Source organism: Sceloporus occidentalis, unplaced genomic scaffold (assembly GCF_023333645.1).
Source record: "Sceloporus occidentalis isolate IW3139 unplaced genomic scaffold, rSceOcc1.0.p SCAF_126, whole genome shotgun sequence".
Classification (NCBI taxonomy): domain Eukaryota; kingdom Metazoa; phylum Chordata; class Lepidosauria; order Squamata; family Phrynosomatidae; genus Sceloporus; species Sceloporus occidentalis.
Window position 1 is genome coordinate 2,664,398 of NW_028317106.1, and position 144,179 is coordinate 2,808,576.

The 144,179-nt window shown below is 40.4% G+C and overlaps 1 protein-coding gene across 1 annotated transcript; it reads right to left on the reverse strand.

Annotated features, from left to right (window-relative positions):
• Window positions 1-11,467: 11,467 nt before the first annotated feature.
• Window positions 11,468-79,869, reverse strand: LOC149281972 (ankyrin repeat and fibronectin type-III domain-containing protein 1-like). The gene is made up of 17 exons (XM_089498855.1): window positions 79,684-79,869; window positions 76,172-76,382; window positions 64,529-64,723; window positions 62,366-62,479; window positions 53,750-53,847; window positions 52,294-52,384; window positions 47,974-48,081; window positions 38,719-38,818; window positions 37,940-38,072; window positions 37,457-37,573; window positions 36,473-36,688; window positions 35,398-35,564; window positions 34,101-34,251; window positions 31,780-31,948; window positions 20,216-20,382; window positions 17,358-17,571; window positions 11,468-12,261 (listed from the first exon to the last, which is right to left on the reverse strand). The coding sequence occupies exons 1-17, from the start codon at window positions 79,861-79,863 to the stop codon at window positions 11,468-11,470; spliced, it is 3,225 nt and encodes a 1,074-aa protein (XP_089354981.1). The 5' UTR covers window positions 79,864-79,869.
• Window positions 79,870-144,179: the final 64,310 nt, after the last annotated feature.

The window sequence follows — 144,179 nt, forward strand, 5'->3', positions numbered from 1 at the left end:
GCTTGTTTTAATTATATTGTTCCAAAAGTATTTGTCAAAAAATGAATAGGAACTCCGTTAGAATGCGTTTCCTCTCACGCAGAGTCCTGATTGTTTTTTTTTGTTTTTCTGAATTAATAATTTTTTGTAAAGTTTTGCTAAATGTTGGATGAGGGCAACTTCAGAAAAAGCAATAAAAATGCACAAGAGAAACAAATATCCAGAGGGCTCTGTTTGATTTGGGGCCATTCATTCTGTCAAGCGTGTTTACCAATCCGCATGTCTCTTTACAAGTCTGGAGATAAGGAAATCTCCTCCGCTCCTCTTACTTTAAGTGATTGAAAAAGCACCCAGGGACTTTACTTTTTTTTTTTGGGGGGGGGTCTAAGGCTAACGCCTCCTAATGACACTTGAGTTTCCTGATCACATCTCCTCCAAAGCACTTCACACTCAGGGAGAGCTCTTGAAGGGGGTTGAATGAGGGACACGAAGGTTGTCAAGGAAGGCAATGAGTCCATCTTAATCTGTGAACACTTTGAGGTGTGAAACTATTCTGGGAAATAAGGACCTTTTGATTACACTTAATCAACATTTTCATTCTCCAAGATGCTCGTTTGCATGTGTTAAGCTTCACCGCAAATATGGTGCAAATTATCGGCCAGGGCAGGGGGTCTGTTAACTCGGCCCCTTCAGCTGAGGGCAGATCGGCGTCCTGCTGGGAGACAATCGGTACGGCGCGGGATCCATCCTCATGACGGCTTGCTCAGCCAATTTGCACGATTTCTCTTCATTTATTTTTTTGATGGTTGGCCAAGATGAGCTTTCCAAAGTTCAGATAAAATACTGAATATTTTTATACAAACGAATTAGAAATACAATTCCTGGCGATTAATGAAATTCCGATTTGTCTAATCGCAGAGTTGTGTTCTTTTCCACTTTGCTTTCCGCTCTTACTTTTATACTTTTTTTTTCTCAGTGTACATTTTCCAAAGATGCTAATTTTTTACATTTAACTTTTAACCATTTTTTTTTTTTTTTTGTATATGGGGATAAATCTCATCATTGGCCACCAGGTTCCCCCAACAAGGCAAATTTCTATTTTCTGCACATAAAATCGAGTTTATTTAGAGTCATCTTGGCTGCCAACGCAACGGGATGCTTTTCCAAAGCTGGTTAACCCTGTCAGTGGCGTTTCTGGGTAAGAGCAGAACGATTTCAAATATTTAGAAGGAGAATTGTTTAGTTTATAAATCCATTCCCTGCTGTTTCTATACACATTATCGGGGCTTTTAGGGCTGGAGAACCCTGTGTTACCCTCATACCCAGCAAACATTCTGACCTCCTGGAAAAGAGGGTCATCAGGGGCCAATGTTTCCTGTCTTGTGCAAATTCTGAAAAGACCACTAATCTCATCACTCACAGCCATTCCCTACCTTATTCACACACAGTAATTCTGCAATTAGCCACCTCCAAGACTCCGATCCACTTACAGCAAAAACAAGTATAATTTGCACAATGAATTCCGAGGCCAGATTTAGTGGGGTGGCATATGCTTAATTCAGTTATCTTTACTTTTATTTAGAATAATATTTCCTTTTCTATCTCCCGCCTCTGTTATTTGGGGGGGGGGGGGCAGATGCGATTTTAGGGATGGGCACTAGTTGGATTTTTGATAACGGATTGTACTTTTGTCTTTGAGAAATAGCGAGCATATTAGTCTCTGTTTGCCTTTTGATGTGGCGTTGATTGTGCATCTGATCGCGCCACTATCAGCAGCCTTTCACAGCTTAGCTAAACAGCGATAGCAGGCGTTCAAAATAGAATTTTACTTCCAAATCCGTGATGTCTCGGAGACTTCCATGCGCTTTCCCCAGGGTTATTGACTAAGCTTTGCCATGTGTGTGATTTTGGACTGTGCATTCTTTTGTCGCTGAAAAGTTTTGGTTATATATATATATATATATATGTAGTAGAATTCAGGAGGATCCGATGCGGCTGAGTTTGAGTCAAGTCTTTTCTAAAGTGCATTTACAGAAGATCTTGGCAGACACCTTGGTACCAAAGTTTAACGCTGAGGTATTTGGACAAAAGTAAAAAAATTGGGAACCCCCCAGGCGATTTGTGAGTTATGTGGTTTTCTTGGGATGACCTGTTAATCACTTGGATGAGTTGAGGTTCATAGAGGTTATGATACCAGTAAAGATGCTGCCCCATCAGGACCTAACATGTTGCCACCTTTTGTGCAGAAAAAGTCCATGTATATGAATTCATTAGGAGTCGTTCAAAGAATGAAGGGTGCCTTCTTGGGTATCCGTTTACCTTATATTTTGATAATCGGGCCTTGATTTAACAGCCCCAACATTGAATCCACTAGATTTAAGAGATCTTACAGATCCATTGCTTTGGGATATTAAACTAAATTGTTTGGTCTCCGAGGGAGTGAAATTGTGCACCTACTGTACTTACCGTCATGCCATCGGCAACGAAAATCTAGTAGCTTGGTTTATGGAGGATATATTTGGTATGAATGTAATTTGTTAATACCTTTTCTCTCTTTCCATGGGGTCTAGTGATAGGACTGGCTGAGTGGGGGCTAAAGGTGTAATTATCCCGTACCTAGCAAGCCCCAGACCTGGGTATTTTAGCACATAAACCACTTTGATTTAATATGGGCTGCCAATCATCTATTGTCTGCCGCACAATGTGAAGTGAAACTTGGGACTTGAGATAAGTTGAAGAGGACCGGGGAGATAAGAATTGTTAACTTACAGATTTCTTTTTAAATGTATTTTAAGAGCTGTGTTAGGTACTTAGATCCTGACACATGATAGCTCTGGTTCAGTTGGGTTAGTTAAGTGAAGCAATAGTAATTAATTATTGTTAGAATAATGTACTCCTGATGAAGGATTTATTTAAAAGAGCGGGAGAGAGATAATTCCAAGATGTATTGGTCGGATGTGTTGTTTATTTTACACGGGTAGAAGCTTTCTTTACTATAACTGGAAAAGTAATTGTTTTTTTTACCCTCCTTGTAGTGTCTGAAAATATATAATAAAACATGACTTGGAACTCGCCATTCACTGCGGGGGCGATTGGTAGAGGATGTTACATTTGTTGGATCCTATTAAGTTACTGGTATACGAACACTGCAAATTCAGATTGCTTTAAAGTTACTTTAGATATGACTTTATTTTTTAACATTTTTTTTTTTATATGTGGGGGTAAAAGTTAAATATAAAATTTCCCAAAGCCACTTAATTCTCATGTCTTAATGATTTTAGTAACAATAATAAAATATTTAAAAGACACCAACACAGACAATGTAAAGTCTTGCTGGTGGAGTTGAATCAGAGACAGCAGGCAGCTTACCAGGCTATGGACGATTCCGCATCCTCCCCGTACGCTTTCTGCGTAAACCTCTGCTTTATGTGATATTATTGGCGCGTATATTGTAAAAGTTTTAACGCTAATGTTTGAGGTGTCTCTATGAAATAACTAAACAAAGATTCCTTTGAAGGCAGCTCGAAATGTTGCGACCGGATGCGGTACAAAGGTTGTGTTTGCTATAGGCAGAGCGGTCTTTGGATTTGTTTAATATCATATATTTATTTTCTGCAAGAGTTACCGAAGACTCGCTGCTAACTCCTTTTAATGACCTCGTTCTAAACACTCCGAGTCATAATTCAGCAAGCAGGACATATCGGTAACAGCTTTGCCTCTGCCGTCTATTGTGTGTTGTTTGTTTAAGAATTAGGTTGAGATTATCGTGAATATTTTAAGCCGGCACATTCCACTAGCTCTACAAATCAATGTCTTTTCCCCACATTTTTTTTTTTTTTGGCTAATGCAAATTATCAGAAAAAAAAAGCCAATCGCAGACATATTTTCATTTTAGATATGAACTGAATTTCCTGGTTGGAATTCAAATTATTCACTTTAATTAATTCAAATTGACTGAAATTTTAAGATCAGAATAGTAGAATACGACAGCATTTTTATAGTTTTATATTTATATATATATATATGTATATATATATATATATATATATATATAATTAGATTTTTGCCTAATAAGAAAATTATTCAACATGATTTCCCAAACCATAGTGCATTATTAACCCTTTTCAATAATAACTTTGTGGAATAGTAAAACTTTTTTGAAAGACTAGATTTTATGATTCACGTATATATTAGTTATCGTGTTGCCATTTGTTTCCTCAGCGGGCCTCTGGATAACCGTTGCTACGTTTTTTCAGTTTATCTTTACATTATCACAAATTAATAGTTTAATTATGGGCTTAATCATCTCCCATGAACAGTTGTATATTGCTTGTACATTTGGCTTTGTGCTGGAGCGTGATGTGCGAGTTAATGGAAAAAAAGACTGACTACGACTCTGGGTGTAGGAAAACCGTTTATTGAAAGGTAGACTCTAGAAAATAAGAGAACCGTTTGCTGAAAAAGTCAACAATTTGCATTGGAAAAAACAGTACATTCAGAAAAAAGACAACAAAATGCACATCCTCGGGTCCAAAGTAACAAAATCACAAACGTGCCAAAACAGAGGTTTCCTGATTTACAGAGAACTGGTATTAAAACTGAGCACAACATTAGGGCTAAGCGATTTCAAAACTCCAAGCGAGAGAATAAAAACTTTTTGGGCTTTTTTAAGGTCTTTGTAAGAACAACGGCTTCACTCTGAAATTTTAACAAACAAACTTCACAATCATTCAAACACAAAGAGGGAAAAATTAAGAGCATCATCCAGTTGAACACACAGCAAAAATGCATTGGACATGCAAGAACAGCGCCGAAAAACATGTAGACATGCACGGAAAGTATTTGTTCAGAAATTGCATTGTTTGTTCGGTTGAAACAGTCTTTATTACAAATACAAGTTCTGATACTCTTAAGTTTATTCAGGAGGAAAGTTCACTTTTGACAATAAATCTTCTTTTGAAACATTCTTCCTGCCTGAAAACCACTCTAAGTAACAAATATCTAAGTAGATTGTATGTAATGTTTTCTTTTCTTTATGGGGCGTATAATGCATTGGTGGAGGGGCTTGTATTTTTGTACAAACCTTAGGCATTTAGGTAAAGTAGCAGTTCTACGTGTTATCTGCTGGAGTGAGCTGGGGGGTCCAACGTTGGCTACTAAGAACAAGATTTAGAGTTGAACCTTGTTAGTTGAAAGAGAGCAAATTTGGTAAATATAATGCCTTTAGTGGCTAACTGAAGTATAATGGATTGCCAGCTTTTGAGACTAGAAGAGATCTAGATAGTCTGGAAGGCTTGCAATCTATTATGCTTTAGTTAGCCAATAAAGGGATCATGTTTCTCAAGAACAAGGGAAACGATCAAAACTATGGGTCCTCGCATTATGCCCACCTAGAGACCTAGAGCTTCCCAAAACTCTGTGGCCAGACCGTGCCCAAAGTGACTGCATAAGAGCTCCACAGAATGGTTCCAGCCAAACGGGGAACATGGAGGCCGATACAAGTGCAAAAACTATGAAAGGGAATATTGACAACCTAGGCTTTGTGGAGGAGCCTTATGGTGTTTGGGCATTACTCCTGTCACTAGCTCTTCCTCTCATACCCAGATCATGCCCTGTACACAGGGTTCTACCTTACCGATATTTTTTGGTGCCCACCTAACCACCGTGGGTACGAGCAACGGTGTGTAAATGGTTATAAGATCCCCAATGTGTGATGATCTGTGGATGCCCAAGACGTGTCCTGTTCCACTCATTTGGCTTTTTAGACCATCTTTGTCCGTTCTACAGGATGGAGCCTGCTACACATGTCACTAAGAAACCCAGCAATTCTGAGATTTTATTTCATAGACCCCTTCAATGTTGGAAGTTAGACTCCCAAGTCTTGGACAGATTGCAGTTTCAACCAAGGTGCTAAGTGCCACAAATGTGAGTATAAAACACGTGTCAAATATAATTCAAAACTTAACACTAGAAGCAGGTATAATAGTCTGGGATCACTCTTATCTTTGGCAGCCCAATAACTTTAAATTGGAAGCCTTTAGAATAAAGACTTTTGTTCCCAGTCTATCCTCTAAGCTTAACTGCCACAAACATTCTTAGAAAATATCCCAAAATGTCAGTGTCTGCAGCCCCCTCCTATAAAACACGAAATTCTGTACGAGGCCATTTCCACCCAAATTTTATAAAACTAGGCAATACATTAGATTCAAAAATATTGTTCTGTTCTGGTGCTGATCATAGCAATGTACACTGTGCAATATATACATAAAGGGTGACAAAATAATTATTTTACAGAATAGAATGTGTGTGTATATACTGTATATTGCATATATATTAACAACGTACTCCAAGGACAACTAACAAAAACATCTAATCTGCTATGTACAGGAAAGGCATAAAGCGAAACAGTTTCCAGGCTTTTTCGAGTAGTGATTCATAACATTCACAGGAATGATGGATTATAAATTGATGTATTCACTAAACGGGGCGTTTATTCATGACAGGTGAACATTTTCACTGGGCAACGAAGAGCCTACCCCTGGCAGCCTCTACTGCAGGAAGGCCGAAGCTGGCCCTCTATAATGTATAACTCCGTATATTAGAAACTATACATTATACAGGGTCAGCCCTTCCTATAGGAGGAGCTCATTGGGGGGGGGGGATTGGTCATTTTATAATGGATAGTGACATTGTAGGGGTTTTGAAATGTTTGAGATCTACAAATGTATGGTTTAGTGCAGGGGCGTCCAACGTGCGGCCCTCCAGCTGCTGCAGGACTACATCTCCCATAATGCTCTTTCAGCTAAGGGGCTGGCTGAGGAATATGGGAGATGTAGTCCTGCAGCAGCTGGAGGGCCGCACGTTGGACGCCCCTGGTTTAGTGAATACCCCTGTCAGAGATCTGCCACAAGTCAGGCTTTGACAGTCCCTCTCCCATCGGAAAACAGACAGTTTGGGCAGATATCCAGGTCTCTATCATCCAGTCTACTCAAAGATAGAGACCTGGAAATCTGCCCAAAGTGCTACAGGTCCCTGAGAACATAAAACAATCATTGGGAATGAAACATTTGATATGTACACAAGTATTGTCCGTATCGAACCTTAACCATAAAAAAACAAAATCAAACAACAAAAACACACTACTGTTGCCTTTAGAAATAAAGACATGAAGTTTGCTAAACTATTGACACGGGTGGAGCAACGTTCTTTACGTTACAAAGTAGAAAGTGGTCAGAATAAGTCACCATTATGAGACACAAAAATAGCATTTCGTATTATAAGACTGCTGGTGATTAGATTAAAATATATTTTACGATTATATACCACCTAACGCACATCCACGTGTTACTCACAGCAAAAGGCAGAATACTTGTGTGTCTTTCTATTCACTAATACTTCATTTAACAATATAAGAGCTGGATGGTATAGCTGGTTTAACTCCTCGCCCAGAGTATTACGAGCACCGTGTAAGAATGAGCAGCCTCACCGGAGGTTATTGTTGTGAAATAAGTTTACCGTGGAACAAGTTTCCCCTCCTGACTGGGGTCTTACACAAGATTATGAGCCGGTGTTTCAATATATTAGCGTCATTTATTGATTTTGGTTTGTTTGATATGACTTTGTTTTTTCTGCATCTACAGACTTTTAATCACTTTGATTTAAATTTGTAATGCCTTCATTCCCTCGCCTTTCCACAATCCCTCAAATGTTGGGCTAGGCAGGCAAAGTTACATAGATAAGTTCTCCTGCACATTTCCCTGGTGTGGTCCTTTTAAACATGTCAGCATTAACCCTTCATAAATTTATATTATATATAATTTATTTATATTATAATCCACTTGTGTAAACTCTTAATATTCCCCCTCCTACAAAAATGAAATGGGGTCGGCCAGGGGGTAACTAAGTGGTGGTAAAATTCACTGGTGCAGCAGGGGGCAGTCTACAGCCTCATGTGGTATTCAATGTATTTTATATGCCCAGCTACTTGGTGCAAAATGCCACATTGCACAACACCGACTTGATCAAAACACCTTTAGTATACCCGACCCTAAGCACTCAAATACAGTATTTTATATATAGCAGCACATTCTTTATAAATATTATATATACAATAATATACACTTTGAATTAATGCTTGTACGTACGTTTTAACAGTCACACGCCATAAATATGTTTGTTTAATATGTGTGTTTGAATAATTCTTAATGCGTGTATAGATCCAAATGTGTTAGAATTCATTAACAGCAGCTGACCGGCAGCTGTTACCGTGGATATTGCACTCACTTGCTACAAACGGTTTGAATGCTACATTTCACTGAACGATTAGAACGTATAGTCACAATATAGTTACAATAAAACCCCTGCATATACATCATGGGTTAAATACCCAGGCATTGGCAGCATCACAGATTCCTGCCCTGGCAAGAGGGAACATTTTGAAGTACGGCTTTCTTCAGGGCTTTTAAGAATGTTATCTTCTAAATTATACATCGTGTGTGAAGAATACGTGTAGAGGTTTTATTTGAAACAGAAAAGTGCTTAAAAATTTACTGAATCAAGTAAATAAAATGTTTGGTTTTCCATTAGTTGCATGGACTATAATTTGTGAAGGACACTTGAAGCGGAGTCACCATGAGTTGAGAGGTGGTCTTCTCAACCGGTGCACCAGAGCACTTTTTAAGCCCCCCGAATCACTTTTTATACACAACCCCAAAGGACCTTTCCCTTCATTTTATCAGAAACAAAATAGGTAAATTACTGTCCTCTCTCTTTGTATTAGTTTTACACCTTTCTTCTGCGATGTAACATATTGGTGCATTATGGCGCTATCATTCCAGTGTTACTTGTAAAGGTTCAGCAAGATATTTTCATTCATTAACACGGTTCATTCACATTACACACAAGGTCATCAATGGGTCTGGGGTTTTTGTTTCACAATTAATGGCTAAAAATAAGTGATTTCTATTTTCCCAACTCCCACAAAAAAAAGGTATGTGTGTATATATGGAGGCCGTAAGCTCCAGAAAGTCAGGTTGCGCTATTTCTTGACACTTTAGATTATCCTACAGAATTCTGCAGTGATTTATAAAAGCAAATGTTTTGTTTGCCTTTTAGTAATGCGCACGTAAGAAAAAAAAAATCTCATTCTGGCTTGTTCTGTAAATACAGCTATTCTGCCGCTTGTAGAAAGAATGGAGCGGCCCTTGAAGGATTGTGGTAATTCACTGTTGCGTGCTTATATATACTAAGAACAGACAGAAGTGTCGGAGATTGTAAATATTGTCTTTACAATAGAGGCACATGTGATAACAGAGCTGAAGTCAGGCTTGTGTTGCTTCAATGTCTCATTTTCTGAGGAAAGTCATTCAGATTGGCTTCCAGGGTTAACAAAACAAACAGAGGCTGACTCCACTGTGGCTGGAATGAGACACTTCAAAAGGAATCGCTAGGATGAGTAGATTGGATAAATAAAAACCTGTCAAAGGATTGTAGATGACAGGGCTACAAACGGGGCCTGATGTCCTGATTGATACCAGGAAAAGGTTCTCTGCCTACCGCTCCTGCCTCACGAGTAGCCGAGACCTGTCATGAAAATCCAGCCCTGGAATCTACAAAAATTTCTGATGGAAACTGTCTGAAAATAATTAGGGTCATTTGCTACTAAAACGCTGAGGCGTCAAGAGAAAATCACTGAAAGGGACCAGAGAGCTTTAGTACGGTTATCTGGAAGATAATAGGAATAGATTTAAACTTTTGAACCTTTCTCTAAAGTGAAGCAGTCTCGATCATAGAGGAAAAACTGAACTCGGATAGCTCAGTAAATTCAGGACGATGCCAGCCGTTGCCTCCCTGTTCCCTGTCACTTTTGGTGCATTAGAGATCCGTTAAAAAGATTGGGTTTTGGGCTACTTCAAATGTTAAGAACCTGTTTAGTTGCACAATAGGTTAAGATTGAGGGCACTTGTGTGTGTGTGTGTGGGGGAAATACAGCATTGAGTGATTTATGAGTTAAAGCGAAAGCCGAAAGATGACGTGGCACGATGGTCACCAGGGCTGTGTGTGGAGGAGAAAGCTGCTATCAAGCTATTTTATTTGGGCTGTGATATTGGAGAAGGCATGGTCTCTATTGAGTAGACTGATAGAGTAGTGAAAACAGCCCAATTTTCAAAAAAATTAGGCTTCATTTAACTATCTCAGTGTTACTTATTCTAAAGTGATGCATAATGCGTTACTAGATGCTAAAGTGTAGGTGACGAGTGACACCAGCTAGTGCCTTATTTCCAGAAACACCAAACTAGTAACGTCTTACAGTCACGATAAGTAAACAGAATAGCACATTTTTTTAAATTAATAAACAAAGTACGTGTTGCATAGAATTCCATTTCATTGTTAACTTGTTTCCATCCATAAAAAAATAGTTGATTAAGCTACTGGCCTTACAAAAGTGATTACGAATAGGAAATGCTAAATTTACTAAGCAATCGTGAAATTCTATTTTAAGAGCAATATTACAACCAAAACGTTTTTGGAGCTGTAAACCAGTACCAGGTAGCCATTCACCCGTCGGCTGTTTGGCTAGCTCCGATCACCCTCAGCCATCAAACAGCTTGTCTGATTCTACTGTAAACTGTTAGGTGCTTTAATTCAAGGTCCTAGAGCTCCAAAAATGGTAAATATTCAAACTCTGGAGAATTGATAATTGTAAATATTATTTATAAACAGGTTTACCCTTTGAATGCTGAAGGTCTATGGCAGGTTATTATGTTTTATTGTGTGAAATATGGTTTATGATTTTTGTTGCAGTAACTATTGGAATAAACTTATTGTAAACCGCTTTTAGAAATTGTAAAACTATACCATGTTTCTTTTGTGAAAATGCCGTAACTCTTTATGACGCAGTCGCTTGCTTCTTACTGCCGCCCTGTATGTTTCATAATTAAGTATACTAATTTTAAAATGGGAAATTTTAAAACTTTGGAAGTGGCTGCCGTATTGTGCTAATGGAATGGATTTAGACATGTGGGAACCCAAACCTTACCGGATAAGCTACGTGCTTATTCTAACACAGGAATCTCTTCAGCTTTGTGCTTTTGTGTCCTTCTTCCATGTTTAGGAAAACTTTCTACCTAATGCATTTTTGATCGACATTCATTAAATAATACTTGGGATTAGAAACTTATCAATTCTCAACAGAAGAGAATGATAAGGAAACATTATTTTTAGGTGTATCCAATGTAACGATGCAACACATGGTTGTTGTTCATGGTCACCGACAGCATGGAATTTTAGCCACCATAACACACACTTGGCTTTCTTGCTATGAAGGGCAATATTAACAAAATTGTGTTGATACATTTGATTATGTACAAACAGAATATGATAACACCAGCAGACAAAGCTCTATACAAACACATCAGCATCACGAGAAATTATAAATTAAGGGAGGACCTTGACAGATGGAGAATAGCATGTAAGATGGTTCTTCTCGTTATAATGTGCTGCTACATACTTCCGACAGCTGTAAGTTGGTCTTATCATCAGAGTCCATGTCTTGCCCAGTTATGAGCTGTATGCTGGGTTCCTTGACGGGTGATCGCGATCCATCTATGTTTAAAGTCCATGTTTTCCTTTCCTTCTCTGCCATGATTTGCTTGCAAGGCTCAACATAAATCCTGCGCACATTCATTTTCGATTCGTCGTACTTGGTTCTGCCCTCTTCGGGCAGGCTAGAAGCATGAGGTAAAAAAGTGCTTCTTGGGGTATCTACTGGAATGGTTATTTGTTCGCCAGAGGTGGAATCTTCATTACGATCCACTGCTCTAGACATGTGCTGAGTGTAGATTCCTTCAGACAAAGACTGTGACTCGCTGTGGACCCGTAGCCAGCGATGATGCCGAGTGAAGTAGTTGCAGTGTTGATGCTTCCCTGACCTTTTCTTACCTAGGAGGCTAAAGTGCTGCTTTGAGTTAGGGGACTTGTCCATGCTCTTTGAAGGGAAACCCATTACAGAAAGGTTGTCCATGTATCTGGTACAGTACTCCGTATTCGGGTCCAAGGTGGTGCACTCTTCCTTCAAGGTGAAGCAAGGTTTCATGTCGTTCACCTGGAGGACGTCGGGGGCGCTGCCGCTCAGGCCAGACAATGCCTGCTGGGATATGTCATTAGAAGACGAATAGACTAAGTCGAGCTCTCTGGGACTCAGAGCATCGCTGGAGTCATAGTCACTGTCAGTCGGAAGAAACACCTCTGAGCAGCCTTCTTCATCTGAGCATGGCTGGGAATCTGAAAGGAGAAACTTAGTTAGTATCCACAAGCCATCATTATTCTCAAAAAGACAGACAATCCCATCTTCTATTACAAGAGAACATATCGTGTTACATTTCAACTGCACGATATGATATTAGTAATATCATCTTTCTTCATCCCCAAAAGTCTCCACTCTTCCCTTTTTCCCTTTTAGCTCCTTTCTCACGCTTTTCCGACCCCATGCCATGACACTACCCAGTTCTCCTTCACATGCCATGAACCCCTGTTCCCCACTCTGTTTCCAAGGAATGAGAATATTTGCCTGAATCACTATTTGACTTTGAGAAGGTGATTATTTGTTGTAGTTTGCCGGAAAGATCAATGAAAATGTTTGCCTCCACAGCCATTATTACCCCTGGTCGATTGGGAAACTGTCTGAACTGCCTGTGTGTTTTCCGCTCACAGCCTACCTTCATTGTCATTTAGAAGATATCATAAGTCACAATATAGCCATAGGGCATGACCTATGCCGAGAAGCATGTGGCGTGTCCTGGATACAGAGAATTGTTTGCACACTTCGTTATCTCCTCTATCGTTAGTCCTAGTATTTTGTTAGCAATAGACCCAAGATTTCCTCTTCTGCTGGACTCTGGTATGTATCCTAAACCATTTCTCCTAAACATCAGTGATGGCCAATGTCTTATCCCACAGTGTCATTATATATATATATAATGCTCAGAGATTCATTGAGAAACGTCCGACGAGGAAGGTCTTGGCACAGGAAGAAGCCTTATTTGTTGTTTTGACTTTGTGTGTTTGTTCTTGGGGTCTTCCTGCGGTATCTCTAACAGCGAGGCCAGTATTCATTTCATCAGTAGCACTCAGCACCCTTGCCTCTGGGGAACTGTTCTTTTCAAACTTGCGTTTTAATTGCCCACAGCACAAATCTGTACCGTTTAGCGATCAGGCACGGTTCCTTTGTTTTGTCCCCTGATTTTGCCTTTTGAAAGACATCTTTACCCTTTCTATGCTGGAGGAGACTGTGAATTTCAGTGTGTTCTTTTAAAAGCGTGTGAGTGTCACGGATAATCTGTCACCCCAGTGTTACTTGAAACACACTTTGTGTATAATTCTCTTTCCTGTCCTGTGCCAATTATATCTGTTAGTGCTTTGGCTTTATTATGAGGGCCGTGCTTTAGGGGAAGATCCTACTGAAAGATGTTGAGAAACAGTACTTTCTAAATTTTTATATTGCTGCAATATTTAAATGTATGTTTTTAAAATAAGGATGGGGATTAATTCAGACATCCAAATATAATTATCATTTTCAGACCAGTAATAGACAGACTGAAAAAGGGCATTTCCACCTTTTTTTTTTGTTTTGTTTTAAAGTGTCCTCAATGAGCTTTTTTTTTTTAATGATTTGTTTTATTGCATCACGATTTATTAGCGCAGTACACCGTGGGAAGACAGTCATACTGTGTCTTATAGCCTCTTAACTCACCGGAAGGCCCTTTTTATTGATGGAAATGTACTGTTATCTATCTGTACTGGAAGAGCTGGTGTAAGTTTTAGCTTATTAGGAGAGTGACAATGTCACAGAAGTGAATTTACTGTAAATATACAAAAAGCCAGAGCATAGTACATATATACTGTGAATGTTAGGGCTGCATCAGGACAATGAAACACTGATGTAAGTTAAAAAAAAAATATGGAGTGTAATTGTTACTTAAGGCCAGTATGTTTTGCAGCAAGCAATTTCTCTCCTTCAATGTCATCCTGTTAACATAAACCCGTTTTCTAGCGCAAGGCAGAAGCTTGGTTTCAAGCAGCTAAAAGATCCTGCCAGAAAGGGCTATAATGAGTTGTTCCAATGGAGTCGGGCAGGTCAGATAACTTACTCACAGGGTAAGTCTGAACCTGGTCTGGAACCTAAGAAATGATGGAGCCCCTCTAACGTGTTCAGTAACGCTGAAAGATGGGCTCCTTAACCTGGCTACCTGTAAAGGTGCTGCTGGCCTGGAAAGTGAATGTGCGTGCATTTTATTCATTCCTCCTTTGTGTGACTGAGATAGCGGGTATGAACACACAAACTATGACAGCATTATCAGCGATACCCAATACTATACCTGTTATCATACAAATAGGTTTAAACACATTACTCCCAATACGTCGGGCCCCTTAGCTCCTTATCATGCATTTCCAGTTAAGCAATTACCGACTGTAATTAATTGTACTTTTTAAGAAAAACACAGATGGCTGCGCGTGTTAGAAATCCGAACAGAATGTAAAATGTAGCTTAATTAGAAGCGTTTTCAGCTTAGGTCACTGAAACACACGGGGCTCTCGATGCATGTTTAATTCAATAAGCTCCCGGATCGCTTTGCCAAACAGTGGTTATATTTAGTGGTTATATTTAGTTCTGTATTAAAAAGGGGTATTTGTCAGATTCCAGCCAATGCTTTCTCCCTTTCAGGACTTAAATGTATTAAAATACAAGAGTCAGGTGTAACTTGTGCTGGAACACCAGCTAAATATTATTGAGTGCTCAGTTTTGGGCTGACCAATCATAACTGGATCACATTTAATTTTTTTTTAAATATCTATGAAAAGCCTGAAATATCACCCTAAAAACAATATGACTAATTTAGGAAGCACTAGCCGATTGGGAGCCGTCTATACATGTCAGACACGTGTCAGATTCGCGTTTTGTGGCTAAATCAACTTAGTTCAAGATGCTTGAATGTAAGTATTCCAGTGTCATTCACTCATGCTTTATCTTGAGATGTGCGCTCGGGGCTGAAGCTCAGCGATTTTATTTCTTGTGCTCAATAGGCCACACAAGACCGTCGGCTTAACGGTTAAACGGCTCGCACTTCTGATTAGTTGCTGTGTGTTTTTGGCTGTAAAACACATTAATTCAGACCAAAAAAATGTAGAAAATACACCTTTGCATCTATTTATAACTGGAATGATGACTCACGCCGCCAACAGAAGCCTCTTAACCGCAAATACGCAGAGATTCCTAGCAAACTTTTACAGAAAAGAAAAAAAGAAATCCTTCGTAGACTTGCTTGGTTCTGCTAGAATTCCACAATGATGGGATTGAGTAAACTCTGGTGCAGTATGCAAGGACAGCATTACCCAACCTGAAGGAGCCCACTGTTTCACCTAGACGAAGCCCCCAAGGGACGGTAGTATTTTTAAGCCAGCATGCAGCTGAATAATGTCTCTGTGCACTAATTGCACAGGACACGAGTGAGTACAGGGCCCGCAGCACAGCCACCAAGCCAAGAACCTTCGTTCTTCTGGTTCTAGAGTTCAGGACGATAGAAGCCAAAATCTGTCCTATCTTGTCTAAGTACCGCCTTTTTATTATTATTGAGGAGAGATAAGTAGAGGTTAAAATCGGCACAAAAAAACATTGCAATGTGAAATACTGTAAGAGCAACCAATTAACCGGAGAGGCCTCTGGCACTCATACTGAATCATTGGATCGCTGAAATGGCTTGTGGCGCTGTGTCGGTGTTCTGCTACCAGGTGCGCCAAGGTGAGGTCACATTGACCTCACAGATCTGTCCCAAAAGCATAAAGGCAGATTACATTGGATTCCAGTGTATGTTGCAGCCAGCGAAAGGACCCGACAGTCCAAAACCTGATGTGTAAGAACAATGTAATTTTAGGGAATCTATCTCACCAGCTGAGTTAGCATGGCTGGGTCTCAATAACCTTCCTTCTGCATATTCCTAAATGTTATCAGCCTTTTTAGAATTAAATAGAGTTGGGGAGACCTTACGTGTCCCCGGTCCCTGATATGTAAAACACAGACATTATGCTAAAACTAAGCAGAGAATGTAGGCCAAACAACTGTTATCAAACCCCGTGTTTATAAAATGAAGTGGTGCTAATGAATTCCCGTATTCTTTGAATGTTGGTAGAAGTGTTATTGTACTATAAGTTCGCTCCAACCCCTAAACAATGCCTTTTTCCTACAAGCAATATATCTTAACCCAAATAGCAACCCCCCCAAGATAATAAGGACAATGTATTTAGAAATTTGGGTCATGATAGTGTTTTATTTGTATTTTATGTAAATAATATCCGCTACTCCAGTTTATTGCCCCCAGGAAAGAAAACTTGCAAACATTATTGGGGGGGTGTAAAGGAGGCTTATCCTCTTATAAAACCCTAAAAAAACCTCTTTCCTCGGCTGTCTAGTTTGAACCTAATTTATGAGAAGCCACAACAAAGAGCTTTCCAATCTGCGCAGACTGCGAGTATCCGAAGACGGCCGGCCGCCTGCCCGCAGATCCGCATCTGTCTGTAAAGGGATTTTAGGAGTGAGTGCCGTGTGCCCCTGGTTAATGGAGATCTGTCTGCCAAACAGAAACCCTTTCAGTAGCCGGAAAAACTACTATTAGTTTATTCTTTCGCCGAGAAGCTGAAATGAGTTAAGGTGCCGCGGTGCCTTGCAGACAGCTCGAGGTATAAGGATTACCTATCAGACATATTATTGGCGTATAAAATGTCAGTGCGATTCTCTACGGCCGCTAACAGGATACTAAAGCACTAGAGAGACCCTGTTCTGTGAATAGACCTCCCTTTATCATTCCCGTGTTACCGCACATCATTCCCGATATAAAAGGCTTTACAGTTCATGCAGCTCTGTAGGACAAACTAGAGTTCTCTACGGCTACGAGGCTGATTTAAAGCAGCTTTCTTTCTTTTTTCTCGACTACCTGATTTAAAGAAATAGTAATACGTTTGCCACCCGTTTCCCTAAATCTGACATATTTTGCATGTTGCAGCGGTTTGTGAAATCGTATTTTGAATTTGATCTGGCAGGTAGGCACCTTCACCCACCGCAGTATATCACGGCCAGAGAGAGCTGTTCTCCAGATCCCTGCCTGTGTTTACTGGTGAAAGGAGCGACTTAGTGGTAAATATGGTGATGCTTTGAAGTGGGAGAACCCATAAATTCTAATGTATACACCAGAGCAGCCCACAAACACTCTCCTATTACTCACCGACCTCCAGTACTAGGCGACGGGAGAAATAAAAGGCGGATGGACCACGCTTACTAAGCAGTATTCTGTACAGCCCAGGGGCACAGAGCAAAGGCAAAACCTTACCGCTCAGAGCTTTTCTACGGTGCAGTTCTGGTGATGGTGAGGGGGACGGCAGACAATCGAGATGGGACGATGTTGAATTGTTCTTCTTTTGGTTCTGGTCTTCAGAAAGGTCCATAAATCTGGTTATCGGCAAGCCAGCCACTGGCTGTTTATAGCGGGCGTACTGCAGGGCGTCCATGATCCACCTCATTTCACGCCATATTTCATCTGTTTGCTGTCAACACCAAGAGCAAGATTATTTAAATATTTGAATGTGACATTTACGTCCTCTTATCCTCCTGTGCCACCATGCCTTATGCTTGTCCATGTTATTGTTACATTTTAATGGAATCTGCTGGCATCTTACAAGAAATAATAATAACTGATAGATTTTTCAGACGGATGCATCAAGAATGACCAGTTCACACGCTTAATATCCCTGCTATGATTACTGCAACGTAATTCTACATACACATGCGTGGGGCAGGTTATAGAATGCATGCTGGTGGTGGGGGGTATTTAGAAGTGGTCTCTCCAAACAGCCAATTGCTACTTGTAATAAGACTAGGGCTGCAACAACTAATCGATAAAATCGATAATAATCGATAATGAAAATCGTTGCCAACGAATTTCATTATCGATTAGTTGAATCGATTTTTATCGATTATTAAATGAGCAAACGCTCTGAAAAATACCCCTCATTATATAATCCGTTTATTCTGACTCACAGCAGCAGCTCCTACTTACCAGCCCCTCCCTGTAATCACTGTGACAACTGGCCCCGCCCCCTTCCTTCTCCCAGAAGGCCAGAACCACATGGCTGTGACACTCATCTAACTGTAAGTATAAAATTAATATTTGGGCTACTGAAAGTTAGGGGAGGTGGGAGTTAATTTAGGGGCAGTTATGGTTAATGGGGTGTTTAGGGTTAATTTAGGGGCAGTTATGGTTAATGGGGTGTTTAGGGTTAATTTAGGAGCAGCTGTGGTTAATGGGGTGTTTGGGGTTAATTTGAGGCAGTTTTGGTTAATGGTATGTTTAGGGTTAATTTAGGGGCTGCTGTGGTTCATGGGGTCTTTAGGGTTAATTTAGGGGATGCTGTGGTTCATGGGGTCTTTAGGGTTAATTTAGGGGCAGTTATGGTTAATGGGGTGTTTAGGGTTAATTTAATGATGAGGACTGAGGGTTAATTTTATTAATTTATTAAAGTTAACTTAAGGTGCAGTTAGAGATAAAGGGGGGCAAACTGAGGGGAATCTAAATCCTGGGGGCAGTGAAGATTAACCCAGTACTTATTTATAAAAGTATGGTCTGTGACTCTATGAGGGGACTATGAGATATCTGGGGGGTATAAGGCATATCTGGGGAGGATGGAGTGACATATCTGGGGGTATAAGGCATATAGGGTATATAAGGCATATGTGGGGAGGGCAGTGTGGCATGTCTGGGGAGGACAGAGTGGTGTATCAGGGTGTATAAGGCAGATCTGGGATATGTGGGAGGCAGAGTGGAGTGGCATATGTGGGAGGCAGAGTGGAGTGGTATATGTGGGGGGCAGCGTGGAGTGGCATATGTGGGGGGCAGCGTGGCATGTCTGGGAGGCAGCGTGGCAAGCCTGGGCTCAAACATGCATAAATTGGGGGGGGCTGGTTGCAAAATAGAGGCAAGAAATGCATTTTATCAAAGTTTTTTTTATTATGCTGTTTGTATTTAATATAATTTGTTTATTACATTATTTTAAATAAATGAAAAATTTACATTCATTTTTTTATCCGATTAATCGATTAATCGAAAAAATAATCGGCCAACTAATCGATTATGCAAATAATCGTTAGTTGCAGCCCTAAATAAGACCACTTAGGCCTTTTAAACCTGTGCCTACGGTTTCAATCAGCATTCCAGGGGCTAATGCCTTATTTTATCCGTAATTAGGTGCTTGTGCTTCCATGGCCGTCCAAACTGAAGTCAAAGAAATAGCACTGCTTAGGAAACATGGGCCAAAAAGCAGTTATGGTTCAGAACACCGTGCTCTTGCTAATCTGCCATTTCTAAACACACACTTTGTATATATTTTATGGACTAAAAAGAAGAAAATAGATACATTAAAAAAACACTATTCGTGTCAGAAAAAAGTAAAATGTGTATATGTATCAAAATGCATGCAAATGTTACTATAAATCTACGTTTTGAAGGCTTGCTTTATTTTAATAACTATACGATATTTACCTAGCCTTTCCCTGCTCTCTATAATGTGCGGTTTGTGGAGGGACTCTAGCATGGTTTAAACGTACAATCACACACGTGTTCCTGTGGTTTGTGGTCAGGGCTGAACATCACGATGATTTATTTCTTATAAGGTAAGCTACAGCTGGGCTTTATTATTGTGGAAGCTGAGCTGCACAGATACGCCGTACCTTTAACCAGACAGCACACGCCGGCCTCTTAACGCAGTTGGCAGCATGCTGTCCAATCAGGTTGCAGCGAACTAAGAGGCTTTGTCTGTGTTCAGACAAATCAATACAGAGTTTATAAGACAGATAGCGATTTATAAAAACTACAGCAAAGCTAAGGCTCTGGCAGTGTAAGGAATCTTATTATGGTAAAAGTGTTACAATGTAAGGGGGTTTGGTAATTGACACATTTGCATCTTTCAGTCTTTTTGCCCCAGAATTCATTAAGTGACCTGCTGCTAGAGATGGGGAAATATTCACTCATATGTAGTAAATGGTGTGTCGTGAGCTCAGCCGGTGCTGTAGAAGAAAGATGGGCAGACTAGTCGGGACCGAATGCTTCTTATCTCCCATAAAGGCTGGGGTCAGGGCGCTGAGGCCTAGCTGCTGCTTGCGTTCTCAACGTGAGCTCTGCTGTGACCCTCTTACCTGGATATAGTCCAGAACCTGCTGGTGTCTCTGTTTAGCGGCTCCAACTTCATCGTCCGAGATGGCTTCTCGCAAAGCCTGCTGGGAAATTAAGGAGTCCAGCTCTAGTATGGCAGAGAGGCGGCAGTAAAGGCTGATTGATTTCTCTTTGTAGCTGCAAAAGTGAACTGAAATTAGAGAAAAAAGGGGAAAAAATTATTGATTAAAATTGCTTTAATTGGTCCATTCTAGTGTCTGTCTACACTCCCGACCTTAGCCTGGAACTAGCTTAGCGCACCAACATTTTTCTTTCCCCTGTCTACCCTCTGTACCTTATCTTATTTTTGGGGGGAAATAGCGAGATTGTTGTAAAATCACAATCCCAAATCAGCAGGTTTTTATGCAGCCGACAGAAAAGGTTCCTAATAGCGCCTCCTGCGAATCATATTACTTTATTTTAGTCCTCTCTGCCTTTGGCTGTTAAACCGAAGAGCTTGAAGGTCCCCCGACACAGCAGGTTATCGGGATAAAGCTAAGCATGCTGTGCATGGATACGCGGTTATTATCTGACTTGATACACGGTTCCAGGGTTGTCGGACCCCCGTTCTATGCAATAAAAATGCTCTGGAACAGACGTAAAGCCGAGTTATAAACACAATGGGGTTTCAGATGAGACATGCCCAGCAGAAGATGGATGAGCGCACGTTAAACGTCCGCAAATATTGCTTTTATTCAGCTGAGACTTCACATAGCAAAGTTTTTTTTATTTTTTGTGTAAAAACTGGGTATTTTTCTTTGATATGAGCCAAATCACAACAAACCCTTTTAAAAAGAATGTGGGGGTTGGGGAGCTGAAACCTTGTTCATCACTTACACACATTTCAGTGACACTGATTAATGAATCTTCCATTTATCCAACAATCAACACTTACTCTATATAAAAGCTGCGTGTGAATAACGCCACAGCCTAAGGAATGGCCTGGTTTAGTAAAGAAATCTATTTTGAAGTAACTCTTGGATCTTCTATAACTCAAGTAACCTCAATGAGAGAATAAATAAACTGCAATCGATTCCAAAAGAAACTGTCTAGTCTGTTCACGTTACAAAGTCGCTTGGTGGGAAATTCTGCGGGTGCTTTAGTCACGTATTTGGGGGGGATTTCTAAAGGTGCTCTGCTGAACATATCGCTTTTATACCGAAATAAAGCACTTTTGACGCCATCTTCATTAACTTTGAATGTTCGAAGCCAACGTGGCACTGTTTGGTCGAATGTGTTTGTTGCCATTGCAGCAGAAAAACCTTAACATTTATGCGTTTGAAGTGTTGGAATAACAATTTAGGTTTCTTTGCTTAACATGCCGGAGCACTCAGTTTCTTTTCAGTAAAGTGGGTATTGAACTGGCGGGTGCTGGGGTTTATCGGGGCAGTCGGACTTGAAGTGGTCCCAGGTGGAATTTCGCGAACGCACAACCTGATAAAGCCCCGCTCCCATGGAGTAAGACTGTCTACTTGGTTCACTCAGTGTCAGTGGCTCTCAGGACTTTCCAGGGTTTTCTGAGTTATGATTACACTCCCTTGGCCTTAAATTAATTCCCTCCTTCTATCTCATGCCAGGTCGTTGCATGTGAGCCAGACTTATTTTTGTTCCCCTAATTCTCTCGGTTGCTTTTGCTAAACCATCAGGATAATGCACGGTCTAGAGCCAGCTATGACTCCATCGTTCCTGCTCCAATACGCCCACATCTTGCCCGTCACAGTATCTCCCTGGAGAAGGCATTTGTTCCTTGGCGCGGAGCGTTTCTTCTGTTTTGGGGAAACATGTACTTATTGGGTCAACAATCCGACTTTACTCCTATCTCCAGAATGATGCAGAATGTAGCTACAAGGCCATCTGATTCCTAATTCCTTAGGAACAGAATATCTTGTGTCTGATTTAATTTGCGCATGTAAGTGGAATTAATATTTCCAAACAGCACGTGTTCGGCTTTGCTGCCCACACATACCTCTAGCAGGTCAAATGTGGACAGGAACAAAATAAGCTTATCGCTCCATGAATCCGTATAACTCACTTGCTTCCAATAATAGGCGAACATCTCATAGATCTCCCCTGATTATAGAGTGAATGTGAGAGAGCGTTCGCTCAATTGCTTAGAAATCATCAGTACAAGAAATCTACGTTTAGGAAATCCTGCCATGCCAGTTGGTCAAATCAAATTGTATTAGTGCTATATCTCTGAGCTTGAAGGGCAGGTACCCTCGGGGTACCACAGGGGTTGACATTGATCTACTAGAACCCTGGTGTTCTCTGTAAATGCGCACCACAGAGTTCTTATGGTTTTCTTTATTCTACTCTGACACATTTTATTATTATTTCTAGAAATGAAAGGGACAGTCTTATATCACTGACACCCCTCCTATAGAAGAATGCATATGTGAGATCAGCCAGCAGGGGGAGCAGTGGGAGAGCCCAGCAGGGTTTATTATTATTATTTTATTAATGTTATTAAACAATAATAATAGGCAGCAAAGTACGCATTTTAAATGGGGCAGTTAACACACCTAACATATAATATACACATACACATACACAGGCGTATCAGGAGTTGAGATCCCGGCCCGTCTAGCCTTATGGTAGATTTATACATTCTTTCAGAATGCAAAATAAAAATAAAGCACCAGCCATGCTCCAAAATCTTGAAGTAGCCAATCAGTGGCAGGAAAGTGCTCCCATTAAAATCAATAGGAAGGCTTTACACATGCACACTGGGGTCTAAGAGCTGACTAGAGGTTAGCACATCATGTGCAGTGAGATGCATTCTAGTGAATGCGTCTCCTTCGGGTCATTTTTTGGGGGGGCGAGGGAAGGACCAAATGCATTTTGAATGTGGGGGGGGATTTCTGCAAATCCCCCCTTGCATTTGCATGCACAGCACAAACATTTAAGTGCACATGATGGCCGGAGTGCCCCTCAAACATTTTATAAGCTCAGTTCCCCGACACTCAATTAGCACGCCCTTCACGTTGTCTTTTAATGGCGTTATCCGATTTGTACCAGGTCATGTATTGGCCGGCCCGGTGGCAAGCGACCCATGTGATGAAAAGCCTGCTGAACTTCTTAGCTTTGTTCCGATACGTGTAACACTGTAAATATTGCTGCCTCAATGTTAATGCATTTTTCTGCCCGTTCACTTGATTTATGGGGCGTAATATGATTGATTAATTAGATGTGTATTTTTCCATGTTTGGAATGTTAGAAATTGATGAATGTTTTTATAGGCTGTTTTACTCTCGATGAAGAGATCAGACTTTTAATGAAAAAAGTTTAAGACTGCACCCTTTTTCATGCAATAATAATGATGTTTATTTTGGCACAGAGGCTTGGTACCATGTTAGACTGCTGAAAGAACAATTCATTTAGGAGACAAGGCTTTCACAAGGCCCACGGAGGAGAACTTAACTCATTGTGCCATCCTTTAAAGCCTCGAATAAAAATCTATACTCCATTTAAGAAAATATTTAGGGGTCTGAGCTGTGGGCTTGTGATTAGTCGGTAATTCTGTAACAGTTGCCGGCTGAGCATGTTGGTGATGACCTTACAGCCAGCACTAAGTGACATTAAAGGAAGGCTAGGAAGCCTTTTTAGCAGTTTGCGGAAAGTCAACTGACTTTTGGACCAAATATGAGCATCTACAGTTATCAAGCAAGGTATAAGTAGCCTTTAACCCACTGACTTCCAAACAAATGTAAATTATGGGGATCAGTCTTTTAATAATGCGACAGCATAGCAGCCGTGTTTAGCTGCCGAGAGCCTAATTTTTAGAGCGCGTAGATGCTCGAAAGAACAAAAGGTCCCAGTATGGAGCCAACGGGGGCAAATTCAGCACAACTTCCAGCAATTACATCTGAAAGGATGGCAAATCAATAAAAATAATCCCTCGTGTCTTCTGCCAGCAGACCTCACATTGGAAAGGCCAAAGATAATGAGCGGCTGCGTGCGAAGCTGTAAGAGGGAAACGTTCTGGCTGCGGAAGGGTCGTGTGAACGTTTTTTATAATAGATATCATTGGAAATGTTATCCTCGGCCTCTCTGCTTCACATTGTATAATCCTGTCTGGCATCAAACGTACAGTAGATTGGATTAAATTTATGCCCTGAAGGCGGAAAGAGTACAAATTGTCTACAAATGGTCTGCACCTTAGGAGTTTATCAAATGGAGTTGCCATGGAAACTAGCCATTTTGGCAACAGGGCAGTTTGTCTGCAACAAAAGGTCAAATGTGGCAGGGGAAAAAAACTTGACAGCCCTTGAATAGTTTGCTCAAAATTAACTATTCAGAATATTGTTAAACTCTGTGTCGATTATCATCCATTTACTTCATGCTTTATGCGCTTGGATCTCCAGCGAGAGATACAAGTTCCCTGAATTAACCCTTAACAAGGTACTGCTATGTTCTGGATTTGAGACCTCTCTGTGAACTCTCATTGAGTGCCATTCTGGCCTTATCAGCAAGAGAACCAATTTTTAGTCGTTTGTCCTGCGAGTGGCAGGGGAGATCGTCCATGTTTACAAAGTGATTATTTAAACATGTCACTGCCATTAGTACACTTTGGCCCGGAGCTGGATAACCCCATATACCTGTCCCTGCCACTAATGCACTTGGATCTTACAAGAGATTGACCTCTTGAACATGTCGCTGTTATCCATGCATTTTGGACCTAGGCAGGCCTGACCCCCTTAACCCCTTCACGGTCAGGGTGGTTTTACCCTAGTATTATGGTATTTTTTCTCCTCTGTTTATTCAGCCTTCATGTAAATAAACCTGTGACCCCGTTGTTAAGCCACTGGTCGCAACTTCAAAATGCAGCCAATCCGACTTCCTCGCTGAGGACAACTGTCTGTTTCTAAAAAATGACTATTATGTTATTCTCTTAGATTTAGACACTGAAACACAGCTACTTGTAGCATTAAGGCTACTTTATATAACTCCAACACTAAATTAATTTCCACCATGTCACAGCAATTGCTCAGAGTGCATTCAGCACGCAGCGGACTTGATCTTTTAAAGCGTCACTGAACACTAAGACTCGATAGATTGTAAGCTCACTAGGGCAGGACCCTCTTCTCTGTATCAGTACGTGTTAAACATTTTGTGTTAGTTTTCATCTCTTTGGGACAGCGCTACAGAACCTGCAGGCGCTCACTACATAAAATGCCATCTTTGAGGTTCATCCACTTCACATCTTCTTTCCTTTCAAACATGGAAACTTGTTCTACGTCAGAAATGCCTCTCCTGGCCTGAAATCTTCCTCCGACGCTAATATTTATTGTTTCTTTTCCTACTTTACGAATCAGAATCCACAACTCCTTAAACCTCCAATCCCTACTTCATCCTGTCTTGAAACAGGTCCTACTAATTGGATTACTTCAGACCTACCTGCAACACTCACGTTACCAACTTAAAATATTAGCCCCAGGGAAGACGTTAATGAAAAAAACGGTTAAGATGAGATATTCCGTCTCTGAGAGGCCTGAGAAGTGACTGCTTCATACTGACCCTATTTTCTCCAATGTTTCGCACCAGCTTTATCGTATTAAAATTGTATAGAGCGAGCAGCCGATCGAGGTGCGCAATGGGAAAGTGTTTATGCCAAGTTTGCCGTATTCTGAAACAAACAATAAAGGGATAAAAAAAATCCCAAAACATGTTTGATATATTGTTGCTCTTAATAACAGTGAGAAAGACCAAACATAAAATGTATGTCTAGTTCCAAATGGACAAAGCCAAAGGAAAAAGAAAACAAAAAACCTCCATAGAGTAGCGGTCACCAACGTGTTCCGTCCATATTGTCGGAATTGCCGTAATCTTATCTCAGCCTTCAGCTCGCTTGGACCATGAACATCTGACCGGAGACATCACCTATAGTGCGTTCTGAGCAAGGAACAAACAGTTATCTGTCACCTCGATGGCAGCTGCGTTCATACAACATCAGAGCGCTATCACGCCGACCAATAATTCCAAACAAAGGCCCAATCAGGAGGTGTACGGTGTGCTCGGCCCCGCAGAGAGACAGCGCGTCTAGACTTTTTTTAAGTGTATTTATTTTTAAATAAGGCATGAGAAATTCCTCATGCTATTACCTTCTTCAGGCTCATTCTAAAAATGATACCCGGCTGCTGGTTTAGCGCAGTCAGCGCGTGACGTGATTTACATCGTTGTGGGCAGAAAGTAAACGCTGCAGCACGGAGCGGCTGGAAAGGGGTTAAGGGCTGCAGGCATAGGAAAAATGTTATGTTTGTACAGGGCTGTGGCATATGATGGCGCTATATAAAAGATCTGCATACAGATCTATTTAAATCCATTTTATTGAATGTGTGCTAAGGGGCTGTATCTAGGTCGGTGAGATGTTGGGGGATGCGTGGCGTGTAGGTAGCGGCCAGGATCACGTTTGTACATGCACAGATCCAGTTAGCCAAGGAGCAGCTGCTTCCGTGGGACAGAAACGTATTTACACTCAGTCCGGCCCAGCGCAGGAGCACAGAGCTCCAGTGTATGTTCAGGCCTGAAAGGCTAGCTGTTCCCTCAAAGCCAGAATTACCACCAAACGTGTATCTTTTTGGTGCTTAATCTGAATTTTTTTCACCCCGTTCACCCTCACAGACAAACCTCAGGATTCAGCCTCATAACGCAAGCAAAAGCTGCATTCTCCGTGTTCTGCGTTTTCTAAGAAATGTCTATCTTTACATCACAGGGCTGTAAGCTCGGCCCCGCCATTACCTTATACATATGGGCTGTTTCAAACAGCAATTCTGCTGCTAAGTGGTCTTTTCACCATAGCAACCAATTACATACTTCTGAAGACGGGGCCATTTCCACGGTTTCTATGGTGAGAAGACCACATTTCAAACTTTGCATCAAAATTGCTTTCTATAAATAACCTGCATTGAGCAGACGGTGCCCGGTTTCTGGGCAAGTACTAAGTAACTCTTCATGGTAATATAAAAGTAAAACATATGACTGGTGGGTAATACGTCGGAACACCTAGGGTTAACCATTTGAATGCTTTGTACATGATGGATAAGAGACTAAGTTATGATGTCATTATGATTTGTGTATGTCCTTTCCAATTTGGGTAATGTTTAGAGAGGATGGTGTGGTCTGGGGTCAGCCCGGGGAAGAAGCTGCTTTCTCCATAAATTGCATCACTTTGGCTCAGAAGCCGGCTGAGACAGTCCGCTCGCGGGGCGGCACACGGCATGTTCTTCTAAATTAAAAGTTTAATTAAAACAAATTAAGTTGGAAAAATAAAAAACGTGAGATCATCTCATGAAACATTTTTGCACGCGATTTAGAGTCTGGAAGGGTTGTTTTGACTAATTTTATTTATGCTTATTGTTAATCCTTAAATTAACTCTTTCAGTGCCAAAGAAAAGCCAGGCAGCCGTGCGAGAGCAGGGCAGGTGTACAAAGTGATGTGTTAGCGGTGCACTCTGCGATGCGGGTTACTGATAGCAATTTATTGTCTTAGTCAAGTCACAAAGCGTTTTATTTGCACAGGCTAATTTAGAATCATTTGCTGATTTTTATTGTACTATTTGTCTCTGTGATACATATAGGGAGAAGAATATTAATGAAATACGTGATGGGCTGTGTGCCCCCATATGGACAGGCATATAAATCCCTGCCCTCATACAAACTTCAACATTTGTAATTGAGATTTTCGCTTTAAGTTAAACGTGATAAGAATGGTAATGCTGTAGATCGGCTGTTCTGCAGCTTCTATGTGCATACCAGTGATTGAATAGTTAAAAGGATAACGCGTAGTGCTGAACCTATATATGAACAATAAATGTATATTTATACATACATACGGCCTTGAATGCTGTGTTAAAGTAGTTTAATATGCATTTATTACTGTGTTAAAGAATAGACCTAAACATCTGTGCTGCAAATAGCTGGGGTGCCGGGAAAGACAGCAGATGCATTGAAGGGATCTGATAATTACACCCATAAATTTCACTCAAATGCATATAATGGCTGAAGCTTCACCTTCAAGGTGCACTAAGAACAAGAAGGGCTGACCCCCAAAAAAGAACCTGTGGGTTGTTAGAATCTGCAGACCAGAGAGGGCTGTCGTTCTGATCAGGATGGAAAAGGCTGCTGTGAGGTTCCTCTGGCCTGGTTACCCCTCGGTGACCCTGCTTTCCTCGGCTACCGCTCCTAAATATACCAGTATAAGGAGCCCACGTACTCCTCCCCAATTACTGGGGCAGGGGATGCCTTGCAGTATAATAAGTCACTCCACTTGGTATACGTAAGGGTTAACATCTCCTGACGCAGCGCAGGGAAATGCAGACAAGCCGCTCCCAATCAATGTCTCGGGCAGAAGTAATATTACCCCATGTTATTGCACTGCTGGGCAGGTCAGGCAGCCTGTGTGTGACATATCACACGGGGGATACAATTCCCGGTTCCATCCTGGCTGGCTCCATCCGCCTCCAGGCACGTCACCTTATCTTCCTTCAGCAGTCTCCAGCGAGCCTCCGACTAGAATGCAACATGCCAGACTATGCACACACGGCGCACATCTCTAACCTTTATACAGAAAATGTCACTAAACTCCCCCAAGGCTGCCACTGGGGCAAAAAAATGTCTTTCGACATTGATGAATTAAATGAAAAGCTCACTACATCTGCTATGTTACACACACACACATATCACTTTAGTTAACCCCTTCGTGACAAAGGCTGATTTTACTTTTTGTACCCTTCGTGACAATGGCCGTTTTAACATTTCTGCGCTGCTCGTGTTTAGCTGTAATTTTCTTCTTTCCCGTTTACTGAACCCACACACATTAGATATTGTTTTTTTCAGGACAAGAAGGGCTTTCTTTAGATGACATTGTTTTGATTGTATCATATTATTTACTATTAAAAAAAGTATAACATATGGTGAAAAATTTAGAAAAAAATGACTGTTTCTAACTTTTAGTTGAAAAATCTTTTACTCATCTATAAAAGGTAATGAAAAAAACCTGCTAAATAGATTCTACTATTTGTCCTGAGTTTAGAAATACCCAATGTTTTTATGTTTTTTACACATTATGGGGCAATAAGTATAGGTAGCGTTTTGCTATTTCAAAGACATTTTCCAAATCTGGTAATTCTTCCCCCTATGTGCCATTTCGGGTATATTTGAAGCCGGACCACGCAATTTACCCCATCAAATCATATATTTTTGAAAACTAGACACCCCAGGGTATTTCAAATGCTAGTATTTTAACTCTTTCCATGCACCATATCTACCACCAGTCTTTGTCAAACTTTGTGGTAGTCATTTTTTTTGCATTTGTTTTGTCACACACATTTTACTTCAGGTATGAATTAAAAGGTTCTCGTATATGTCACTATCACAAAACGTGTGTTCAGCAACACCTCCTGAGTACAGCGATACCTCACATGAATGATTTTGCCTGGCTGTTTGGGGGCCACATTTGGGGCATGCGCATTTTTTCAATGTTGAACTTTGGCATTTGGGGATCCACTGCCCATGCCCTATTTGGTACATCTTTGAGCCGGGCCATTTCAGTGTGCTCAACAAAACCATATATTTTTGAAAACTAGACACCCCAGGGTATTTAAATGCTGGTATTTTAACTCTTTGCATGCACACATTTTACCACCAGAATTTTTTCAAAGTTTGCAGTAGTATTTTTTTGTGTGTATTTTTCCCCCACACACCTACTTTATGTATGAATTTACAGCTCCTGGTTTATGCCGCTGTCACACGACACCCCAATATGTGTTCAGCAACATCTCCTGAGTACAGTGATACATGCATGGGCTTGTCATTTTTTGGAACTAAAAGGCCACATTTGGTATGTGTGCATTTTTTTTATTGGAAATTAGATGTGTGGCCATCCTTCCCCCCGTGTTATTTGGGACATTGTTGAACCCGGCCAATTCATTTTACCCCATCAAATCATACATTTTTTGAAAGTAGACACCCCATGGGCATTTAATATGCCAGTATTTTAACTCTTTCCATGCGAGAATTGTTTTAAACTAATATGCTAATTTTAGGACTTGCTCACAAAAAATATTTTTTATATATATATTTTATATTTTTTGCCTCTTTTTAAAAAAAAAATTAACATTTTTTTTCAACTTGAAGGTTCCCCTGATAGTGACATCAGTGGGAAATTATTTTTACATTTTATTGTTTTTTTTACTATTTTTTTCTAATTATTATTAATTTAATTTAATTTTTTAATTTATTTTTACTAATCACACTGTGATTAGCAAGCTGGGCTCCATTGACTTGCATGGTTGAATGCAGTACCTGTATTCAACCTGCAAGTGGAGCCAGAGTTCTCTAGAGGGTCTGGAGACCATCTAGCGAACTTTTTCGTCTTTATTGGTTTTTTTCCCGGGCCGCCGCCATCTTGCTGATGGTGAAGATCACCGGTCACAGTCCATCCTGGGATAAGTGTTTGGTGTCGCTGGATGCCTCCTGATCGAGATGGCCCCTAGTGCCGATCGTGGCGTTGCTGAATGCCTCGAGGTCGAGGCATTACAGCAACGCCGTTTGGGTGCAGAAAACGAAAGTAGATCGCTTTCTGCACCCGTTTAAAGACATGCCGGTCCTGGCACGTCATTTGTCGTTAACGACTTGATTTTCCGTGACGTGCCCGGACCGGCAATTGTCATCAAGAGGTTAAAGAGGCACTACAGCAGCTCCTACTTACGCCTATTCAAACATTAACCCATTGTCATGGAAATAGAGGATTGCATTCCCCATTGGGGCATGTGGTGCCTTTCATGATGCATTAGGTCTGATGCATTTCACCTGCATTCAATTACCAACCAGATCTTTTATTTTAAGAACTTTTTGGTCTGTACATTTACATAAGAGAAACATAAAATTTGGTGGCAGATCGGCCCCATACGGCACCCATCTAGCCTGCCCCTTTTTTTTACTGCTGTAAAAATAAATCATCGGTCTTGTCTTAGATTCAGGAAACACTATATCACCCAAAGTATGTGGACACCTGACTATCAGAGCTATATGAGCTTGTTGGACATGGAGTTACCACCTCCCTTTGTGGGTATAACAGCCTCAATTTTAAGGCAAGACTGGAGGCTTAAAATATTTACCTTCTTTCTTTATTAAAATTCCAATTATGCGAAATAAAGACTAGATTAATTGATAAATTCTTATTGGAAGGCTTTCCACAAGATTTTGGAGTGTATCTGTGGGAATTTGTGCCTTAATCAGTTTTTGCTGTCCTCTCAGATTCAGGAGCCATATGCCTATCCTTCACTCCATTAGCCATTACCACTTCTCAATGGAGGTCGTTCTATTTATCTACCACCATTCTGAAACAGTAAAACCTCCTTAAGTTGATTAACCATCTATTTCAAATCAAAAGAAATAACATGCTCTACAAAAAAGAATAATCTTTAGATTGCCGGTACACTTTTTGTTCTGCAGTGTGGCACGCATGGAGATGTTTGCCCCAGCACTGGGACAGATGATAGATTATGTAATGGAGAAGCTGCGTAGGTAGGTATGGAAGCAGGCGTACCTAGCTCGAACATCTGAAGGGGGAGGTGAAGGAATCCTGAGTGTGGGGTGTAAGGATTACTCTGTCCTGGGGCACTGCAGACAACATCAGAGGCAGGGAGCAGTAGAAGAAAGGAGACGTTGTGGCCGAGCTCCAGCACCTCCTGTGTGTACAGGCGGAAGTGGTTGGCCTGTAGAGGGACACACAGAGTGTTAGAATACAACATGATCATCATCACAAAACAAGCCCAACACAAGTCTCTTAACAGCTGAGGTAAAATAGTGGAGGTTTGTATCAAGAGCTGTTCTGGTGTTGTAACCGTGGGAACCAATTGAATCGCCAACATTCTGAGATTAATGTTGGCTCAGGGGGCAAATAAATATGGCTTTATTTGAAATAATTGGATTGTTTGCCCACCGCGTGGTGTGTTTGTAAGTGTTGTACAGGTACTGAACAGAGAATACTTAGCTGCATATGGAGACATTGGGGAATAGCAATGATGGAAATGGTCTTAGCAACCATTGGTATGTTCTCGTTGATACCATTCCATAATCAACTTGTAAATAACCTCCATTGCATCTTGCATGCTGTTTACTTTTACCACATTTCGGACCATGCTTTGTGCTCTGCGTGGGGTCTGACACTAACCATCAAAGGGAAATTACAACCTGTGAGTTACAGGAAGCAGCATGCGTTTGTAACAAATGTAATTCCTGCTTTGTATCCTTTAGTCTGTAGTGGGTTGTATCAATAGCCTTAAGTGGAAACTTTTATCAAGTATAAAGTCTCTTATCAAGTCTGCTTGAGTAGCCTTACACATGAAACAATGTTGTGCCAACCTGCACAATTTCTTTGGACTCCTCCTAATCACCCATTAAAGTTGAGTCTCCCTGATAGTCTTGGTTGTTTCTTGAGGAAGCACAGTGCCTTTTACTGAAGTCTATGCAGGGTACGCCGGCACAGCCTCCATAGTGTAACCAGCCCATTATTCGGCGGCTTGATTGCCCAAGGGGGCGATCTGCCCCCCAGATTTGTACCAGGGGGACTGCCGCCCGAGGCTGAGATACGTCACTACTTGTGTACTGTCTTAAGAAAGACATTATTATAAAGAAGACAAGCATGTTTGTATATCTTTCCAGTTGTGAACATAAGCATGTATTTGAGACCGGGGGATTCTTCCCCGCGCTAAACTACTATTCGTCGTAACGAAACAGGGAGGATTATAATTTGCTTGGCCAAAGACCCGCGGCGACATGAATCACTAACTCAGTACCCTGCCTCGCAAACCATAATAAAAATATTTCATTTTGATAAATACATACACTCACAGCTCCTCTATTTACTCAAATGCCGCTTTCTGTAGGTGCCACGTGTCTTTATAAGGAGACTTTCCTGACACTTTTCAAACTCGGCCAGATTAATGGCCACCTTTGTGTATGCAATATGGTCACATTCAGCTCCGGGGGTTAAGCTTGTGTCCGACTTATAGATTTCACGTTGCTTTTCATAAAATCAGTTTTATGGCCAACAAAATGAAATGTGAACTCCGTGCAGGGAACCCTGGCCGCGTTACTGCGCTCACACTTTATCATCACGTTTCCATGAAAAGCTCAGACCACCCAAATTCACTTTTTTTTATGCATTTATTTTTTTGCTTCAAGGCTGACATTTAAAACCGGCCAAAAGGATTACGCCTTGGCACTTAAAAAGTTAAAAGTCACATGACTGCAATTAGCAATGAGCTCCATACACTATAACTGTTAAGAACAAACACTGGTGCAACGTTCTTAATGTTGAACAGTCACCACGGCGATTGCGCAGCATTAACAACCTTCCTCCAGCATTATTCTTTTTATAATCCTGCCCTAGGAAATCTATGGAATGTTTGAGGCAAATGTATTTATTATGTGAATTGTAGAAATTCTTGGGCAAGTTTCAGGTCCTCCGTAACCTTGTCAGACATTGTAAGCTACAGTTTAATTAAAGAAGCCTTGGAAGTTTGGGTTTGGTTACTCTCAACAGACCTTGTCTTAGAGGCTGGACTCGGAAGGCAACCTCAGTTGTTGCCATGCCTTCTGAACATGGTTCCAAACAGCATTTGTTGTCCAACCTCAAACACCTTGTTTAGTATAAATAACATGACCGTCACAAGTCTCTTAGTTCCTGCAATCTAGCAGCTCGGTGACAATGTGAATAGAACTTCGTCAGAGCTTATCATTAGAAGATAAATCCTGGAATTCTGTCAGTGATAAAAATGTTGTGTTGGAACTTGACTGCAAACGTTTCACCGGATGCTTTCCACTCATGTCCTAGTAGAAGCTTATGGGGATGGAACCTGGTACCTGGTGAAGAGGTAGATTGATCAGTTTCAGTAGGGCTTTAACTGCTGCCTGGAGATCACATAGTAACTGATGGGTGTGTTGGTCTAGAGAGAGCTCCATGCTGTCCACAGACTCCGACACAGAGAGGGTTTGAATCCATTCCCATTCATCTCTGCATATGTAAAATAATTGAAAAGGAAGAGTCATATGAAGTCATATAAAGAATAATCACTGCAGTTTTTCAGACATGAGTCCCGACACTATATGCTGTCAGTGGGGGGTCTTGTAGTAGTTTTTACCGCTGGGTGGTTTTGCTGGTTCCTGGGATGCAGGTTAAGTAATTCCTCCAAAGAATTAGAATTGTAATGACACAAAAGATTTTATCTGTTCTCTAACAGGGGGAGGGTCTTGTATTTTGTGTTGAAATTTGAATGTCAGGGTGGACTCTTATACCATATTTTACTGTATTTAACCTGCTTTGGGTCAGCAGGACAAGCAGCGCATCAGGGAATCCAAACCTTTAAGTTGCTGTCCTACATTAATTGTATTACCTAGCACGTTAATTACATCTCAGCCTCTATTATGATATTTTTTCCACTGATTTTTTTAATCACATAAAAGCGTACAAACACTTAAGTTTCTATGGCAACAGCTTTTTGGTGTGTTGTTGACAAGTGTTCCCAACAAAAATCCTGAAGTAATTTCAATAAATGTAATTTTCATTCGACAGATTGGGTGGAACAGCCCCTTTCATATTATTTTAATTAGTGGGACTTCTGTCTCTTTCAATAAAACAAAAGTGTGCAAAAAATATGGGGACTTTTCCTTTCATTTGGATTTAACGGCTTGGGAACAAAAAACCTGACATGGAAGGGTGGTATGACACCTACGGAAAATGGCCCCAACAAAAGTTTGCATTGCGATGAAATTCATCGGGGAGTGATGGCCTCCCACAAATGGGAAGAGTCCTTACCCTTTGAGGTTATTGTAGACAAGATCACTACAAACTGTTATTCTAAGCAGCTGATTCAGTTACTTATCTAGTGCTGGTGTCTGCGCGGATTAGCCGTAGTGAGTAATGATGAATGAAGTGATATTACATCATCAGAGGAAAAAATAACACTGTTTAATGAATGTATCACTGTGCTAAACAGCATCAAGGCACAGATTAGACTCTGATGGAAAAGCAAAAGACCCCATCGCAATTTACTCTTTCAGAACTAGACTTGAGGATTGTATTGCGCCTTGGTACTGAATGGGATCCAAGGACTGAGTTTTTCTTGGAAACTGGAGGGAATATGGTGAATAAGGCACTTACTTGGAAACATTGCTGTTGTCCCGTACTTTGACGTGACAGAGCATATTGGGGAGTCGCTGAGACACCAAGACTTTGATCTGATCCACAGAGCTACACAGTTTTAAGTACCCAAGGTATAGACCCGGAGACAGACGATGCTGGCTTCTCTTCTGATAAGACAATATGTCCTGAAAGACACCAAAATATGGGTTACTTGTGAATGAGCTGCAGTATTTACGTGGGTCCGATTTCTAGCCCTTTAATATATATATATATATATATATATATATATATATATATATATATGTGCCATAGAAAAATTAGATGCCAGATAAGAACCATTTGTCCTGATGTAAAGACTGAAACTTGATCAGTTCTTGGTTTTGTCTTAGATTCAGGATACACCTGACCATCACACCTATATGAACTTGTTGGACATCCCATTCCAAAACCATGTTTGTTAGCATAGAATTGTCTAAAATGTATTTGTCTGCCAAACCATTAACATTACTCTTCACTAGAACTAAGGGGCCCAAGCCCTGAAAAAGCAGCCCCAGACCCTGATCCTTGCACATGTTTATATCATACATGTTATGGATCATTTTAAATGTTCATTCCTCCTGTCATTACAGAATAAAAAGGTAAGTAATAGTATTAAATAGTATTCAGAGCTCACACGAGGTCTGATCTATTTCCAAAGGTGAGCTCTACACAGAAATTAAAAGCTGAAACAGCTCAATCATCAGGAGCTTAACCTAAGGCTAAGCCTTGCAGAAATGTATATATGTTATTATTAAAGGAACAATAAATTGACTTAATGTAAACTTCTGCAAATCTCAGAAAACAAGATATTTTTTAGCTTGTTACTTCATTCCAACAGTCCCGTCGGCACTAATCGGCAGCGAAGATTGAGCCGTTTCACCCGTCTTTGGTTATTGTTTATACATCTCAAACTGTGCGTTCAGGGAGTTTGCCTGTCCTTGTGTGCGAGTCTCGTTTAACGTCTGTGTACGTCGTCTCAGGTGTTACAAATGTATTAATATGTATTAATTGGCATCTGTATGTAGGACATACTCACAGAGAATAATTACCGTACCTGGATAGTTATAAGTAAGATGTCCAGAGCAGTTGGTTCTTCCGGCGTTGAAAGGGATTTCCTTTGGCTTTGAAGCTTTGAGATTTGCATCCATTTACCATTAAAAAAAGAATATAACGTCTCCACTTCTCGAATTGTGACTATTACAACGTTACCGTGTCTGTCCTTGATGGGTTCATAATAAACTCTACCTAAGTTATGGGTCCCAAGTAGATTCTGCAAAATCAAAACGTATTGTCATGTAAAAATATAAAATATACACATATTATAAATATTCATTTATTTGTAAAGGGCCATAAGTGAATGAACAGCGCACACTCTAAATTATCAGGCAGACGGGGTGCGTTAAACCAGCACCGTTGGGACCCATAAGAATTTCAGAACTTGCAAAATCTGAGCGGGCTTCCTTTGGTGTTATTAAACTGCACTAATCGCTGCTATAAGGAACAATTCATGTCACAGTGAAGGGGGCTGTAATCGCTATAACCTCTTTCACTTGTCACTGACATTCTATTCCGAATTAGGAACCAAATTTTGGATCTAAATCGGGGAACTAAGCTGTTATTTTCTCAATTTCTCATTTACTTTTAATCCCATAAACAAATGCTGCTTGGTATATTTGGCAGATAACGCACACGTCCCAGATCAAACTCTGTGAAAGTATTTTAGCTAATTATTCCTAATCTTTCAGCCACTATCAAGTGAACTTCCTTCTCGGGGCAAATGTAAATAAGCAGCCTGCCAGCCATGAAAACCATTTCACTTTGTATCTGGTTGACAGCAGAACAGAATTTATAATTTATAGATTTCATAGTTATTGAATTCGTGCCTGAGCATTTAAAAATAACTGTAATTAAAAACACAAGCTATCTGAGCTATCCGGCCAATCAGTGTCCAAAAAACAAAACAAAAATAAAAGCTGACCCTGTTCACATAACATAATATCTTCCCATCCTAAACTTGTTACCATCTCTCTCATCTAACCTGAAGCTGGGCTGTGGCTGCTAACATCTTCTGCCTGGCCTGGAGGGCTGTGGATGAGGACATCGAGATTGACATGCTCTGCCGAAGCCATCTGATGTCATCCCACATACAGGACAACTGCGAAGACCAAAACAAATGCAATGTTAGAAGTCATTCCCTGAGCCACCTGAGATAAGGCAGGGACATCACATGGTGGAAGACTTGAAAATATAGCCTCGAACTTCCTTACTAATAAGCTGTGAGCGACACCATACTTTGGCATCCCTTTAGTCAACATATATCAACATGATACAGGGCATTAGGGTAAATACGTGTAGATAAAAGTGATGCATTTACAAAGAGAAGGGTTAATATATTCATGAATCTCTTATTGTGGTAGAGCTCTGGTAGCTGCAGAGACCGGTTTGTCTCTACCAATTTGTTGCATAATATTACATCAATGTATACTTATTGGGAAAAGAAGCAGAATGTTTTTGATGTTACCTTTGTAAACCAGAGGAAATCTTGCATAATAGAACTGGTGCAGGAATCGTCTATCTCAACAATGGGTATATGGTCTTCATTGGTAACCAGCATGTTGTCTTTGTAATGAAATATTACGGCAATGTACAGACCCCTAAGAGTGTAAAACAGTCACTGATCATGATCACTACATGAGACAAAGTGACACACTTTAACAGTCTTTAATACAGTATATATAAGTTTTTTTATTGTTTTTGTATTGTTTGGGAGGGTACAGCTTTTCTTGGCATCTGTTGAGTTCTGAGGAATCCTGTCAAGTTCTAACTCACTTAAATCTCAAAGCGTTACACACTCATCAGTTAGAATGGGATGGCAAATGAACAGAAATCGAAATACTCCATAGGGTAATGCCAGGACATCCAAGTGATAACACCTCAACAAATAGCATTAGAAGGAAAGAAAATATTTGTTAATGGAGCCCACATAAACCTAGTGTAACACAGACCTTCCAGGGAAGGGGAGGAGGACAGATCATATATATGAACACAATCACAGCATGGTACTATACAAACTAGTCCCAAGTTAAAAACATATAGGTGATCAGTGACTTTAACAAAAGTACACGAAGGGCCCCCAACCATTGGCGAGTAAATAAGGACAGCTGCAACCCCTTACTCCAGTCTGCAAAAGCTCATGTCATTAATAAAGATTTGATTATATATAATTAAATAAAATAGACTTTCCCTTACAAACAATGTACATGTTAAAACATTTAATGTTCGTTCTCCGCCTTGACCAACCTTTTCAGCGTCTTGACAAATTTGTTGGATGAGTGGAAAAGATGTTTCAGGCTCCTGGACACGGATTGTTTGCGGCTGGGGTTTTGCAGTTTCATACTTTCTAAAGTGAAAGATACAGGGGATTAATGTTAAGCGGCTGCTAAATGTATTATACTTGTCTAATAAAACAGGTCAGTATAATAGTGAAGATGTGTAATCCGTCCAATGGCTTTTTACAAGCACAGAAGAACTCCTGGGGGGGAGACAGTCCTATAGAAGCAATCACAAAGGGGATTAAAAAAGTGCTCTGTATAGCAGAGATCAGGTTCCTTATCGAAAGTATTTAAAGGGAATCACGCAGTGCACGCTAGTAATCGAAGATACATGGCTTCATTTAATAATCGCTGACCTCTTAGTCCAAACCCCTGAAGAAGGTTAATACGGGGATTAAATCCAAACAGACACAATCATTAATGGAGTCTCCTCCATACTTTCCCCTTTTCTATACTTTGTTTCATTTTCTGTAAAGCCGGTACTAAACATAATCGGGGTATTCTATAGTTCCCAGTGAGTGATTCACAATCGGGTTTGTATAATCTCCTAGCAAAGCAGTGATCAGCATTCTGGCATTCATTGAGGTAAACCTGCAGCATAGTAATGTGTGGAAGGGAAACAATTTGAAACGTGGGATACTGGAACAATCCAGATATGCTATTTTCTTTGTTAGTCCGTCAGATTAACTTGGCCATCTTTATAGACTACAAATACTCTCAAATCTTGTTGAAGCCGAAGGAATAAAGCAAACACCGGTTAATTTTAGCTATTTAAGCAAATAGGTTGTGATCCCATCATTTATACAGCTCCACAGCCAATACAATGACAGTGTCTTATGCCTTAAGTCAGTTTTATGCATACCATCACATGTACTGTGTCCATGAGCCAAGGCCATCGCCAATACACACAGCCAATAATATGATTGGGGCCAATGAGATGACATCATGCTGACAGCGGGCCAACACTATGAAATGATTCAAATGGACCCCTAAGCCAATTTTATGACATCATTTAAGAACACTTATGTGCCAACATAATGCTGTCATTCCAGGGTTCTATGGGCAAAACTTTGATTTTTGACCTGGACCTTTTGGGTTCTTCCAATATCTTTCAGTACAGTCACTCTGCAACAGTTTGTGCTGTTCAGGCCTGTCTTCATCTCCTCCAATCATTGTGGATGACAGACCCAAGTTATTTCACACTGGACTGTGGGGTATGAAATTTAAATAAACCCTGGGAGTGTGTTGCCTGTCACATGGCAGCAAGTGTGAACTAAACGATCAGCCACTAGCAGCATCTCTCATTCCAGTCCAGCCAGTGCTTACTAGCAGCACCTGCATCCTTTATTTCCCCCAAACTGCCTTTTAAAAGCTCTACCTTCACTGAATGTTGTTCATAAAAATGTCATTTGAATGACCAATCCACGCCATCTGGGTCCAGCACCTGAACCAGCCACATTGTCCTTAAATATTTAGTAGGTCCCACATCAAGAGCAAAATCCACACTGTAGATTGTCATAGAGCGTTATGATTCTTTCTGTATGACATCCCACCACACATAAAATTATAAACATGGGTCAAAAAGCCAACTGCTGTCAGCTGAGTTGGTAATAAACTCCATGTCAGTTGGAGCCAACAGTGGTAGGTGAAATCAAATCTGTATATGGTACGGACGTGGGTTGGCAGAGATACATAGTTTCAGATTAGATACACTGTTTTGACATTACTGTTTCAGATGAAACTCTTCTGGGTTTACAATTGCCAGCCTTTCAGATGATTTCACCAATTATTATAAATGAATTCCTCATGTCTTGAAAGTCTGTGAAACACACTTGGGCAGCGCTTTGTAATGTTTAGAAATTGCTCAGCACGTGACGCCAGAGCTTTGATTAAACTCCTGGACCGAGCTTCAAATGTTACAGTAAGCAAAAACCACATTTTACATTACCCAGGGCATGTGTTATTCACGACATGCAAGTCTGGGACACAGCATTACATCAATTAGCAACTGAAACAAACAGTGTGGAATAAAATAGCAACAACGCTTCCTTTCTAAACTTGGTGTGTAGTGTTGGTTATACGTGTTATTCGGCCGTTCAGACAGCTGCTTGACAGTACGCAGCCGGGGGTGTTCCTAGGGGCTGATAAGAGCTTACTGCAGGAGTTACCACCAAAAAGAAATGAGTTCCCTCTATTATAGAGTTAACGCACTGAATTAATTGAGCCTGCGAGGGTAAAGCCAAAATCAAAGGGGTCAGGACCTGAGACACCACGAAGCAAGTAAAGGAGCCATGTTAGATCTTACAATTTATTTTAACTTGCATGTGCTTAACATTTAAAAAGATCCATATATCATTATATAATATACATACATACACACACATATATATATATATATATATAATACATTATATGTATATACGTATATATAAGTGCCTGAATTAAAAAGAACTTTTATACACCTGCTACATCTCAAGAACTTTAGGTACCTGTTTTATAGTATTAGTTTTAGGGAGAATTCATAATTCCCCAAAGGTTTTTTCGCATAAAATGTAAATTCAATTATTTGTTACATAAACATAAGGCCTGATATTAGCTTTACAGAGGGTACTATATGTGAAAATTAATTTCATTAATATATTTAAAATTTCATTTTAAGATATTTTTCCATTTCTAGAGTTGTTCATTTTTAGCCAACAAATGTAATGTTATATCATGCAACAGACTGATATCTTGCTTATACAGTAATCTGTACTGATAAATGTTTAGGTTTTCTGGGCTTGTATAACCAATGCAAAAACTTAACAATGGAATCTTTCACTTCCTAAAGTGTTCCTTTTTTTTTGCCTTGAATGCAATGCACACACAAATTGCAGCACACACAAAAATAAACAAGAAAACAGAAGACTTTAAAGAGTTAATAGGATAATCCAGGGACATAAAGGTCAGCCTGTAACTTGCAAAGCCTTTGACAACAGGCCCACTCTAGCCATGTATGAAAGGAGCTGTCAATGGCCTGTTAATGCATTCATTCTAATAAACCCTCTGAATGGAAGGGATTGGAAGGGGATAGAGGTCACATTGGAACAAGCATTTGTTTGGGGAGCTTCTATAAAAGGTGAAGCCACAGGGCAGCCCGTGTGCCACAGGAATGAGGCTGTTGAAACAAATTGCCAAATACCTGAATGATGCAGCATACCAGTAACTGGATCCAGAATTACAGGGTTTAACAGGCAGCTATTGTGTTTCTGGGGAGGAATGCAATGTGTGCTACTGAGGTTCCAGGCTATAGAGCCTAAGATTCCTGCATCCACTGATTGATCACTTACCGACCCAGCTTTACCAGGGGGACAAATTTCCCCCAACAGTCTCAAGCTGATAGATCCTCTGTGTGACAGGTGACAGAAAACATGGGATGGCTCTTTTAGGATAACGTTTGATAGATGCTCATGGCCACTCAAAAAATGCATTACGCAAAACTGTACTAATCTCTGGAAATGTATGCACTCAAATTGTTTGATTTGTACGCATCTCTCTCGGCTTTCCTTTTTCCCTGATGTTTGTACTCAAGCATTATGTATGTGTCAGCAGCAAGGAGGGAATGAGCGGGTGCATGCACTCCTCATGTGAAGACTGCTTAGAACATGGAAAGATTGGACACTACATCGTATCGTGTTTTGCTTCATTGATCCCTCAAAACAAGGATTTTTCTTTTGAGAAATCTAGATATGTTGCGAAGTAGTTGTATGCTGTCTTTTTCTTTTTTGAGCAAGACTGGACTTCTAGAGAACCGGCAGTGAGATGTCATTACTGTGTCAAAGCCAACATCCTCCCCTGGTCCTGCGTGTTGATGTAAAATCCCCCCACTTGCCCCTCCCTTCTATTCTCAGCAGTTTTGCTTATTTTGTTAGCGCTGAGAGGGTCAATGCAAGTTTGTGTTCTTAAGAACACTGGCGTGTGCTTCAGTAGTCCATAGTGAGATACGCCTGGCTTTTTACTGACACGCTCCTACCAACGGTGAAGACTTCTACCCTCTCAGCTGCACATACCAATGGAGAATACACCATATCCAAACCGCAATTCACCCTCATCCCGAGTCCATCAAACCGTGTGCTCTTCCAGGCCACGCTCAACTACACTGTCACGTAGACACAACAGGCCACTGCGGCTCATGGGCATGTTTTACAAATGCATGATGAAGGTATTAATATATACGGGAAACAATCTGCCAAAATCATGATCTACTATGCTTTTGGCAAAAATTTTACGAGAATTTTTTGTTTACAACATGTCAGCCAACATTAGGACAATTAAATGTGTTGTCAACATAGGTAATCATGGTTATTTAACCACTCTGCTGTCCTGTAGCATTACAATGACAAACAAATGACTGCTTTCATAATAATTTTCATTTTCCAGAAGATTAAACCTATAAAAACAAGTCTTTGAAGCTATTCCACGGATGAGTTAGTCGTATGTCGCTTTATGCAAACTGCACAAAGCCTTACAAGGTTTCATATTTTCCCTTTTCAATACAATCTTTTTTCTCATGACCGTTTGTTCATTTTCAAACAGTTTCCTTTGAAATGAAAATAAAACATTTGTAAAAATATAAAGTAACGCTGTATTTTAGCAGAATTAGTGGCTTCTGGCAATTTACTCGGTTTGAGTACATAATGAAAGGTTTCTTAACCAGTTTATAAACAATAGTAGTTTCATGGCATAATTTAGAAATCGCTGTCGATCCTGAACTGCGGTTGCGCCAGGCTTTTGTTAGGGGCATCTGCCCTTAATGGAAACCAGGGTAACTTTCAGGTGCATTAACGAGGGTGGACTACCACTGAAACGTCAATACAACTCTACATTAATCAAATGTTTACCTTTAACATAAAGCGGATCGATTGAAACGTTTTGTTAAAAGTACAAAGTAAGCAGCAAATACCATAGAGGATTGGACCTCTGCGAGATGTCCGCACTTAATCCCAATACACTGGGCAATAGCAACAATAGATATTTTAGCCATAGTTAACAAGCAAACAAGAAAAAGTTATACATTGAATAAACATAAGGCTTTAGTAAGATTCTTCTTAAAATTGATAAGAAACCGAATACAATTTTACTACCTAGTCATACCAGCCATTCATTTATTGTGAACGCTGGAGTTCTATTTAAGAATATCGTAGTATCTTGGAGGCCAGGATTAAAAATAATTGTATGGATTAAATGGTTTGATGTGTGTTACAATTTTTAGAAAGCTTTTTAAAAGAGATGCACATGAACAGTTACATAATCGTTAACCTTGTCTGCATTCAGTGTTCTATGCCTGTAGGTGTTCTCTCGTGTTGCGTGCCTCTGTCTTTAATTATATCGGCTCGCGCCTTTGCTTTCTCAGAGCATATTGATCTAATAAGATTCTGTGTCCGGTGGAATTGCATTATATTCAAAGCGCTTAGTAATACATCTTGTAAATAATTGCTTGGTAATTGGACCTAAGCCTTTTCTCTTTAACCGAACCTAGTCTCAAAGCTAAGGTGGAGGGCAAAGATTATCTCTCTGAATTAACAATGCTTCCACAGAGTCCAAAGTGACGATATGTCCGCTGCCAGAGCACTGGGAGGAAGGTCAAGGTCTCTTAAAAGGATTTGCATTGAAACGATGTACATGGTGGAAACACTTAGAAGATACCAACTGGAGAAATTGTGGGCTCCGAGTAAGATGTATAAACATTCTCTTGAGTATGTGTAACGGAAGATTTGCTACATAACCGAAGCATAGGAACACAACACTAATGAAACAAAGCTCCAACAGCATTGATTGTGGTTTCACACCCATAGTGTTAAAGCTGACTCCACCATCATTAACCATCTTTATATGAGATCATCCTGTTCAGACTTCTTTTAACTTAAGAAAATAACAGACTGACTGGAAAGCTTTCCCTTACTGAACCTAACCTTGGCGTGAAGTCTTCATGAACTTCAGGAGTGGTTGGAGCTGGAACCAATGCACCATTTTGCACAAGACTTCTAAAGCCACCTTCAACGTCAACTCACAACTGCAGATCTAAAGCCTTTAGGTCTTAAGAGGCCATAGCAATGTAAAATAGCGTCCCCCCTAAAACAGGTCGACATACACTCTCCAACCTCCTGCAACTGTTATCCCCCTTCTTAGTCACCTTTCCCTTTCATAGGATCCTTCCTTGGTCACAAGGACTTACCTAGTAAACCCTTAACACGTACAAGCTGTAGTTATAAAGCAGAATTCTAAGGGCAAGTTTTTTTAAATATAGAGCAATTGCCATGACAACCAATGGTATGTTTCTTCTATTTCCTCTACATTGGCACCTTATACCAGAATTGCTGTTTAAAAATCTATTCTAGGATAGCTATGTGTGTAAAAGTACACAGATCAGATACTTAGTCTTACAGGTGTGGCTCAAATATTACATTAATATTTAGTATTTTCAAAGATGATTGCAGGGCATCTGCTTCTCCAAGCCTCCATTTTTTTGTTGTCTAGTGGTGTTTGGCTATGATTGCCTTGGCTCTGCAGAGCGTTCAGATTCAGGCATACTCTCTTTCCATCAAAGGATCCCCTAAACATTGAAAAATGTATTTCAGCTCCATGAAAACTCACATGGAGCGTTTAGGATAAGACGGCGTTTATGCAAGAATTCTATCTCCACTAATTCCCGGCCCCTTGGCTGCAATTTAGTTGGAAATACAAATAAACTGGATTCCGTTTCAAAGGAAAGTATTTTGTGTGTTTAATTATTTTTTCCCACCTCGTCCTTACACAAATACATCGTAATTAGTTTCCAATGTGATTTATTTACAATTGGTGCAAAACCCGTAATATTTCAAATTCTTTGAACTTTCAAGAAAATGATTTCTCCCAACCACAAAATAAAACCATTTCCTTTCTGTGTCGTAACGCATGTACTTTATATTTGGCTGCTCCCTTAATGGCATGTTTAACTAGTACCACTTAAAACAGGCCCCCTAGATAACAAATTTGGAAATAGTTTAAAAGGCTGTTAAACCACATGTACACATATGTAAATAGACCTTAAATTGCTACCCAAACAGCATGTAAGTATCAGACAAATAATGAAAACAAAAATAGAGGGGGAAAAGTATTTTGACCCTCAATACCTCAATATGCATTGACGAGCCAATCATTCACCAACGTGTCTAAAAATATTGTTTACATAATAATTCTGGCTTTGTAACCATGCCAACCAAACTATATATAATAAAGAGAAAGAGGTATATTGTAAATGAGGAATTTTCCCAATAAACGGACTAAAACTATTTTGAACTAGTTTTTGGTTAGGTGTGTATAAAATAGGTTTCCTTATTATAAAATAGGTCTCCTAAGTGTATAAAATAAAGAGCAGTTTTGATGTATCTATAGCTCAGAGGACCATTTTATTGTTATTTATTTGATTCAAACTGACTCTGTGTTTCTCACAACTGTAACATAGCCTTTTCCACATCTCAATGTTTAGACATGTTATATATATATATAGCCAAACATTAACATCGCTCACAACTTTCATTAGTGCCAATGCATCTGTAGGATACAATCAATACAACCGAACATCTTGGAAAAGGCAAGAAATTGGACAACTTGTTGTTGTTACTATTTAATATCTCATATGGATTTATACGTCTGTGTGATAATGCCATGGAAAGGAAGTCATGCATGGGGAATAATGACATTATGGGGTACAGCTTATTCCGCCCTCTCCCCGGTGCTAAGGTACACAGTTTCAGGTCTGGTAGAAACAGCTTTCCCTTTTTTTTTTTTTTTTTTAGTTGGTAAAAGTTTAATAAGGAACCTCTGAGATGTGAGACCAATTAAAAGAGACACCTAAAGCATTTTACTTTCACACAAACCGCTGTGTCAGCTATGAAGAAAGGAAGAACTTTCACCACTTCATTCTTTGTCTCACTCTGAGAGGCACATAAGGGATTAAGCATAAGATGGGGTTTCTACTGCAAAGTTTGAAACATGGCCTTATTGCCATAGCAACCAATGGAATGTTCCTTCTGATTGGACTGTGTTCTAATTTATCTCAAATAAGGTGCTCAGGAAACTATAGGGATCAAAAGGGAAATTAATGAAACAAAATATCAATCACAACATGTATTGCAGAACTTTCCCAGAAGTAAATTCTCTGTTTCATGACAGTACATTAGCACTCAGAAGGGTTACATATCCACTTAAATTCCTCCAGAATCCCATAAAAATATTTACAAGTTTATGCAGAAAGAGACAAATGGCTTGAAATGAAAGTAACTTTACCGCGAAAACAAACCACAATTTTCCTGCTACCTTTTGAGGCTCGCTGACCGCATCTGGGTACCGTCCAAGTACTCACACTACGCAGGCTACCTTTAGTGTCTAAACCTCGCCTTTTATCCCTGCTCCTTGTATGAAGAGCATGTAAAATACTTTCAAAAATAAAAGAGTGAGAAGGAGTGTCTGTCTGTACAAATATCCTTATTATCCACTGGAAAAAAAAACAAACACGTTAGTATCTTATGTGCAATTAAGCCCAGAGTTCTGCAAGCTAAACCTGCAGCAAACCTGGATATGAGTAAAGCAGGTCAATGCGCTATTATCTCAGGAATACTGTCCTCAGTGGAGTTTGAGAACCTCTGAACTAAAAAGGTTCTCTCTGGTCTCTGCTCCAGCTAAAGGTTAGAGGAAAAGCAGGGGCTGCATATTAATCAACATCCAAGTCCTACACGAGGAGCCGTCTCATAAAAAAAAGGCCGGAAATACAGAATGATTCCATCAGATGCGTATTTCATACTTCTTCTTTGTGACCTCGAGAACATTCACTTGCTCAGCTTGGTCTGTTTCCGATGACAGCTGATTTGGGGATTAGGTCAGATCAATTGCTTGTCTTACAGCAAAGGAATTCATACCCCCCTTCTTGATTCTGGAGGTTTTCCAGGTTCACAAAGCTTGCAGACATTTTTGCATTCAGACTTTAACCATTTAAGCCAGAAGCATCCAATGGACTCTAGCCAGGGTATTGTATTACTTTCCTAATGCTTGCACCATACACATAATTCATGATACGGGAGGAGACGAGGGTATGTGCCGCGCTTTAGCACATTTTTACAGGGGTCCTAAGCAGTGGTATAGATAAGCCATCAAAAAATGATTTACTTCCTGCTTCCCATTTTGTGAAGATCCAGAACTCTCTTACCTCGGCAGCTGTAATGCTGATGAACAGCCCGGACCTTCTGAAGCAGACGCTCCAGTGTGTCGACCTGCCCCTTGCGTCTGTAGTCTCGTCTATCATAATCTTTCCAGTCTGTTGGGCAAACACAGACAGAGCAGATATGTCTTTAACAGTGGAAGGAATCAAGCATCGTTTCCAATACAAAGAAAGATATTGTGATCCTCGCAACCACACCATCCCATCGATTCTATATTTCCTTTCCGCTGCTCTACTTGTAAGGTGAGGGTGTCTGCGCCTTTTGGTACTATAGCTCGGTCCACAAGGTTACCTTTTGTGCATGAGTTTAGTACATAACAAATGATGCAGACTAATCACTTTGTGGACACCTGTCCTTCCCATCATACACCAGACACCTATAGCTTATTATTGCAGCACAATTCCTATGTACAAAGGCATCAAGCCATGTAGATCAGGGGTGTGCAGGATATACTAACATACCATGTGTGTAACCGCGCATGGAAAGGGGCTAGAGAGAAGCAGACTTAGAAATATTTTAGTTACACATTTGCATTTTATGTATTTTTGGTTGCGGATTGTTATTGGATTGGAATTATTGATGGAAACTGGTGGCCTTTTACTCTTTATTTTCCAAATGAATAAGTCTGCTACATGTTCAACATCAACAGATAGTTCTTCTAACTCTGCTTCACCTCAAATCCTCCTGACATTTACACTTTGGGGAAAAAAAATAGTTGGCACGCGGGAACACGTAACCCGATTCTTTTTAAGTAATCAACGTCTGATTTAAATGCAGGCACATAATAGGTGGCGATATCACTCGTTATTGTGAGGTTCGTCTACAAGCCCAGAACTAAGTGTCAATCACTGTTGATGTGGTAACCGCGAGCTGTCTCATTTGTCAACAGAAGCTGACAGCAGGTAATAATGTGCCAAATGCTGGGGCCATGGAAATGCTCTGTAAATTTCACATTTTGCTTCTGGCCGACAAGATTACGAGACGTCGTCATAACAGCGATCATGTGCCGCAATCAAGAGATAAGGATAAACGGGAGGAATGCCTGGTGACAGCCTCTTTACTAACAATGTACTCTTTGACTGGAACCATCCCCTTGGGGATTTCCAGTATACTTAACTGGTATTAATAAGTACTTAAGATCGTGTTCCATCAAAATACAGAATTTGCTCAGAAATAAACTGTTTCCTTTTAGAGGGAAGAGATTTGAAACATAAACCTTTTATGTTCCCAACGCCCGATTAATCTCTGGGAATACAACCACCCTTGTTGTCCTGGATTGGTAGATTTTGAAGCCACTTAATTCCTGGTCTTTTACTGGGTCCTTTATAAACCCAAAAAGGCGGACAAAAATCCATAAAATCCTAGAGGAGGGTCCTGTCGCAATAAGCAGTGATACCCGACGATGATGTTGCACATTGTCATTGTTTTCTAATTGTCTGTGGCTCTTATGAGTCAACGACAAACATGTAAAACTCTTTAAGTGTATGAAAGAATATTATCTAATTCCAATAAGAAAGAGGAAGAGAAACTAGCACCATGATAAAATATGATGGAGTATAGATAGAAACGGCTAAGGATATGTGTGGCGAGCACAGTTGCCAGTATTCACTACTAGATGGCAGAATCAATCTGCCCCGTGCCCACTAATAACTAGTGGATTATTATACATTAATCCCGTGCCTTATTGTTTTCCTCGTCAGTACCATGGACAGGGAATGCTACTTTAAGGCCTTGGAAATGCTGACCAGTTAATGTGGCTGCAGGATTGGAGCCGTTCACTGGAGCCAGATAGAGTAAGCATTCAGAACATGCATTAACATTTAATACCATGCCCATAAGTAACCCAAAGTTTATCTGCATTTATATAGGTCTAACTGGAGCTCTTAGGTCACACAAGGTAAGATCTGTTTATCAACCCATGCTAGGTGCTTGTGTGTAAGTGGCCATTTGCAGGTGGATTGCCACACTACCTTACACTGGCAATTACATAAATGTCTCTCTCTCTCATATATATATATATATATATATATATATTTATATTTATATATATAAATATGCGCACACACACTCCAACACATAAATACACACCCCACCTTATGACAGAATTGTTTCACAGGTAACTCAAGACAGCTCTGAAATCCCACAGAGAAAAACACCCAAAACCCCAGATGACATCACTTGTCAGCGAGTAGGGCGTACGTTTATTCTTGTTTGACTATCATGGGTTTCGTTAGGATTCTTAAAGTGGACACATTTCTGGTGCATGCCATAACCTTGAGAGCAATTATTGATGAACTGAACAGGGTAGCATGAATAAAAGTGTTGAGTGAGGCTTTATAAATATCTGAACATGTGCTCAGAGTTATCACTGACACTAAAGGCGATGATATTAAAGTTATTCTGCCAGTATGAAATAAATAAATATATATATCTAAATGCCCAAATAATCGTGGAACTGTAATGGGTGCGTGGGATCTCTAAATTCGGTAAATTCCCCTCAGAATTAGCACAGCCATTGCTGGCGCTGACTGGAGATGTTTGGGGCCAAACACAGATAATAGCTGGAGGGTAAATGCATATAGAGAGAGAGTCATATAGGGTGCATTCACTCTCCGCTATAATATGCATTAAGGGCGTACATTGGCTGAAATGCACTTTTTCATAATATAATATGTATTCTTATTCCAATGCATAGTGGTAATTCATGCTCTTCCCTTCCTAAACAAATTAGCAAGATATCTCCCACAATTTGAAAATATTAAGATTTTTATGAAAATGTCCTGTGTACTTTCTTCCTGAATTTCGCAACACGCTTGTGTGCTGATATAGAGTGCAGTTATTATGAAGTCATTCTGTTGCAAAACAAGAGCTGATACAATGTAGCTACACAGCCAGGCATGCACGGGGCGCTGGCCTGGGGCAGAATAGGAAGCTAATCCATACCGTGCAAGAAGAATATCATTTAATGTAAGAAGCACGCTGTCTGTTTATACAGTGACAGGATGATCCTTATTATTACACCATATTAAAAAGAAAAGTAGACACTGATGGGAAATAACATTTGTACTGGGGACAAATTATTTCCTTGTGAGCAAGCTGGCTGATAATATTGGGAGTGTTAACCCAGCTGCAGATACTAACTAGTCAACAATGAATGTCCTTTTTTCCCTCATTTTGACTGCTGTGAATCCCTGGAGTGTCTGTAACCCTTTCCACACAATATGTGCTGACCAGTCAAGCCAGAGGACTGAAACGCTTGAGACAAAGTACTTATTTACACCATCTCACGGCATCTCTCCAGCTGTGAATAGTAACCTAAACCTTGCTTAGTGTTCACGGAAAGATACCTGTAACTCATATACGTTTGGGCCTCCAAAGGCATCAGTGTGGTGTGTTTAAAGAGAAAGACGTCCTAAAGACTGGAAGTTAGCAATTGGCCCACGGGGACTGTTCTTACTTTCTTAGTCAAGTGATTATTGTATATCAGTTTTTTGGGAACCACTACTACTAGAAGAATGATGCAGAGTCTGGCAGATGCAGTTTAATGTTGATAAACCTATGCACTTGGGATGGAAATCCCAGAGCAGAAAATAGCATTGAGGGCCCCTGTGCTGTCATTATTTCTGATGACTTAAAGTTAAGTAGACAATGCAATAAAGCATCAGAAAAAGCAAGTAGGTCCTAGGTGTATAGCGAGAGGTATTAGTAGGGAACTACTGACCCAGGGCCTTCATACCAACTGTAAAAAGATAATAAATTTAGTGGCTTTCTTGGACATTATGATGCCAAATTAATTTTAAGAAGTAATAAAGCCAGTTAATGTAATAACTGTAGCTCAAGAGGCATCTTCTAGACCATCTATGAGAACTGTGTTAAAGTATATTTTTCTTTTAAAATAAGTGATAAAACCAAGCCTGGGCACAGGGAGGCTCTCACCCATATAAATAGGCAAGCTGTGCCTTAGATAAAGCCACATTCATAGGGTTCATTTCTTCCACCTACTGGTCAGATGGGGTACTGCATTAGATCTGCCTCCTTACCCAACTAATATATGTGATCTAGTAATTTCCACTCAAATCTACGTAGTGTGCTTATTTTTATATATGGTCTTCAGTGCACGCCTCATCTTCTGTAAGCCGGCCTGAAGTCTAGATAATAAAACTAGCTTCCTTAGATCCAAATACAAGTGTACCGTTCTTCATCGTTACTCTGGACAGGGATGCTCTCCTATTGGAATACAGTGAGTTAGATACGTTACTCCTCCGACTGCTAAGCCAGTTTGTTTTCGTGGAAATTATTTAACTTACTGGAAGGAGCCGCGCAAGCAGGGTTGGAGATTTCAGCAGGCCCCCATCCTTTCATGTTGCAAGCGGAGACCCGAACATAATACAGCTGCCCCTGCCAACCAACCAAACAGGAGAAAAGGTTAGAAGAGCAAGTCACTTCCTAATAACTACCCAGATCGTAAATGACATCTGTAACCGCTTTACAAGAATGTCCTACTCATCAGCATGTTTAGTAATCTTGCAGTGCGCAGGTTCCCTGATACTATCCTGCGCTTGGGGTGAATACAGATGTTCAACTTGCCACTGATCTACAGACAGTTTATACAAAGAGATGCAATTAACCCTGAAGCTTGTGGCCTTTAGTGTTTTTTTTGGGTTTTTTTTAGCAGTTGGCACGGAGTTGACGGGTCATTATAAAGCATACGCTCTTTATCCATGCATCGGTTCATCCTTTTGTCAGACCGCATGTAATGTATCAAGCCCTTCACCTTTCTTGAAACTATAAGGGTTAAATCAGACAATATACATGTGTAACACAAAGCACTGAGATTAAACATTTGGTCATGCAACATTTAGCCGTTACTATAAGCAAGCCAGTCCCAGAGCAGACTTTGCAAACATAGAGGACGTTAAGTTTGACAGCGGATGCCACACAGTTTGAAAAGCCGTAGAGCAGAACTGAGTTTATCAATCACTAGGAAGTCGAGATTGCTGGTTGATTAAGCAGCCATGTCATTCTACTGCTGTGTTTGAAGCTAATCTGTTGGCATTAAAACATCTGTTAGTGACAAAGCAGTGGGTAATACCATCGACGTCATCTCGTTAGGTTGTCATCGGGCATCTCGAGTCCAATGCGAAGTGTTCTGGGTGAGGAAAATATGTTTGCTGTTTTCTAGTTACCAGTTTAGTTGAGTAAGAATCAAAACTGTTAAACGTGATTAGAAATATGTCACAGAAACAGTTAATTAATGGCAAATAAGAGTCATTTGTCTTATATAGTTTGCCTGCTTTTTCTAACTGCTGTAGGATCTCACACTTACTTGGTTTGGTCTTAGCCGAAAGCTGATCCCATGCCTGTTTAATTTCCCTCACAGGATAACCTCAACCACTGCTCGGAGGTTGTTCCACCTATCTGCTGCCTTCTCCGTTAAAGAAAACTTTCTTCTGTTACATCTAAACCTCTGACCCTCTATAAATATGCAAATGCCTAAAGTATACATTTCATTTTCTGTTTTAAGTATCATTTAAGGGTCTTTTCTGTGAAGGGTCTGTGATGTCTTTTGTCCTGGAGAAGATTATGCAGAGAGATCCGCTGAGGAGGCAGCTATGATGAGGGCCAGTCTCTCTCAACCCCCTATATACTTTGTATAATTTTATTTCATAGACCGCAGACAAATGATATTTATTAAATGACCGGCTAGCGCTCAGCCAAGAGGACTTATTTTTGAAAGATTATATGAAATCATTTTGCACTTACCATAGTAAGGCCTGTGATGGTACATCTCAAAGACTGTAGGTTATCCAAGATTAGTTCCCCAGCTCTGGAGGAGAAATCTGAGGAGCAGCTCCATTCAACTGGAAAAAAAGAGGCAAGTTCATTCAGATTGTAAAGCAGACTTCAGCAAACAAGTCATTCCCGAGGCATCCACAAAAATAGGATTAAAGTGAATAATGCCCAAGTACAATAGATGTCTTTGGGTAGGATGTTTGCTCAGAGAATATGCTGTATTTATACAGTATTTATGTTATACTTTGGGAAGAGCCAACAAAGCCCTAAACTCTCTCTCTCTCTCTCTCTATAATATATATATATATATATATATAATCCAGGTGCCTCGTTCATGACTTTTTTTCTGATATATATATATATATATATACATACATATATATATATCAGAAAAAAAGTCATGAACGAGGCACCTGGATTATGCCGGAAATCAATGTTCAATTTGTTGCAATGCACAGGTACAGATGCCATATCTGCCACAGCAATCAATTCCTTTATCTAATAGATGATATTTCTAAAAGTTTGTTTTAAGTTGAAACCTCCATATGGAAAAACACCTGCTTCTTCCCATCTGAAAGAAGAAGACACCTTTGAGTGTGAAAACATTAAGTGATGGAGTGCGGTCTCTGTGCCACTCTCCTCTGCTTTCTCTAGAATTTGTGTTGAATTTGGTAGACCAAAAAATAAACTGGATCTGTAACTTTAATTGTTGTAGTATATGTGGCACAATTAAACATTAAACGTGATATTGAACCAGTTATTAAAAGAAGAATCCTTTGAAACCTCGAAGACTCTGATCTGAGGCCATTCACCATTATTACAACATTAAAGCCAATGATCTTCTATGTTCTTAACACAAAGTATTTTCTAGAAAGTTCCTTATAAATACAGCTCTATGTATATATATATGTTACAGACAAGAAATCTATTTAGCTGGAAGCTTAGAACCTCGAGGAATTGCCTCTGTCTATCCATTTATTAACCTAGAATATAGTCGACAACATAAACCTCGGAAAACATAAATCCATTTGAAAGTACGTGTGGCACACAGATAATTATTTCTGTTCATACAGGACATTAGGTTAGACAGGAAGCCGTACCCTGGAGACCATCTGAGCTGCGCTCACCAGTCTTCGGCCCAGGCATAGCTAACACATTCTGCATGATGTGTAAAGAGATTTTCCATGTTCCCCAGTGCGGAGCGTGTCTCTTTTAATGAAGGTACTCTGTGTTTCAAAAGTTAGCAAACAGAACATGTGTTGCTGCGGTTGGCAGCGTAAGTACTGATTTTTCAATAAACAACAGTGTAAATAAGTATATAAAACACTAAATCGTTGGCACGTATGTTAACTTAAATTATGTACCTTTACCTCTGCCAAGGATTTTTTTCCCTACTTAAATATCTTAACATATACTACTCTTCAGGTGCTCGCTCTATAAAGAAGAGCTACAAATACGATCGGAATTTTGAGGTAATTTAACCTTTTCTGCATGGTGAGTTTTTAGTGTTTACGTGCCAATTTAGGAGTTTCACGTGTAGTTATTTTTCAAGGGGTGCTAGATCTAAATGGTTGGGTTCTTTTAAGATGGAGAACGGAAAGCATCGTCTTTTTTGGCAAAAGCATTTGAGTTGGACACCTTTAAGGGATGCAAAAATATATTGGATATTAACAAGGTTCTTCCACAAAATGTTAGGTTATGGGGAGATTGCAGACATGGGCGTAGGAACCCCTAAAAATCTGGGGGGACAGCATTTTCCCCCCCATCAGATCCCCACTTTATCCCCATCTCTCACACTGGGAGTCACACTCCTATCATACCCAGGCAGCCAGTACATGCTGGTACAGGGTGGCTGTAAGTGACGTGCAGACCCCATATTGCTGGCAGCATCAATACACAAGGGGGGCAGCTAGCTAGGTTTCAGCATGTACTGGCTGACTTGGCATGATAGGAGTGTGATTGCTAACAGCAATCATAGTCCCATCATGCCTAGGTTCCAGCACTTACACATCCAACCAGTAAATGCTGGAACCTAGGCATGATGGGACTGTGATTGCTGTTAGCAATCACACTCCTATCATGCCAAGTCAGCCAGTACATGCTGAAACCTAGCTAGCTGCCCCCCTTGTGTATTGATGCTGCCAGCAATATGGGGTCTGCACGTCACTTACAGCCACCCTGTACCAGCATGTACTGGCTGACTTGGCATGATAGGAGTGTGATTGCTAACAGCAATCACAGTCCCATCATGCCTAGGTTCCAGCACTTACACATCCATGCTATCACACACACACTCATTAATTCATATACTCATTCATTCACAGATTCATTCCCTCAATCACACATACTCATTCAAACACCCTCCACACCCCCTTACCTGCACTGAAGCTCCTCGATGCCGCTCACGGACTTCAGCAGGGGGCGCGGCCTCAGTCTGCGTTCTCTGGTACTGCACAGAGGAAGCAGGATGTGATGGGATGTCACGTGAACTCTGCTGGGTTCCGCTTCCTCTGTGCAGTACAGAAGACCCTCCCACAGGTAAGTAGCAGGGCTCGAGATGCGGACCGCGTAAGATCGGTTGCCCTGGTTGCCGATCTTACGAGGGCCGCACCTCGAGGTCTCGCGGGCCGCATTTCCGGCGTTTCTATTGGGGGGGGGTTCCTGCGGCCCTGGGGGGAATTTCTTAATTATTGGTCCCCCCCCCTGCATGAGTTACTGGGGGGGGTCTGTCCCCCCGGTTCCTACGCCCATGATTGCAGATTTGAGAAACCGACTGTTATCCGCCTTAAATATACATGTCTGTATTAAGCTAAAGTCAAGGAATGAAAGCGTAAGAACAATAGATGGAGGCGTCTTGGAGCAAAAGAAGATAAAATGCAATATCTTTTGTTGGGTCAACAATTGCTGCGTGCACATGAAAGAATTAACATTCTCTTTCATGAGTTAACTTTTCTTTATTTAGAATTCTTGTTAAATTAAATTGAGAAGAAAAAAGTAGATAGTAAGCCTTTTCTTGAGAAATGGTTGATTAATCAGTGAGCCGTGACAGATAAACCAGCCCCACAGGAAAAAAAAGGAAATTGGAGAGGTTTTTTTCCTTGGTGTTTGATAAATTCAGGCTGCAGGGGATATGAATACCGACATCTCTCCTGGCATTTGGTTTCCATTGTACAAATTAGACATCTGAGTTGGGGAAAGAAAAGGCTTTGCCTCTCTTTAAACAAAAATCTAAATATCAAAACCGAGGGGAAAATGGTCAAACAAGCCGGTGTTCTGTGGGAAGTCTTCTGCCGTTGCCTAATATATTGTCAGCCAGCTTGGTGTACTTAGTGAGGAGTACACCAGCGTATTTGCATCGAAACAATATGTTTCACGTGTACATCGATTCATCACAGAATCTGCAAAATCTCCACAAACTCTAGGTCAACATTTGCCGAAATACTTGTCGTGAAGAATAGATACATTTAAGAAGAATTCACTTCACAAAAATTACATTTCACAAAAATACATTACAAAGCCCAATTAAACCAAAAATCTTGTCTGAGGCGGTCCAGACGTTCTGCACTGGGGAGCATGATGGAGGTTGGATTTTTAAATGAAAACAACCAAGAATATTAGTGTCTTCAAATGGACTCTGATCAGGGGAAAGCCTGTTGGGTAAACGCTGCAATGTGGCCACATCCGATGTACTCTTATATTTATATAAGAAGACTTTTACCCAGTACGAACTTGCTGCCTCAGTGGAGGGGGGTTCTGATCTTCCATATCTCATCTTTATTTCTTCATTCTGCTGGTTAGGACAATATTCTGGCAATTCCAGTAATTTCTCCTGCTGTTTCCAAACTCGCCATATCCCCTGGAAGGCTGTTCCATATGTCATGTGTTCCCATATGCCACTCCACCTTCTAAGCTCACTGCCCATTTTCTTACTCATCCCAATTTCTTAGACTTGATGCAGTTAAATCAGAACTTTCTACACTATCATTTGGAATAGATCTGTGTGCATCATTATTCCAGTGCCTCTAACCCCAGTGAAATATTCTCACTTCTGTTTTATGTTTCCAACTAATTTTGGAATCCATACTACCCAGTATGTCATACCTTATGAGCTCACAAGAAACCACAGTAATCTGTACGGGTAGGAACAAATATATTACATGGGAGTGTTAAAGATAAAAGAAAAAAAACGAATTGTGTGCTTTTGGCAAGCTCCGTGTAAGGATATTGTTACAATGAGCAGTTAAGGGGTTTGCTTTTGTATCTCACTGCCTGGGGACGTAAACCTCTGCCCAGTTATAATCTCCCAATCCTTTCTTCTATTTACGGGAGACAGAGGAGAGGAAAAAATGCTTTGAAATAATTAGAGCAAGATTTTTACATTTCTTAATTACAATGGAGTCTGAAACTCAATTAGTCTACACGGCAGAATTGACAAAATTCTTTTCATGTAGTTTTAATTACAATTCAGGACAATAACATATACCCGAATAACTAAAGCTTCTCTTGATTACTGTTCTGACTCAGGGAATATGCTGAACCTGTGTATAGTTAATTCCATATGCGCCCTGCTTGCTGCAGTGTTGATAAGAATTACTAGTGACATGCTTTTGGTGCACAGATGAATTGTTTACTGTAGGATGTCCCTTTAAAATCCTGCCAATAAACAGCCGTATTTTGTTCACCGCGATTTGCTTCGCAAAAAGATTTATTATATTGTTACATCATGTGGCAGAAAAAAAAAAAAAAAAGAGTCCAGAGAATTCAGTTTTCAAATTAAAGCTTGTTCCAAAAAAATACATCAGCGTGTTCTTTAGATTCAGGTGCTGAACATCTACGATGAGTGTAATTATATATATATATATATATATATATATATATATAATATTTTATATGGTGCCCTAAAATTAACTGTACTAGAAATTCTAATAACCAGTTCTGAAGTTCGCTATAACCCAGCATCATCCCGTCTTATATTTTTGATTGTGCAAATAGAATTGTTTAGTTGCGTCAATACATTTAATATTTCACTACAGTGATGCCTCAAAAACAAAGTAAACGCTGAATTTAGTCAAGGTAACAGTAACCATTATGGGAGAGACATTACAGGATAAAACCATAATAATCACCCGTGTATAGACACTGAGCAGGGAAGCCCTTCAAATAACTCTGTGGCTATAGACCCTGCCACGTAACTCAACATTACAACAGGCCAGTTTATTGAAGACAAAGGCCAGGGCTACAGGCAAAGTGGCACATGCCAGTTATCAGGATGGCAAATCCAAGGAGGCAGACATGCTAGGGTTATGGTAATTGTCCTCTTTTTCCCAGTGGATTCTGGGCGTGAACTGCAACCAATCTTTGCAGAAATGGATACTCACATGTATTAGTAATTGCACATTTTTTTCTGGCTATATAGTCAACACTTGAAAAGCCTCTGTTCAAAGCAGAAAAGACAGATATGTTTTATAAAAACCAACATAATGTTATTAAAGATGAATTTCTTGGCCATGATAATTATGTAACCATTTCAGTTTAATTTAACCTTTTATTGTTGCGTGTGCGCAAAATACAGTCAGATGGTAGGATGAAGTATTAAAGAAGTCTTCAACCAGCCTGAGGGCGGCTGTTAGGTTTAAATGTTACCAAAAGGAGTAACCTCCGCTTTCGAGGAGGAATGGCTGACGGCAGCATCTCTGCAGGACAGGTAAGTGAAGCACACAGAGCACAGCGGCTGTCAATGTGACTGCTAAAGAAATAAACATCGTCAAATGCTAAAGTCACCAAGCCAAAAGTCTTGTTAATGCACAAGCCCAGTACAATCCACAGACTGCATTTCACGGAGCCACAGAATACCTTCTACATCACAGCCAAGTATTAGGCACATTCCCTCCTATTCTGCTCTCAGCAACTGGACTCTGACCAAACAAAGAAAATATTAATCATGTTATATGATCATCACCATCTCTGACTGTCTTCTCTTCTGATTACTTTCTCTACAGCAATACATGCCAATTCTCTGTTAAATCACACTTCATGTCCCAAAGGCCTGATATTCAGGTCATATGCAGTTGACAACCCACCTTATTTTTAGGGACAGCCTGGTAAGGGTTGTGTTTAAGGAACCTTTTGTACAGCAATCTTGTAGAACAATGTATGCAGTTCATCTCCCTGTGCTAGTCCAACAGCCAATTCACATCAATTTTAATGGCTACCCTTGGTAAGGTACTACCATGCTGGAATAGTAACGCTCTACATGAAAGTATATATCGCCTGCCAAATCTAAGGGATGTTGTTCTTCTGTCTGATATGCTGTAAAAACTTTGTAAACTGAAGATGGGATGAGAAAACGTAGTACCCCAATATTCTCTGCTTTCCTTTGTAATCTGGACATATAGTGTCTTGAAAAGCACAATGTTTGCAGTCACTTCTGTTTACAGACACAGTGGCAAGTGTAGTCTTACTAAAGTATTGAACTGCTGAGCACATGATGGCCGTGTTTCCATTCTGTAGCAGTTTTTTGATTCCAGGAAATATCCCAATTGAATTACTAACCTGAAGCCAAGGACTGTGTTCATAATAAGGCAATCACTGTTTAATGGTGTTTTGGAAGGCTCTGGAATACAGTACTACCTGTATTTTGGCAGTGATGTCACCGGTGTACAGACAAGGCCACAGTCTGGAACTTCAACTGAACAGTTAATGGCCAAGTCCGTACGAAGCACACAGACCAATCCATGGCTTATAGACTGAAGGGACCTAAATGTATCAACAAATCATCATAAAGCTTTCAGGCACATAAATTTAAAGTGTTGGGATCCATATTTCTGGGTGAGCCGACCTGCGGACTTAGCCTATATACCCTTTAAAAACCCTTACAAATTTCCATGGCAGTGCCTTCAAAACTGTTCAGTAAGGTTCTAATATAGATCCCCGAGGGAACCCTTGCTCATCAGGAGTTTAAGATAAATCGGAGATATATCTAAGCCAATGTGGATAGGAATTTGGCTTAAAGAGCACATGGGATTGGGTATTGCTCCGGGTACTGGTAAAATTCCTTCACCTTGGGCGGGATTCTCCCCTTTTGTAAGTGGTGCCATGCCAAGAAAGAACTATATTCCTGATCTGTGTCTGTAAGCGCATTTTGATTGTGTATTTTTCACATTGGGCCCTCACTGACGTACTGGAAGTAACCACAACGGTGTTGTAATGTTCCACTGATACAAAGTTACTGTCATAATGTGTGCCATCTCTATAGTAACAGCTGTTGAGTGCCTTTTTGCCAGAAATCTATGATTATGGAACTTGCGCCTTGTTCAAAGCAGAACACATAACTGGAATTTTTGACCAATCTCTTGAATTTTCCAACATTTTCAATCCGAAAGAAATTGTCCTATACCCTCCCATCTCTAATTACAGTTTGGCCCCAAAAGTATTTTTACTAACGGAGACAACACCCTTTCTGTCGCTGAGAATGTGCTAGGCTGGGAGCCTTAGCTTGTGATACATGATGAAAAGCTGTGTTTTTAATTCACTTTTTATTTTCCTTGACCGTGATACAGAAATATCAAATGTTTTCTAGCCCTTGTGTTAGAGACGTAAACCATTCCATGACAAACAAACCTCGATGTTCTATGTCAACTAGTGTTGTGGGGTGAGCAATGCCTTGAGCGTCCCCTCTGGCACACAAAGGGTTAATGTATATTTCTCTGTAGAACATATAATTTTGCCAACACTGGTCTCTCTCCGGCTCTCATTAGTCAGTATATGGAACTGGCAGGTCAGATATCTCCAAGGTATACTCATTACAAACAGTCAACAAGATTACAGCAGCTGGCTGGAGATTCACAATTAAAATCCCCTGGGCAGATGTTATTAGAACTCAATGAGCTGGAACCCAAGTGTCTCACTCATTGTGAATTACACACACTGCATATTTTAGTCAGTAATTCTTTAAATTAAAGTAACGGATAAAGGAGGCTCCTATCTCCAATGTAAACTCACTAAACTGAGTTCTAATGTTTGAAGGAGGTTCTTCCTGTGCAAAGGACCAAGTGAGATGATGTCAGGCAACATCAAGGTCTTGATGAGTGCACAGGTGTAGTTCTAAAATACATGAGACACAAACACTAAGATCACTTACCTGCAGAATTCTAAATAACTAAATATATAACTGTGTACATACCAACTGGCACACAGTACAACAAAGGGACAGGTTCTGCCATTCCCTGTTTCTGAGAACAGTTTCAGTGTTTTCTCCACTGCTTGGATTAGGCATATCCAAAAGTGGTTTGTATGCAGCAAAATGCACTGAAAGGAGGGTATTAGCATCAGTATGAATGTTACACGAGATTGCTGCTACCATATGAACGCAACACTGTTGCAATCTAACCATGCTTTGCTGCCAATGTTTTGTGGGTCTTTTCATGAAGATCATACTGCAATAAATGTGCCAGTTATCTAATGCAGGCAGTCATGGCAATTACATAAGTGAACTTATGGAAATATTTGATAGACACAGAAATGTCTCCTAAATATATAGGGACGATGTGAGATCAACAATGAAAAGGTGGTTGGAGCATTTCATACCTCTATATTTGGTCACCACAGCAGAGTTCACACTCAGAGGCTCCTGGAATGTGACCGTGAGTGATGTACTGCTTGTTATCATCAGACAGACATTGGTTGGCGCTTCGGGTGTTCCTGGAATAGGAAGCGTACATGAAAACCAAAAAAAAAAATACACAGAAAGGGTAGCACACCCTAAAAGCATACACATTCAGATTCTGGGGTGCTGCTGAGAGTGGGTTAAAAAGCAGTGCAGTCCCATAGGCGTCGACAACCTACGCAATATATGGCCATATAGTGTGATGGAATCCCCAATGTTTATACTGCAAATGTTGTGTATACATGAAAACCAAACCACATGAGGGAGCTGAAATAAAGCCGTGGGTATGAATGGGACTATTAGTCTCACATTTGTGATATGCCATTGATGGATAGTGCTGCTGATGCTCTGTAAAGAGGGAAGACAATTTAAAGACCTAGTTAGCATGATGCCTGTACCCCTGGTGATAAAGGGACATTTCATGAGTCATGTTGGGTTAACTAACCTGAAGTTTGCAGGAGGGTGGAATGTTGCTTAATATCACTATACATTACACAGGGTCAGCTCAGCCCTAACTGGGGCAGCTATCAGTGATGCACAGTGGAGCTTCCTTGTACAGCAGAGGGGTGAATAAGCAAACAGAAGGAAGCAATTGCTCTCTTGGCCCGCTACTGATTTTAGGTCATAAGTAGAAGCCTGTCTATCTTGTGTGTTTTACTCCTCCATTTCCCATATAGCTCCTTTATCGTATCTAGAATATTAAAGATTTAAGGCATTTCTACATGGCTCTTTCCTGCTGCTATATTTCGAAGCCAGCTGTTTACAACATACATATATATATATATATATAAATAATAATTGCAGAAACATCAAAACCAGATGACACTCCAGGCTGCACGTCAACAGAAGATGTGATCCTTCCTTTTTTTATGTCTTTTTCTGTAGTGTGAATGAAAACTTACAGCAGCCTATTGGTCCGTGCTCATATATTTGCAGCAGGGTGCATTTATTTCCCATTGGAAAAAAACAGATGTTTGTATCTCATTTTGTCGTGTTCACATTCTGTGAGCTTGTTTTGCACATGGCAGACCTGTAGTGACGCGGCTCAGAAAGAAGACATGGCGTGCGATACTACAGGAAGAAAGCAGCGATGCGTGTGAGGACAATGAGGCAGCCTACCAAGAAAAGAGGTATTTCCGCAATGTGGTATTCCCCATCACATGCATGTAAAGAGCTCCTACTGACACATACTAAGTGCTGTTAGAAGCCTGAGAGGATCTATTTGCAGAGTGATAGTGGTCTGCAGCGGCCGGAGGAGCTTGCCACCATTCCCACATGGTGGGAGGAGAGAGGGTGCCGCCTTGATGTGCCAGTTGGAAGTATGGCTAACACTTCCTTGAGGGGATAGTTGAAGAAAGAAGGCTTGTTGAAAATGGCCAGTCCGTTCTATCCATGCTATCATAGAAGAGCCTTTTTGGACTCAAGCCTTTTCAGAGTCTGCTGGACGTCCCTCTGTGCCAGAAAGGACCACCCAGGCAGGCCGGACACACTGTGCTCTCTCAGGAGCTGCTCAGAGCCAGCACTAATTGCTTTACTATACTCTGCGTACAGGACAAACGCGACTCGCAATGAATTTAGAAAAAGCCGGGGGTGCTTGAGTTAATGGACAGTCAAAAATGTTTTCGTGGATGGTTACAGCTTCACTCTGTACTGCTTCATTTTAATGTACTGCAGTCTGGGTTTGTAGATAATGACACCCAATTATGCAGCAGGGATTAGTAATCTTTTTAATTAATAGTGCACTTGAACAAAATAAACTGAAGGATTTATGAGTTATTGCTCACAGAATGTCGCTGCTGGGAAGTTTTTGGGGGAGGGTATAACAAACAATACAACTGTATAAATTTGGTGTCATATCATCACAATCAATCCTAATTTATGACATATAATATCCTTAGAAAACCCATCAAGGGAGCACAGAAATGATCCAGCTCAAGTCCTTGTTATTGCAAACAGCCCAGTGGTTTTATGGCACACAGGCCAACGAATGGAAGAGCTGATGGTGGTCTAGGTATATATTGATCCGCTTTACAGGGAATTCGGCCTCAGTCGCTGTACTCCTAGTGTTGATGAATATTACTCACGTGCGTGATCATAACCTGCCTTCATCCTCTTATACAGGCGATATCTCCACTCCCAAGACTTGAGTTGCTTGTCCTTCTCGCTGCTGTCGACACCCAGCCCTTCATTCTGTATCTTTGCAGACAGTTCATTTACTCTCTGTAGGGCCTCCTCAACCAAAGTGTTCAGGTGCAAGGATCTGCTTTCAAGGCTGACAACTGCAGAACATAAGGGAGAAAATACTGCTGTAGTGAAAAAAAATCAAACAATGAAATAACATGTAAATAGTAAACACTCTCCAGCTTTCTCATCTATTATTCCAATCTGCCGTGTCCCAGGGGGCCTGACCCATTCACCAGCTCAAATGCATTGGAACGGACCCTGCAAACACTTAGAAGAGACGCATAGATGTTGAACAATGTGACATGGTCCCAAAACAGTATTTTATTGTTTGGAACATTATCTCGATTACTGGTGCTTTTTTATTTTTAAAGCGCCAACATACTCCATCAAGGTGTACAAGGGGGCAGACAGAAGAAGTTTGATCATTCTGTAGAACAAAAGCTGAGAAACGGCCTGTTGAGACAATTCTTACTAGTTCATCCAAGACAAATATTAAATTGCAATACATAAAAAATGCTACAACTTCAACCTAGAAAAGGTTTTGAATATTCTACTGCAAAAAGAGAACATTGGTTTTGCTTTTGAATATTTTAGGCTTTTCAGCTTGGATACTAAATTCTTTTAGTACAAGAAGCTCATTCAGGCCTTACAATGATTTTCAGATCACATCTGCACCTCTCTCTCAGCAGGGCTTTGGAGGACACTCAAAACACGAGGTTCAAAATAAATCCATTACTGATGATTTGCCCAATACATCCAGAATTCCCAGGCATTTATTTGTACACAACAGAAAATATGAATATTTTTAAAAGTAAACAACCACAAGGCTCTCACATTCTTTCCTTCTTAAAAAAATAGAATAATTTTATATTAACAAATGATGCGGGCAGATCCTAAATATCCACTATGGGTACTATGTGAGCAACGCTTCCTCTGTTTGCCATGATACTTCAGTGCACACTGCATAATTCTAATTTCAGCACAAACATGAAGTTATCGCCCGCTTCCTGAACTCTCCCTGGCTTGTTCAAGTGAACTTTGCACAAGCCTCTAGTTTCTTTGCAAAGCTACTATCACAAATATCTTCGGGGAAGCAGCAACTTGAAACAAGGTATGGCAACAAGATGCTTGGGGATGTTAGATGCAGGAACCAACACAGCGTTTTCAGAAGCCCATTTTAATTCTGAATATAAGAGTCTGTGGAGGTTCCATCCCTAGAGAACATATGATAAGAAATGTAGGCACCAGCTGTAAAGTTTTATGAGCCACGGCTCCCTGGATCTGGGGTTTGTCCAGCCTTGGCTACACCAAACATTACTGAGGCGTGAAAAGCTGGTATACTGATTGCCACATTCTTGGCTCGTTACATATCAATGCTTAGCACGTAGACATCCGCTTTGGAGTGGGGAGAAAAATAGAAAGTTTTACACAGATTATGTAAAGAGTGAAGACAAGAAGAATAACAGACTGAGAACATGATACGGCAGATTAAAATCGACACATCATGTAAACTCTCACTCACCACTCCTACTGATAACGCTCAAGCATGTTCATACAGTGTCAAGCCTGTACATGACTCATGTTACACACATTTTTTAATTCAATAAAGGAAAGATTAATGCCAACGGTATAATATCCATTCTAGAACCACATTGGTGCGCTCTGGTGTCCATTCACTTCTTTTTATGGAGCATTCCATTGTCGGCATCATCCTACTTGATCTTCTCAATCAGTCTCCGTACATTAAGCGACTTCATGGGTCTAAGAACGAACTACTGAATGTACGGGAGACCAGTCAGAGAACACTTACATCTACATTGACTTAGTATAAAACCCCAACTCAGATAAATAGATCTATTAATGGTGCTGTTCCTCTCAACAAAACAGACAAAACATTAACTGCACTCCCTAGTGTGTAAAGCAAATAAATCCTAGGCAGATTTAGTACATAAATCCAAATACCTTTTTCAGTTTATATGACAACAACCTACCAGTGCCTGGAAGGGTTCCTGCAAGAAATATCTCAAAGGAAATATTTTTAACTAATGGAATTATCTGGATTATAGAATTAAAAAGTTATTTGTTGTTAAATGCAATAATCCTAAAGCTATATAGAGTCTCATTGCATGTGTTTCTTTAAATAAAATAAAAAAAAAACATTTTATAGTAATATACTCTTACCCAAATCATTGGTAAATTAGAAGAAACTAATAATCTAAAAAAGAACCACAACAAAATGTAAGACACCCCATTTATTCTACATTTCAAGTACCCTTAAAAATCCCCAAAAAACACTGATATAATTACTGCTGGGATTACAGGTCCCTCTTCATATTAATGCACCAATAGTAAATATTATTTCTTGGGAAAATACAAGTGAGCATTTTTGTAACATTGATCGCTTACTCAAACTTTCTATTTTCAGGCTGGCTGTCTGCCTTAATTACACGGATTGAATACTAATTTATGAATCCACTAAAACCCCCTCAAACTAAATTTATTTACAGATGATGTCAATGAATTATTTTTTTATATATTTTTTACTGCTGTTTAGAACACTCAGGACTGTGTTTTTAAGACACATGTGTCACGGCTAATGAATGTTGCCTTAGCAGTCAATCACAGACTCTAAATAGTGTCACACTTCTCAGGGGGAAAAAACGCCATGAACCGTGACAGAAAAATAAACAAATAAACAGAAAAACCCCTCTTTCATGGATTGGTAATATATGCTAAATCCCCTGGGGGAATTAACAGAGGGCGAGAATAAAAGATAATGAAGCTGTTGTGGATAATTTTTAAAGTAGGTGGACCGACGCTGAAAGATTTGCTTAGTATTTTTTTTTTAATCTCTACTGGAAAAATTGTGATATTTGTAGCCCGAACATGCAATTTCCTGCAGATTGACATTGGTCTTAAATGTTGTTAGTGAAATTAACTTTAAATTAGTGGTATAGTCTTAAAAGCAGCCTCCACTAACAAAATAAGTCTTATTGTAGCCTCCATGAGAGAACACACTAGATTTAGACAGTTTGTAGAAAAAAGTTTCTGAATGGGAGTCATTTTAGACACAGGTGAGTTGTGGAAAATGGTGTAATAATTTAACAGGATTAAGTCAGCTACAAGAAGCAAAAACATAACAAAAAGTGTAAGAAAGTAAAATAATAATAATGCTTAACGGCCTTTAATAAACTAGCATTTGAGTGATAGAGATGAATATGACACATAATATACAAAAACAAAATCCAGTTTCACACAATCCAACACGAAACAAAAATGATTTAGAATCTCTGTCCAAGTTCTTGGAGATTAGCCATATACAGTTAGTGTCTGTACCATGTAGCTGGCAGAGTCTCTGTGTTGAGATACTTATTTCCTTAAAAAAAAAAAAAAAAAAATCACCTAAAGCATTTTGTATGAAAAGGAGCTACATATACACGAGTTTAGGTGCTAAGTCCTTAATCTTTTGAACGTTCTCATATAACCTTAAGATAATAGTGACATCATTTCCAAAAGAAGAGCCTTTACTTGCAACACACACTCAGACTAAAGTACAGGACATGACGATGATCCAAGAGGGACAAAATAAACTGTGTTAAATGTCTCCACAGGCGCCTGTCATCACCTTCCCTTAATCCACAGCATCAAAGATCTCAGGGTCATCATATTAATGGGGTATTTTTTGGAAACCAAGAAGATAAAACTCATAATTCAGGCCTAAATCATGATAAAGAATTTATGTAATGCTATCAACACAATCAATCTTACACATAGGCTGTGGCAGTCTACAACAGCAAAAGAGACTGCTGTGAGGTCTGGGGGTTAACTGTGCTTCCTCAGCCGCTGCGAAGGAAAAAAAGTTGACAAGTGCTTCAAGTGGCTTTAGGGCCACAGGGAAACCAGGTCCCCAATCTTCTGAGGCTCAAGACCCCTTTAAAAGATATGCAGCCCTTTCCTTCCCTCCCAGACTGAAGTCAAGGGAGGTCAGGATCCTTTAGGGCCTCCTCTGAAGAGGAGACACACTTAAGTCTTCAAGGTGGGATGTGGCAAAAATGCTCAATACCCCTTACCAAAAAGCAGAGTTCTTGGGGCCTGGCTCTGCTGTGGCACTTTCAATGTGACAAGCCAGTCTTAAAACAATTGCGCACGAACATGAAACATGTACAAGCATTATTTCTGGCCACAGCCCATAGCTATCTGTCTCCACACTGCCAGCCATAGGCCAGGGCGTATTTAAATGAAGAAATAACAAAAAAAAATCATACATTTCACACTATAACACTTTTACCTTTATCACCTTCTCTTAATGACATCGTACATCTATACAGATGAATACGAAATTCTCCGGATGATCATAGGGGACCCAACTGTGAAATTTTCTAACCTTATGTTAAAAAGCAAAGATATTTTGTAAAGAATCTTAAAATAAATCATTGTTATTTTGGAGAAGTATGGAGTTTCAGAGATAACAAGGAGAGTTCCGTTGCGGTTAAAATTGTATATCTATTTCTTGTTAAAAAAATGCATTTTTAAAATTTTGCATAAAATGTAAAGTTCACTTATTCCAAGAAATATGAGAGAAAATTAAAAGGGTGAGTGGCTTAAAAAAATAATAAGGGAATATTATTCGAGATTAATAGTGAAACTGCTGGAATTTACGCATGTGTAGGATAGATTTAGTCTGCTCGTATCTGACGTCATTGTCTGTTTCGTCATAGTTCGGTTGGTCAACCCAAAAAGTTTCTCCTCTTTAGCGTGATCTGAAGAAATGAAGCTTTGGGAATTTACATAGAGGTTTCACATGGTCCAAATAGTCCACAAAACACGCACAGTACCAGCCATGCAAGACAGGTTAGCCTGTGGCTGAATTACCCCATTCCTAGCTCTTAATGGAAATGAAGTTGCTCGGCTGTCAGGGGTGACGGTAGTGGACGGTAAACTAACTCTTGCAATAACATTGTGCCATGTGGCTGACATTGTGGCAGCTCTGAAAAGCACCTTAGATCATAAGAAAATAGTATCAAATCTCTGACTTTGAGAGAGAAGGAGCTTTTCGAATCGGGTCATTAATAAAACAACACAGCATTGGTCACAAATCCATAGTCTCTTGATTCTCGCTGATTGCCGAAATATCCACCTTAACAAAAATAAATTGGGCCTCCGCATTAATTAGCGAAGGAGAAAGATTTTAATTTAGAATTCCACCACGATCAAGTTCACTATTTTCTTTCAACACCAAACAGGAAATGAAAGACTCAACATCACCTTTGAGGATTTTGATTATAAGTTAAAATAGTTAATGAAGTCTTTTTTTTTTTTTTTACAAAAGGGTTTTTTGTCCAATAAGAAAAAAATGAAATCAAATTACTTCAGTTATGAAGGATACATTTCATCACGAAATTGATGAGGATGCGACCTAATGTAACAGACCGGAATGGGCTCCCTAAAACCCGACAGCTCCCCACGAATCGCCAGATGGACAAGAAATGCCCTGAAAATGGAAAGGCTACAGAACTAAGTTCTTCCTGACTGATGGCCAAATTACCACATAGTCTAAACTCATCAGTTACAGCCCTGTAAAAAAAGGGGAGCATAATTACCTTCAATTTGTACTTTGTCATAATATCCCCACATTAAACAGCATAAGCAAAAACCCCTCAGGTCAAAGCATCGACCTCGAGAGGAACAGACTATAAATGGGGAAGGTGATGACAAGTACGAATGGAGGCATCAGCTCTGATTTAAGTCTGTGATCACAAGTCTACTTCAAATAAATAGTTCTGATTAATCGGCATCTCCAAATGTTTTACATTGCGTTACTTTTCTGGCCTCCAAGTATGATGTGATCAGCCCCTGCGAGCCTTTGTTTGTGACTTGAAATGAAAGATGGAAGACGGGTTTTACCACAAGAAACAGGTTAAATATCAGAATAACAGATCTCCTCTGATTGGAAAAACAAACTTTAAAGTGTTGCAAGACCTCCTGGCGCTGAAAGGGTAAACAGCCCAGACTGACCTCCTACGTTGGCTGAGCTTTACTCGGCCATTCTGTGCCGATGATGGATGCACTAATACACAAGACTGTTTATGCATTTTAGGAACGAACGTATGGCGTTGCAGTGTCAGCAATAGTTATTTGCTGGCTTTTAAGCAATTAATTCAGTTTTGTGATATACAGTCTTTCCCAGGGGTAAGTGTATTGATTAATTGATGAGATATCTCTTATCGTCAGTGGGTCCTGTATCATCCAATACCAAATATGTTTAATGGAAGAATTAAAATACTCCGTATTCCATTAAGACCTTGAGAACATATGTATTTACTAAACTGACCATGCAGAGCAGAGAAAGCCCCAAAACGGCCAAACCACACATGTTCAAGTAGATAAAATGTTAGTAGAACACAGTATGAATCCTGTGAGTGTCACAGGGATGCTAAGATGATCACACAATAGAGGGATTCAATTAACCAACAGGTAACATCCAAGGACCAAGGCCCATGCGCTGGATGACATTTAAAGGGTGGGTTTTGGGTGTCTAAAGGGAGAGGGGCTTTACTCAGACTTTGTGCCCTATCTTATCCTATTTTTATATCAGAGCAGTTTAGTTTATAAAGCCATTCCTGCTGTTTCTATACACATTTTTGGGGCTGTAGAACCCTGTGATACCCTCATACCCCGCAAACATTCTGAGCTCCTAGAAAAGAGGGGCATCAGGGGGTTTGGGTGATCAAAGTTATTTCACTTGTACTGAGCAACAAAAACTAAAAGTATATGGAAGTATATGCAAAATAGTGTGTGTGGTTTAAATGTTTAACTTAGGCATGTCTTTGAAACAATGTAAAGTTTATTTTATATTTTTGCAACAACAGGTGCGATCTTCAGAAAGAAATAGCAAAAACTACAATCCAAATCTCTCTTTAAATTCACACCATGTTTGGAACTAATAAATGTCCAGCTGTGCATTCGGAAAATGCCCTTTTCTTTTTAACTGTAGTTTCTAATGTTTTAATAATTTCGGCATTAAAGGAGAAATCAGTCTTTTTTTAAAACAACAAATTATTAAATGTATAATTGAAAACATGTGCTGTAGTTTTCTAAACATATGCCTAAAAGTTAGGCTTGTTTATTAGCTGCTACGCTCTGTGGAAATGTATCATTACCAGTAAGTTGGTCTCTGATGGCTCGAGCCAAAGTCAATAATGTTTTTACGATAAATTGTTACAATTGGCAAGCAGCATTAAAGGCAAATGGATCATTAATTAGAATAACAGAGTTCCAGATTGGGAAGTGAGCGGATCTACCTGATTCCTCTGTGAATCATCTCTGGCTATTCAAATCAGTGAATCAACGCCCTGCTAGTCATATTAAGTAACTACAATCCTCTTCATCCTTAACTGCTAGTCACTAGTCAAGACTTATCATACTTGGGCTTTTTGGAGGTCCCTTAAAGAACTCGTGTTTGATCTACAGTCTTGGGGTAGATTTTCATAGAGGTGACCTTGTTTGGTCAGTATCCCTCCAAATCTTCATAGCAATCTACCCCCTATAGCCAAAGGAGCCCACATCGGCCTCCTGCTCAACTTCTGCCTCACCCAGGCGTCTCAAAAGAGGACCGGAGTTAGCCAGAGGCAAGTCATTTACAATAGTATCTGGAATTGTGATCAGGAAGCTCAATCTGCAGATCCTGGGGTCCATCTAGGCCATGTGCTTTTGTTCCTCTCTTTTTATGGTCTCGTTGGATGGCTGTAGTTGTCGTAAAACATGTCAGGTAAACTGACAACTAGCTACCATTAGGCAAGATGAGAAAAAGGTTTGGAGAAAAAATACAATCAATACAACCCAACAAAAACAGAGATTTGGTTAAGAATGAGTCAAAACACTTTGCTGAAGGGCTACACTCTGCAAGTTAGGTGCTGCAGCAGGGGCTCCACCTGTTCCCCAGTACAAAGTACAATCTACAAACAAACGCTCGGCAGATAGTATAGGAAGGAGGTATTTATTGCAGCACAGGCCGCAATATTTCAACTCACCAGGAGTATTTGTCAAAAAAAAAAAAGGGTTCATGACAAAATACAATCGCTACGACCCAACAGAAACAGATCTGAAAATAATATCTGTCAAACAGATGGTTGGTGATTGTATGAAAGAATTCAGAACTCACAGGTTCATTGGACCTCATCAGTACCCTGAAAACTACAGACCAGGCTAAGTCACCCCAACAGCACACAAAGGGTTTGCGAGTTTATTATACATTAAATGATGATATCACTAACAGAAATTAGTTACTTCATTCTTTCTCTCAACAAAACAATCATATTAAAGCACAAAGACTTATAGAAAGTGATGGGAATGTGATACACTCTTACTGGAGTAGCAGTTCACCATAAGAAACAGCCCCAAATATTATTTTTTTTTAAACTTATTTCTGCCCTGTCTCTTGGGGCAGGGCATGATGCAGGGTGCTGGGTGAACACATGTGCGTAAAAGGTCTAGCAATAATTAGTGAAGCCACAGTGCAATTTGAATGGGGCAACTTATAGCATTAAGTAGTTTTCTTAGACACCAGGATGATTTGATGCATGTTTGGGGTATTTTATTTAACCTTTTCTCCTGTTCACTGAATTGAAAGAATTCATTTGTTGTAGGGGGTGCTGTCATGTCATTTATGATTGAGATAGTGGCTACAGCAGCCGTCTGTGTACAAACCTGTGCTGATTTGTTATAGTCTGAACAGGCACTGCCTACTGCTCAATAAAGGATCACTGTTGAGGGAACAGAAACCATTCTTTCTGAAATGCCAAGAGCTGAAATAGGTTTAAGCGTTCGGCTGAGCTGTCAGACATCGGCAGTCCGGTCTTTAATGAGAAGCTGAAAACCAATAGCTTTTAGACAAGACTTGAGTATCTACCAATATCTCCCAAAGAACTACATTACTGTTTGAGCGTCAGGCTTCTGTGTGTCACAAGCCTACAGCACGATCGGAATGAGAGAAAGCGAAGCATAAAATAAATGTGAAAATGAAATGTGAGAGCGAGTGGTATAAATACCGGAAAGTATCTTAATTCCAATGCCGACGAACCTTATTAGGGGGGGGGGCATATTTATGTTAAAATACAACCCCTGGAATTAATGTCAATCACTCCTAGCCTGTACTTGGACAAATTTTATGCCGTAATCAGTGTTTTTCCAGTTATGTCAAAAGCTTTTTTCCTCAGAGCAGCTCAAAAGAACATCCTGAGAAGGGCACACGAAATTGGGGTGAACTCGGTGGGATTGGAGGGGCTGAGATCTCGCTGAGTCCAACTGGCAGGGAGTGAGGAACTCTGAGAAGTATTTCACAATCCATGAGCCAAACCAGAAAATTCAAGGGCTACTTCATTTAGTAGCCAGTTGCTGTGGTAACCAGAATTTTCTCAGATTCTTATGTCACATTATGACACAATGCGTTATTCCGCTGAGGACTGGGATGTTTATAGGGAGCCTAAACATTTGCTTTATGGCAGCTGAACATTAAACCCCAAATACTAAATAAGTATTATCTCTAGCAGTGTTATCCATTACTTATCCTTGGCTCTTTGTACATGTACAATATATATTCACTAACGGAAACTCAAGGCCAATAATGCTTTTCTTCACAACCAATGCCACGTTTCTATATCACAAATAACGAACACAACAATAAGCTGAAAAACAAAGCACATAAGAAAATCACTGCCGGTGTGGCCTAGCTCGACAAAAACAGAACCATTGTTTCCTTAATGCTGAAGTGTGCAAACTGACCTTTATTGAAGAGTTAAATGACCTCTGGAGAGAAGGTACAAAAAGATTTATTCTGTAAAGCTCTGGCCCTGTATTCAGACCCCAGGAAACAAACTCCTGCACAGACCACAATGGTAGCAACATATAAAGTAATCCTATTAATATACACAGTAAAGTGTAAATACGCAGGCAATGGTAAGATTTCTATAGAATAAACCAAAGGGCATTTTGTTGTCTCAAAAGAAAACCGGCCTTCACTATGATCTAAGGTTCTACTTGCAGTTTCCTTCCTTGGTGGGCACTTGCATGTCACGGTTAACCTAGATATTATGGATAATGTACAGAGACTATTTTTGATACAAATTGGTAAGAGTGGGGGAATCGGGCACCTTCACTAGTTTGCTTCGGAATGTCTTTTTTGAATACATAATAATACACATGAGAAAAGGAATGAAAAACATTGTAAATAAAATCTCAACAAGGATTCCCTGGACACACTTTATAATCGACTTATGAGTTTTGAATTACCGCAATAATGTACAATATGGCAATCATTCAGAACTTTATACCAAGACCAACACCTCACACTCCTTGTATATTATATAGAAACCAAATAAAATAGTGCAAGTGAGAACATTTTGCTCCGTAAAGGGTGTTGGACGGGTCATTTTTCGCAGTACGTTTATACACAGACACTTTAAAGTTATTAGCCACAAAAGGGGCCACTTTGTAATTTTCTTGCCGAAGGATAGAGGAACTCTGCAGGTGTTTACATATTTTTGCAAAGTATTTGCAGTGTACACTGTACATGGTAACAAATGTATCATCTGGTAATGATTCTCCTCCCCATTAACGTGATCACCGCATGTGTCTTGACAGCTGTACTGAGGGGCCGGTGTTAATCCCTTGAATGACAGTGCCTGACAGGGTTATCTGACAGCCTGCCCACCGCTTGCTTTGGGACGGAGCCCCTGCCTGAGTCAGTCTTTTGGGGACCCGTCAGGCCCCAGGCTCTGCCAGTGACATTGCCCACTGAGGATTTGCTTGCCTCTGACAGCCGGCTCCAGCTTGTCCACTGTCTAACAGCATTTCCTGACTGGTACCCGTAAGGCCGAGCAAGGCATTGACTGGCTATTAAAGAAGCTTTGTGCTCCTTGCAATCATTAGCAATATGAGAGAGACGGGGTGGGCCTCCAAACAGCCTTTTTAACAGAAGGGGGGAGAACATTTGAACTTGTTAACCCTTGTAAGTGCCTCTAGCAGAGCAGGCCTCAAAGCACAGATTTAACCCTTCCGCTCACAACAATTTTAATGTTCCACTAGGCTTTTCATGATTACCTGGGAATAATAAAAACACTAAAAGCTCCAGGTTGTGGATGGTTCACATCCTTGAACTCCAGTGCATTCACGTTAACATCACAATGAACCTGAATAAACATAGAAACCTTCATGTTCCAATGGATCTTAATCTGTACCTATACTGGCCGGTCTGTTCTTTATAAACACATAAACATGTGCCCTCCACAAATACTAGACCACAGCACAGTAGTGTTTCTCAGCAACTTGGAAAATAGATTTCCCTGTAAGACGGACAGGTGTCTGATAACTTGCAGAAGTGAAAAGTCAGGAGCTGAAGATGATTAGCCTGCTGAGCCACCGCACACACCATGATAGCTGGTCAGTGGCTAAGATTCAGGGAGGTATAGCTGGAGACTCATCATGAAGACAAACATTTTTTTCAAACTATCTCCAAACAAAGTATAGATGTTAAACATGCTACTTACAGTGAGGGCTTTCCTTGGCTCCAGCCCTGAGAAGAGTCCTTGCAATAGGCACATTGTTTGTCATAATGGCAATATCTAGAGGTGTTAACCCTTCACTGTTCGGCGTGTTCAGATCCAATTCGTCTGCCGTGTACTGATATAGAAGAATCTGTACAGCATCCAGATCCTGCTGCTCCACTGCCTCTAACACTGCTTCATTGCACTGAAAGTTCTGCGTCAGATAAATATAAAAGCGATGTTACCAAGAGTCGTAATGATCTATCGCATTTATTTTCAAAGATGTAAATGACACAAGGTAACCACTCAAGGTGTTATTTTGAAATAAAGCCCCTTAAAATATTCTATTGCTTGTGCATTTGTCTTTTTCAGAATATCTTTAATGCTATTAATTGTCCTCCACAAACATGTCTGTGCTTCTAATTCTTGTGAGGAAGACTCCTTTCTACATGTGGCAGTTAATGCAAATATAATACTGAACCTAAAAGTGCAAGTCCTTGGTATTTTCCTTCAGAAACATATGAGTTCTAAATAGTACAGGAGGCAGATGCATTTAGGAGGTTCTAGATGTTTCAATATTATCAAGACATTGTATTGTTAAAACAGTCATATGTATCCATTTTTCTTTCCGTTATCTTAACTTGAACTTTGTTATTTTAAGTGAATTCAGAAATGAGATGGAATCTTGAGGAAATGTACTTTAAACATGAATCTGGATTGTTTGCCGATTTGAAGTTTCGGTGTTTGTAGAATCCCAATCACAGATTGCTGAGGGTCTTCCAAGTTAATTAGAAAAAAAGGGCTTATGTTTACAGCAAATTAAACATGTCATACACATGTTCCCTACCATATTACACATTGTGTTATGTTATAGGAGCGTATGCTGGACTTCCTTTCTTCCACATATGATTCAGCACAGAATATACAAATGTAATGTGGAGAAATGGAAGCGACAGGAGCTGAGACGTGTCATATAATCCCAAAATACATTATGACGCAAACCGTAGCCCCAACTGGACACAGTTTGGTTGTATGATAATACCAGATATCGGCACTTAACCGTTTCTGTACCACCAGGGTATAGAATGCCTTTGGTCACACCTGCCCGGTGCTCATTGTTATCAAAGGACCTTGTTTAGAGAAAGATTAGTTAAAGCCGATATGGAATTAGTTTATCAGACACCTCATATTCTGTTTTGTGGTCAGAAGGTTTCTTGTTAATATCCTATAAGTGTCATAGTTTGTGATACTTTGTACACACATATATACCTAGTGCCTAAAGGGGCATATCATGAACAACCATGCTGACCGTGTAACAGATATACCAAGTCCAGAAGAGTAATAAAGACTCATGTCAAATTTATTTATCTCGTTATAACCAGGCTCAAGGAAACTTTAGTGTGGCTTTTGAGGGGGAAGGTTCATCAATGGAATATAAGGAGGTGGCGCAAGGAATTGTGGTTATGCCATTACTGTAATACCCCTCTCATTATCAGGGGGCGCCTGCAAGAGATAGCCAGCAACTCAACAAACTCCCTTTCAATAACTACACAAATAAAAGGGTACACGCGTATTACCCGGCTAACAAAAAGCCTGGTCTCCACAAATATTTATTCTGCATTAACATTTTATGGAATAAGACCTCTGAACCCTGATACATTAAGGCCATTTATCATTAAGTACTACCCTCGCTAATGCACTTGTTTTATATATTCTGGTCCATGCAAGCACTGTCTCCAATGGGCATATTTATTTATGTGAATAACTGGTTCTATACATATCCAGGAGTGACTGAGAGCACATTGTATTTTCTATGCGGGTAATAATGGTTTAGTGGTCTTGCAGAGGCTGTGTTCAAACAGGCAGACTGTTATAAATGTTACGGGGGCAGCACAGAGAGAGACTTTGTACGGTTAGCTAAACAATCCACTCTAGACACCCTGCAGGGCAACTTACAAATGCCTTTCTTTAGCTAAACGCCACTACGTGGGCCTGCGCCAGCGTTATAACTCTGACAGATTCATCATATCTGCTTCTAAACACACAGGAGCTCTTTACCGCAATGCAGGACAGCCTGGGGCACCGTCCAAAACAATGGACATTTTATTCTACACCTTCACCAAGCCAACACGTGCTACTTTGACTTCACAACACAAAGCCAATTTTCTTTCGGTTTGGGGTTCAGCTTGTATTGGTCTCATGGAAGAAAAGTGAAAGCCTGTTAATTCTACTGAACTTAGTTCTTTACATCAAGTAACTATAACAGTAAATCTTATTTTCTTCCAGTTTAGCCAAGAGAAAGTGTGAGCAACAGGATAGAAGAGGCAGAGTTTGGCCTCAGGTAGATTGTGAGGATAGATGAATGAGCTTGTAGAGTTGATGGGCAATGGTGTTAGGTCTGGAAAAACCACAGGGCCAGATTGTCGTAGCTCTTGTAGTGCTACTGCTGGCACCTAAATGTTGTGCCACCTTATAATGATCACTGTGTGCACGGCTTCAACAGATCACGCTTGCTACCAAGATTCCTGACTGGCTCCTAAATTCCGGGTAGTTTTGTCTACCCCTTGTCCATCTAGAATTTACCGTCATTGTTGCCCAATGGAAAAGATTTTCTGTTCTCCAAGTGCAGTTCAAGCTGCTGAATATGTATTGCCGTAGTCTCTCACAGTCTTATTGGAATAAGGAGAGCAGTGAGAGAGAAAGACTAATATCAGTATTGAAAATATAGCCACTTCTTTCACAAACCACAGTGGATTCGATTGTTACAATTATTAAGGGGGCTCATAAATATTCAAGTGTATTTGTCACATGATATATAGCCAGCAATAAAAATATAGAGAAAGCGAGCATGAGAGAGAAGGTAGCTGGGATACTAATATAATGGATTCTGGATATAGAGTTACCTTGTTCCGTTAACTATATTCAGTAAATTCAGTAAGATTGTAAGCAGACAGCAGTAACCCTTTGTTAATCGGTCAGACCATTTGTTTTGAGCACATGCTAAGAATTTCCCTAAAAATGATTAAGTTCTGATCTTTTTGATTAGGGACTCTGCTAAATACTCTTCTTTTTGTGCCATTACATTAATGTATTTAAACTGCCTATAGCATTTTTTGTTGTTCAAGAATGTTATTCTTCTGGGGATAATTCAGTTAAAATGAAGGCACTATTTGACCTCTGGAAAGCTTAGTTCTGTGAATGATACTTGTATAAGCAATCAGTTCCTGTCATGTTCATCTCTCTTTGTCTGACTCCTCATTCTAAGGCTGGAATAGAAAGCTATAGTCATGCAGATTCTGAGAACAGATAGTTAAGAGGGCTGCTCCCATGATATATACATAAAATTGGGTTCTTTGATGTATATACGGCTTGTATTTATCCACTAATATGATGATCTACGTAAATGAAATACGGGATAAAGTTTGTGAAATTCACAAGTTCTGGGTAAGAACATGGAAACTGTCAACAGACAGAACACTTCATACTCATAATGTACAGAAATGAAAATACTTTACCACGGAAGGTTTCCGTAAACGGTCGCCTCTTGCTCTGAAGTAGGTTTCGTCGAATGAAGAGTGGCTTCCTTTGAGCTTCTCAGAGAGATTGCGGTACAGACGTTTGGCTGCGTTCGGGGAAGATGGGGTACTGATCCTTTTGGGTTGAGAGAGCTGAAGGTTCTGCATCTGCTGCGTCATCTTCACGCAGAAAATCCTAAAGCGTGGAACAAAAAATAATTATATTTAACTGAGGCTGGACTCTTATGATGTGAAAAAAGTACTGTAAAAAGGAAGTGGCTGAAGAGCAGTTATACATAAACATATAAAGCAGCCAGCACCCCCCAAAAAAATGAACTGTCAATTCCACACCATTACCTGGGTAGTGTTCTTTTCTGTGATGTTCAAAGGGACCTGTGTTAAGAGTGATGCAGTCATCATAGAAACAGGGAAATGCTCCTGCTAATTGAGCCACATAAAGTTAACCCCCTAAGTACTGATAATTGTCACAACATTTCCAGTTCTTTTGTGTCCAGTTATCATCACTTGTTTATCCACACTGAATTTATAACACCAAACACTGAAATATTAATGACAGCGGTATAATAAGGACTGAGATTAGGGGCTTGTTAACATAACATTCTGCCCCTGTGACCGTGGTGTCCAAGCTGAATCCCAAGTCCGTTCCTTAGAACTCCACATAAATCACCAACCCCCAACCAGCACAAAAATATGTATGTTGCACACCGCTTACGTAGACGGTAACATTTAAAAAAATATGTAGAATAAATAGGATTTGGATATTTTGAAGGTGAATATGCATCTTTAATATCCTAGCATCTGATGAGCTCCTGTAATAGTCTCTTAATCATTGTTGCAATAATTTGCCTGTTAATGCTTAGAGATACTGACTCCAAGTATCTTCCGCTGATGGAGCCTCTATTCATCGCACTGCAGCTCAACAGGCTGCCAGATGTCTCTTGGCCACTAGGGGGAGCACTTGTATATACTGTTCCAGGAATGTCCCAAGATCCCAGAGCAGAAGATCAAAAAAATAATATAATTTAAATATCACTTGTTCCCAGGTGCACTCCTCGTTATATTGATATGCAAAAATAAACAAATAAAATGTATAGGAAACCCTTATCTTTTTTTATGACTCCTTCCAAGCACCTTCAGCTGTTCCTTTCTATTCGTCCCTAGAAATTTAGGATGGCTCGAGCATTCTTCTACCCAATTACTGACCTAGTTTCCGTTTGCCCTCCATTTCCCATTCACGTGTTACATCTGCCGGGGTTGTTTATAAATAGAAGCAATGCATGGCATCCTAAACATAGGAGTATTTAATTACAAATATTCTCTAGGGGTAACAATCCATTACAGATAGACAAGGGCTTGCCCTATTCTTACAGACTGGAGATAATCGGGGTATTTGACATGTTGGTATCCTTGTCATATCAGCGTGTGTGCAAACATCTCAAGTAGAGCAGCTTGTCTGAAACTAATGCGGAAAATCCTTGCAATTTCAAGCATGCTCTTTGTGGCCTGTGAAATTCCAACCGGGAACTGGAGCCATATTGCAACTCAAAAAGCGGAGGTGTCCGATGATAATTCGGCCAGTTCTTGCAGCTATGGGCATTGAAGTAAAACTCCAATTAATGAAGCGTCCGGCTTCGTAATTTGAAAAGTCTTCTGTGCATCGGTAACTCAATGCGATGGCAGAGAATAGGCTTGAAGCTCTGAAGGTTTTTAAAATTTGTTGCTGTGTGAGGTTGTAATTTCAGATTTCAGAAATGTAAAATGCTTTGCCGTGAAATGTTAAGGTTAACAGCAGAATATTGTCCTTTATAACATGATGATATCTGTGTTGGAATGACAACTCAGCTGCTTGGGAAGTAGCTGGCTTGGCAACCAAAGCAGGAGACGGACGCTGGCAAAAAACAACTGTTGGCCCATTTTCAACCCTACACATTCTGAATACACGGGAGTAAAAGTAAGGCGGAGGAATAATATATCAGTTTGTTCCTGGTACTTGGAGCCCTTGGGTCATGCTTTAATTACATTTACAAAATTATCAAATGTTGCCCTTATCCAACACACTTTTCTTTCATAAATGCCATTACAGAGATTAACCCTGTATCCTCCCGCACATAGTATTGGTTTCATAGGCTCCGGTATCGTGTTCCTTCTGGGTTCAGCATGTCTTGACTGTAGAGGATGAACCCATACATACAGATATTAGGAGTGTGTGCATACACCGTGGTTCAGAAACGTCTATCCTGCATGTCTCTTTAAAGTGCTTCATTAAACTATACGTCGACACTTTGCGTCTGGTAAGATTTTAGGTATTCACTGTATTGTCCCAGTCTGCTTAGAAGCGCATACATAACATTTTTGTACTCAATTTATAGTGGATTTAGTTTTCCTCCCATTTGTCCACTTTAACCCTGTGGGTGCTGCTGCTTTCACACCAACCGCACCGTGCACTTCGAGTAATAAGCAGTCATGTAATTCAAATCTTAATCCCCCCAATTAAATACCGTATTCATGGTAAAACAAACAGGTTTAACCTTGAGTGCGCTGGATAAATATTTGAAGACAAGGCATCAGTTACCTGCATGCAGAGAAACGATTATTAGGGTTAATTTGTACCTCTTACGATTTCACCTATTTTCTTTTTGTCCACAATCACCATTCAAATCCATTTCCATCTCCCCTTGCCCATTAAAGCTTGCATCTCTAGGTATGCGATGTGGTAATCGTTGCCTAGCAACCTGGTTTAATGAATGGTACGCTTAGCGCTGTACTCTCTGGATTGCTACACTTCCAGTCGTGTGCTTACTACTGCAGGCTCCCACGGACGTTAATGACACAAACTGAAAGGGCATTATCGCCCCAGGCTTACAAAATTAATCCATGCTATGGTATGGGGACAACAATTATTCCAGGAAAGCAGAAAATGTGGTTAATACAGACAGAGCCTCCTCTAAATACACCGTATATTACAAATTATTTACGGAATGTTGGAAAACATATATTGGTGACATATAAATATTCAATAAAATGATGTCAGAGGTGGTGGTTTGGGATCCACAAACAAATCTGTTTAGCTGCATTTTCTCTCATTGTCCAAAAACATTGAACTTTTCACATGCCTTTTTGTTAGAGAAACAGGTGACTTTTCACTTGTCAGCTGTTCTTTTATCTTATGATTAAAAGCGTTTACTGTCCGTATATAAATGTATAGGTAGCATATAAGTATTTCTTTCCCGTCTGTCTGCCACAGGTTCATGGGCTTGGGTTGGCTGCGCGGTCGCAGCCCTGTTCAGGCAGTAGCGGAAACATTCCCAAATGGGAAATGATCTACAGAGAACAAGAATTTTTGTGACCTGCTTTGTAACGGAAAGGAATAGAAGCCGATTTGACATTTTTCCCACTGAAAAGTGTCAATCACATTAGAGAGCACAGACACTTTAGAGAGCCTTTGACAGTTGCCGTGGTAACATATCAGTGATCTCTTAGTGTAACAGGACTACAGGCCTGAATTTAGCGGTCCTTGAGAAAATATGAATGAAGCAACATTCTTTCTGGGCAGTGCTTTGGAGTTCATCAGAACAAGGCTTTATAAATGTTAAAGCTGAAGGGTAGCTTGGCATCCACTGGAAGTTTCCATTTAACTGGCCGGACAAGAGACAGTAACATGTACATGCTGATACATTACACGTACCGTAACTGCAAAGATATATAAGTGTTCCACCTATTCTGCTCAATTTAAAACTTTTGTAACAAAACTTTTAAAGGTTTATTCGCTTAACACATTACAGAGTGCTATTAATGTTTTTAGTGCTGGTCAGACAGGATTTCCATTTTTCCTTTCCTTAGCAACTGTACTGCAGAATTACAATAATAGCATTGGTACCGATCCCTGGGGACTGATATTCTGTTCTGAGCCAAGAATCTCGATATACTGAAAATAAACAGCAAAACTATCCTTAATAGTATAGGTCCAGGACCCAAAACCTTTAATTGATCAGTAAAACTGCAATCCCTCCAAGTGAAGAGCATCAGATGCTGATGACACAGAATGTAGCAAAATGTTTATTACTCAAACTATTCCATTCACAATAACAATTAAATTAGACTTTTCTCGGGGATGAGGAAATGGCTCTCCGTAGTTAGTCTAGAACACCAAGAAGCTCAGTGTGTGTTGGAATATGGATGTTCTTCTCAGCCTTACCCATACCATATTCAACATCATTTCGTATCAATATACGCTTCTATATTTGCTTAGAGAAGTCTTTGTGTCTAGATTCTATTCAAAATGTAGGTCCAGCCGGTTCTTACATAATGAGTTGGTTGAGCTCGCAGCGGGAATTCAGCATTTTACTAGGACCTAAAATATGGAAGAAGAACCCTCTGATTTCACAAAAGCTCAAGTAAATTTACACCTTTTTGCCCCAATAAGCAGTATCAATGTGGACTATAGTGTATTCCTCTTGGGCTAATATGGCTATAAAAGTTTGGCTTTTGGGAAAAAGAATAATGTTCCTAACTAAATACTAAGTTGGTTGGGCAGCTGCCTACAAAGAGTCCATGAAAAAACTGATGGATTTTTCCCAGGTCCCAGATGGTATTTTGGATCACATATTAAGGTATGTGAAGGTCTTCTATGATTTGCATGAGATACAGACCAAATGGGGGACTTCATACAGTTATTGGATTTGTTTCAAAGCTTGACACAAATATCAAGCAGACCAAGAACTCGCTTAAACCAACCTCTAATGGTGCCACCTCAACATGTTTTGAGGAATTTCAAGACAAAGACAGATTAACCCTCTAATTGCACAACCCTCTGGAGCAAAATGGGCCGTTAACGAAACAGAAAACTTGTAAGGAGTTCAGGGAGGAACAGTGCTGCACAACAAACACAAGTGTGGAGAATATAAAGCCATGAGTGTAAATTATTAATGGGCTTCTGATTACTGCGAGCACGAACATTATCTGCGGGGGAGGGGACACCATATAATAAAGCCGAGATGCTCAAATGCAGATTCCATCCTATTGCTATAAGCAGCCCGCTTTAATTGGTGTTATCTCTGAGGTTAACACACAAATTGTTTAATGCACAACAAAGGCGAATATACGCAGTGTTAAAGCGGGTATAGTTATAGTTGGCTTTGTGGTATGTAACATATTCCCATTAGGTATCAGAGAAACATTATTGGTATTTAAGGACACTTCAACAAACAAACGTATGTGATCTGTATTTGTTTAAAAGACAATGTCAAACACAACAAGGTATTCACATAATTAAACTGTTTCACATTTAAAAATCCATCTACCTTTTGGAAGTCCGATCCCGGAGGACAGGTGTTCAGGTGACAACAGAACTATAAAAAGGCATTGCGTTCAGCCCAACAAAGTGCGCATTTAGGGGCATTAAGTACTTTGTCGTAAAAGTGGAAATTGTTAGATGTTAACCCTTTCATACCTTCACAAACTACATACATAACTGTAACAAGATGTAACATATCTCTCTGGAATGTTCAAGTTTGTTAGTTTAGTGATGCCTTTCAGTTAATTGACAGAACAGTTTTCCCTGTTGGCACCGTTCTGATCCCTCCTGGGATTCCTCTGCAAGTGAAATCACACAATACAGACAGCATTCTTACAACACAAATAGAAAATAATTTTTATACATTTATATATATTGGCATATTTTACTCACCAGTTTCAGTGGTAATGTTCTTAGGCTTTAGGTGATGATCCAATGCCTCTTTTTCTTGAAGTAAAGAATAGATTTGCTTCTGATCTTCCAATTTCAAGTTAATGTCCTCTTCTTTGTGCTGTGTGAATATCAAAGATAAGGCAAGCTTACTAAATGCAAGTGCAGAAGTGGCAATAATACCCCTTCCTCCGGGTCTAACCTAAAACACACATTGTATAACAGCAGCAGAGAGGCAACCATTTTACCACAAAATAATGCCATACCTTGCCGGTGTGGCTACCATTGTCTGTAACCATTAGCCGGGAGAGCGTGCTAGTAAAAATGCTTGTTGTGTTTAAATGTCAAGCTGTCTCCACTTTACAACATGAATCCAGCCATCTCTAGTTAATTAGCGGTAAAGGGAAATCAATGGGGAGAAAATAATATAAATAAGGAATCCCGACAGCTCGTACTGAGTGCATCACTGTAGATGATTCCAGTGCTGTGAGCTTGGCTGAGCTGGTTCTTATGATCATAGCAACACAGACAGCAACCATATCTATTGCTATGGGACATCTGCACTCGAAAGCTGTGTGGCTAGATGGTGGCAGCACCAGGAAAATATGTTTCTCTGGGAAGGGATGGGTTAATGCATCAAAGTTCGTCAGCCCTGATATTTTATTGTGACTTTATTGCAGGTATGATGTACTGGAACATGATGACATCGATTAGCATAATTTATTGGAAGGTACATTTGCACGTGGCTGACTTTGCTTTCTATTCTCCCCAGCCACACACAGCATATCGTTACGCAGTGCGAGTGCAGCGATGCCGCACGGTTAGATAACCGCGTGGATCATTACTGCCTTGGGTTTAGTCTATTGATCAGCTTGGTCTCTGATACAAAATATCATGGAGTGGAAAACATGATCCTAACATGAAATAATCAATACTTTCTATAATAACAGACTACACAAACGACATAACTCACTAGCAGACAATAAAGTATATTTCAGCTTAACACTTCTTATGTAAAAGGATTCAGAATACCAACACCACTATCAGTATCATTTTTTAGATTCACATCTCTTGTAAAACACTTAAAGCAGGCAAGTTATAGCCCAGTGATGACCTGTTTCATCTCGGATCATCTGTGCCTTGCGTGGCAATTGTTTTATGGTTACTAATTCCCCCGTTCTGGCTTTACCTCTCCTTTCTGAGGCTTTTGGAATACGTGAGCAGCCATCAAAGGGTCCAAGTAAACTAAAGACATCAAACAATTGTAAGCATCCAGCCAAGACAGATGTGCACAGCGAGGATCTGGGGGCTCACTTATCTTTAAGTTTATGGGTACTTTCTTATCAAATCAAAGAACAAAATTAACACCCTAATGTTAAAAATCCCTAGAAAACACGTACAACCACCTGTGGTCTACAAACTGACGGGTATTTCAATTAACAGACTTTAAATCCACTTTATATTCAGCACGATCCCTTCTAATAATCAGATTTACATTTGGTATTGAGAATATCATTAGGTGAAGGAATCAGTCCTAACATGAAACACAAATAAACTGATACCCAGAAGAGTTCCCAGAATAACAGGCTGCATAAACCAGATAACTCACAGCTCTCACATTTTCCTTACGTTATAAAAGTATTGTATTTAGTGGTGTGGGCGAAACGCACCTCTATACATCTTAACCTAGAAGAACATTTAAACTGTGAGTCCTGGCAAGAATCTGTCAAGTGTCTTTTCAGGCTAAATACAGTAATTATGGGTTTCAGCGTGTGAATCATCCTGTCTCGGTAACATCACATTGTGGTCTAGCAAAGATTTCGTTGATAAGGTTCAAACTTCTTCCCAAGAGGCAAAGTGTGCCTTGAGTCAAAATCTTGTGCATGGAGACAAATATGCTTGGTTCAACCAAGGAAACCACCAAGATATATGTTAATATACAATTAAACCAGAATTTTCCTAGAGCTTAATGTGGTTAATAAATGTTAAATTAAAGCGCCCCCGAAGGAACACTACAATGGCTTTCTTTTAATGGGAACATCTGATTTACTTGGCAAATGCTCTGGTTTTGAAGAAAGTTTCTCCACATTGCTCCCCCTTGAGCATGCCGTAAATTAGAAGTTCAGACCAGAGTCAAAAGCATCATTAGGTACCTAGCAACAAAAACAAAAATTACAAGAGGCTCCGGACACTCTGTCCTCTGCAGCGATTTGGACCGCTAGCTGTTAACCATAAAGAACACGCTTCAGCCTTAGTACAGACATAGCTGTGTAATTATAGAAATGGAATGGGGTTAATTCATACTTCATACATTCAAAGTGGTCTTATCACCATAGCAAGCAATAGAAAATTTCAGCTGACAAAAACATTCCAACAGTTGCTATGGTGATAAGACCACATATATACACACAGAGATTGCACAACGCATTGCTCACTTCTCTAGCACTAAAAGATTTTAGGAACATTTGAAACTAAAATATTGGTTACTTATCATATTCTCACACTTGCGTAGATGGAAAAGTGTGGTTTTTTGGCACATACGTACATTTCTTTCTTTATTTCGTTTTTCAAAGACTAGAGCAGTAGTTCCCAAACTTTTCTATGCCCCACACCCCTAGGAAATGTTTAATTAATGTCTGGCCCTACAAAAGTAATATCACATGGCAGCTGATGTCCCCCTGAAATTCCATCCCCTGGACTAAGGGAGGCCTTGCCCTTCAAGATTTTAAGAATTATTACAAAGATTTTTCATATACTGATGAGAGAATTAGAGAGCTTTGAGAATATTTTGTTTCATTCAGCTGCCATTAGAACCAACTTCCTATTCTCTGGCCATGCTAGTGTTAATAAGGTTCCGTTGGCATTGTGTCATGTCTGTTTATACACATGTATGATTCTTCTGTTTCTTATACATGTATAGATTTTTCTTAAATTGCCACAAATCAATTCTTGATTCAGAGAACGAATATTTCCAAAGGCAGCAGGTGCAACATCGCTACAAAGGAAATTCTATAAAACACTCAAATTCTTGAACTCATTTTCAAAGAGCATCTCGAAAAGTTCCTTTCTTTATTTCAACAGCAAATACTGTAAAGAAATTCTCATTAAAATGTCTGCCAGCAGGAATTGTATTCTTTAAACTTTCTGTGCTTTAATGAATGTAGTGAAAAAGAAAACAATTTGGGTTTTTTTCCCAACCTTACACATAAAAAACATTTTTATTCCCCAACCTAATAATTAATTGCTCCTTGCTAGGTGGTCGAGTAATAAATGGGTTTCTGTTCCCAATAATTGTTTTGTTAGTTTCCCCTGTGTCTTACAGGCCGAGATAATTTCAGTTTGCTAACTGGAAATGTTATGCTATTGAGCAGACTTTGTAAATATGCCCCACTTGTTTATGGTGACAACTTGATGCTCATTTGAACCTAAACCAATAAGTTTGTAAAGGCCAACGTCTCTGTGGCTACTCACAGAGCTCTAATAGATCCATTTCATGGACGTGTTAAGGAAACACACTTTATGGACAAAAGTGTTGGGACACCCCATTGAACACCTTCGGGATGAACCAAAATGTTGGAGTAATGGTCTGGTGTCCCAATACTTTTGTCCATGTAGGGTATATCTAAGGTTGTCCCAACGACAGCTAATTAGTAAGTAAATAATTTCTTGGGGACTTGCAAGCTTTAAATCACAATGAAAATGTAAATCAGTCCCAATATATACTCCTGACTTCTATGCGTGGCTGAGGCACATAAGCAAAATATTCCGTCACTTGCAACAAATTCAAATACGAGGAGCCCCTGCATTTTATTCAGTATCTTGGTCTGCCAAATGCAATTAAACAGAAGCTCTTGAGATTATGGAGTTTCAGTTGCGGGGAAACAATTCACTTTGATTTCACTGCAGTATCTTCCACAGAAATCATGTTAAGCTCCAGGCTCCAAACTCTTCTCACGGACTGCTTAGTGTACTGTCCCTGGTGGGATGCAGTTTTAGCTCAGCTACACGGCAGTAGGTCCCTGTTATCTCAGAGTATGTTCCGGTGCTCTTCGGGAACCTGATTTAATGATGAATTTGATACTTTAACCGTAACACTTTGAAGTGATGTAGCCTGGTAACTCATCTACAGCTTGTTCATATAAACTGAGGGACAGTAACCAGCTAGCGAGCTTGCTTATGTGCAGCGAACTCTGTTAGTACGCCAGAGATTGGCTCAGTTTATTACTAGTTACAAAAAGGTTTATAAGAGAGATTATCCAGAGCATCCCATGCCAATAAGCATTTACCAGAAGTGCATCACCGGCCACAAAGAGCTTTCCAAACATAAAAAATATGCACAATTTCAGCATCCCCAAAGGGGTGGCTGTCAGCGACTCCTCGCCTGCCCCTGCAAAGCTGAAACCGTGTGTAGTTATTAACTTGCTATAAGGAAACAGATAGCAAGAAACCATATTGAATTACACAGAAAGAGAAGGTATGCGACTGGCAAATTACCTTCATGAGGTTTCACAACCTCTGGTACTCGAAGGCTTATAAACTGATCAAGATCCTTGTTACTTTTCAAACAAATTCATGTTAACTTAAAGGGTTCTTGCTTTTCGCTTAGATACATTTTCTCATGGCTATTTCCATGAATCCACTACACTTTGCTGGGAATGTTCGATTTGCCCTGGGCTGACACCCTCTCTAGAATCAGGGCATGACCTCATGTTCCAGAGATTTTCTTTTGCTAAGGTACATTTGCACCAAGTGAATATCTCATTAGGAGCCCTTCAATGAAAGCATTTAACCTTTTTATTCACAGCCTTCTCTCGCAATACATTTTAAGCCATTTAGTTCAGTAATGATTTGGCATTCAGGGAGGCTAATGTAATTAATTTAACTGGTTCAAATAGTTCCTTTTTGTGTTACTGCTGTAAAGTGTGTATAGCGGTGACTTAAAGTGAACCATAGATTTGTTCGGAGAAGCTGTCCCCAAGTCACTCTGGTTTTAGTTTAAATTAAAGGTTTCCTGAAGGTCTTCGTAAAGCTGACTCACCAGCCCATGCTGCTTGCGGAGAGCGTCTTTCAGCACATGTTTATGTAATATCACTTCAGGCATTTAGTCTGCAGACCCTGAACCCTGTACCCTGGTCCTGGAACATACCGTGCTATAAAAGGGGCCATGTGTGAATGTTTCACAAAAGAAAATCACGACCGTTATTTTCAGAGGTTAAGCTGATTGCAGTCATGTGCCGAAAGCTACAATGTTACAGAGATACTCAATAAGATAACACATCAGAGATAAAACCATAACTGTACGCTGCATGAAAGTATATTTATAATGATATGTAATGTTTTGTTTTTAAGCTATTCAGGAGTATTGTTTTCCGCTCTGACATCCACCAATAGCATAGCCAGGGCTTTTCATTCACTTCCGGTGATCTGTGGAGTTACCTGCTTCCTAGACTCTACCTGCATTGACTGAGCTTGTGGGTCATTGGGGGGGGCCCGCCGTACGTTTGTGGCAGAAGAGGTGCCTGCCATTAACGCACACTCCCCAACGAGCGAATGTATGTTTAAACAATAAGTACAGAAATAAACAGATCCACTGAAAGCAGTCTTTCCTAGAGCCACAAAAGAACAGTTTTTGACGTAGAGACTCCAGGTGTATAACTCTGGGCCTGTTGGAAGGGGAGGGTAATTTGGGGTATTTCTGGACTGTGACAGGCACAAACTATATTTTGCACCATCGGCCAATATTTCATAAATGGTTCTAAGGTCTCTGTGACACCAAAATGTGTCAATTATTCAGTGTTAGGCATACAGAACCTGTAATAGACCTTAATAATACTTCTTACGAAGATATTACAAATGCTGTCCTGAATTTCATTTAGCTTGAGCTTCTCTTTGAAGGCGAGTTAATCAGGTTTCTTTTTCCCCCCTCTCTTTCTTTCTTCAAATGACCTATAATACATCGCATTAAATGCGTCAGATGAAAGCCATTTTTAGGAAAGGAATTACCAAACTTAATACCAGGGGTGGAATTGAGTTGTCCTCAGCAACCGTTTGCATTTGAATGAATCAATTGCGCTTTGATAAAGACATTTCTTGGATGGAACAAAAGCTGAATAATTATTGTCACGACATTATAATGTATATAATGAAATAGGATGTGAATGGTATTTTGTACAAGATAAACACACTCGTAGGTGAATACCCAACAGTTATTTTTAAACAGTATTGAAAATCTGGTTCAGGAGATATATTTCTTATTTGCATATACATACATTTGCATAATGCAGTCTAATGTGTGAAAGGGTAACGAAAACGATGCAATTCAAGACAAGTCGGAGAACCATGGCATATGGTGGGACTCAAAGCGGATCTCCCACTTCTCCATAATCCTATATTTTATAACAGGTATTATAACAGATTAAAATATTATATTAGAAACCAGCCTTATCTGTATTGTAACAACCATCGTAAACTACTTGCTCTCAGGATCTGTATGATTACACCCCCCCCCCAAGTTATGTCCCCTTGTCAATTGTTGTTGATTGACTCAGGGAGTCTAAGTTTTGGGGATCAGAAGAAGGAAACTGGTCAGAAGATGCTCCCATGGGGTGAACTTTTAAAATAAATACCTTTTAATAATTAAGTGAATTGCCAAACAAACACCACAAGCTATAGGTAGTATTAATAATTTAGTTTAGTTCTATTAAAAGTTGTTATGGTGACAATTCCCTTTTAAACTGCCGATAAGTCCTTGTAACATATACACCCCAATTTCCAAAGGCACTATAGTTTGGCAGGGTAAACCTTTCCAGTAAACTGCTTTATAAGTTGTTCCACTACAAACAGATACTTGTTTTCAGTAATAATAATAAAAATACAAAAATATGGGGAAAAATAAATCAAATATAATTCTTCATTAAGCATTCAGATGCCTGGAGGAGCGGAGAATGATTATTAAATTATCTACAATTCAGCAATCTTATTCAGACACATTCAGATTAATTAAAAACTCTGCTTACCGTCTGCATTTGTCAACTTGTTCTACATTTCACATTTTTCTAAACATCTACTAGCGATCATCTGGGGAGGGTTTTCATAGAATGCAAAAAAGGACTTGTGTCTCTGCGAAGAACTTGCCCACAATAAACTTGCTTTCTGAAACCTATGTTTGTTATTTTGTTTAAATAATATATACTTTTTCAGGAGGTAAAAAGGTACGTAACGCTGTATTATGAACATGGTTCTATTTTAGGATGATTTATTTTCGGACGTTCCAAGGTGTAAGAAAATGCTAATGAGTGCAGCACATTCGCTCACCTCTAAACACAGAGCTGTCCGGCGGAAGTATTTTTAATTGTAAGACACTCAAAACTATTTTTAGGAGTGTGAGCTCTTTCTGTCTTTCCGATGGATTCCTCAATGCGGATCTATAATGCAGTTATTTAGTCGGGAAGTATTTCCTACATTCAGGAACAGACTACTGGAAAGACGTGCTACACTCCGTGACATTTACTTACTTTAAGTCGCTCTCACATGTTAATCTTCGATACTCCCTGAATATCATTACTTACAACCTCTCATTTTTGTGATAGCCACTGTTTAGTATATTCCAGCTCATGCGCAACTCTGATTATCATAAAACTGTTGCCTGCGATCAGTGTCCATGGGGGTTTATTCACGGCATGAGGCTGATTGACCGGTGATAACAGCTGTGTATTCTTTAACCCCTTAAAGACCTTTTGTACCATTGGGACCGAGGCTGTTTCAACACTTTTGCGGTGTTCGTGTTTAGATGTAATTTTCTCCTCACTCATTTAGTGAACCCACACAAATTATATGTTGTTTTTTTCAGGACAAGAAGGGCTTTCTTTAGACACCATTGTTTTGATCATATTATCCAATTTCCCATAAAAAAAAAAAAAAAATATGATGAAAATTTTAAAAAAATAAAACACATTTTCTGACTTTTATCCCAAAAATCTTTCACTCATCCAAAAAAGCTAATGAAAAAACCTACTAAATATTAGGGCTGCAACAACTAATCGATAAAATCGATAATCGATAATGAAAATCGTTGCCAACGAATTTCATTATCGATTAGTTGAATCGATTTTTATCGATTATTAAATGAGGGTTTTTTCAGAGCAAACGCTCTGAAAAATACCCCTCATTATATAAACCGTTTCAGTGACTCACAGCAGCAGCTCCTACTTACCAGCCCCTCCCTGTAATCACTGTGACAACTGGCCCCGCCCCCTTCCTTCTCCCAGAAGGCCAGAACCACATGGCTGTGACACTCATCTAACTAAGTATAAAATTAATATTTGGGCTGCTGAAAGTTAGGGGAGGTGGGGGTTAATTTAGGGGCAGTTATGGTTAATGGGGTGTTTAGGGTTCATTTAGGGGCAGTTATGGTTAATGGGGTGTTTAGGGTTAATTTAGGGACAGTTATGGTTAATAGGGTGTTTACGGTTAATTTAGGGGCAGTTATGGTTAATGGGGTGTTTAGGGTTAATTTAGGAGCAGCTGTGGTTAATGGGGTGTTTGGGGTTAATTTGAGGCAGTTTTGGTTAATGGTATGTTTAGGGTTAATTTAGGGGCTGTTGTGGTTCATGGGGTCTTTAGGGTTAATTTAGGGGATGCTGTGGTTGATGGGGTCTTTAGGGTTAATTTAGGGGCAGTTATGGTTAATGGGGTGTTTAGGGTTAATTTAATGATGAGGACTGAGGGTTAATTTTATTAATTTATTAAAGTTAAGTTAAGGTGCAGTTAGAGATAAAGGGGGGCAAACTGAGGGGAATCTAAATCCTGGGGGCAGTGAAGATTAACCCAGTACTTATTTATAAAAGTATGGTCTGTGACTATGAGGGGACTATGAGATATCTGGGGGGTATAAGGCATATCTGGGGAGGACGGAGTGACATATCTGGGGGTATAAGGCATATAGGGTATATAAGGCATATGTGGGGAGGGCAGTGTGGCATGTCTGGGGAGGACAGAGTGGTGTATCAGGGTGTATAAGGCAGATCTGGGGCCACAGTGGCATATCTGGGGGTAGAGTGGAGTGGCTTATCTGGGGGTAGAGTGGAGTGGCATATGTGGGGAGGGCAGTGTGGCATGTCTGGGAGGCAGTGTGGCATGTCTGGGGAGGATGGAGTGGTGTATCGGGGTATAAGGTGTATCAGGCACAGTGGCATATGTGGGAGGCAGCGTGGAGTGGCATATGTGGGAGGCAGCGTGGAGTGGCATATGTGGGAGGCAGCGTGGAGTGGCATATGTGGGAGGCAGCGTGGAGTGGCATATGTGGGAGGCAGCGTGGAGTGGCATATGTGAGAGGCAGCGTGGAGTGGCATATGTGAGAGGCAGCGTGGAGTGGTATATGTGGGAGGCAGCGTGGAGTGGCATATGTGGGAGGCAGCGTGGAGTGGCATATGTGGGAGGCAGCGTGGAGTGACATATGTGGGAGGCAGCGTGGAGTGGCATATGTGGGAGGCAGAGTGGAGTGGCATATGTGGGGGGCAGCGTGGAGTGGCATATGTGGGAGGCAGCGTGGCATGTCTGGGAGGCAGCGTGGCAAGCCTGGGCTGGTTGCGAAATAAAGGCAAGAAATGCATTTTATCAAAGTTTTTTTTATTATGCTGTTTGTATTTAATATAATTGTTTATTACATTATTTTAAATAAATGAAAAATTTACATTCATTTTTTTTATCCGATTAATCGAAAAAATAATCGACCAACTAATCGATTATGAAAATAATCGTTAGTTGCAGCCCTACTAAATATATTCTACTATTTGTCCTGAGTTTAGAAATACCCAATGTTTTTATGTTTTTTTGCTTTTTTCTGCACTTTATGGAGCATTAAGTACAAGTAGCGTTTTGCTATTTCAAAACCATTTTTTCCAAATCTGGTAATTCTTCCCCCCATGTGCCATTTCGGGTATCTTTGAAGCCGGCCAATGCAATTTACCCCATCAAATCATATTTTTGAAAACTAGACACCCCAAGGTATTTCAAATGTTAGAATTTTAACTCTTTCCATGCACTTATTCTACCACCAGTCTTTGTCAACCTTTGTGGTAGTAATTTATTTTGTGTTTTTTATCGCTAAAATTGCTCTTCAGGTATGGATTTAAAGCTCCTGGTATACAACACTTTCAAACAACACCCCAATATGTGTTCAGCAACATCTCCCGAGTACAGTCATACCCCCCCATGCATGGGTTTGTTGGGTTGTTTGGGAGGTAAAACACCACATTTAGGAAGTGCACATTTTTTAACTTGGAACTTTTACATCTGGTCATTCTGCCCCCATGTCCTAATAGGACCATCTTTGAAGCCGGCTAATTCAATTTACCCCATCATACCATATATTTTTGAAAACTAGACACCCCAAGGTATTTCAAATGCTAGTATTTTAACCCTTTCCATGCATGAGATTCTACCACCAGCCTTTGCCACACTTTGTGGTAGTATTTTTTTGGTATTTTTTTTTACACAAGTTGTACTTTGGGTATAAATTTATAGCTCCAGGTATATGTCACTATCAAACAACACCCTAATATGTGTTCAACAACATCTCTTGAGTACAGTGATACCACCCATGAATGGGTTTGACTGCTGTTTGGGGTTAAAAGGCCACATTTGGGAAGTGCGCTTTTTTTCCCTATTTTGGTCATTCTGTGCCTATGCCCTATATTTGAGCCCAGCCACTACAATTTACCCCATCAAACCATATATTTTTTAAAACTAGACACCCCGAGGTACTTAAAATGGTAGTATTTAACCCTTTCCATGCATCAGATTCTACCACCAGCCTTTGCCACACTTTGTGGTAGTATTTTTTTTGGTATTTTTTTCCACACAAATTGTACTTTAGGTATAAATTTCTAGCTCCAGGTATACATCACTATCAAACAACACCCCAATGTGTGTTCAGGAACATCTGCCGAGTGCAGTCATACCCCACATGTATGGGTTAGTCTGGTGTTTGGGGTTAAAATGCCACATTTTGGAAGTGCGCTTTTTCCCCCCATTTCGGTCAGTCTGTGCCTATGCCCTATCTTTGAGCCCGGCCACTCCAATTTACCCCATCAAACCATTAATTTTTTTAAATTAGACACCCCCTTGGGTATTTTAAATGCTTTTATTTAAATTCTTCCATGTCAGGATTTTTGGGAAGATACAGCGCTAATTTTAGCATTTGCTCATAATAATAAACTTTATTTTTTTATTTTATTTATTTTATTCTTTTTGGACTTTTTTTTACATTTTGCTGGAACTGGATAGCTCCTCTGATTCATAATAATTTTTAAATGTTACCATGTGCTTTTTAAGGTTTTTTTTCATTTTACTAATCACATATTTATTAGAAAGCTGGGCTCCATTGACTTGTATGGTCTACAATTAAAAGATGTGTAACGGTGTAAAAGTAGCAATGCGCTAATGGGCCTAATGTTTAATTGCTTTAGTTCCATCATTTGTGACATGAAGCTACCATCTCTTGTAGAACTACAGCTCCTATGATAAACACTGTAGCCCCGCTGAGCACCATCAATGGCCCTAGGACAGACATTGCCCAACTGAGAGGTATATAAGTGCATGCCGTCTCCACCACAGCCATTTAGAGTAAAAATAAGTATTTGTATTTTAAGTCACTCAATTTGAATGGATAAGCAACCTTGGGGGTAAGGAGACGTATTTACATCCTATTATTTTGGCTTCCAATCATATTTGGATTGGACAAAGTCATGTTTAATGAGGTGGAAGGTTTAATTTAAGGGCAAAGCACAAAATTTATACATTCAAGTACACTTATTTGGGGAATTGTAACATTCTGTTTCGGTCTACATCATTATTGTCTCTCCCCGGGTCTCCTAACCTCCCAACTTCCTCAGCCCCCTTCCATGTCTCTCTCTACATAGGTTGCCCTCACAAATTACAGATAGGTATGACATCACTCCGATTCTTTCAGAAATCAGAGAATATTTCAGGTTCCCAATATACTGATCACTGAGCCATTTACAATTGATGTTTATTTTCAATGTGTTCTTAAGTAATAAGCTTTATGTACACTGAAATCTAGCAATCCATTAAAATACACTGGTGGGTTTATAGGATCATCCATAAGCGGAGGTGACAGAAAAAATAAGCCAATTGATTAATGGTTTTGACTGCTGGACCCTGTAGACATTACTTATTTAAACAGCCAGACCCTGGAGATAATCGACGAGCAGTAAAAATATTCCAGTTTATTAGTAACTGAGAACAGAACAAACAGCGGGTAACGGTCAGAATTCATGGCCGGTGATCTGCTCCTTCCCTCACAAACTCTATCTTTCCATTACTGAGAAGGTTTGCATTCCACTTCACCAGTGTCATATATTTTTATATCTCCATTATGAGCAATCAATTTCCATTTTACACCCCTCACAAAAATCACTACTGAACAGCTACTATATAAGTGTGGTTTGATAACTAAGTGGCTTAATTAGGAAAATTCAGGCCTTTTACCCAAAGGAAATCATTTCCTCTCGAGTCGGAGATTGGTGGTCCCTTACAGACATCACATAACCCTCTGTACAATTCGCCATGATTAATGGTCTCTGCTAAGAGACTTACGAGGTGTTTTATGGAGGAAAATGAACCAATTTCACACAATGTTAATGAACTGATTGAATGCTGGATTGCCCAAAATGTTACAAACACACATGTATGCATAACAGGGGTTGTGATGCATTTGCACAATACACATTAACCCTTCACACAGAAGGGATAGAACTCATGGACATTTTGGCTTAACCATGTTTTTGTGCATGTCATTTTTTCACAGTTACAATGTTTCACCATTTTTTCCTCCCACCACTTAACATAGATATTCAGATATTACTATGAATACATTTTCTTGTATATGATTCCCTTTGAGTTTCTGCCAGTAAGATTTGGCAGAAAAGTTCTGTTCTTAAGTGATGTAACAGCGATGGATAACGAGAGGCACAGAAAGTAACAGAATAAGAACTACGGTCCGCATAAAGGGAAAATAGCAAATGAGAGCTATAGGTTATAAATCACACCCTTGTCTACCTGTGTGGCTCTCCGAGGCAAAGAGTCTGCTGATCTTAAATGGAATCAATCATTAAAGCTCTTAGTGTACTATTTTATCAACATCAAGTGTTACGAGCCAAGTATTAGAATTTCTCTAATTAACCTGAAATCTAAAAATGAACATCACACAAATCAACTGGACAAAATCTCAGACGTCAGGAATATGCCGAGACTCACTAGTCTAGCTTTTATTGTAAACCTGGCCACATGGAAAACCTCTTCATCAATATTTGTCCATAACTTGATGCCAAACGCGCAGTGAATTAAATCACAGACCTAGATGAATCACATATTTCTCCCAAACCTTTAGGGTAGATGCATTGGGTTACAGAAGGAATAGAACGATTACCATTATTTATCTGTACACATGTATCACGTTGCGGTGCATATGCGAGGCATATCTAGCCCGGTGTCACGAATATACACTGTGTTATGAACAGATTCAACATCTCATTTGTTGTAACCACCTGTAATTAATGCAAAACACTTCTAATATCACACTAAATTTGTCTCTCTCATTATTCCCATCAGGTTGTACGCGGATCTCCACGTTCATCAGGAAAGCGATTGAGAGCAGACAATAGTCGAAGATCTGCCGACAGAAGGGTTGCAATTAGCTGTAATGGCCCCGGCAGTTCCCATCAGAATAACAATAATAATAATAGGCCGCTATCACATGCACAATTAGTAAGCCCTGGGTTTTATCTGTTGAATACTGCCGATACTTTCTGCAGTAACAAACACCCAACACCGCTATTTACTCATATCGGTATTTTGTTTAAAAGGCGTAATCATCATTCTTTTAATGAAAGAAATAGCACTCCATGTTGCTAACAATTTATCAGTTGTGCAAAGAAATGCGGTGATGTTCCAGCGCCTCACTATACACCTAGCAGCAACAATTAGAGTGTGTCTCCCAAATAAACACATAATTGTGACAAAACAGTGAAAAGTAAAAGTTATTAAAATGCACTTTAGTGCAAAGTCTAAAAGCAAGGTAGAGTTGCCACCTTAAATCAAATCGATATAATAGCTTACATGTAAGGCAAATACTCAATTTAAGGTGGTAATTCTAGCCTGATTATAGACTTTGCACTAAAGTTCACCCACAAGCAGGTACCTAAAATGTGCGAAGGTTCAGCCAATGCCTAAGGTTGTTCAGCATCTAAAACTCGCAGATTTTCATGGCCACAGTGACTGCCAAGTAACATGATATCTCTTTCACTCAATGGACATGGAGCTTTTCAGCTATACTAAGTATAATCTCAAGGTAAAGAAGTTATCAGTCCAAGTTGAGTCCTACAACCAGATCAAGTCAAGTTTCATTCCTGTCAATACCTAATGTAATAATAATAATGCAATATTTGTAACACTTCATCGGAGGCCACAGCATCAGTGCAGCTTGCATCGAAAGCAGCCAAGAAAAAAATGTCAGCATTTACCTAATTTGGACTTAATTTTTTGTGCAACATTTTTGTATCCTAAAGATCATCTAAGTGTTAAGCAGTTGGACATTTTAATACCTACACGACTAAACAAGAAAACCGTTAGGTTATAAAATATGAACGTATCCCGTTTCATTTTATTTGTAATTATGAATAACAATGTTTGTGCTTAAGTATTCTTACAGACGAAACCTGAAAATTACATTGAAAAAGCCACATTGGTGGGGTTTCAAGTTTTACTGAAAGCAACGGTTGTAAGAGTGAAAATTACCGGCACATATGGAAATTATTCCAGATCCGTCAAGGAAATCAAGGATGAAGAGAGGGGAAAATATCTCTTTGACCACAGATGAATACACGGATGACATGCTCTCAGCATGAGCTTGTGGTAATTTCTGTTTATTAATAAGCAGTGCACGCCCTGGGGTAGCATTATCCACCAAACGTGTGAGCACTTCTGCACTTGAGCGGAAAGAGGCTCCCTGCGGAGAGCACTTGTCACTCAGTCGCCACCAAAAGCACTTCTACTGTCTTCACTGGTATCTACAAAGAAGCTGGAAATAATCATGTCTTAACACACTGTCTAAAAGCTGCAATCAACTGATCACAGAAATTGTTCCCTGTTTTATCTTGACCTTTTGCAGTTGAGAAAGAAAAATTGAGTTTACAGCTAACCCTAAACTTGAAGTGGAGGTTGACATATACCGGTAGTTTTGTGATGAGGTGGGGCTGGAACAACCTGAGAAGTAGTAATGTAGAAGCAGGTAACAGAGTGCACCGGGGGAAGGAAGGAGTTTGGACCTGCAAAAAAAATTACTTAGCGAGACAAAGTGTCAGCAGAAAAAAGACCGCCTATGCACCACCTGTGGTCAGTCAGGTTGAGGTGTATGACTAAGGCTTAACATCAACAAACGGTGAATTGCTAAGCTTTAATACAAGAGAAAAATGTCAGGGCCCCGCATGCAGTCACCATAGGGATTATGGCACAAAATTATTTGTGGAGGCAGAATAAAGGCAATAAGTAACATCACTGACTCACATAGGACCCTAGGCGAGGTCTTCCGACCACGAGTCGCATAACTTCTTCTGTCTGAATTAACTAAACTGGTTTATATTGTCTTGAAGAAACTTATGGAGAATCAATACATCTAAAGAGCTAGAGGAAAAATGGAAACCTAGCCTGATTTCTCTGGTTCTAGATTTACAGGGTGCAACCATAAGGAATTAAGGTATGTTATAGGTCCTCAAGCTGACAATAGGTATATGTTCCAACACTCTTTGTATCTGCATTCTAAGACGCTGCTACTTGGAATAGGTTGCCAACAGGATAATAGGCTAACCGTCTGCTATATCCCTGCAAATAAATAGAAAAGCAAAACAGTAAATTCATCTTGGTGGCTGTTTTCAATGAATTGGTCCGAGTATTAAGCTTTAAGTCTACAGATGTTGCCCAACTCTCTGTCTCTTCTCCAAAGTCCTCAAAATCCATCAGATCAGTACCTGATCATCACAAAGAATACTATGAAAGTGCATAAGGTTTAAATTCCCTCTGCATCCCTTAGTGCAAACGATAAAAAGACAGATAGAGCATCGGCAGGACACGTACAGAAAAGCTCTGGATACAATATTTTCCAGGCACTGATAGGGGAGATCAAACACCTTGGTAATTATCACAGACACAGAGGCAAGAAGGCTCCTCCTAGCTGCCACGAACAATATATCAGCCCAGCCGTTTGAAATGGACCACGCTGCTCTTACGTAATCGTGGAACTGCTTGCAAATTCACGTTAGCTCATCAAAGCACTGGCCAAACTTCGCCGTTCGTTCATACTTTCCAAGTCTTAAAAATACTTGTCTAACAAATTAAAAACAGCCCAATGCCAGATAAAGGGATCTGGTCTACTCGATTGATATGAACGGTCAAAACGAAATTTCAACATAGAACTCTGTTGGCAGATGTGACTGGGTACCCCACATGTGTTGAATGTTGAGTGTTAGAATGTTTACATCAAATTTTTACATAAAGGTACAGATGAGTCATGCTAATACTTCTAATCTTGATATCTCATCTAACATGTAAAAAAATTTTTATTTCAAAACATTTTATGATTAATGTTAGGCTGATCACAACCAACCTCAAAGCTGTTTATTCCATGGGCCACATACTGATCCCTTCAGAAGTCCCAACAGAGGAACAATGGGGCTTTTATATTAGCAACGGATTCTGGTGTAAAAGTTTGAAAAGCAATGACTTCACCATAGAAACTCATGTAGTATTCCAGCTTACAACCGGAATCGATTCTCAAAATGGCCAATTTATACATCTGTATTGGAGATAATAACCCAGAGGGTTCAGAAACTATAAGAATATTCACATGCACCAGATGTGTGTATGGACCACGTCTCAATGTATCAAACACGGAATTAACAGAGTCATGTGACACAATGGAGCACGATTCTAATTGCAAGACCACATAAAACACTGTATTAATGAACGTAAAGTGGTAGGCATCGAGCCTGATTGGGAATTGGATTTTTAGTCCCAGAAACCGTAGATAGGAGATTTGTGTGTAAGCGATTTGGTAGTTTTTTTCCCCTGGAAAGTTAAGTCTTGGAATGTTGCGTTCCGATTGACACAGTTGTCATAAAGTGTAATGTTACACACACCTACGGAGCGGGACAAGGCATGCGTGTTTTGACTGCACTGGCGATAGTTCTCAATCGGCTTAAATACACAACACATTTGTGGCTGCAAATCAAAAGCCAGCGTATTGTTTTTAAAAGAGTTGCCAGCAAGTTCTGTCTAGAGGAACTCACAGCTACATCTTCAGGAATTGGGTTTTTTCTTAATTAGCTGGAGGGAAAACTGTGATCATTCCCAAATTATCATGGCAGATGGAGAAATTAATTGCGTATCACAAGTGATTCGGTGAAAACTCAGTACTGGGGCACTCAGTTCTGAATGTTATTGGAAACCTCTGAAAATATGGCATTGACTCAGAAAATAGATCAGATAATATGAGATATTACAGTGCAATTCAAACCACTTGATATCAAGTGCTTTACACAGGATTGAGTGCTTATTCTGAGAAACAGAAGCTCTACATGTGAATAAATGTCAGGTGCGTCAGAACACTTTTTCTTGCCCTGTGTTAATAAATATTATTGTTTATATACTGGATAGGTCTCACTTTGTGTCCATTTTACCAGTGCAAGGAGGTTAGCTTACACCCTCTGGATCTGGACAGTGAAAGGTATATTTCACATATATCAGGGTAACAGGTGCTTGCAGTGTGTTCTATGCATTGCAGTTTTTTTTATGACTTAGCTCTTTCGAAAAAGGGTCCACTCCATAAATACCACAGATAGCTACAAAATGCTGATGGAGCAGTAACATTGTTTCTTCCCAAGAGCTAGGGCTGCCTCTTCCCCCATTTTTACAAGCTTGGTATTTCCCATTGTCCCATACTGATCCCAAAAATAAAATACAAAAAGGAGTGATGGGAAAGGCAATACATTTAACGGCACTCTACAACAAGCTATGTGGCAATTGCAGAGTGTCACTCAACAGAAATCCAACCTTGTGGCGATGCAGTAACAACACGTCTTACAGAGTTACAGCCAAATGGTTATACTGCTATGTTACTTATACAAAGCAAGCTAAGAGGTGGACCCATAGTGAGCTTCTCACCGTGGAACTGGACGGCACTGTTCGTCAAACACTTACAAATATTTTAGTGTTGTTGGCCCTGAGGGTAATACTCCAACGCACCAACCATAATTCAACTAATCCTGAAGATAGCCTTTGATTTACACATTTGCTAGCCCAACTAACAATATTATACTAATGTATTATTAGTAAATTTCTGGGAATCATAAAACATACCATGGTGTTCCTGAATCATGAAGTGGTTATTAATCCCCCCCCATGTTTGTAATTAAAACTTAAATATTAAGGTTGGACCCATGCCACCTTAGCAGTTTTGACACAGTGTATATATGCTCCATATGGTCCATTGAATATATTCAGCTCGTATGCGATTGCACCCCACCACACACACACACTTAAGTATCTCTAGTTCTAAATTTAGCCTGATTGGCTTCACACTCTTAAGTTATGTTCAGCAAACCGAGAAGGTTAAGAGAATACTTGGCCCCTCTGAGTTTTTTTAAGTGAGGTAATATATTTCCCAATTGAGAAGAATGCAAAGAAGTGAAGCAGATCTTGTAAACTTCTAAAGTTGAATAACATTTCCCTGAGCCAAGACTGTTTCAGGCATCTGAGCCAACACTCCAAAACTCCAAACGTAAATGGTACAAGATAGCTGGCGGCATGAGTTAGCAACTAATAAAGCAAACCTCTGGCGTCTATCTTTGGCCGACATTAAAATGTCCTACACAAAAAAAAAAAAAAAAAAAGTATGTATGGAAAAGACGATCATTTTCTCATCCCTTGAAACGGACTCAACCATCACATTCCATGCCTTCTCACCTTAATTACAGTCAATTACCTAAATAAAGTCAAATGTGGTCTTCAGAAAACTGGTTTACTACTTCTTTACTTTCCTGCCAGAGACAGAGAAAGCAATCGGACATTTACAATACCAGATCATGGTATATGACTCCAACAGTTCTGCAGTGATCAGGTGTATGACTTGCTAGTCTCAGTGGGTTTTAGTCGAAAGGACAAACCCAATCACCAGAAGCCATCTTGGGCTCTAATAAGAAAGACAGAAGTCCTCAAAGACAGATTAGCGACTTCTCCTGTTCACATTTCTCCTTGTACTTCTCCATAACCTTTGTGTCATGCCAATCTCTTTCAGTTTTCTGTTGGTGTGTCATTTCAACAAAATGGGGTCCTTAATTTTGCAAAGTATGATGGAAGCTTTATGTGTGATACAGAATTGTCAGAAGTCACAAGTTACTGGCAAGGTACTGCCCAGTGAAATAACACCTCCAGTGATCTTGCAAACATTATTAAACCATTATTTATATGGGAATATTTATACGTACAATCACATTTTATTACAATTGTGGTACTAATGTTTTTAATGGGCTGTTCGGTTTTATCACCAAGAAAGTTGCTTGGGAGAAGCAGGAATTACCTCCTTGTTCTACATTTTTAAACTGCGTATTTAACCCAACTTGTAATAATGACCAATTAGCAAAACGGCATGGGAGTCAAACACAATTAATTGTTACCCTTGTTAAAAAATTATGTATTTGACGAAAGGTCTTTGGAACTTGTGATCTATGCCTCAAGCAGGAGAATTATGCGTTTTTTTGTGAACTCCTTCCTGTAGAGTAATGTCTAATGTAAGCACTGCTCATTATTTACCCGAGGTGAGAGACCGCTCTCGCAAACCAAGCTTCTTAGAAAATAGAAGAGACAGAAAGGATTTGTGTGCAACATGGACTATGGCATTTGTACAAAGCTTGTTCAATTTGTTAGGGGATGACTCCAGTTTGTTCTGCATTATCTCTGTGTCCTGGGAAAATACTGTGTGATTGTCACATTTACATCTTGATATTTATATTTCTAAAATGTAATTGTGTCTTATAAATAAATATACTTGGATTGGGCAGTGAGAAATTGAATTGGTGAACTTTATTTACGTTGGTAACATTAAAAATGAACAAATCTGGATATTGATTTTCCAGTAATACATTTGGCAACATTTTCCATAATTAAAGAAAATGAATTGTATTATAATTTTGTTACAAATTCCTAACGGGATGCTTAATTGTCATGTGAATAAAGCACACACTGATGGGTTGTTGATTCTGTATTGTTTTTAAGATTACAAAATAAAATGGCAGAGCTGCGGAGGGTTATTTGCCTAATTTTATAGTTTAGATGTAGAACAGCACATTTAAGTGGACACTGTTGAATTTACACTTAGTTGAGTATCTGAACATTTCCTTCAGGATGTTAACACATTGCAGAATCATTTTATTACGTTATGAGAATCAGTATGACACAAAGGCCAGGGGAGAGCCTAGGGCTACTAGTAGCTGTATGTAGGATTCCTTTGGTGGTGTCTGTAATTGGAATACATACTTACACTTACACTCACATTTACTCTAGCAACATATGCTAACATGCACCCATGCTCACATACCACCACATGCTAACCCACACTCGCACAAACACCATCAGTCTCCCCACCTGCGGAGACCATCTTCACACAGTTTTCATGCAAACTCACATAACTAGAGTGGGGTCATAAATCCCTGAGCAGCTCATTTACAATGATGTCTTGCTGTGTTGCACCAGCTCAGCACTCCTTCAAACATTTATTAAGACTTTACGGGGGTCAGTTTTGGGAAGCAATTTCTAAGAATAGGCTTTGTCTGATTGGAAAGAGTACAAACAGGAGCTACACAGGAAACACAATATTCAAGCATAATAACAGAAAACTACAAATCCTTTCAAAGCCAATCCTTTACATAGCAGACCTCTTCAAGCTATAGAATAACAAAGCCTAGAGTATCTGTGAGTACAGAATACTCAACAGCAAACATGATATTTTACTCATTTTACATTCAAAAGCTTTTCTCTCTGTTTTAGGCGTAAAACGCCACACTTTTTCTTCGGCTGGCTTCCTGCAATGCTCAATTTATCATTAATATCTCTTCACACTGAAATAGCAATTGAAGGTTATTTGATCAACATTAGGAGTAATACAGAACCAGCCAGCACCAGTACTGTCAGTCCACGTTACTCAATCTCAAAGAATGAGAAACTGCAACAAAAATACAGATGTGGACCCATACCTTCCCTCTACTGTTGGAACTGTGTATGTAGGTAAAAAACACAGTACAGTCACAATAATATTTCTATTAAAATGCTTCAAGTCCTGAACCCTCAGCTCCCTGAATGGTGACCCAACTGTTGGATTTTCTGTGTGGTACAAAGTGGTGGTATTTTGACATATGTTCCCCTAATATATGCTTCCTAAGTAACTAAATGTCCTCAATAGAGTACTGCGAGTGTTCTGAAAGCATATTAACCTAGAATATACATATACCGGACATAAGAGGCCAATGAAGGTTAAACGCATAGGTCAAGGGTCACCATGTAGACCTGAAATGTAGGTAAGTTATTGAACATAAGACAATCATCTCTAAGGCCAATGGATGCTCCGTTTTCTTATTATGTAATCTCATGACGCATTTACCCAAGTTGCACTCACAGTTCTATAAGCTTGGTTCTCTCAAAGTGGGTAGCCAACAAGGAGATTAAATTTAGTCTTTTTCCACTTCTGGAAACTAACCCTTGCGTTGGTTGGATATGTTTCTGTACCAAAACACTACATAACACTGCAATAAACTGAAGAGTATAAAACACAAAAGCATTTTGTTCTTAATAGATTCCTCTCATGTAAAAACAGTCATTTTCATGAATTCTCTATTGAGGAGAACAATCAGCTGTCATTTCAGTTACTAGAGATCTCCTTTACAAAACTTTCTTCTTAAAATATACTGAGAAGACAGGTGATATTTTCCCAGTCATTGAAAATGAGTGATGACAACCATTACCGTCGAAGCTGGTGGATCTAATATTCAACAAGTCAGCAGAGCACAGCACTTCGTAAGCTTTCACACAAGGCTTATGTTGAGACATAGTACGAAGAAGACAAAATAAAAGAATAGCGTCAACATTTAGTTGAATAGGTGCGTTGATGTGAACTACCTCAAGTTTGTTTGTGAAAATTGGGGCTGAATGGTCTCTGTATTAAATTTCACAGCATGCACCCGATTTCTTCTTAACTGGCTAATTTTGCATTTTTATTAAATATTAAGAAGGGATTAGCATAATGAATGTCTTCGCTGTTGGAGTATATTAAAGTCTGCTCTCCAATAGGTGTCAGTTCCCCTTTAAGACTATTAGATCGCTCACTTTAATGAAGAGCCGTGACAAGATAGTGACTGAGGTGTTTCAGAAATCCTCGGCTCGTGAGCTATGAAATAACAGTAAAATCTGTTATTAACAGTAAAAGTGCTGAACATGCAGGTAAAAAGGGTCTCTAATGATTTTATTTTTAGGCAAAACAAAAAGGGAAAATGTTGCCAACATCCAATAAAACTATAGTGATAAAAATGGGACAGAAGCAGTTAGATAATTAACTGTCATAAATGCACATTTTAATACATGTGATGAATTCAATGTATCATTTAAGAACATCTATCCATCCATTCATAATGTTAAGACCCCACCTGACAAATAACACAGTTATTTAAAAAATATATATATATATATTATTGCCGTAGCATCCTAGGTTACCTGCATACCTCTGTAATATTCCAGGCATATCGGCGACATCCAAGTATCAATTACCCAGGATTTTCTATAGTGTCAGCTGCTTCGGACCGGCAATATCCACAGATAACGCTGTCCGTTCTCGATGTGGAGAAAGCACAAAGTCACAAGCAGTTCTGTTCTCCTTCTTAAAGAAATGCTCCTGGTAAACTGATCACATGTCATTCGATTCGAGATAAAGGAGACAGCGGATTCAGGGTGACAGGGCTTTGCTATTGAATGGAATCCTAATGTAACACTGCAGAATGTGTAACTGCAGAACCCTTTACTTCAAAGCCTGAGCAGGGAGCCGAGGCATTTACATAACAAAAGATGGCCTTTCAGGAGGCGCAGGGCTATTATGTCAGGCCCTTTAATTTAACTAATTGTTAATGGGTCACACCTTTTGATACATTACAGGAATAAATGTAGAAAATTTGTTTGCAAATTAATCCCTCGCTCTTCATCAAATGGCTGTTCCAGAGTTGGTGCTTGTGATTTAATTGTGAAAAATGTTCCATATTTTACAGATGTCCTTAAGTGACACAAAGTCACCTTCTGCCTCACGGGGTCTGCCATGCCTTGCAGCACACGGTTCCATTACGTGAAACAATGTGACAGCTCAAATACTCTTCTTTCTGGTATTTTCTGATTGATCACTGATAAAGGGTTTGTGGTGGATAGGTCCAAACCACAGAGTAAGGGGAACATGTTTTGGGGCAAGAACCTAAATATGTATTGGCCATCAGGCATCTTCAATATCTCCACTATCTCCCCTTGAAACACTGAGGCTTAGTAACTAAACCAGGGGTTTGCAAGTGATAAAGTATTTAAATAAGCCAGCCATGCCATCCTGAGCCACCTGTATGTGGGGAGTCAGGGGGTAATGTAACACATGAAAGCCTGAATGTCCTGGTTGAATATGAAATATAATAAAGTGTTGCGCCTGTTATTATAATTGTGACAGTGAATTACTTATCAATATAATGTGCAATATAAATAAACGAAAGACAATACTTATATTAATTTCCCAGTCTCCATTCGTTGTGTTAAAATATGTTTCAATATATGGAAATAAAAAAGAAACAAAAAATCATAGTGCTTTCCGCAAATGTGTATAAATCAAGTGTATCTTTTGTATAGTGTTTCACGCACATGGAGGTGAGCAATAAGTTTGCTCTGACTTATTGGATTCTATGGTAAAGGAGTTTCAGCTCCGTTCCCACCGAACAAGTTGTTTCAGGACGCCCTCTCCGAATCGCTTCTTCGAGTATTGTACCGTCCACACAGCAAAAATGCGGGTCGAGTCGATACGAGAGATAAATTGAATATGTAACACTTGAGCTGCAGTCTATGAAGAGAGGTGTCATCAAGAAGCCTTAAGAGACAACCTGAGACACACTATGTCTGCTAAACGCAGCCTTACACATGCTGATAAAAGCTTTCATCCACCGACGATAAGGATTCTAATTTACTGAAAAGGTAGTAATGGTTTATGTTTCACAAATGTGTAATTAACATTATTTAAGAGAAAAAAGCTCCTGTTTGTTGGATGTGTGATTTTACACCAGTGACGTCAGAACTGCAACCGGGCTTCGATTTTTAAATCCATTTCTCACCCAACCAACACATTCTGTACCAACTCGGCTTCTACAATATGGCCATTTTACGGTACGGACAACTGAAATAAGCAAGATCATTTCAATAAACAGAAAGAGAGTCTCCGGTTTGTTTTACTTTCTCTAGTCTAGGTCTGCTCTATAGAGCTTGCAATCCATTTTTAGTAGGCACATACCTTTTGGTATGCAAAGCAACCCTAACAACAAACTCGGTCAACGCTGTGCAAGCAGAAACTCTTTGACTGCACAAAAAAAAACAATTTTTATAAAAACCCTTTCCATGTCTTTTTACAACAGCTTAGAAATATCTCCGAGCGTGAATGATGAACGGATGACAGCTCTAGTCTGTATTTCTAGGAGTCTTGCCTAGATATTGACCAGAAGCCAGCAAACGGTATATTCTCTCTGCAGGGGTCCCTTTAAAAAAGCAGGGGGCGAGTGGAGGGAACACAGAGCCGGCTTACTCACATAAGCCGTTTCAACACCTAGGGCTCCTGGCAATGTATAAAATCTTCTCAGCACCAAAAAATGTTCCGTTTAGGAAGCTGCTGGGTGGCGGGAACCCGATTCACATCGTCCGTAGGTAGGTAGACACGCAGGTTTACAACAAAACACAAAAAGAGGCACTATCCGTATACCGAATTACCAGCTTTCTCTGCTTATTGGGGGCATTTTCTCGACTGTCGCAGGTGAGTAAATACGTACACGCCGGATGCGGGGTTCTACATACGCACTTTATCACTACAAAGAGTTGTCTTTATCATGCTGCTTCTGTGTTCAACAACAACCTTCATAAGTCACTTATTTCTAACCTTGGGTAACAGCCGTCTCATCTACCAGCGTTACGAAAGCAAACATTTAGCTAAAAGTTGCTAAGTTAACATTGCTGTAACTTTCATGGTGGATCCTGCTCCCCCCGTGTAAGGTTGATGCTGACACCATACACCCGTCCCGGTCTTCACACATCTTGACAACACTTGTGTTTACGCTCAAAGGCTTATACGTAAGTTAAAGGGCTCCTGACGCTAGCGAGGATGAATTACACACCCCTACTGCATAGAGGGAATCGCGCGTCCGTACAGGGCAGCAGCCAGGGGTAATACATCAGTTACACGGCACAGCATCAGTTACACGGCACAGCATCAGTTACACGGCACAGCATCAGTTACACGGCACAGCATCAGTTACACGGCACAGCACGCCTGATCGCTCAAGAACTGTGTCCTGCACAGATGACGGTAGCGTGTACCCGCGTATACACTATATAAGTTAATATGGCTTTGTATGAGTTTTAAAAGGCTCAGAGAGATCCATCGGAATAAGTCAATTTCCGTGGACTGTGCCAGAGCTCTAAGCATTTGGCAAAGTCCCAGAAAGCACTCCTTTTTATTGCTATATTACTACGAGCGCAAGCATAAAGAGATACAGTATCTGGCTACGCCGATACCAAAATGGGGCTTTTGGGCCAATGACTGGGTCATTAATGCGTCGGCTCCCGGCCCGTTTGTACAAAGCTGGTGATCGGGGATCATTCTTGGACTCGCAACACGTTTACTTTTAACGTCTCGCAGCCGTCTCGATCTGGAAGTCTCATTTTTGTGCAGCTCAGAGATCTACTGTATGATTCCATAGAAGGTTCAAGAAGAGTGTGGCTTCTGGCGTCCAGCTACCCCTAAATAAATAGTAAACACTACAGTTTAGGCTTCAGTCCACTGGGCTTGTGATACTTTATCAGAGCCGCTCCACAAGACATTCGGTTTAAGGCAATTACACTCATACAGGACGTCGATTTCATTAACGCATCGGAGACACACAAAGTATCAGATCTACATTCAGGTTTCCAAGGAACTTGAAAAGTCGCAGTCCATAATAGAGAGCTAGTTCTTGAGGTACCGCGTAGCGGGTCGGATACCGGAACGGGTCGGGTATCACAAAGGACCGGGCTATAAATTATGCATTCGGGGTACAGATGGGACATTAGAGAGCTGCTCGAGAACAAGAGACGCTTGGTAGGGCAGGAGGTGTAAGAGAAGAAAAACGAAATAAAATCCATAATTCTACACAGATAGATGTTACTCGTGTAACTAGAACAACGGGTTTTTACCCCAAAAAGGAGCAAACTAATAATTTAACCCGTTATTTTCTGAATCGTTTTAGTACAAATCAGTATACAGAACATACACGCACACGGAGCAGCATTTTAATATACTCCTTACATCATAACCTGGGAACTTTGTAAATTAACTTACTCAGAGACACCCAAAATGTTAACCCTTTAATAGTCCATTACAAAAGATTCCATTGTTAGTGACTCCCTTATGGTAACAACCAAGCCGTTCTAATGTGCGTTTTGCCCACCGTTATTCCGACCCTGGATATTTAACGAAACCCTGTTTATTTTTTTTTTCTCAATCCGACACAAGATCATAGAAAACAAAGTTCGGCCGCGGCAGGGGGGGATTCCAGCCGCCCACCGCTGCTATAGGCTTATGTTGGTAGTAGTTTAGAGGGCCACGGAAGAGTTATTTTTCAGACAGCTTTGCTAGGCAACAGCTAGAGCGGACCCTGTCATCAGCGAAATCCCTGCGGTACAGACAGAAACCATTAAGAAAAATCGAGCACGACGATCAGAACGCATTTATAATGGGAGAGAGAGCAGCGTTCCTCCATAGCTGGTTAACAAGCGCTTTCTGTGCCTTTAACATGAAATTGCAACTTTCTTTCTATTGTTTCAACAACACTGAAGTTCCCAAGCGGCTTTTACACATAGAAAATCAGCAATGGCCAATTATACACATAATCTAATTAAGGAAAGAAAATATAATAACCGGCGAGAAAATAATCAGATCTAGAGCTATACAGTCGCTTTAGCGGTGATGAATTTATTGGAAAATAACACTTTAGGGGTTTCGGTTATTATGGAAGAATTGGCTATTTCTCCACGTGTCTCGGTCTCTCCAGGGTGCCCAAAATTGCACCGCAAACAATTTCAACGTGAACCTGACCCAGAACCCCAAACGGCAGAAACGAACCAAACTTTGGTGGCCTTCGGACTCTATTTCTACAATACTCGCAAAGAACTTGCCGAAATTCCAGCTTAGGTATTAAAAGAAACGATTCTGTTTCGCAACACTGGAAAAAAAATAAATGTCAAACAAGGTTGTGCATTTAAATGTCAATTTTTAAAATGCCTCATTTGGCCAACCTCACTGAGGACTCGACGCCAAGTAGGTGAACTCCCAACGCATTTCGCGCCCAACAATGGCGCTTAGTCCAACTTTCCCCCTTTTGTGTGGCCATGAGTTTAGTGACTAACCTACTTTTTTGGCACTAGAAAAAAACCCACAAACAGGACATTTTCATGATAATTACAAGGGAATCAATTTGCATATGAGGTCAACTGATGACCAGCAAATCAGAGCTGCAAATTTTAACCCTAATGTTATAGAAATACCACGAATAGCTATTTTTATAACCAACTTCTGTACAGGTTCAAAGCATCTACATACAGAACTAGGGAGGAAAAAAATCTGTTTTAATACTGCAATTCCGCCCACGAGGGGCACGTTATACCGGAAAAGCACCCAATATATCTCCTGTAAGAGAGATTCGACTATTTACAACACACAAAATAAATGTTGCGGATAAAAAGAAATAACGGCGGATTGCTTATAGACGAGAAATGAAATGGCCTCATCTAAGCCCTATCATCATAACTTTAAAAATGAAAATACATTTCTTTTGCACCGCATCGCCGCTCTCGCTGTTCTCGTATATTTGTTGCTTATTTCATTATGAAAAATCTTTATTTTTTTTTTTTTTTTATTTTTTTTACAGCATCGTAGAGCTATCCCTGTAAACCGGCGAAACCCGGAACAACCTGTTGATTAAACGCTATGAAGGTGACGTTCAGGTCAAAAGGTTAGGAAGAGTGAAATGGACGACATACATGGAAAAGTCTCTGGATCCTTTGTGGTTTAACCCAGATTTTAGTGGACAGTCCCAATCCTCCAGACCTCTCGACAGGACAAGGTGGCAAATGTGGTGCAGTCACCATGGCAACCCAAAGAACAATGCCCGTTTACTTCCTCCTAGAGCAAATCTAAATAAACCCCAAGCTCTTCTAGTGACACGATCACACGGACCTTGGACACCGCTCAGGCTTTCTGTCACAATGTATCCAATATCTCACACGGCACAGACGGTAAAGTCACAACATACTAGGAGCGTTAATATACGTCGTCAGCACTGTAATTCAGGCATATCGTTATATTTTAGCATTACAGACTACCAAGCAGTGGCTACAAAAGCTCCGGAAATCATCCAATCCGTATCATTTTTATCCCTCCAGATATAAATGTGCTTCACGGATTCTACAACGTATCTAATCCGAAACCCACAAACTGCAAATTATTGTTATTTATTGTTTTATAGAAAAATAATCCTGTACCCAGGAAACAGCTGGTAACCCGTTTTGCAGTAGAGGAGTTATATATATATGTTACTTATGTTACTTTATATATATTCGATATAAAGTACGAGCGATGTCAGAGCACGACGCGAAAATAAACCAGAATCATCGTATATAATAAAGATTAAAGTCAACGTAACAAAGAACCGGCGGTGTTTACACATATATAACGCGTTTCACACACATATATATATATATATATATATATATGCATAAAAAAAACGTTCCTCTTATACATTGTCTTACGCAGGGCACCAACGTCTTTCCAAGCTTTTAACAGAGAATGATGTTCTGGGAACGATGGTCACAACCGCTGCAAATATTTACAAGATTATAGGTGTTAACGGTCTGTCAGAAATGTTTGAATATCGCGTATACAGCTACAGAGACCACCCTGTACCCAGACCACCTCATTGTGGCCCCATATAATATTTCACACAGCCTCCATTAATAACACCCCGGTCTGTATAACACGATGGCAGCTCTGGCGACTTCGTTAGGGATTTGGATTTCTGTATAAACCCATCGCCGACGAGGACTCATTCGAACAATCAGTTAATATATAATTGTCTCAGAAGGAAACTGTTGCTTCTTTCTTATTCCTTCCGCTATGGTTTGGTTACATTTATCCTGTCTGCGGCAGAGAAACAGAATTGACTCAAGCCGGTATTGTGTTACACAGCGGGACCGGTATCTGTCCTTTTTGATGAGCCAAGGGACCGCCGATTAGGATAAAATGCCAAAGGCCGGCTTCATGACCGGGATACTTAATAGATCATGAAGCCTTGTTCCGGTCTGGAATTAAAGTGGCTTTTGCCACGCATGGAAACGAGACATCTTACGCCGACAGCACCGCCCGTGCCTCGTGACATACAGAACCGGCAAATCACAATTGCAAGTAAAACCTCTTTGTCCACATTATACCAAAGCAATACCCTTTTTTTCTTTCTGAATCACTGAAGATAATGTATATTGTTATACGATAACAGTGCCCGGGTATTTATCTCCCAATAAAAAACTATTCTCACAAAATTGCTTTGATTATTTTAGCCAAGAGTTTGGTACGCGATGAAAAAAAAGATGGGCGCTTTGTAAAGAGTAAAGAAAGAAAGAAAGAAAGAAAGAAAAAAATAAGGAAACTGCATCGATATATCTTAAAATGCAGAAAATATCTGGCATTCCCTGTTTGAAAATGTGTCTGCCGTAATTCTATGGTTTGTAAGACTTACTGAACATGCGCTGCGACTCTGCATGTGAACGAGCTCATGTAATCCATCAAGGCTCTGGAAATAATGTTTCGAATAATCGCATCGTTCCGTAGAGGCCAGGATGAACCAACAAGTCATCTTTCCCGTCTTCCGCTCCGACCTGCTCTGTCCCGACGTTTTTGACGAGAGATGTATTCACAGCTGGAAGTTCATCGGAGTTCAGTTCCGTCATGGCTCTCGCAAAGCCGCCTAGGTTAAGAATCAATAACTTTGGTCAACCAAAAAAAAATTAAAGCCGACCCCGTGGGGTTCGTTCATCATGGAGTGTTCTTCACACTAACAGGATTTGTTCGCCCCATGGAGGGATAAAGCTAGCGTCTCGCTCCTATCTGTATAACGCGGGCTTCTTTGTATCACCCGGAAGTTCTTTCTAACGTTGGAAGAACGTCCAAGGCATGGCTTGTGTCTGGAAGTTCTATAAAGACTAACGAGGCCGGGAAGATTCTCTCGTTTTCTGGTGTCTTCATGCTTTTGAAGCCCATGGGGTAGATAATATTGAGGAGTTGTTAGAGTTCACATAAGATCATACCGTTCTTTGTGCTGTTCTCGGCCAGCTGATGGTAACGACTGCCCTCCAGCCAGTAGACATTCATTGACTCCCGAAGCTGCCTTAAGCCAGAAGGAGGCCTTTTCCCAAAGCCTGTATAAAAGCGAAATGCGTTTCCAGTACCGGAAGTGGGCAGTGAGCACTTCGAGGCTCTTAGTAGCTTCGTTATACATGTCCGTCAATCTTTTTCAGCATTTTAATCATTCCCTTTCCACAGCTTGACTCCGTTAATCTCACTTTGCAAACACTCCAAAAAACACAGCGGCAAATCGGGGGGGGGGGGGGGTCGTATTCAGACAAATCTGTCGGAGCCCCAGAAAGCCACCGCCGCTAATAAAGAGGTTTCGTTACAGCGATTAGGGCAGTAACGGCGGTGAAACGCAGCGTCAGGAGCGAGGCACGTGGCGGGAATACAGCAGAAGCGGCAGAAACGGCTAATAACGTCAGCAAGACCCTGGCGAAAGCAGCAAACGTTTCAATTGCAACTGTACTTTTTGTAAATTAAATGTTTTTTTGGGAAAAAAATATTTAAGAAAGAAAAATTAACAGAGAATTCATCTGATACATCGGATTTTGCTCAGATTCTGGAAACACGTTTAACATTTCTTTTCTGAGCTGGATTCTGAGGCTTTTCTGCACAATTATGGATATTTACAACAGCCTAGAGATTTTTCCATTGTTTCTGCAGACTGTTTTATAAAACAAAGTTTTTTTAAGCTGGCACCATTTGTTAGAGATTGATTACGTGGCTCCCGACTATTTTCCGTCTGTAGCGTGCGGTGTGGGGGGGTTCTGGGTGGGATGGGACAACTGCTTCCCGAACCGAGTCTCCCTCGCCCGGCACTTCTCTTTGTACATAATGGTTTTTATTAAAGTGATGTAGTAATTTTTTATTTGCCGTGAAATGTTAGCTCCACGGGGCTAATCCGAAGCAGATGCGGAGGGTTTGGGTTTAAAGGGCACGGATGACAATCCTGATAGATCATAAATGAAAGCGAGGAGGAATTCTACGGCGAGATCAATAGCTCGGGACATGGAACGGAAACGCTACATACGCAGTGAATCTCATTCAATAAAAAAACTTTTCTAAAAGGAAGAAATCTGCGTTTTTTAAACAAATCAAGAGAATCGTTTCTAGCAGCTGCCACATCCCATATAGATTTAGGAACGGTATTGAAGTCTTATAAGTTCTGACACCTTCGGCACCTCCAAGCCATCACATGCTCCTCTATTCTCCTGTTATTCATGTTGTAGCAAATCAAGGTACCGTCTTTTTTTCACATGTCACACGCATGTGATGTGTTTCATTGTAGCAAGTTTCAGATGAAAGCGGGAAACACACCGGATAGAATGTCAGGGAAAGAAATACTTTTTCGTAACAAACACATACAGGAACTTGGATCTCATGCCTACGGGTTATTTAGTCTACAGACCTCGGCATCTTATTTCAGTTGGGTAGGCAGAATAGTAGTAATTGACCTTGTAAAGTAACCCTACCCACCAGTGCCATTTCTGGGGCAACTTCTGTTGGCTTTAGGACATTTGTAGATAGCTGGCCATAATAGCGTTAAGGCGGCCACCTTCCTTACATCAGATATTCCAAGTTGCCACCAAAGACTGAGATTAATTATAGACTTAAATCATCTTGCGTTCATCTCTACGCGTGTGATTTGGTTGAATGTTTTCTGTAAAACCCATATTTTGCAAAAACTAACACTATAGTGCAAAAAATACAAGTCATTCTACAAGATTTTTAACAAGCCAACGCGTTTCATCATGCTCCGAGCAGAACACCACTTAGCGAATAGGGGCCTCTAACCACTATACGCCAAACCCAATTTCTAAACGCTTTACAAGAACTTTCTCAGGGGCCGAGATAAAAGTTGGATTCTATTCCCAAAGCTTCATGGTTGACAGACCCGGAGAGCTGGAAAGAAATTTTAATGAGAATAGTCTTCGGTCCCCTAATTTGTTTACGAGAACTCCGCAGATATCTTTTTAAGACATAACAAAACGTAACCGCTGGACCTGAAGGAATTCATTGTTTCCTGATCAGCGTAAAAGAAAAAGCAGTATGGAAATTAAATTCGATCTTCTGAGGAATTTCAGTAGATTGGGGCTGAAGATGCGGAAAACCTTAAGGAATTTCCAACATACACCACAGCTTTCCCCACCATTCGACTGGGACATGAAGATAAATTTCAGGTCAGGAGACGTCTACAGGGCTGAAATGTAGCCTTTGTTAGATGTTTGGATTTCCAAACGATAAACGTATTTATAAGTTATGGTCCATGAAGAGCTCTCTAGGGGAATAAATCTTGTGTATACGTCTCGTGTAGACAATGCATCATTAAGACGATGATGGCAATGCGTTTTTAGCAAAGGAATAGATCAGTTCTAATGCTATATCCACATTTGCCTTGTCATATGGATACAATATCCACAAGAGGGGAAATGTTAACAATTATACCTAAACACAATAACACAACAGAGGAGTAGATTATATATATATATATATATATATATATATATATATATATATATATACATACATATATATATACACACACACACACATATATACATAAATAATTGATATATATATATACTTGATGGAAATATATATATATATAAATAATATTATATATATAATAGATCGATATAATAGATGGATAAATATATATATATATATATATATATATATATATAATAGATAGACAGACAGATAGTTGTTCTATAAGGAAATGAAAGTAGAAATTGATTAAACCGCTTCAAATATATTGTTGCTCTTTGGCAATTCTATTATTATTAAACGTAAAGGGTCACATATAAGAAAGGTAGAGTAAAACAAACTAAATAAAAATAGTACTGCATGTAAAAAAAAAAAAATAAAAAAAAAAATAATCAATGGACTTGTTTATTGTGATATGATGAACACAGCCCTGGGTTTTATGTTTTTATCAAACGTATTAAAAGTGTTATTTTATTTCCGTGTCGACATACCTTAAACCCAAGCCATTTTGTGGTGGTCTAGCTGGCGCACGTCATTTATGGCTTTTGCCAGCGAGCGCATTCTCTACAAACGTTACTTCCAAACGGCGCTGTGATGACGCGGAGGATTTTGAAGCATTCTACACTTGGAATCTCAAATACCGTTATTTCCAGCTTTTAATAACTTCTAACAGAGCCCTCTCCAAGCCAAAGGAGCAGCCTTCTTAAATTCAGCCAGCAAATCACTACATTATATTTATATATATATATTTACATAATTAGCCAAATTTCCCCTTAAAAGTTGGCAGCCTTCACGCTGATCCATTGGCACCTTAACCCAGACCAAGTGGGATAACCAGCCTCTTAAGTGGTCAGAGCCGTGAAGGCTCAAGTTACCCTTCGAACGTTTTAAACGCAGGTCTCCAGAGCTCAAAGGCTGCTTCACTAATCCGCCTCCCACCTACTTCCAGCTTTTAATCAACTGCCTTATTGTGCGGAGCAAAACCTGCACCGAGCGCGACCCTTCACCCAAAAACCCAAAACAAAAACACAGATTTGGAAAGAAAACCAATTACTTCTTCAGACGATGTCAGGCGCTAACGTTTCCTTTATTTTAATAAGTCAGATTACTTACTGTATGCCTATATGATTAAGAGCGACGTGGGCTAATGTGTTTTTCTCTCTCTGATGTTTACTAAGAGTTTTCGTGGTTACACTTTGGGAAAGGAAAAGGGAAAAAAAAAAAAAAAGGAGCGTGTGTTGGAAGAGATGGCAGTCAAGGAAAGAACGAAGACCACTCCAATGGAAATTAGAATCCCCCGCACACAGAGTTCAGTCTGCACTCGTCAGCCACTGGCCCGGGCAACAAAGTAACAATCGTGGGTGCGTAAGAATTCCAGAAAATAGCGAGGTTCTGGACGGGCTCCACGGCTCCTGTTTATTTGCTTTAGAATAGAATACGACGACCAGCTCTTATAGGCGACTATTTACTGATCCATTCAAAAATACGTGGGAATTGGGGCTTCGCCGGCAGCCCCCACTTTGGACGCTCCCGATCTATTATTATAAACTAGTATTAGGGGTGTGGAGAGGCGGGGGCAGGGAACTTGTTCTTAAATCGACTCCATGTCAGATTTATATTTCTTTGGTGTCTCCTCTGTACTTTTGAAGAGCAATGTAAACAGCTGGATAGATGAGGACTGAGTACCTACAGGCGCTTATTCCAGTCACTGTCATGAGGTGGACCCAGAGCAGAAGCCGAGGTCGCCTCGCTACCATTGGGACCGTGATAAATAACCCCAATATCCTCTCTAGATCCCCCTGGAGACGTCAAGTTCATCCAAAGAAAGTACAATCAACGCAATATGATTGCGATTACGCGGCGTGACATCGGAGCAGCGAATCCTTCGCTTCCTATGGACTGCGGCACAAAATACGAAGAAACAGAAGACCTAATCTGCTACCTTGTATCTTACATCTTCTTTCTTAAGGGTGTCGCGCGACGGGCGAGACAGGGAGTTTACCTCTAGGGTTAAGAAACATGAAAAGACCCGTTAAAAGTTCAATTCTCAACATTAACAGCGAAAACAGCGGATGGCGAGAGCGGCAGGAAATTGAGTCTCAAGAACATGTTATTTTTTTAAAAAGAATTCATTATTGGTACAACGGAAAATAAAATGAAAACGTTTTTCATCTTCATCGCTTCGGAACTCTGCTTTATGTCATTTGGAGAGAAAAAAAAAAAAAGGAAGAAGAACGAAGGAGCGAGAGCCAATATATTTCTCATTCCGCTCAGTATCCTCCAACGTCGTCCATTTAAATAAATGTAAAAAGGAGGGTTTTTGGATACAGGGTGTAATTATTGGGCGGGGAGAAGTATATTTTATAGCTAGACGCTTCCCTCTTATCTTACTAAAATACCCAATGCATGTATCTTTAGCTTAAGTTGGCCCTTAATTATTATTATTATATATTTTATTTATATTATAGAAGAATACATAAAGTTGCATGTGCTTTTGGGTCCTCGATGGTCTCTTCACGTAAATCTATAGAAGAGACCCCTGAGGTCCCGTAAGCTTATGTAACATTCAATGTTTGTTAGCCCGATACAAAGTATCGACTAAAGACTCGCTCTTCTCTAACGTGGCTAGATCCATTTATTTCTCACTAATGCATGTAATATCATCACGTGTGAGCGGTCAGAATTTACTCATCAAAAGGCCGGCTTAACACAAATCTTGGCTTTTATCTTTGAATTACACCCAAAAAGGGACGCAGGCAGCCCGAATGTTGATATAAAAGAGTAGGAAGAAAGAATTTGCGAAAGAACGTGCGGCTTGTGATGGGTAAACCAGATGGTCATCGCGCCGTGTAAAGGAGACGCGATTAAGGTTTGAAGACGGTTAATGGTATCTTAATTGCCAAACATTATACCCGTGATTGAGCCGTAATTAAAGAGTCAATAAGCTGCAACGAGGCACGGAAAGAATACAATAGCCCTAAAAATAAGAAGAAAAGGTTCGAATCACGAATCCCATCTGAATTAATCACAGAGAAAATATTTTACACTTTTGAAGATACGGCCGGGGAACGGTAAACATCATCTAAAAGTTGGGAAACGGCCCCAGAATGTTTGGACCCTTACGTTAACCCCTACGTCACTCCCTCATGAAGCTTTGGAAGCTTTTGGCCACGGAAAAAGTGTTTCAATTATAAGCGCGCAACATAAATATCATGGCTTATTTTATTGATCGCTTGAAAACTGCCCCCTCGGCCTTTTTTGCATGGGGGCAGATTATTTTAATGGTAATACTTTGCCTGCCGCGTGTTTTATTTTAAAATCTATCGTCCTGAGGCTCGGCCTCGAACGTCCAACATAAGTAATCCCTTTCTAATCCTGAATGCTTTCCGGGAACTACAACGGCATCACCAAAAATTGATGGAGGAGAAGAACGCGGGGATTTTTCTCTGTTTTTACACAATTCATGCGTTCAATCAGTTAAACCGTCTCGAGGTATTTCCTGAGCGGAGATCCTAAGCCCATAAGCCCCGGCGCACGTGGGCTTTGATCTGTATTATACATTGCATTGGGCATTTATTTTCCATATTTCGCAACGCGCTGCTTTTACTTTGACGCTCCACAGTCCTTCCTGTTTAGTTCCCCCCCAGGCATGGATTTAACTGTGGAAAATATTTCACTGGAAAAATATTAAATAAAAAAAAAATAAAAAAAACCCAAATCCTTTTAAAGTTGGTAAAAACCAGCAGTCTAGCTCAATATTTCCCAGAGTAGTTACAATAGGGGTTTTTTTTTTTTGTTTTTTTTTTTACTTAATATGGTGCTTCTTTATCTTAAAAAAAAATCTTGCAATCCCAGAAAACCCCCCCCAGAAAATATGAAACTTTTGTTGCTCTTTGCCTGTTAACTAAGCAAGAAGACCTTGCATGCGATACAAAATTGCAGTATTTGTACTTATTATCATCTGAAGACACCGAAGAGCACGGAGAAGCTGTACCCGTATACTGACAGCACGGAACACGCGAGGCTCAGTTAGAAGAAAGCCCGGGTAATTAAACCGAAATACCACTTTGTGAATTTACAGAGACCATCAATCTAACTTTAATTTCATAAAAAAAACTAGATCCCCCCCCCCCATTTTGCATGAATTGCACAGTACTCGGTAACGGTTTCCAAGGCACTTCTTTATCTTATTCAATGGTTTTCTTGACCGAATCGGAGCCGCCTGCATTCCATGGAGGCATCGAGCGCCGCGTACAGCTTGGGCTAAACATTTTTGAATGTCGCACCGCGAGATGGTTTTAGTCCATGGAACAGAAGCTCAAAACCACAACTGTGGTGCGCAGTTACTATTCTACATGTTATGGTGCTCTCCATGGTCCTGAGGGGGGCTGACATTACATCCAAAACTGAACCCCCCACCCCACTAAAACTACCCACGGACTACAGATACTCAGAGGCCCTGAGCAGAACAGCTACAAAAAGTAATAAAAACAGCCATAGCAGAAAATATAGATAAATCATTTTCCACCCCAATGGAACGGACGTGTGAAAACATCTAAGTTGGTTCATCGTGACCAAAGGGCCACCACTTCTTTCCACTGCAGCTCCCCCGGTATTGTGCCCACTTCTCTTATTCCATTTGATGGCGCTATATAAAACAAATAATAATGATAATAATTCCATGATTATTGTACTGAATTCAAAGATCCGGAACGAACGGCTACAAGGCCACTAAAATACCATCAGCACTTTTATGTCAAATGCTATATTTTGTGTTGCATTTGCAAACGTTGACACATTGTTACACATCGGGTAACGGTACTTTACTACGTGCGGCTGTTAGAAATCGGAAACAATCACTTACGTTTCCCGGCGTCTTTCCACGGACAAAAGATCTGCAGAATAAGAAAAGACAAAATGATTTAAAAACCAAAACAAACATTTTTCACAAAACAAAAACAATTATAAAAGTATACTTAACATGAACGGCGTGAACACATACATCATTTTCGGTCAGACTTTATCTTGCAAGAGGTCCAGAAAAAAAAAAAAAAAAAAAAAAAAAAAAAAGGACAGCAGCTAATTTAATTAGTTGGCCTTTTTTTTTTTGCTAATAATATTCTATAAACAATATTTTCTATACATTTTTTTAAAAAACATTTACAGAGACGCTTGTCCTTCAAAGCCACCAAGGTTGCCACGGCAACAAACTTCATAAAGCTGGCACACAAGGTTTTAGAGAGTTACAAAGATGCCGCCGCTCCTTCGGCTCCGACGACACTTCAACAACAAAACGATGTTTCACGGTTCAAGGATTCCAAGAAAAGATAAATTTAAAAAAAAAGCAAAACCAAGCAACTTTCAGGCTTTTTATAAATTAGAGCTTCTAGATGTTCATCAAAGGTAAAAAATAGTCATTACGATTAAACGGGGCGGGGGGGCGCATGAGACGGGGAATTAATACACATAGAGCGGCCCCGATGACCGGTGACATTCAAACACGTAGGAACGAATAACCGGTAAAAAACTGAGTATCAAAACAGTGTTTCTTGTCCTATCAAAACCCTCGTGCCTTCACTCATCAGAATAATTTAACGGCAGTGACCCCGGCCCGCGGGTTACCCTGCACCAGGTGAACCCCTTCCGCCTAACGCCTCTCAAACATACGCGCCTTATACAGCCGTACGCCGACGCTACCCCCTATTCATGGGGGGGTGATGGCAGGAATAAAGGCTACCAAATGCCCGAGAAGACGGCAGGGGAGAGTATGAGAAAGAAACTGAAACGTTGGGAAAAAAAAGCTAAAGGAATTCCTGGAGAAAGGGCCGGAACCGACACCCCAAGAGTTTTAAAAAGAGGATGAATTTGTTACATTTCTGACACGGAGAGCGGACGGCCGCAGCTTGTCAAATAGATTAGGATTCAAAGCCTTCGAGAGGTAAACACAATCCCCGGATTAACACGTTTCCTATCGACGCCGGTAATCATTTCGCCGTTTTCTGCCTAATAACGCGGGACTGGAATTAGAGCGGATTTCCTCGAGGTGGCAGCTGAAACGTTCCAGGTTTTTATGATGAATCGTCGTACATTAATAGAAGCGATCCATCAAGCGCTTGTCACTCCTCGGGAACAAAGGCTTACGTCGGAACTTCAGAGGAAGATCGTTTCGCGGGATCCGCGGCCGGGTTACAGGGACCTGGACCAGACATCTCTATCTCCATTTATTGATAATGGGGTCCCAGTGATGGGGGGGGGGGCTATAAAGATCATTTCCGTGGTTTTGTACAGAAAACCTCTTACACAAACCAATGACTTTATATGTTTCAAAAACAATTTTTAACATATTGCAGACATCCCAATTTTATGTTCTTAAGAAACCTGCTGCCCAGAACTGTCATTGGAAGAACGCTACTTAGTGGTGGGGGGGGGTAGGGGGAGGACTAAATTGACAAAAAAGTAAAAGAAACAGCTCATTTCCTACATTTACAGAAATACTTCTGATGTTTTTTTCTTTTTTTTTTTTTACTGCTGCCCTTTAAAGATGAAAGAGCTCGGAAGGTATCCTCTGCGGGGTGTAACGACGACGGGCAGTTAGTGGCTTCAGAGAGAAGAACGGCAGCGGCCTTTTATTGATCAAACCATTGGAAGCAAAAGCCGCGGCAAACGAGCGAGATCCTTACTTTTGGGGCTTTTAGGGCTGCAGAACCCTGTGATACCCTCATACCAAGCAAACGTGCTGAGCTCCTAACCCCTTAATGACAAAGCCCGTACATGGGTTTAGGGGCCGCCCATTGTCCTTAAGGTTTAAAAAAAAGAGGGGCATCAGGGGAGAAGAGAGGGTTTTGGGGGCCAAAGAGGGACTGCCTCAAATTAAACTTGGGAGGTACGCAGCACTAATCCAGTACCATATATTATTAGTAATGACTCGGGAAGTCCCAGGCACTTTAGAATTGTGATGTTTGTTGGCGTCAATGGGAATTCTGCTCATAACTCATATTCAGGAACCGGTCTCCCCGCCACAGTAACCCACAGCTTATAGGGTCAGCCACGGCCTGCAAAGGTAAATCAAACGATACATATTCTAATCCTGCAAAAGGAGAAGACAGAAATCGTGTTTAAATATAGCTTCTGACTCTTTCTAGACTTCTTGATAACACATAACGTATCAATCGCTGTAAGGACAAAAGACTTGCTCGGGGGGGGGTTCTCCGCTCCTAACTGCTCGATTTGCTCCACATAAGACTGCAATAAATAAATTTTGCTTGTAGATACGTCGTTCCACATCCCAAGTAAATTCCTCCCTCCTTACTTCATTTCACACCTTCAGGTAAGGGTAGAAAAACGTGTCTCTGGGGCTATTAACCCCTTTATTCCATTAACCACTTGACTTCTGGCACCGAGACACGGAGTGTTTGGCTTCGGCACAGAATACGTCAACATGCCGGTGTACAGAGCGAGCCTTTATCCCGATGACCGCACGTCCGCGCTCGCTTCGTGATCCCCCACAGCTCTCTGTACGGCGACTGTTTAGGAAGCTCAGACCGTGGAGGAGCTCAACGTTGTCTGAAAGGGGCAACTTCATCAACTCATCAGCCTTTTGCTAATGAAATAAATATAACTAACGGAATGTCTCTCTTTCCTTCTTTCCATCTATAAAAAGCTGAAGATGTACTTAAGTTTGCTTCTCATACATGTAAGTGTTAACGCGCATTTTTCTTGGCATGCAGTCTAACCAATCGGGGCAATAAAATGCCTCTAGAAATTATAGCAGCTTTGTTTTGGTCCTCGTCCAATTTTTGGTCAACTTTTGTTATTACGCCTTATAAGTTATATTATACCTCCTTATTATAATATTCTAATTACTTATAAACATACATTCTCCAGGTCGCCACCCAAATCCTCCAGGTAACGGGAGAGGGGTCCCGACACGCCCCACTCTCCGCCCATTTCCCCGCCTTAAACGGAGGTGTGTCCCCTGGCATCAGCGCAACCACGGTAAGGGTAAGTTTCGGGTAGCTGGGGCCCAAAAGTTCCCAGGTAACCAAGTCAAGATATCTCCAATCCTTTTAAAACGTAGAGGCCCTCTGTTTTTATTTATTTTTATTATTTTGGGGGGGATTTTCCTATTTATTGAAGAACTTTTTTTTTTTCTTTATTTCCTTTTTCTGGAATTTGTTTTCTCTCGCTAGAAAATTACAATGCATTGGCAGCGCCGTGTAGCAGACTGATAAATGGGATTTTTCACTTCTTTACGGCACTTTATTTGATTAGTTTGTTTGTTTTTGAAGGCCAAAAAGCCTGAAGCGGAGTGTTTATAAGGCTATAGCTGTCATCTATTCTCAGCAGAAGGATTAAATAATTCACAGCTACAGACATTTTATTACGGGCCCTTCCATAAAGGGGTTTGACGTTAAACGATAAATACAATCGTTGGACGCCATTGGCTGTAGTCACTAAATAAAACACAAACGCGCGCTATACAGTATTTACTCCTTGCAGAATAGAGACCGCATATCCAGCTGTACTCTACAGAGGAAGGAAAATGGCTGCCGCACCAGAAAAAAACCTTCAGTGGGAAGAAAATGGCCGCCCCACACAAAAAAAAAAACCTCCAGCAGAAAGAAAATGGCCGCCCCGCACTAAAAAAAAAAAAAAAACCTTAGCAGGAAGAAAATGGCCTCCCGCACCCAAAAACCTTCAGCGGGAAGCGACATGATATCCCAATGTTGCGGTTTCTAAGTTAGAGCCAATGCGTTTGTCTCATTTTGTCTTTATTCTCGGTTGCTGAAATGAAAACTCTCTTTACAGACTGCAAAGAATGTAATTTAGACCGACGGCGTCGCTAATAAAATCCTCCGGCTCGCATTTCCAAATTATCTCATCGCAATCATTCACCCCCCCCAATTACTTTTGTCTAACTCCGTTACCGTTACAAGAAAATGTTCACATAATCAATTTAATTCTCAGAACTGACAGTTCTACGGAGCTACCCAAATACGCCAAGACACAGAGCCAAAAATTAACACAAAAAGAATGAATGGAAACAAAAAAAAACACCACCAATCCTAACATTTTCCTCAATTCATTTAAAACAAGACCCTATTCTCACGCCTCTTTTTTTGTTTTGTTTTTAAATAAAAACTTACTGATTTTTTGTTCAGCAGGTCAAACCCAGATGGCATTAGTATGGAGAGATTAGCAAAAAATAATATTTTTTTTTTTTGCTAAAACACTATATATGTATATATATTAGATCATCACACTTGGAATCACGGATACTATGCGCGCACGTTTATGCCTCGGGATTCTCGAAACTCATAATATATTCCTCGCCGACCATGGAAGTATTTATGTCAAACCGTACAGTATTCTCTTTCCTAGAAATCTTTCTGGCTGCCCACCCCGAAACTCGACATATTTTTAAGTCGGGCATTAATCATCCGCCGAGCAGCATGCCCTGGAATTGAACAGTGCTTCCTAATAAAATAACAGAGGGCTAATTGATTTCAATAAATAATGTTCCGTTTCAAAGATATGAAAGGTGGTTTTAACCGCACGCATTAATCTCCGCTTCTAGAAAGCCACTCAGACATTTAAAGTCATCTGTGCCTTGTTCCGCCGTGAAAAGCATACAGGCGACGGAGAGCGGCTCCAAGTCTGCCGCGCACGTTCTGCATGGTGCTGACACCGCTCGGCCCGGGGTCTCCGATTACCCCGCCAGGTATTTAAGTCATATTAATTATTTAACCGTATACCTGCCTGACCATCTGTCCTGCTGCAGTCTTGTTTTGCTTCCCCGTCTCCATAAACCGCTTGAATCCGCTCAAAGTCGATATTTTACGAGTCTGTAGCGTGCCGGCGCTCTTTGTCGTGCAGCGAATCGCGGTGGTCATTCTCTACGGTTTGGCGGGGGGGGGGGGGTTTAAACAGTTCCGCGCGGAATAATGGAACGCGGGCGCCAAGTTCAAACAGGGATCTCTTATCCAAATAGGAAGCGGTTGTTTAGAGACGGAGTCGCGTCACAATGTTACAGGTCGGAATATATAAATAATTCCCGAAGAATTTGTACCCCGCAAAATGTAACAATTCAAATAACCGGGATCGGAAACAAAGTATCGCTGTCTAGAGCCGTTTCGTCGGCCTTGCCGTAATCTTATACAATTTTTCGGTAAAAACGATAAGATTAAAAAAAAAAAAAAAAAAGGACACATTTTTATAAAAAGGCGCGTTCAAAGTGGCCAAAAAGATACTCGAGATGCTCTCTTCGCATCTAGTCTCCCGAACGACAAGAAGCCCCGGATCGCGCTTGTACCGCGGATACAAAACGCGTCCTTTGAAGTTTCGGAAACGGAATTGAATGAAAGTAATAAGTTACATTAAATAAAAATGAAAAAATAATTGTTTTTAATTGCGCAAGCAGGTCTTGCATGTTAAACGCAAGCAATTATTTTTATTGACACCCGTCTTAATTTCATTTCTTGCGTGGCTTTTATAGAACTAATTTGGGTGGTATGAAGAGGCGAGCGCTCGGGAGTCCATCAGCATAATGCCGGGGTAATTACATACAGAATCGGGGGGGGGGGGTTAAACGGAAAACAATGATGAATGCATTTTCCAATTTGTTCTTATTTCACACCAGTAAATGCCAGTCTATTAGTCTATAAGATATAAAAACAAAACAATACGAAGTGTAAAGCAGCAAAGTTATGTAAAATACCCAAATCTATCATTCAGTAGATGCTAGTTTATTATTAGTTTACAAGAAGCTGGTGTGCCTCGTTTCTTCACCACTGAGGAGGCTTTTTGTTTTTTTAATTTCTATAAATCGAAATTAGATACAATCTTTCAAGACCAGAGGTCTCTTGTTTATATGACTCTCTTAGCTGCTTCTCTCTAGCATCCTAGCTGAGGTTTTATCTTCTCTCTCTCACCTCTCTATCCTTCTGCGTCTCTCTACCTCTCATTCCTCCGATACCATCGGCACTATACCTCCCATAGTGCATCACTTTTTTGGACCTCTCATACCCCTTTCTTTGACCTGATGCCCCAATTCCAGGCTGTTTGGGATGGAGAGTAATTTGTGTTTTTAAGAATTGGTAAAAATGAAATGAATGAACCGTTATGAGCTCCGACGCGTTTATTATACCATCTGTTGACTGGAAAGCAAGTTATTACGCTTTTTTCTTGACTTCATCATCGAATGCTAATGTTGATCATAAAATTATATTTGGCCTCAAATCTTCAGCTGCAGAAATGTCTTTTCACACGTTTAGAAACATTAGAAAGTGAGAAGCCGTTTTTATTTTATTGCAGAATGTAACCGGAGGCTGTTTGTTACAGTGCAAAAAAAATGTAAAGAGAAAAAAAACAAAAAAAAACAGAAAACAAACATGTAAAGTCAATGAATCGATGTCTGTAACACTATAGAGATAAAGCCAATTCTTTAGGCTGTTCAGGCATCCAAGCTGCTGGTTTTTTGGTATCTGTACATCATGTATTCAAAGTCAACCTACGAAGAAAGGGTTTTTTTCTGGAATACTCTAAAAATTACCCATTGGCGTCAGGCACCAACAAATGCCATAACGAGTTACCCTAACGGGACATGTGAAGACCTTAGAATCTAAGAGAGAAATGGGTTGACTTATTGGGTTTTGCTTCAATTAACATTGGTTTTCTCGCCTTATTCCTACAGTCAACAAGTAGTTTTGAGCGGCTGGCCAGCAGCATGGTGATGGTAACGCAGAATTTAAAAGGCAAACACCCGGTCCTACGATTGGGGATGTAACCCTTCCTTACGAGACCTACGGAAACCTATCGCAAAAAGCTAGATACCAGCAGTAAGGGGTTAGGACAGGGCCGGCCTTTGGGGTGTGCGACCTGTGCGACTGCACAGGGCGCCACACTCCAGGGGGCGCCGCCGCGGGGTCCGCAGCCCCCGCGGGGTCCGACGCCACCGTAGCGTACCGCTGCCGCCAGCCGTGTACCTAGCGGGGGTGGGGGCGGTCCGCACCGGGTGCCGCTCATCAGGGGGGCACCCGGCACCCCTCCAGAGACAGACAGTAATGTCCGCCGCTGGAGGAGCAGGCTGGCAAGGGAGCGGTATCGGAGGTCTTTAACAGACCTCCGGCTCACTTGAGTGATTTTAAGCCGGTTCAACCCGGCTTAAAATCACTCAAGGGAGCCGGAGGTCTGTTAAAGACCTCCGATACCGCTCCCTTGCGATCTGCGCGGCAACAGATGCTGTGCGCCGGGGTTTGTTGTCAGATCCCGGCGCACAACACTGAAGCCGCGCCCACCGCTGTCCGTGCCCTCTGACCCGGAAGAAGACAGAAGAACTGAAGAAGAAGAACGAAGAGAAGGAAAAGGAGCTGTAAGGAGAAAAGAGGAAAGGTAGGAAAGCATTCAGTGAGAGTGGATTGGTATATATATGTGTGGATTGGTATATATGTGTGGATTGGTATATATGTGTGGATTGGTGTATGTGTGGATTGGTATATATGTGTGTGGATTAGTGTATATGTGTGTGGATTGGTATACGTGTGGATTGGTATGCGTGTGGATTGGTAAATGTGGATTAGTGTATACGTGTGGATTGGTATGCGTGTGGATTAGTATATGTGTGGATTGGTAAGTGTGTGAGAGTGATGGGTGTTATGCTGTACCATTTCCAATGTCTTTTTCATGATCTAATTATGCTCTAAAAGTACATCATAACTCCCATCACTCTATACTGTTCCATACAGAGCTGGGAGGCAGAGGCCTTGCACCCCCACTGCAGGACTCCTGAAAGGTAAGTGAACTTCAAAGAGGGAAAGGGTAGATAGTTAGGAGGGGGTAGATAGGGAGAAGGGAGTGAGACAGGGGAAGGGGGGTAGATAGGGAGAAGGAAGTGAGAAGGGGTAGATAGGGCAATCATACTCCTATCATGCCAAGTCTGCGAGTAAATCCTGGAATCTGGGTATGCCTGGGCATGATAGGAATGTGATTGCTGTTAATCATATATATATATATATATATATATATATATAATATTATTTAATTGGTTTCTCCTATTTTGGTGTGTTACTTACTTTAAATAAAAGTGTTAGATTTTTTATGGTGTGGGGGGGGTCATATTCGGTTTCGGACAGGTAAATGCTGCACATCCGGTTTCAGTCCAGAATTCGTTTCGGTGCATCTCTACTACTAAGCCAGACAATGAAGTGGTAGGCCTAGACCACATCAATGTTTGGCGTAGTATATAGTGATTGGGGTTTTGTTACAAGTTTTTATTCCTTTCTTTTTTTTGGGATGGGGGGGCGCCAGAACACCTAAGGCCGGCTCTGGGTTAGGAGGCGGCCATCTGGACTCCGGCGGCTGTACGACTCTGGCCAAACGGCATAGCTCCAGCTGATCAAAAATATACTCGATTGTGAAGGTTTAAGACAACCGGCAAGGAAGGAATGGAAACGTAGGAAGCAATCAAAGCTCCTCGTAGAAAAGCAGCTCCAAATATTTGTTTTCCAGTTGATCAAAAGAGTAAAAGTTGGCCTCATCACGTTGTGTAAACAGGCACAGGGTCCTGAGCGCGACGAAAAATTCACAATGTCGCATGTTTTCAAAGTCAACATCTCGGCCGGCGCACAATAATTCCCCTCTGCCGACGTCTTGTTCAACAAATTGCGACGCGGCGTAGATCTAATAACGGGAAATTGCCCTTGAAAGCTGCCCATGCGCGGCCCGTATAACGCGCTCATTCGGTAATAAGGTTTCAATTTTCGCAATCAAAGACAGACTTATACGTCAGCTGGAGCTTTCCAAATCCAAACATACACATTCCAACCGTATAGCTCATTCCACGGCCGTAGCCGGATTGAAAAAAAAAGCAACGCGTTTATTTTCCGCGGTTGGAAATACTCGGGGGCTATTTTTAGACGCTGCTCGAATCTTTGTCATTAGGGGCCGCAGGAGATAAAAGGAAGAGCGTAACTCGGCCCGACCCCGTACTGTAAACACGACGCATAGGGCGCAGAGAGGAACCTCGTGGAACGCAGGCTGGAGAGACGTTCTATAGAAGGAAGCGCTGGAGATGCTCCTTGATACTTTGTAACCCGCTGAAGGGAAGAGCTCACACTTTACTTCTTCTGTTTATTAAGAAACCCCAGAGTGTAGTACGGTTACTCCCTTGGTGGCTACAGAATATCCAGAGAAAAAGTCACTTTCCGAGTTCCAGCAAGGAGGTGAAAATTCAGTAAATTCACGTTTTCTCGAAGTCCCGTTAGACTCTGTAACCGATGTTAAACTGAAATGAAGAGGCCGGGTCCCCAAACTCATCATTTCCAGATAATTATCTGATAAATCAGACTAAATGGTTTTTTTTTTTGTTTTACCGGCTGGCTGAGAGTGCTGGGTGTTGCAGGCCAACACCAGTTTGGTTGCGAGATGTCCAAGACGCGTTTCCGTATCACATAAACCGCATCGTCCGTACTACACCCGGAAAATCATCCCGGCTCGTGCAGCAATTACACAATCTGGCTGCGAGCGCCGATGCTTTTACCTTTATTATCAATCAGATTCTATTCAGGATTTTTTGTTTTGGAATCAAGAAGAATTCTTTTGGGTACAATGGCTTTTCGAGTGTTTTTGTCCTTTTTTTCCAGGTAAGAACGGTATTTTTCATACAGGTGCGCTAATTACTGTGATTTTCTTATAGAAAGGCTGGGGGGGGCAATCTTTATCCAGCTACAGATTTATTTTGTAAATAGTTCAGACAAAATTAACCATTTTTTAACCCACAGCGGGGCAGTTTTATGTAATTTGATTTTTTTTTTTTTGGCCTACTTACATTTGCAACCTCCTCGGCTGAGAGAAGGATGGATCCAGAACGTACCGGACCTACCCAACATTTACCAGCGTTTAGCTCTTTGTAACAATAAAAGGGTTTCATAGGGTTTAGCGGGAACAGGAACTCGATAGATGTTAACGCGAGTGCCCAAAATACCCAATTTGTCCAAAAGTATTTTATTACAATTATTTTATTATTATTATATTACTATTATTATTACCGGGAGACAATGTGTTGGAATATTAACATCACACACATCACACACTTTATGCTTTTGTGTTATTGTTGTGCCAGATTGACTTTAACTCAAACGTAGAATCCCGAACAAACCCAAATCAACCCAAAAACAGTATTAAAGATTATGTTCATTTCCAGACATTCTGGGTCAGCACCGTATATATATATATATATATTGATTGAGAGAATTCCATTTAAAGATTCGTCTGTTATCTAAGAAACGGTTGAGGGTATAAGACAAGTCCCCGATTTCCAGGTTTTCCACTGCATTTTGCTGGATCCCCACCGAAGCGAATGAACTACCGGCAGGAAGCGGCCGTACGGCTGCGTCTGGGATAACGGCCTTGGGAAAAGTTAAACATATTCATTGTGACAGAATATAAATTGTTACTTTACCAACGAGTGAATCTCTCCGAGGAACTTAATTACCGTCATTACTGCCTGACCTGTAATCTTCAGACATAAACCTGACTTTCTGTGCTCTTCCTATTCTGGTCGTGATAGAGAGAAGGGAAGTGATGATTACAGACATCGCACTCGCATATTTGTGTTGGTTATAAACAGTGATTGACATATTTTATACAGCGCATGGATCAAATTGGACGAGTGAGACGACTCTTTGTACGTACTTGTTCCTCAATCTAATTATCCCCGTGTCATTCTCTCCATCCATTACAACCGACCAGTTCGTTTCCAACAAATGCCCAGAACACCATTTCCATTACACGTTTCAGCTTAAAATCACGTTTATAAATAGATTTTTCTTTTTAAAGCCACATAATCTAATGTTTTCAGGCAGCTGCATATCAGCCGTTTGTTTGAGTTCTCGCTCCGTTATCTGATCCCCTGATCTACTAAACACCGCGATGCCTTATCATACTGCCTGTGGGAAAATAGAATGGCTCAGTCCTAATCACCCTGCTAGACACTGACTAATGAAAGCCTATGGAGGGACGGACTTCATTAGCATCGCCATAAAGCATCAGCTCAGTGCGGTGTTTGAGCAGGAAAAGTCACCTCAAATATCACACGACTGACAGCGACGGCGGCTCCAGGTCTGCAGATAAAGGGGGGTTGTTGGGATAAAATGAGATAAATCCAGGTTTTCGTCAACATTGACCAACAATACTGTATACAGCACTGGCAGGGGGGGTATTACTGTACACAGCACTGGCAGGGGGGGTATTACTGTACACAGCACTGGCAGGGGGGGTATTACTGTACACAGCACTGGCAGGGGGGGTATTACTGTACACAGCACTGGCAGGGGGGGGTATTACTGTAAAAGTATATCAAGAGAAGCAAAACGTTTCAGAGGAGGGGGTCGGATGATAGACGATACTTTGGTAATATGGTAACTCCATTATTAAAATGTCTCTGGGATGTTCCCACAATGCAATGTATACAGAATCTGAATTGGATCTGACATATGGAAAGAACCGTGCCGACTATAAGGAGAGTCTCTGGAAGTTCATGGCTGGACTGATCAATTGGATTGAGAATTCAGCTTGGATCATACAATACGGTTTCTTTCTTCTTATGAGAAAAAAGTTAATAACCCCAGCTCTACTTAAATATGTCACATCGAAGCGTGACATTCTACACGCACCCAACATACGCAACGCGTTGGGAATTTGCTGCCATGAATGCTTTCTACAGCAATCATTTTCCTGACGAAGGTCCATACAGCATCGAAACCAAGCGATCTTCGGCGCGTTAAATCCCCGAAGGTTTTGTAATCATGAGGCTGTTTAAGGCAATCTGTAGAGACCTCTCGGAGCAGCGAGACCCGCAGACCGCCACACGCTCGCAGTGTTTGGATTTAAAGCCATAGCTGGAATATTAAAAAACAAACAAGTGGCGTTTTAAGCAGTTGTAGAACCCAGGAGAGTTTTGGAGTCTTTTCAGGATTTTTTTTCAGGCTGTGTGTGGCTGGATCGAGTTCCCTAATCCCTAAATTAATTTTAAGTGTGTGCGTGCGTGCCTGTCTGCGAGGGGGAGGCAGAGACGGCCGATACGCAGGCACAGGGAGACACTGTGTAACCGAACGGTGACTCGACAAAGAATGTCAAACCTTAGTCCCTAACAGAACGAAGATCCACCGAGAGAAACAGAAACCCAGAAGTATCGGTACTTTGTATTAAACCGCGCTACGTAAAGACATATTTAAAAATGCTAATTACGGTAGACTCCGTTCCATAAAACAAAGGAATCTGTATATAAAAAGGAGCCGTAGGAGGCATTCCGGAATATTGTGCTGATGCACGGAAGCTTTGAAGACCTTAAAGATCTCTTTGCCAAAAATCATTAATCTTTGATTTTACAGCTAAAAATGCTTCCAGGAAAACATTCAGGAAAGTTTGTGACAAAGAATCAAATATCCATTTATTTGGAGGGTTTTGGGGTGGGGGGGGATATCGCTGTCATAAAAGAATAAAAGTGTCAGAATTCCAAAGAAAGGAATTTTTTTTAGCGCGCAAAGTGAAAAATTTAAACGCAAATCGTAATTACAGTCGTCTCTGGTCTGTTGTGTCAGCACAGTCTGCGCATGTGGAAGTAATCAGTATTGATACAGATTATTGTCACTGCATGGTTTTCATGTAGAAGATGTTCTGACTGAATGTTACAATAATGGTTTGGAAATGCAGGCTCGCTATAATTGTCATGTAATGTGGTTTAGATATGTGTGAGAATTAACCCACAAGGTTCCTTATCACTGAGAGTCTCAGTCAAATGCAAAGACTTTACATTTTACTTGTTACAGATGAGGGCATGCGAGTTTATTATGAACATGCATGTCCTTGCCTTTAACTCACAACCTTTCCCCCGCTACATAAAAAAATACATAATAACCAAGGAGGCCCAATCATTGTCAGCTCTTTCCGTACTTTGTGCACAGAGGGGTGGTGAGGAATTAAATGCAATCTTTTACACCTCTTTTATCCCATTCTAATAGGGGTGCTAATGCAGGCTGGCTTTGCGAATTTGCGACTTGGATTTTTGCTCCACACCAGTACACAAGCACTCGCACTTTAGTGGATAGAGGGATTTTACCCTCACGTTCTGGAAGCCGAACTGCAGAAGGCAGCACAACTCTTTTGTATGTAGTACAGAAGGATACAATTGTAACTATTAATTAAAATGAAAGCGTTGCTCTCAGACTAAGGGTTATAGAACACGGAAACGCAACAATTCATTTCTAAAACAAATAGAAATAGAAACCTGCCACCAAATACAATTTTACCGCACTCCGCAGAACATCTTAAGCGTGAGTGATCATCCCTCCGGAATGTTCTAGGAGCTGACCCTCATATATTAACCCTTTAATAGTCCATCACCAAAATTCTATTGTAGCAACTTGCAAATGGTAGCAAACAAATGGCAAAGGAGTTGGCTCCACACTGTGTGACCCCCCCCCCTGAGAGTTTACCCATTAACCCTGAGATTGGGGTAAAATCCTTGTGTGTTTTTTTTGGGGGGGAAACCCCATAGTTCCTGGGAGGCTGTATAATCAATAAAAGTGCTGGTTATTAACATATACACAGTGCCCTGAAACCATGTTATATACATTGTGAAGCTTGTTCTACTACATTTATTTTGATAAGAAACCGAAACACCTTTCTTTCTAACCAAAAATCCTCATAAATTCTGTAAAAAAAAAAAAAAAAGAAAAAACCTCTTAAAATTCTGCTTTATGAAAATACATTTAAAAAAGTTGAGTACAGACAAATTAGAAATCGTAACTCCTCAAATGATTGCAATATTTATTAGTGAAAATAAATAGAGTTAAAATGCTCACGTCTTCGGCGCAGACAGTTAAATTAGCTACACACGCGTTACTGTGTGTTCCCCTTCAAACCCCCCACCCCACCACCACCACCGCTCCTCACCCCCCATTTCATTTCACCTTAATCACCTAATAAATATTTAAATGGGTCCATTTGCAGTAACTGGAACAGGGCCGTGTAAACGTGTTGTCATGCGGACACGTTAGCCACAGTGGAGTCAATGAATTTCAAGTCACTTAATATCGCAGCCGCAAGCCGCTCCATACCTGCCAGCAGCCGTCTGCCAGCGCGCTACTACACGGCGAGAGCTGGCCTCTCCGAGCCGGGGCGCACGGCTTATAATGAATGCCTGCATTGCTTGTCTAATTAGGCGGGGAGAGGCTTAACAACCGGGCTACAGTTATGCCCCGGACAGATATATTAAATAAATAAATAAATAAATAAATAAATAAAATAAAAGCCAGCAATGTGGAGTGTAAAGCTCCAACTGTCTGAGGGGGTAACTAAATAAAATAAATATAAAACATTTAAAAAATATGAAGTTTGTATAAATGGCACATAAATATAAAAAATAAATATATATTATACACAGACATGCATATAGACCTTAAAAGAAGGATGGTGCATACATTATGGTAGTAAATACGTCTTTTTACCCCTTAATAATGTATATGGTACACACACACATTATATATAACATTCATATACGTTTCTTCATCCACAGTGGGGTTATTTAGGTGCATAAACCCTCTCCAGGAGGTGCCCAGTAAAATGAATTATAGCGAGCTGTATGTGATAATTAACCATGCATTAGCAAATATCTTGGAACAGGGACGCTCTGTTTTCTCTGTATTTTCACTAATAAAACCATGAATTTGTTCAACAAATGATCATTTAGGTTGTGGAATGCCAGGCTCACTGGAATACACTGAGCGATAGAATACTGTGGGAGAGCTAACAGCTTCCCTACAAAAACATGCTGTTTAATAGATTGGCAACAAACTGCGATGTTATTCATGGTCACGAAAACCACAACTTTTTTAAAAACAAATACAATATACTTACATAATATCAACCTTGTTTTTCTTATGTCGACGAATATGCATCTTTGAGAAAAACAAATATAAGAATGCGTAAAAGTAAATAGAAAACATTGTATCTGTGTGTGATAGGTATATGTTTGTGCGTTACCTTTACTTTAGATATTGTGAGAAATATATTAAATATAATAAGGGCAGGTGTGACCACTGTCCTGGGGGCCAGTTATACACACAAAGGCAGACATGTTACATAGGGTATCAGCTGTTTTAAAAGGGGTTTTACAGCCATCATATGCACTTTGATGCGTTTAAGTTGTTTACAAAAGGGACTGTCTGACCTGAACCAGGTCGGACCAGAACTTTGAAAACAATTTTGGACCGGCCCGAAGAGACAAGAACACAGCAGGGCCATGTAACATGAGGTTACGAGATTCAGTTTGTACGTATGTGTAAAGGGTTGTGTGTGCGCATGAATGTGTATGAGCATCAATGTGCACATTTGTGAGCATAAATGTGTGTGCGCATGAATGTATATGTGAGTTTGCGTGTGAGTATCAAAGTGTAAGCGTTTGTGTGTATGACCATGAATGTGTATGGGTTTGTGAGGGAGTGTGTGTTAGCATGAATGTGTATGGGTTTGTGAGGGAGTGTGTGTTAGCATGAATGTGTATGGGTTTGCGAGGGAGTGTGTGTTAGCATGAATGTGTAAGGGTGTGTTGAGCATAAGTATGTGTATGTTGCTGTAGGTTTCTGTAACATATGTATGTGCATGTGTGTGGGGGGCAAGGGGCTGATGGTATTTAGTCTCCTGTGTGCTTGTGACAGAATTGATTTAAATTCTTCACGCATTGATTTCAATCCTTAAGTGGCAGGAAATGTTGGGCCATGGAGGAAAAGGGCAGCTTTTCCAGCAGGACTGCAACTTCTGTGTCAGGTAAGCAGGCTTTTGCTTTTGGAGAATATACATAAAAAAATCAGAAGCAGAAAAATATTGCATTGTGCGATACATCGACAGAAAAAGATGATTGCTGGCCGCCCCGGACAAGGGTAAAGATTATTTATTAATGGCAGGAGGTGCCGGTCGGAAGGGCTGTTAGGAGGAGAGCAATGAAACGATTTAATCCCCAAATTTAAGGGCAAACACTTGAGCAGGATTGTCTGCAGGTGATTCCTGGAATGTATTTAAATACCTGCTGTTTACTAATCCGATCCAGCAGAACACTCCGGACTTCCGACGCGGCTTGCGCTTTTATTATTTTGTCCGTGATCTGGACTTCTGCCGTTATCATATCTCCGGTCTTCAAAACTTTTAGACGCGAACCTCTGTGCCCCGTTCACGTCACTCACGCCGACCACAATTTGCATGCGAGGCGAAAAACCATAGGTAGATACGGACTATAGAATACGCTGAATTTCTTTACGTTATCTTCAGTAAACCCAACTCAATTTATGGTTACAGAGGTTAAAAAAAATATAGAATATAAACCATACTCAGCTGTTGAAAGCTTAAAATACTTTAAAGCCCAAAGTTGACTTCATAACCGGCTCTCGGCTGAGAGAAAAGCAACCCCTTTTGTATCAAAGGCCCACTTTGATTGAGATGTTTGGTAAAGGGAAGTCCGTGTCTGGATGTTCATATAATCCTAATACGCCGATTATTTAAGCATAATCGTTATTATCCATTTCTCGATAAAATATTTCTCAGAGTTTTGTGTGACAGGAGCCAACGCCGAAAGCTTGGTTTTCTGTGCCTATACTTTCTACCGTCCCTTGAGATCTCATCGTGTTCCATTTTTCACGTCTCGATGAGAAATAACCCCCCCCCCATACACACCAACTGGCAAGAGGCTTTCCTGGGGATGGGCAAACCTCCCCCCCCCGTGATCATGCCGTCTCCCACATTAAGCATTATCATTGGCAGATCTGTCATTTAATCATGAAAAACACCACCAAAAATAAGTGTTTGTGCCAACAACCTATCAGTGCCTGCTTTTATAATGACATGACAATTAAGCGTTCCCAGCAAAAATAATAAACGAGGCAAAATTTGACAGGGTGGTGGAGCTGTCGGAGGCTCATAGGACTTGCTGCCCCTTGCCTTTATTGCCATACGCCGTGTTTGCCCCGATATCCCCCCACCTGCGCCGACGCACCTCGTACCGCAGCACACGCTAATCCTCTTTCTGTACTCCTTGGCTTTCATCTCACTAACAGAGAGGAACGAGCGTAAAGAATCTGCATTTTCCATACAGACAAATTTCATTCCCTCGCTCAGAGGCGAGCCGCGGATGCCATGCTCCGAGAACACAGAGGTACTTGTTAGTTTATTAACCTATGCCAGTATTCATTGCGCGCCGATAACTATAATTAGGAGGCGCCCCCCCGCTACATTTAATGGATGTTACCAAATGCCGCCGCCTGTAACCGCACCGCAGACGTCTCTGACAATCGTTTGTCTATTTGCCGGGCGGGCAGACAATACAGACAGTTTGTCATCGCGGCACCGGCTCCGTCTCTCTCGCTCTCTCCGTTTCTGCCAAAGAAAACAGTCGTGTTTCGGTACGTCAGCGAGGAAATCCTCTGTGCTAGGATGACGGCGGCAGTCACGGGGTAGCGCGCAGGCTTGTTCGCACACGTACCGATAGGACTTCTTTTGTTGGTGGCGGTACAACATGGCGGTACCGAACACAACCAGGTGTATCATTGGATCCGGAAAAGGGCTTTGTAGCCACGCCTTCTGCTCTTGGTTTAAATTAAATATAGTTGATTACGTATGAAATACTAATAATATAATTAACCCCTGCAAACAATATTGAAGTGAAGCAGACGACGTTCCCCCAGCCGCAGAGAAGAATTCACGTCTGTAAAAGGAGAAACAAAGTAATCGTGATGTATATTATCCCGTGACGCATCACATCCAGAGGTTAAGCCGTAGGATCGGAAGATACGTAGATAAGTATATCTTGCCGGAAAGTATCCGTATCTGTGATGGCGTAACACAGCAGCATTGTTTAGTATCAGGCTCTCTCTAATCAGGCAAATAACCTACAAAAGCCAATAATTCCAGCCACCGAGAGTATACAAAATACATATTAAGTCGTTAACGCCCGCACACATCTGGTTACGCTCCCGCGGTCTCTTCACGTGGATGACTCTGCATATGGCGGCACTTTTTGTTATATATTTACTGGGATCCATGGGATGAGAATGCCGGCTCCTGGAATCAAATCCTTATCTTCTAAACAGCATCTTCATCTTCCACGGTGCGTTTCATCTCGTAAACTTTTGGAGAACGCTGCGTAAACGGTCGGCTCCAAAAGTTAAACTTCTATATACGCCATCGGGCCGGCGTGTGTGTAAAGCCAGCCTAATACCCAGAAATGTTATTCCGACAGTCATTCTTTTGTCTTTTTTTAGATTTAAAGCCACGTCCGATGTTTAAAGCAGAGGAGCCGTTTATACGACGGATTTCTAGATCTCAAACTTCAAAGTGATTTTGTGTACTTTGAAACATCCGTGGCAGACAAAAAAAACGTCCGCTGTTACTAAATAATCCAACTGCACGGATGCCCCAAACACTACTGATTTATTACTTTTTCCACTGAAATTACAGCTTCTTCGTTACCTCTACCATCCGCACTCCCCATCATCGTTATTTAAACTAAATTCGCCAGTACGTATGGGCTCGAAGGTTCTGTAAATCCACATAATCTCCCTGCCACCTCGTACAGCTCTAAAAATCTATACGATAACGCAAAACATTTTCAAACTTTACCTAAAGAACCATTAATTACTAATAGACCAGCTCATTGCTCGTCCATCCAACTCAACCACGCGATGTACAAACATATTCCAATGAATTAATTAAAGCAATAATATAAAGCATATTTGACAAATAAAACATTTCTAATAAGTGCTCCCAGATGTAATTCGACACCGGGGGGGGGGGGGGGGGGATGCAACGTGTCCAACAGCAAACGGCGGCAATATAAACGGTGAAATCAATAAAATTGCTTCAATTTGGAATACAAGAAAATAATTGTTACGGCGGTAATCAAAAACTAGAATGGTAGAAGAAAGAATTATTTCTCCGCTGCCGGCAATGTATCCGCTGGACTTGGGCTAATAATCTGATATTTGTATGGATTCTATAGTTAACGTACAATAAAAGTATTGTTTTGCCAATAAGTAGCGACACAAATTTGCACTCTTATTTAGAAACGCGGAGGCAGCAGCTAAAAAACGCAATAAGATTGGCGGTGAAGCCAAATAATTGGGATTCTGTAAATACGATCCTATGTATAGGATTCCAAGATCTTAGAATGTCTTTAATAATCTGCATCCAATGCTTGTTTTTTTTCCCTGGTATGATGATTTGATCCCATATACTGCGGGACCTACATGAATTACATTGTAACTATTAGATTAGTGTGCAGAAAACACCGCAAGTAACCACTTTAATAACACAGACTATATATAAATATATAGAAATATGTAAATAGGAGTTTGGGTGGAGAGCCACACTGCCCCCTTTTGGCGTTTTAAAGCTCTGCACCCCCACCAGAGAGCGAGGTGTCAAGCCTCGCTTAATCCTTATTCAAGATGTGCATTTTAGATGAGATTATTTGAGTTTTCATATTTCAATGAGCCACTATTATACCTTCGGCGGCTCTGCATTCCTTTGTAAAGTAACAGACGAGGAGGAATTTAAAGCACCTTGCCAGGAACCACACAGGACACAGAGTCTCGAAGTGAAGTTTAACACATGGAGCATTTCAGGGAACGCAGCCATTAAAAAAAAAAAAAAAAAAGCGAAGCCCATAACTCAGACAACTCTCAGAGCCCCGAAAAAAAGAAATAAAAAAACTTTTTAAAAGACAAAAAAGGTACTTAATCCTATTATACTTCAAACTGGCATTCAAAAGGGGCCTTAACTATTAAAATTCCTTGCATTCATATCCAAAAGCACATTTCTACCTCAAATTTAATATAATAGCAAAAACATTCCCAGCACAGAAGAGGGCATTTCATTTTTTACATGGCGAGTTTTTCCATTTACTGCAATGGAACATAAGACTGTTTCTGTATAAAATACAAAATAGCAATGCGGATATTGTTACTAACAAGGAACGGGCGACTGGAAGTTGGGAGTGTATGGGCGACAGCGGCACAGATATTTTAAGGCAAGCGTGCGTGAAAATATTCAATATTTAAAGGCATTCTATTTAGAAACATGGAAAACAATTGCAAGTAAAGGTGCAATAAGTTTGGCCATGAAACCTGATCATTGGAATTTGGTATATACGTAAATCTGTAAATCTAATCCGACGTAAAATGTCAAGGCATTTTGGACGATGCTCTGCTTTCGAATTTGTGGCCCCAGTTTGGGGAAGACCCTTTTCTATTCCAGCATGACTAAGCCCTGGCGCACAAAGCGAGCTCCATAAAGACCTGGTTGGATGAGTTTGGTGTGGATGAACTTGACCGGCCGCACAGAGCCCCGACCTCAACCCCATCGAACACCTCGGGGATGAACTGGAATGGAGATTATGGCTGCAAAGGGGGGACCAACTTCATATTAATGTCTATGTATTTACAATGTGATGTCATCAAAGTCCCTGTTGGTGTAATGGCCAGG

Excerpts from the sequence above, each read along its gene's own strand:
- LOC149281972 (XM_089498855.1), bottom strand. The coding sequence starts at position 79,863 with ATGACGCAGCAGATGCAGAACCTTCAGCTCTCTCAACCCAAAAGGATC. Across the intron at positions 53,848-62,365 it reads TGTGGTGACCAAATATAGAG|TTGAATGGAGCTGCTCCTCA; the intron begins GTATGAAATGCT and ends CTTTTTTTCCAG. Across the intron at positions 52,385-53,749 it reads CCATCACAGGCCTTACTATG|GGGCAGCTGTATTATGTTCG; the intron begins GTAAGTGCAAAA and ends GTTGGTTGGCAG.